Source organism: Stegostoma tigrinum, chromosome 1, assembly GCF_030684315.1.
Source record: "Stegostoma tigrinum isolate sSteTig4 chromosome 1, sSteTig4.hap1, whole genome shotgun sequence".
Lineage (NCBI taxonomy): Eukaryota > Metazoa > Chordata > Chondrichthyes > Orectolobiformes > Stegostomatidae > Stegostoma > Stegostoma tigrinum.
In genome coordinates this window covers 48,320,731-48,446,146 of record NC_081354.1, presented here as the reverse complement: position 1 = coordinate 48,446,146, position 125,416 = coordinate 48,320,731, and the positions used below count along the sequence as shown (strand labels likewise).

Sequence of the window (125,416 nt, the reverse complement as noted above, 5' to 3'; positions counted from 1 at the left end):
CCCTCACCCTAGGCTCCAACTTAATCCCCATTCCCACCCCATAAGATCATAAGATATGGGACTTGAAATAGAGCATTCAACCCATCAGGTCTGTTCCACCATTCAATCATGGCTATGTTTCTCAATGCCATTCTCCTGCCTCTTCCGTTACCCTTGATACCCTTAGTTATCAAGAATCTATCCATCTCTGTCTTAAGTACACTCAATGACTTAGTCTCCAAGGCCTTCTGTGGCTATGATTTTTAAAAAAAGAAACAAAACATTAATGGAAACAAAATATTATGATTCCATAAAGTTGCAGTTTTGTTACCTGCAACTAAGCCACAACAAAACCTGATTTGGTCAAATGTTCTGAAAGACAGATATTTATATTTGATATTTATCTGAGTTCCACAGATTCATCACCTTCTGGATGAAGAAATTCCTCCTCATCTCAGTTCTAAATGGTTGTCTCTTCGTTCTGAGGCTGTGCCCTTGAGCCCTAGTCTCTCCTACCAGTGGAAACATCTTCTCCACGTCCAATCTATCAGGACTTTCAGATTTTTATCACTTTCAATGAGATTCCTGCCTCCCAATTTTCCTAAACTCTATCAAGCACAGACCTGGAGTCCTCTACTGCTCTTCTTCTGACCAGCTTTTCATCTCCAGGATCATTCTTATAAATCTCCTCTGGAGCTCCTCCAGTGCCAGAAATTCCATCCTTGCATACGGGACTAGAAATTTCTCCCAATATTCCAAATGTGGTCTGACAAAAGCATAGCAGTACATCTTTGCTATTGTATTCTTGCTCTTTTGAAATAAACACTAATATTGCATTTGCCTTTTGAATTGCCAACTGAACCTGCATGTTAACCTTAAGAGAATCCTGAACTAGGCCTCCAAAGTCTTTTGGTGCTTCAGATTTCAGAAGCCTATCTCTATTTAGAAAATAGTCTACACCTCTATTTCCCCCTATCAAAGTGCATAACCTCACTCTTTCTCACATTGCATTCCATCTACCATTTTCCCCCCAATCTCCCAACATGCCCAAGTCTTTCCGTAGCCTCCCTGCTACCTCAACATTACCTGCTCTTTCCCCTATCTTTGTGTCATCTGCAGATCTAGCTCCATCCCCATCTCCAACTCCATCTCCACCCCATTCCTGCTCTTATTCCCATCTCCATCTCCAAACCCCCATTCCCACCACCATCCTTAGCTGTAGTTTACTAATCCTGTCAGATTACTCCTTATGAGATTATAATGAGCTACAGAGTGTACTTTTGTTTAGATTTTGACTGGTATTTTGATAAAACTCGCACAGATTTTCAAGTCTTCCTCAATCAAGTCATGCAACCAGAATTGAAATGAATACAATTAAAGCATTCTGTAGATCTGAAATATTGGACACAAAATGTTAATTTTATTTCTCTCTCTGCAGATGCTGTTTCACCTGCTAAAATGAGTGGAATATACTTTCATGGGGCTCATATAAAGTCAGGAGTCTAGGACACTAAATAGTTAGTGCTCATAGCTGACATGGGAGAGAGTTATTGAAATCAAAGACCAGGACGGACAGTGCCATACCTCCTTAAATTGGATATCAAATGAGAAGGAAGGTGACCATCAGCAATAATGATTATGTGAAAAAGAAATATTTGGTGGGATATGGACCAAGTGCATTTGGTGAGACTTGTTTAGTTTGGGATTATGGTCGACATGAACTGATTGGACCAAAGGGTCTGTTTCCATGCTGTATGACCCAATGACTCTATATCAGCTTGTTTTGAAGACAAATGGAAATAGTGAACAGAGAGGAAAATAATAGTGATAGATTGAGATTACATTGGATAAAATCTATATCATAGCTTGTGCAGGCAGAAGCTTAGCTGTCCTACCCTCTCTGAAAGCTAGAGTTATTACATCTGATAATGAGAGTCATCTGTAGCCTCTTGGAATGATACCTACTCCCTCCTCAACTTGATCATCTCTCATTATCAACAATCATTAAAGTGATCACAGCCCTTAGCATTTTGGCCTAAAAATCTTTCCAACACCCAAGAGAGGACATATCCAGTTACTTGCATATAAACACAGGTGACTGGATCTTTTCATAGGATTGAAAATTATTTAAACTTCTCCTGGAATGGCACTAGTTGAGATGAGAGGTGCTGGGATTTGCATCTTTGGCTTTCCATAGGTTTAGATTGTCATTGCTGCTCGAGTGACAGTTTGTGCAGTCCTCAGATGCAGAATACTGCATTGTTGATTATAAGTAATGCAATTTTATCCACATTCAGCTGGAACGCAACTAACAGAAAAGATTTATTCACAGGGCATCACATGCCTGCGTAATTATTATAATGTTTCAATCTGAGGCAGTCAAAGGTCCCTGACATCTGCAGACATACAAACAGATGCAAGGATTGCCTGAAGATCTTCTAGTTACACTATGACAGCCAAATGGCCATCAGATATATATTTTAGTAAGTGATTGCATACCGAGGTATGTTTTAGGTACTACAAAAAGACCTATTATTGCTCAGCAGAGGGACCCTGCAGAGCGATGTGGTGCCTTATGCTCTGTGTGTAACATTAAGTGGAAGTAAGTTTGTAATTGCTGGAGAAACAAGGCACTGAGCACATATAGTCCAGAGAAAATCCATTGGAGGTGAGGAGGATGAGAATGAACGTTGTGACCTCCTCGTATGATGTGAGTTACCAGGATCAACAAAATGCCGCTGAATTTTAGCACTTCTTTGCTGCTGTCAGCAAGGAAATTACATACTTCATATAACTCAGAAACTGACTATTTGATTAAATATGTCCGTCCTGGTGTTGTACTCTACTTGAACTTCATTCCTCTCTTCTTCCCCCAATCTTGCAACATATCCGTGTATTTATTTTTCTTCAAGCCCCCTCTTAAATAATTAGTTGCTTCAACTATTCTGCAAAAAAGTACTACATTCTACCAATTCTGTGGGTAAAGAAGTTTTTTCTGAATTTAATAGTTCCTAGCTCTTGTCTTCCCCACCCGACTACAGACTTTCATATTTTTAAAGACTTCTATCAGGTTATTCCTCAGCTTTTTCTTTTCTGGAGATGAGTGCCTCATCCTATCTTTTTCTGATGAATTTTCAGTTATGAATTTATGCACGTGAATATTTTTACACCAGCTCCATTAACTACATAGTACTGACAATTTTCTGCTTCATTTTACTATTAATCTCTTTCATAATTTAAGAAGATCTGCTTTTGGTTGCCATACATCATTTTCGTGGGAATGTATCCTGACATACCTGAACCATTTTCTCCTTAAATGCAGTCCATTGTTAAGCTATAATTGTGCCTGCTAATCTCTTAGTTTAATTCTTCTGTTCTGACCCCAATGACATTGATTATCAGTCAAGTGAATATTTACTGTAGATTGCAGTTTGCCCCTTTAACCTACTGACACCAAATCCACTGGGTCCACCTCATTCTGTGAAACCAGGTCCAGTAATGCCTCTTTTCTTGTTGAACTGGGGAGTACTGATCAAGAAAATTCTCTCAAACACACTTCAGAGACTGTTTCCTTCCTTTGGACTTTACATTATTGTTATCCTTCTTTATATTAAGATGGCGAAAGCACATCACAGCAACTTGCACCATTCTGTAATTGCCCTGGAAATTTACTCCTTTATATCTTTCTACCTACTGGTGGCCTGTAGAATGCATCTGCTCCAGAATATAATAGCCACTCTCTTTTTACACGCTGGCAAATATCCTTCAGATCATTCTGTTTCTCTACATCGAAAGTATTCACCATTATCAATACTGCCACCCTTCCTCATTTCTTGTGTACTTTTCCTGAATATCTCTTATTCCAAAATATTTAATAATCAGTCCTATAATTGCTATGAGACAGGTGTCAATTATCATGATTATTCCTATGTGATTATCAGTGCTTGCACTTCACCAACCTGACTTACCACACTTTGAGCAGTAGCTGGGACTCCTGGACAGCTCAGATATCCATACCAGCTCACTAAATATTTCTTCTGTTTGCTATTAAGAAAATAGATTGTTCTTCTGACGCTATTGGTTCTACCATCTTAAAGACTAATTTCTTCTATAAAATACTACAAGGAAGGAAGTCGCTGTACTTAGCTGGTATGGCCTACAGGTGACACCTGACCCAGAACAATGTGGTTTACTCTGAACTGGCCTCTTAAATGGCCTGGCAAGCCATTCAATTAAATCAACTGCTAGAAAGTCTCAAAAAAGGAATGAAACCGAACAGATTACCTTGCATTGATTAAGACATCTGAAACAACAACAGTAAAAACAATCCTGTTGACCCTGCAAGTTCCTCTTTACTAACATTTGGGGTTAGTCCCAAAATTGTCAGAGTTGTCTGAAAGACTAGTTAAGCTAGAGCTTGACATAATCATATTTACAGAATAATATACTTGCACACATTGTCCCAAACAACACCATCACAATCTCTGGGTGTGTCCTGTCCCACCAGCAGGACAGACCCCATGGGGTGGCAGACCTGTAGCTGGCTGTGGATGGGAGCTGACCTAGGAATCCTCAATATTTACTCCTGACATTATGAAGTCTTGCAGCATCAAGTCAAACGTGGGTATGGAAAATTCCTCCTGATTACCATGTATTGTTCTCCCTCAGCTGATAAATCAGGACTCTCCCATACTGAACACCAATTGGAGGAAGCACAGGATGACGGAAGTGGAGAACGTATTCTGGGTGGGGAATTTCAATGTCCATGACCAAAAACAACAGCACTTCTGAGCTGGTCAAGTCCTAAATGACATAACTACTAGATTGGGTCTGTGGTGGATGGGGGAGGAATAAACAACAGACGAATTCATATTTGATTTCATCCTCACTGATGTGCCTGTTGCAGATGCATTTGTCCGCGACAGTGTTGGTAAGAGTGAGCACTACATAGTCCTTGTGGAGAAAATCTTCAGTTTTCATTGTGAGTATATCTTCCAGTGTAGTGTGTGCTAAATGGAATATATTTCAAACAGATTTAGCCATCAAAGACTGGGTATCCATGAAGCACAGTAGGGTATCAGCAGCAGCCAATTTGTACTCCCACCACAATCTGCAACCTCATGACTGGGTTTATCCCATACTCTATCACTACAATGAAACCAGGGGTTCATTGAAGCTTGCAGGAAGTCGTATGAGGAGCAGCATCAGGCAAACCTAAAAGTGAGGTGTCAACCTGGTGAAGCTTCCACACAGGATTACTTGTATACCGAAAAGCATTAGCACGAAGTGATAGGTAGAGCTAATGGATTCCAGATGCAATGGATCAATTCTAAGCTCTTCAGTCCTGCCAAATCAAGTTGTAAATAGGGGTGGATAATTAAACAAATCACTGAAGGAGGAGACTGTATAAACATGCCCATCCTCAATAATGGGAGACAAAGTATAAGTTGCAAATCCTTTAAACAATCTTCAGCCAGAGGTGCCAAGTAGTTGAACTATTTTGGCCTCCTCCAGTTGTCTTTAGAAATATAGATGCTAGTCTTCAGCGAATTCAATTCACTCCATGTGATATCAAGAAATGGCTGGAGGCACCAGATACTATGAAGGCTATGGACCCTGACAACTTTCCAGCAATAGTACTGGAAATCTGTGTTTCAAAACTTGTTACATCCCTAACCAAGCTGTTCTATTATAGCTACAACACTAACATCTACCCAACTCTTGAAAATTGCCTGGGTATATTCTATGCACAAAAAGCAGGACAAATCTATCCCAGTCAGTCTACTGTCGATCATAGGTGAAGTGATGGAAGGTGTCAACAACAGTGCTATCAAGTAGCACTTGCTTAGCAATAACTGAACCACAAGCTGACAAAATCCTGGAGGTTACTATTGATGAGAAGTTGAATTGAACTAGCCATATAAATACCATGGTTACAAGAGTAGATCAGATCAGATGTTAGGAACCCTGTAGCAAGTAACTTGCCTTACTCTGCAAAGCCTGTCCACTAACCACAAGGCACACCCAAGAATATAATGGAATATTCCCTACTTGCCTGAATGAGAGTAGCTCCAACAACACTCAAGACATTTGACATCATCCAGGGCAAAGCATCCTCCTTGATTGGAAACTTGTCCATAAACATTCACTCCATCCACCACCAAAGATCAGAAGCAGCAATGTGCACCAACTACAAGGTACACTATAAAAATTCACCAAGTCTCCTTGGAAGTAGCTTTCAAACCAAACTGCTATCTAGAAAGACAAGGACAGCATATACATGGAAACATCACCACTTGATAATTCCCTTCCAAGCCACTCACCATCCTGACCTGGAAATACATCAGCATTCCTTCACAGTCACTAGGCCAGAATCCTAGAACTCCCTCCCTAAGGACATTGTGGGTTAACCGACACCAAGTGATTGCAGCGGTTCAAGAAGACAGCTCAATATTACTTTCTCAAGGGCAACTAGAATGGGCACAAATGCTGGGCCAGCTAGCAATGCCCACATTCCATTGATGAACTTGAAAGATTCTCTTGAACATTTTACTCTCAACTGGCTGAAATAATTCCCCATTCTTCCCTCATTCCACTCCTACACTTTCTGTTAAAGAGATAAATTTAAACAAAATACTTTACTCTAAAGATTGAAAGCCTTCTTCATTTTGTGGCTGATGTAGTGACAATTAATCACTTTGCTGTAATTGTGAAATGACATGTAATGATCCTGCCATGGCTATATGGTAGGAGTTTTCTCAGTGGTCTGTGAACAAAATGTTTGTCTATGCTCTCATGTAGCCCCCTTCTAATTTTCAAATAGTTCTATTCAGAAATAGCCAGCAGCACACATTGAACCTTAAACAAAAAAAATGGGTATTAAGCAATTATTGCAGAAAGTTACTTGAGTAAAAAGTGATAAGGTTATTTGCTAAGCTACATAGTACAAAAATTTGACATAAACATGAATGTTACATGTGAAAATGAAATACATCTGTAATATTGCAAGCTTGGTATGCTTGAAGATTCTGAAGTTCCAGTTAAAGGAAGATCCAACTGTTGTAATGACTTTTGTAATCAAAAAGACAAATATTGTTCCCAAAGATAGTCTAAGCTGAAGAAATCCTCGAAGGAGTGAGGACTCCCTTCTTCTACATTGACAGCACTGCAGCTTGTGGCTATTGAAGCCTAGTTCCATACGTCAGTTCTTTTCCAGGTAATATATGCAAACAGACCTTTTCTGCTCTTTTACAATTAAAATTAGATTAAACAGTTTAATAAAAATACAAACTAATGATTAGCAGACATAATTTGACTTGAAACAAGGATCACCTGAGTTGGCATTTAACCAAACACATATTTGGTGACATTCTGCAATCCACAACCACAAATCTAAAATCTGGTACCACCCAGATAATGAAGTGGCCACATATATAAACACAACTTAACCTACATTACATTAAAGATTATTGAAAACTGTAAAAGTGGTCTATGTATAATATAACAGTGTTAAAAAAGTCATGGGGACCATGAATACTGTTGTCGTTGGATGCATTGTTCACTATGACATGAAGCTGAGGCTTGGACTTCAATAATCTAAGATATACCTGCTGGTTTATATGGCCTCGTTTGCAAAATGCTTGGGGTCCCCAAATTTAAATTGTGGCTGTTTTGTATGTTATTGACTTACTTTTCTGTTTGAAGTAAAAGTAAATTGTTCTTTGCTGCAAAAATTAATTTTACAACCCACACCAACATCAACTACAAATATTATTACTAAAGATGTGCCACACAACTTTGTGTTCAGTGGATCAAAACCAAAATTTCATGGAAACTCACAGAAACCAATGTGGCTATGTAAATAGACAAACAGGAGGCTGGAAGAACACAGCAAGCTTGGCTGCATCTGGAGGAAAGTAGCAGTCAATATTTCGGGAATTAGTCTTCTCAGGTAATATCCGAAACATTGACTGCTCCTTTCCTCCAGATGCTGCCGAGCTTGCTATGTTTTTCCAGCCTCCTGTTTGTCTAACTTGGATTCCAGCATCTGCAGTTGTTTTTTGTCTTTGTCTATGTAAGCAATTCTGTACGGATGGCATAGTGATACCCTGACACAGACAGGCAGAAATTGCTGTTATGTTGTGTATCAAGATAAAAATGAATCCAATTTGAAATTTTTAAAATGTATCACGAGTAGCTCTTATTTCAAGATGTCTTTCATAATGTTCAAGTAACTGTCTTCAAATGACTGTCTGAAACCAGCTTTTATCAAACAAAATAGCTGCAAATGTTAACGTTAATGAATCTTTGTTCCATATGCGTCATATCCTTCTTCCCGTCTCTGTTCAATACTGCAGAAGTTTGAGTCTTCACACATGTTCGAAGTTCAATAGGCAGTCTTGGAATTCTTTAATTATTAATGACGTTTTATGAATATTTCTAAAGGTAACGTTGTCAGCTCTGGCTGCAGTTGATTCCACAAGAGAAATAATGTGATTTTCAGAAACAATTTTGTAAGATTCCTTATGGCCATGTTAAGGGAAGAAAAGCTTTCTTTGCATGGCATATAATATTATAACTATCTAGTCATGACAGGTGCGGTGAATAATATAGGATAAAGTGCAAAATTTGGAATAACACAGCCTATGCTGTGTTGTACAGAATAACACAATCTACAATCTGATATGTGTACTGATGCAACCTGTGATCTCATATAGAACATAGAACATTACGGCGCAGTACAGGCCCTTTGGCCCTCGATGTTGCACCAACCTGAAGCCCATCTAACCTACACTATTCCATTATCATGTTTATCCAATGACCATTTAAATGCCCTTAAAGTTGGCGAGTGTACAACTTTTGCAGGCAGGGCATTCCACACCCTTACTACTCTCCGAGTAAAGAACCTACCTCCGACATCTGTCCCATATCTTTCACCCCTCAATTTAAAGCTATGTCCCCTCGTGCTAGCCATCACCATCCCAGGAAAAAGGCTCTCACTGTCCACCCTATCCAATCCTCTGGCCATCTTGTATGTCTCTATTAAGTGTTCTCTTAACCTTCTTCTCTCTAAGATGAAAAGGTTGGACCTTTAGTTTTTCAAGTATAAAAGAGAGGTGACCTTATTAAAACATACAAGATTCTTAGGGGGCTTGAATGTGTAGATTCCCTTAGTTGGACCAGAGGGCTTAATTTCAGACTAAGGGCTTGCATGTTTAAGACAGAGATGAGGAGGAATTTCTTCTCAAAGGATAGTAAATCTGAGGAATTCCCTACCAGAGAGGGCAGTTGAATGTGGGTGAATAATCAGTGAGGGAATAAAGGGTTTTAGAGGAGATGGAGATGAGGATTATCAGATCAGCCATGCCATCATTGAATGGTGGTGCAGACTCAATGGGCTGAAAGACCTACTTCTGCTCTGGTCTTAATGACAGTATCATGGGCAGAGAACAGAAGAAGTCAGCAAAAGGATATAGACAGGCTAAGGGGAGTGGAAAAACATTTGACTGATAGAATTCGGGAAAATGTGGGCTTTTTCAACGTGGCAGGAAGAAATGAAAACTAGAGTACAACTTAAATTTACAGAAGTTGCAGAACTTCAAGTAACACAGGAATCTGCACATGCTGGCAAATGAATAATAAATAGTAAGTATGCAGGCATCGAAAGAGATTAGGAGGCAAATAGATTATATCCCCTTGCATTACAGAATAAAGTAAGGAGCTTTTGCTACAATTTTACAAGACATTGCTGGAGTACTGCATACATGCTCCTGACTGGAGAACGGATATAATCAAGGATTGATTTAATTTATAAAACCCAACACTGAAAGCTTTCTCATTGTTTTTTGGACTCAGGTCAGAGTAAATACAATTCCTCTCCTAGAAAGACTTATCGGACAGTTCAGAGAATACAGTTCCCAATTTAAAAAAAAAATTTACTCAGGGCATAAGCACCTATGGCTAGAACAGAAATTGAGTTACTACCCTGAATCGCCCAGAGAGCGATTAAGAGTCAACCATATTGCTGTGGGTCTGGAGTCACATGTAGGCTAGCCCAGGTATAGAGAACAGATTTCCTTCCTCAAAAAAAGGACATTAATGAACCAGATGGGTTGTTCTGATAATTTTTAATGGTTCGTGATCACTGCCCTACTCTTAATGCCCGATTCATTACTGAGTTCAAATTAAACCATCTGCCACAGTAGCATTTAACTCCAGTCCCAGAACATTAGCTGAGTTTCTGGATTAATAGTCTAGTGATAGCAACACCAGGCCATAGCCTCCCCAGTTTAATTTGCCAACCTTCCACACCCAGGATTGTTTGGGTGGAAATGTAAAGGTGAGAATACATAAGCTTTCAATTTTGACAGCATTCATGTAAGAAGTCCTCCCAGTTCACAGAAAAGAACTGAGGACAGTTAAAGTGAACTTAAAGATTTGATAAAGAGGGGTAACTTCTCCAATTTGAGCCTCTGTAATGGATAGTGGGAATTACTGCAAATGGTCATCTCCTCATGAAATATCCTTCAGGGAAAACTGGCAGACTGTTTTCAAAATAAAAACTTGCTTTTTGCTCCTGTTCTCAGAAACCATTGCATTTTCTCTGTCTTCTCTTTTCTAGAAGATGTTTACCCATGAACACCTCTTTGCCCTGTTTGAATTCTTTTCATTCATTCAAGGCATGTGCTCGGCCAACATTCAATGCCCGTCCCTAACTGCTCAAGCTAGACCATTTCAATATGTTTGAAGTTACTCTGTCTGCAGAAGAACATGTTGCAGCATAATAGATATGTTAACATATTCTGTAACATGAAGTTTGTCTTCAAACAGTCTGCTCTGTGAAATTTGAATTAATGGAGTTTGAATATGGTGGATGGAATAATCTCTGTGTATGGTATGGTATATGGATTAAGAGTAGTGCAACATATGAAATAACCGTCCGCAATATAATATGTAGTGTAATGCAGTCTCTAGTTTGATAGATGATCTATTATTTGCAATATATAATGTAAGTTAATACTGTCTGCTCTGTGAACAGTGGATTAGCACCATTTTCAGTTTATATGATGAAAGGTGAAATGATGTTTTAATGAAGAGTCAAGGAGCCATAATGTGAATCGTTTTCACACCACTGATGCTGTCTCATCCAGTGAGAATTACTAGCAATTTCTGAGTTTGTTGCAGTGACATAACACAGTCTGCAGTGAAATTTATTGAGTAATATAGTTTGCAGTATACTGTATGGATTAACACAGTCTGCCATATGATATACAAAATAACACAGCCTGCAGCATGATTTTTGGAATAAAAAGCTTTCTGTGAAATACATCGATTTACACAGACTGCAACGAGATGTAAATGAAGTGACATGCAGCCAGTTTGGTAAAGGTGAACTTCAATAAGATACTAAGATTGGGAATTTGAAGAGGAAGGGAATGCCAAATATCTTGTCAGTTGGGCTCTTTATAAAGTCTAATCAAACATTGCTTTTAGAATTCAGCTTTATTTTACCATTAACTTGCAATTTGCTTTAGTCTTAGTGGTAAATAAGTTACCTGTAAGTTACAATGCATGGTTAGTTAATTTATAACAGGTTCTCTAGCCAACAGTGTCTGAGTCAGTCCTTAGAATTCCCGGTAGTATACGTACAGACATTACTGCTTATGCACAGGATAAGGAGCATGGAGGCCAGCTCAAGAAAGTATAGCCTTGACAAAGTACTGAACTTGGGATTTTGGTGAATGAGGGTATTTGGTACAGTGACAGAAGTAGTGTTTCAGTTTTTGCAGAGAAAAGGTAGTTGAAGATGGTTTGATACAATGATATCTGAGAGCTGTAAGTCCCCACCAGTAATTAGGTAAGCATGTAGGTGACTGTTTAGTGAGATTTATGCTTCCTTTTTTCTCTAAAACAGTACTCTAAATTGGTATCAAAATTTAGAGCTTAACTAGTTAAGCTGCTCCATATAAATGACACATTGTTAAGTGGTATTTCTAAAATTGAAACATGATTAGAAACTTACAACAGAAGTGGTGAGACAGGCGAAATGCCGCAGCTGTAATATGAGAGCTGGTGGACACCTGTGTGATCCAGAGCAATCACATCTGCAGAAAGTGTCTGCAACTCAAGCAACTTTGTTGCACAATTGATGAGCTGGAATCTGGGATGTATTAGGGAAGGAGAAAGTTTCCTTGTTCTTGTTATTACAGGAGGCAGGCATGCTTATTAGTTATTTCAGATTTGGTCTGTGGATGGGCACAGAAGGGTTTGACTATGAGTGAGGCAGCTATCAGTATCAAGAAGACAGCATAGGAGAAGCCTCAGACATACCAACTGCTCAACTGGTTTGTGATTCTTGCAACCTCTGAAAATGAGGACAGAAACTGCGATGAGTATGAGTCAACTGACTGCAGCATTGTCGTATGAGGGCCATTTGATTATAAGACAGAAAAAAGCATGTAATGGCCGCAAGAGTCTGTGTAGTTAATAGATAGGTGCAGTTTTCTGATGCTGAAAGCATGAGTTCTGAAGGCTGTACTTACTTTTAAATGACAGGGTTGAGGGTAACTGATCTAGGCTGGAGCGGTACTTGGAATGAAAATTGAAGGATCCACTTGCTGTGTTTCACGTTGGGAACAATTATATGGTCAGGACCTCTTTTCAGTCCTGACTAAGAGAATATGAGAAATGGGGGCTAAATTTAGAATTAGAAGGGGGAGGCAATAGCCTGGTGACACTATCACATGGCAGATGGACAAATTTGAATTCAATAAGAAATCTGGAATTAAAAGAATAATGAAAACCATGAATCCACTGTTGATTGTCAGAAAAACCCAAATGGTTCACTCAAGTCCATTAGGGAAGGAAACTGCCACCCTAATCTGGTCTCACCGACATTGAAATTCAGAAATAGAACATAGAACATAGAACAAAGAACAGTTCAGCGCAGTACAGGGCTTTCGGCCCCACGATGTTGTGCCAACCTATTATCCTACTAAGATCAAAACTGCCCTGGATACCTCCATTATACTATCATGCATGTGCCTATCCAAGGGTTTCTTAAGAATCTCTAAAGTATTTGGCTCCACTGTCATTGCAGTGCATTCTACATGTCCACCACTCTCTGCGTAATCTCTGTAACATCTCCCCTATACCTTCCTCCAATCATCTTAAAATTATCACCCCTCATAATAGTCATTTCTGCCCTGGGAAAAAGTCTCTGACTATCCACTCTATGTCTCTCATCATCTTTTACACCTCTATCAAGTCACCTCTCATCCTTCCTCATTCCAATGAAAAAAGCCATTGCTCCCTCATAAGACTTGCCCTCCAGTCCGGGCAATGTCCTGGTAAATCTCCTCTGCATCCTCTCTAAAGCTTCCTATAATGAGGTGACCAGAACTGAACACAATTCTCCAAGCGTGGTCAAACTAGGGTTTTATAGAGCTACAGCATAACCTCATGGCTCTTAAACTCAAATCCCCTGCCAATGAAAGCCAACAAACCATACGCCTTCTTAACAAACCTATCAACTTGGGTAGCATCTTTGAGGGATTTATGGATGTGGACCCCAAGATCCTTCTGTTCCTCCGCACTGTCAAGAATTTTATCATTAACCCTGTATTCTGCATTCAAATTTGACCTTCCAAAATGAACCACTTCACACTTTTCTGGGTTGAATTCCAACTGCCATTTGCCCAGCTCTGCATCCTGTCAATGTCCTGTTGCAACCTACAACAGCCCTCCACGCTATCCACAACTCTATCAACCTTTGTATTATTGGTAAATTTACTAATCCACCCTTTCACTTACTCATCCAAATCATTTATGATGATCGCAAAGAGCAGAGATCCCAGAACAGATCCCTGCAGATCACTGGTCACCAAGCTCCAGGATGAATACTTTCTATCTACTACCACTTTCTGTCTTCTATTGGACAGCCTGATTTGTATCCTGACAGCCAAATTTCCCTGAATCCCATGTCTCCTTATTTTTTGAATGAGCCTACCATGGGAAACCTTATCAAATGCCTTGCTAGAATCCATGTACACCACATCCACTGCTCTGCCATCACCAATGTGTTTTGTCACATACTCAAAGAATTCAGTAAGGCTTGTGAGACATGACCTGATCCTCATAAAGCCACACTGACTATTTCTAATCAAACTGTGCTTTTACAAATGATCATAAATACTATCTCTCAGAATCCTCTCCAATAATTTGCCCACGACAGAAGTAAGACTGACTGGTCTATAATTCCCAGGATTATCTCAACTCCCTTTCCTCAACAAGGGAACGATATTTGCCACCCTCCAATCTTCTGGTACCACTCCAGTGGACAGTGAGGACGCAAAGATCATCACCAAAGGGGCAGCAATCTCTTCCCTTGCTTCCCCTAGTGACCTTGGATATATCTCGTCTGGCCCAGGGGACTTATCTATCCTTATGTTTTTCAAAATTTCTAGCACATCCTCCTTCTTACCATCAACCTATTTGAGCATATTTCATGCTGTCCTCTCAAACATCAATGTCCCTCTCACAGGTGAATACTGAAGCAAAGTATTCATTAAGGATGTCCCCTACCTCCTCTGACTCTGCGCACAAGTACCCTCCTGATTGGCCCTACCCTCACTCTGGCAATTTTCTTGTTCCTCACAGAAGCATAGAATGCCTTGGTGTTTTCCTTGATCCTACCCACCAAGGCTTTTCCATACCTCCTTCTAGCTCTCCTAAGTCCATTCTTCAGTTCTTTCCTGGCTACCCTGTGGACCTCTAGAGCCCTGTCCGACCCTTGCTTCCTCAGCCTTCAGTAAGCTTCGCTCTTCCTCTTGTCTAGATGTTCTACATGCCTTGCCATCTAAGGGTCTTTCACGCTACCATCCCTTCCTTGTCTCAGTGGGACAAACCTATCCAGCACTCGTAGCAAATGCTCCCTAAACAACCTCCGCATTTTTGTCATGCATTTTCCTGAGAACATCTGATCCCAATTTATGCTCCACAGTTCTTGCCTAGTAGCATTGTAGTTCGCCTTCCCCCAATTAAATACTTTTCCATACCGTCTGCTCCTATCCTTCTCCAAGACTATAGTAAAGGTCAGGGAGTTGTGATCACTATCACTGAAATGCTCTCCCACCGAGAGATCTGACACCTGGCACCAAATCCAATATGGCCCCTCCTCTTGTCGGCCTACCTACATATTGAGTCAGAAATCCTTCCTGGACACACCTGACAAAATCTGCTCTATCCAAACTATTTGCACTTAGTAGGTTTCAGTCTATATTAGGGAAACTGAGGTCACTCGTGACAACAACCCTAATACTTCTGCACCTTTCCACAATCTGTCTCCCAATCTATTCCTCAGTATCTCTTTTGCTACTGGAGGGTCTATAGAAAACTTCCAATAACGTGACTGCTCCTTTCCTATTTCTGACTTCCACCTATACTGATTCAGTAGACAAACCCTCCCCAACGAGATCCCTTTCTGTAGGCTGTGATACCATCCCTGATTAGCAAAGTCACTCCCCCCCCTTCCTATTTCTTTTGAAACATCTATACCCCGGAACATCCAACAACCATTGCTGCCCCTATGTTATCCAAGTCTCCATAATGGCCACAACATTGTAGCTCTCAGTACTGATCCATGCTTTAAGTTCATCCCCCTTATTCCTGACACTTCTTGCATTAAAATAGACACACTTCAATCCATCGCACTGACTGCAACTTCACCCTATCAACTGCTTATCCTTCCCCACAGATTCTCTGCATGCTGTATCTGCTTGTACACAGGCTACCCCATCCTCTGATCTGTAGATCTGTTTCCCATTCTTCTGCCAAACTAGTTTAAACCTTCCCGAAGAGCCCTAGCAAGACTTCATCCATGTTATTGGTGCCCCTCCAGTTCAGGTGCAACCCATTTTTCCTGTATAGGTTCCACCTTCCCAAGCATCCCAATGTATGAGAAAGTGTCCCAAAGATCCGCATATCTGAAGCCCTCCCTCTACACCAGCTCTGTAGCCATGTGTTCAGCTGCTCTCGCTCTCTACTTCTGGCCTCCTAGCCTGTGGCACTGGTAGTAATCCTGAGATTACTACTCTGTTCATTCTGGCTTTTAGCTTTCATCCTACCTCCCTATAATAAAGGAATAATTTAAAAGTTCAACAGCTCTTAATGAGTCTTCCGCTTATCTTGCTGTCCAGGAGACCTGAGCTGCCTGTTCTTGACGCTGCCAACACAGGTACCAATGCTACTCCTGAAATTGCTGCCTCTCTGAAATCCCTTTGTGTCTCAGGATCATGCTCAGTCAGGATCCATTCACATATCAAGTTGAGATACTGCCACGAGCCGCTGCAAGACATACAACCGAGACTCTAGTCTGAGATCCGGCGAGTGACCAGGATGAGACCTGCCATGAGCCTTGGAGAGTGTAGGCTGGGACCTGTCATGAGCCACTGAGAAATCAGGCTGGGACCTGCCACAAGACACCAAAAGGCTAGGCTGAGAGGTGCTCTGAGCTGCTGAGAGACTAGGCCAGGACCCATCATGACATGACAGAACTCCAACAATAAACTCTTCTACCTCAATTGAAGGCCAAGACCACACAACAGCTTCTGTAACAAAACTGCAATATGCTGAACTTGATCAAGTTAGAGATCACTCTGAAAAAACAACTTGACATATTCACTGGAGCATGGCACTTGACTTGAACACCAGGAAGACAAATGTCCTGTGACAAATACTATGCTTTCAACTGAGATTCGTGTTCCTCGCCTCCCATTTCTTGGAAGCTGTTTATTCAAAAACACTGACATCAGATTTGGCGATGTACCTCCTTATCAACGTGCTAGCTGTGCCTATTATAACTTGTGCATGACAGTCTATGAGTATTTTGATGTTATGCCAATATAAAACTTGAAATCTATGAGGCAGCAGTTCTCCCAATGTTTCTCTATAGTGCTTGATACATGGACACCTTATAGATGCCATATTAAGGTATTTGAACAATAGATCAATGGTGTCTTAGAAGGACCTCGTAAATCAGATGGGGATCAAAAGTATGAACCTGAACTTCTTCCAGATATAGAGGCCATCATAATTTCACATCAGCTGAGATAGGTAAGACATGCCATCTGAATGCTTAACTCAGGATTATCTAAGCAGGTACCGCACTCAGAGCTTATTTCATTGCACCAATGCTATTCTCAATCTTTCTAGTAGAAATGTTGAAACTTACCAATATGAGATCCAACCGTAAACTCTTCTACCTCAATTGAAGGCCAAGACCTAGATAATAGCTTACTTCAGAATTTGTTCACATAATTCAAAGACAACTTCAAAGCCTTCATGACAATCTTCTCTGTTAAAGTCAACAAATGCCCAATTTGAACCCAACCGATGATTCGTTATGAAAAATTACATCAATCCCTTCTAATAAAAAAAACACAATCAGTGGGAAAATAGAGAGATATAGAGACTGAAATAGAGGGCAGTTGTTTGAGCCAACAACTCTCCAACACCCCGATTAGCCATTTGTGATGTCTTCACAGTGGCTTAAATAGATCTCATAAGTTGTCTATGAATGCATGGGAGATAATGCCAACTCATTTTCAACATTCACAAGAAAGAGAGACACTACTGATGATGACAATATCTCCAAAAAAATCTGCAACATGATATATGGTTTAAAATAGTTTGTAGGGTCTTTATGTGGATAAAATGTCTGCAATGCAATATTTGAACAGTCTTGATGTGATTGATGGTTTAACACAGACTGCAATGTGGTAATTCAAGTAACACAGATTGCAATGCAATATATGGATTAAGACAGACTTTTGATTTGATTTATTATTGTCATATACTTAATTACAGTGAAAAGTTTTGTTTACATGCAGTACAGCTGATCATAACATGCAAAAACACAAAGAGCATAGTGAGATTGAACAAAGAGAGGAATACATAGTTACGGCTGCAAAGAACGTGCACAAAAAACAAGATCAACATTAGATTTGAAATCTGAGAGGTCACTTCAGAAATCTAATAACAAACTTTCTTATGATACGTGGATGAACACAGATTTCAGTGCAATAGATGTGATTTCAACAGATTGCATGTGTTGATGGACCGAACATAGACTGCAGTTTAATTGATGGATTAACACAGACTCCATTGTAATAGATGTACCAACACAGTCCAAAAGATGATAGATGGACTAATATCGACTGTAATGTGATAGTTCGATTAATACATTAATGTAATTAGTGCATTAACAGATTGCAGTATGATACATGGATTATCATAGACAGGAATGTAATAGATTGATTTACACAGACTGTAATGTGATTGATAAATTGACACAGATTGCAATATGATAGATGGATTAACACAGACTGCAATGTGATAGATGAATTAACACAGACTTTAATGTAGGAGGTGGATTTACATAGACTGTATTTGACACGTATTAACATAGTCTGTGATGTGATAGATACATTATGAGACCACAATGTGATCAATGCATCAACACAATTTGTAATCTGATAGGTGCATAAACATTGACTGTAATGTGATAATTGGACTAATGTGGACACACCATGATATATGGATCAACATAGACTGTAATGTCATAAATTGATTGACACAGTCTATAATATGGTACATGGATTAACATCAACTGCAATGTGTTAGATGCATTTACTCAGACTGTAATGTAATGGATAGATTACCACTATCTGCATCTGATAGATTGACACAGTCTTGTGACATGATAGGTGCATTAAGACCGACTTTAATGTGTGTGATGGATTAACACAGACTGCAATGTAATTAATGCATTAACATGGTCTGTAATGAGACAAATGCATTAACAAAATCTGCAATGTGATAGAATGATTAACGCAGACTGCAGTGAAATAGATTAACTTAGATAGTAATACAACAAATGTGCAAATACAGACTGCAGTGCAATAAGTGAATTTACACTGTAATGTGATTGAAGGATTAACAGTTGATATGTGATCATCAGATTAACATAGATTGTCTGATAACATAGACTGTAATGTGTTCAGTGGATTAACACAGAATGAAACATGATAAAATGGATTAACGCCAACTACACTCTGCATGATAGAGCAAAACAGACTGCATTGTAATAGATGTTTTAACATAGGTGTGTAAACATAGACTGTAATGTGATAATTGGGCTAATGTGGACTGCACCCTGACAACAAAGTGTGGAGTTGGATGAACACAGCAGGCCAAGCAGCATCTTAGGAGCACAAAAGCTGATGTTTTGGGCCTTTTTTCTGATGAAGGGTCTAGGCCTGGAACGTCAGCTTTTGTACTCCTAAGATGCTGCTTGGCCTGCGGTATTCATCCAGCTCCACACTCTGTCATCTTGGATTCTCCAGAACCTGCAGGTCCCACTTTCTCTGCACCATGATATATAGACAATAGACAATAGACAATAGGTGCAGGAGTAGGCCATTCGGCCCTTCAAGCCAGCACCACCATTCAACATGGATTAACATAGGCTGTAATGCCATGAATTGATTGATACAGTCTGTAATATGATAGATGGATTAACCAAATACACTGTGTTTGATAGACCAAAACAGACTGCATTGTAATAGATGAATTAACACAATCTGTAATATGATAAATGCATTCACACAGCCTGCAATGTAATAGATACATTAATATAATCTCTAACATGAGAGATGAAGTTACACAGTTTTCATTGTAGTAGTTGAATTAATGCTGTCTGTAATGTGATAAATGGATTAACAGATTGCAATGTGATACATGGATCAACACAGTTTGTGATGTCATAGGTGCATTAAGAAACTCCAAGTGGTAGATGCATTAACACTAACTGTGCAGTGACAGTGGATTAATGCAGACTGCATTGTGCTAGATACATTAACACAGTCTGTAATGTCTTAGTGAATTAACACAGTCTGCAGTGTAAGAGATGCATTGACAGACTGTAACATGATAGATAGATTGACACAGACTTCAATATGATATATGCATTAATACACACTGCAAATGTGATTGATGGATTAACAGAGACTGCATTATGGTATGTGGATGAACACAGGCTATTGTATGATGGATGGATTTACACAGATTCCGATGTTTTTATGCATTAACACAGACTGCATTGTGATACTTGGATGTACATGGACAACAGTGTGATAGATAAATGGACACAAATTGTGTTGACAATGCGTTAATGGACTACTGCAGATTGCAATGTGATGGATAGACACAGCCAGCATCTGATGTATGGGTTAACAGAGCTTGTAATGGGATAGATGGATTAACATTGAGTGTAGTATCACAGATGGTTTAACACAGACAATAATGTGCTAGACGGATTAGTACAGACTGCAGTGGTATATATGGATTAACAGCATCTGCAATGTAATAGCTGGATTATGGAATCATAGAGTCATACAGCTTGGAAACAGACCATTCAGTCCAACTCAACCATGCCAACCAAGTTTCTCAAACAAAACTAGTCCCATTTACCTACATTTGGTCCATATCTCTTTAAATCTTACCTACGGCACGCACCTATAACCAAATGCTTTCTAACTGTTGTAACTGTACCTATATCTACCACTTGCTCTGGCAGTTCGTTCCACATACAAAACACCCACTGTGTGAAAATGTTGCCCCTCAGGCCCCTTTTAGATCTTTCTCTGCCCATGTTAAAAATATGCTCTGTAGTTCTGAATTCCTTCCATCCTAGGGAAAAGACACTTGCTATTTATTTTCTTTTCACCACTCACTATTTTATAAACCTCTATAAGGTCACCCCTCAACCTCCTACACTTCAGTGAAAAAAATCTAAGCCCATCCTTATAACTCAAACCCTACAGACCCAGTGACGTCTTGGTAAATCTTATCTAAACCCCTCCAATTTAATATTATCCTTCCTATGGCAGGGCAACCAGAACTGTATACAGTACTCCAGAAGAGGCCTCACCAACATATTGTACAACCTCATATTTCTCTGAGCAAAGAAGGTGAGCTTGCTAAATGCTTTCTTACCCACCTTGTCTAACTGTGATGCAACTTTCAAGGAACTGCATATCTTAGCACCTATGTCTTTCTCTGTTTGACAACACAACCAAGAACCCTATCATTAACTATATAAGTCCTACCCTTGTTTGTTTTACCAAAATGCAATACTTGTCCAAATTAAACTCCATTTGCCACTCCTCAGTCCATTGGTCCAATTGATCAAGATCTCTTTGTAATCTTAGACAGCCTTTTTCACTGTCATCAACACAACCAGTTTTGGTATCATCCACTAACTTACTAATCATGCTTCCTAAATTCTCATCCAAATTGTTTATATAGATAACAAACAGTCGAAATCCTTGCAGCACACTGCTGGTCACAAGCCTCTAACCAAAAATCAACCTTCCCCACCATCCTCTGTGTCCTACCATAAAGCTAATTTTGTATCCAATTGGCATGCTCGCCCTGAATGCCATGTGATCTAACTTTTATAGTTAGTCTAAAGCTCGTCAAAAGCTTTATTGAAGTCCATGTAGACAATCTAATACTCTGTCTTCATCAATCTTTTCAGTTATGTCCTCAAAAAATTCATGCAAGTATGTGAGATGTGAATTCCCACGCATGTGCTGACAATCCCTTTTCTATCCTAATCTCTCCAAATACATGTAAATCCTATCTCTCAGAATTCCCTCAAACAACTTAGCCACCATTGATGCCAGACTCACAGGCTTCTCATTACAGCCTTTCTGCAATAAAAACAGATTACCTATTCTTTAGTTCTCTGGCACCTCAACCATGACTGTAGATGATACAAACTTTTTCTGCTAGGGGCCCTGCAGTTTCTTCCCTAACTTCCCACAATGCTCTGGGATACACTTGATCAAGTCCCAGAAGCTTATCCATTTTTATGTTTCTTAAGACTTCCAGTACTTACTCTTAGGTAATGTGGACTGTTTTCATGATGACAATACTTATTTTCCTGCGTTCTCTAGCCTCTGTTTCTTCCTTCAAATTTAAAAATAATGTATAATACTCATTTAGTACCTACTTATCTCCTGTGTTTCCACACATAGGTGAACTTGTTGATCTTTAAGGGGCCCTATTCTCTTCATAGTTGATCTTTTGTTCTTAATGTACTTGTACAATCCCTTTGGATTATCCTGAACCATATCTGCCAAGATTACCTCCTATCCCCTTTTTGCCCTTTTGATTTTCCTCGTAAGAATGCCCCTGTACCTTTCATACTCTTCAAGAGATCCACTTGATACCAATTGCCTACACCTAATACAGGACTCCTCCTATTCTTGACCAGAGACTCAATATCTTTGTTCATTCTTTGCTCCTGTGAAACAACAGCTGGATTAAAATAGATTGTAATATAATAGAAGATTTAACACAAACTGCAATGTTAAAGACAAATGGATTAACACAGACTGTAAAATGAGACATGAATTATCACAGGTTTTAATGTGATATGTGGATCAACAGTCATTGAGCTTTGGGGCTGTTCTTCCCAGTCCCATGCATGCATGCGTGAAGTTAGGACCAAGACTGTGTGGGTCACTAGCCTGACCTATTCCTGCCTCCTGCTGACGTAGATCAATAAGAGTGGCAATTAACCACCATGCAGTAATGAAGAGCTAAGCATGATTGAAGAATGGCAATCCAATCTAATTAACAATACATGATCTCATGCTTTTTCTGAATCTTGGCAGCTCACCTGAGGAATTACACATCAGGAGGCCATTGTTTAGTGGAAATCAAAGCAGCTAGAAATAGAAAAATGCAAGTAACAGGAATGAGTTCAGACAATATTAGATACCTGCAGGGAATTTTTCAGTGTTCTGATGCCACTTCTGTAAAATCCTTCAGTTATTTTAAAGTCAGTGTGGGTTGGGTCAACAGAAGTAGTCAGGATGCCAGGGCTGGATACTGCATAATCACAGTTCTTACACCCAGTTGGCCAGGCCACAAAGGAAGAAGAACACGGAGAGCAGAGGCTAATATTGGAAGTGGATCATCACAGATCACAGTTAGGGCAAATGGGATGAGGGCAGTTTCCTCTTAGGAGGATTTATAGGTAATACGTCAGCTATAAAGACTACCTAAAACATCAGTGCCTTTGAAAGACTGAGCCTGCCACAATGGATGGTTGAGGATCCCTGTGTTCTGGAGGGAAGCCTCAAGGTCCATTTGCATAACATGGCAACACAATGAGAAGTGCTGTGGTAAGAAAGTGGCTATCAGCATTGACTAACTTCACACAAGACAAAGAAGATATAAGTGAACAGCACTGGCACAGGTTGCCCATGCTGAAACAGTTCTGATGTAACAGTGGATAAGATCTCAACATGAAGGAGCCAAGTGTTACCTGATTTTCCTAATAGTGGCTCATTCTGTAGTCACTGATCTTATACATGCTTTCTTTCGGTATTCTATTGCTTGATGCCAGTTCTAATTTAAATAATTGCCTCATTTGATGCTTCCTAACCCAACGCTTTTTCCTGTCCTATGGCAACCGTTTTCATATATCACAGCAATTCTAAGCACGCATGAGCAAATCTTATGGGTGAACTACAGGGAATGTAGAGCATTTGTAAGTCTGTTGGCAAATTATTTTTCAATTAAATGCAGCATCTAATAAACAATGAAAAAGTTGACCATGTATGATCTTTGACTGTTGTTTGTGTGATCTTTGACTTGCACATTTCTCTGTGACCTTGCCCCTGGGTCTGGGGCTGGGGTTTGGAGAAAGCCTCATGCATTCCCTATAATTAGAAAGGAGATGTCCCAAAACATCTATCTCTGGATTATCATCTGAGTGAAAGTTCAGCTGCAGGCAGCCCTCTTGCATAGGTGCAGGAACATCCTTGATCACAGTGGCAGGAATAAGTGCATGTAGTCTGGCAGAGTGGCCAAGGAGCTGGCCAATGGCAGTGGGAGCTATGGGAATCAGTGCCCTGCCTCTTTCAGGACACAACTGTACATGGCTGCTATGAAAGAATGAAACTGCACCTGCCAGAATGTCCACATGTTTGAGACCAGTCTTTGCAATAGAATTCTGAAGTTTTCCAATCATTATAGCTACAGTGTTCAGGCCAGTTTGCTGCCCCGTGTCCAATCATTGACCTGGGGTACATGAGAGTAGCAAGCCCTTAAAAGTGGCAACTCTTTTAATAGATTTGCTCATGAGTTTTCTTCACTGCAATGTGGCAAGACTCATGGTTTGGATAAACTCCTTCACCTTCTGCCCAAAACCATGGACAGCTTCAGAAAACTATGTTGAATGTCAAATATTTCCATTTGCCGCTCCAATACTCTTGTAAAGGCTTAACATGTCTGACTAACTCAGTGAGGTTGGTGCTACCATCTGCCTCTGATGGGTCTATCACCTGAATCCACTGCTTCTGACACCTGCTCACACGTATTGTGTTCCTCACCATGTGAAAAATGGTTCAGCCGCAGTGCTTATCCCATAGACGTGCCTGTATCCACAGTGTTATATGGTGTGGTTGAGTCACATGATGCTGCCTTCTCTGATTGTCAATCACTCTAGGGACTGTATATTTGTTTACACACTGCCTACTGCAGTTCCTCTGATTTTAGTCATTCTGTGGAAAGAAAATTCAAATTAATGTATGTGCTTTCTCTGTGTTCCTTCAGCTTTCCAGCCCTTTACTTAACAGAGTCCCAGTTGTCAATTACCAAAGCCTACAACGAAGATCAAATAGGTGTTATTAACATCAAAGGATGCCATTTCTCGTGCATGAGATGTTTACTGTCTCTCAGTCAAACTCCATTTCGCCCTTGATCATCCCATGCTCTGTTGAATATGATGCTGTTTCATAGTCTCCTCTTCCATTGGTATTGTGACAGCATCAGGTTTGCCACTTGCGATCCCCAGCCATGACTAATGGCAAAGTCCATCCAAACCTGTCCTCCATGCTGCTCACCTTGGGTATTAATTCAGTCAGTCAGCTCAGGCACACTGCAGTCTGTGAGACTGCATAGAATAGGTGCCTGAATTCATTATTCTATCTTTCCAACCTATCTGCCCTCTTTATTTAGATGTGACTGCAGAGGAAGCATCATATTGGCTGCCACCAGCAATATAACAGAAAGTTTGCCTTTCTGTTATATTGCTGACCTCTTTGAAGTCAGGACCCAAAACTGGCCCCGACTTCTGAAAATATCCTAACTTTGGAAAATTCTCCTCATCAAGCTAGTTTTGGAAAACAAGGCCATTGAATCCTTGCTAGCTACCTGTGGAACAATCCAATCATTCTTACTTCCAAAATCTACATCTATAGCCCTGCAAATTTATTTCCTTCAAATGATGTGCTGATTCAATTTCCTTTGCAAAACATTGTGTCTGCACCTTGTTGTGTATCTTGCTCAAAAGTATAAATCCATGTTCCCTGGTCTTGTGACTGTCAGCTAATGGGAATAGATATCCCTTTTAAGTTCCTCTGCTCCCAGGAGAACAATCTCAGCTTTTCTGACCCAACTTTGTAAGTTAAAATACTTCACACTGGGAACCATTCCGATAAATATTGCCTACAAGGAACATTCATATTTTTCCTGAAGTGTGGTGGCCAGAATTAGATCCAAAATGTGGTCCTACCAGAGCTTTGTAAAGGTTCAGCCCAACTTCTTTGCTTTTTATTCACTATTTATATTTACAAGATCCAGGATCCTATATGTTTTGCAAACCATTGTCAATATGTTCTGGCACCTTCACAGGAAATCCAAGGTTCCTTTATTCCTGAGCACACTTTAGAACTATATAATGAAGTCAATATGGGCACTTTCTATCCCTTCTCACAAAATGCATTACATCTCTCTTCATTTTAATCCAATTTTCCACTTTTCAAAACCACTAGCTGCAGTGCTTCTGGGTGGGGAAATAACCATTTGCCACAACTTGCCGTTTTTGATTAAAATGCCATTTACTATTCAATCTAGCACCGACTTTCCTATCTATTCACCTTGAAGTTGCTAACGTTTTAAATAGTACTACGTTGAGTGATTTCTTAAAATTTATATAGAAAGCGTCTATTTTGCATTCTCTTCATCAACCTGCTCTATTACTCAAGCAAAATTTACAGTTAGATTTGTTAAGCGCAATCTGCCTTTGAAATTAATCCTCTTCCACTTTATAAGCTCTAATTTAAATCTTTTCTTATTCTTTACTTATATGAACTTTACAACATGATAATCACTTGTACCCCAAATTATTCACTTGATGCATCTCATTCCTCAGCTCTAGAGACAGGCAATAAATGCTCACCAGCCAGCAAAGCATATGTCCCACAAGTGAATGAACAAAAAAAGTGCTTTCTTTCTGGATGGTCAGTGAAATTCCTAGTTAACTAAGTTCTCCAAAACAGAATTTCAAAAATTCCTACCCGACTTTGCTCTTTACCATTGTTCCAATCAATATTTTGGCAATTAAAATCCTCTATTTTTTCTGTTCTATCGTTATTACACCATTGTGGATTTTCCCACAGATTTGCTCTCTCTCATTATTTGCAAAGCTCCAAAATGCTCCAGTAGTTCTAACCAAATAGATTCTGTTATTTTCCCCCAAGAACATTTTCTTCCCATCATTACAAAGTCTCTTTACGAAGGATCACTGGACCGGAAACGTTATCTCTGATTCCTCTCCACAGATGCTGCCAGACCTTTTCCAGCAATTTCAGTTTTTGCTTCTGATTTCGAGCATTGGCAGTTCTTTCGGTTTTTGTTGCCAAGTCTTTCCCTGTTTTTCTTCCCTACTTTCTATTTGTAACTAGTAGGTGGTAAATTTCTCAATTGTAATAGTTAATTAATTCTGTGGCTACTTAGATCTAATAATTCGTATTAGCAGTGGCTGTCTACGGAGGTACTATTTCTTCAGAACGCTAAACTCAAGTTTGTGAGGTAGGGAATTCTGCTGTGCAGAAAAAAGTACCGTTCTGGCATTTATTCACAAAACGAAGAGGAATCTAATTTTTATTGGAAGTTTAATTTTTTGCTTGCTTTTGTATATAAGTGCCTTTTAAAAAAAACTCCATTTGCAACTACACGAACATGAACACTGGGATTCATAGAAAGATGGGCATGCTGTGCTGCACAAACACGAGTAGGATATTTCTCTAAGTATTTATTGACATAAAGCTGACAAAAACAACAATAGCCTGAGGTGTGCAATGGAGACCCAAAGCCAGACACTTTGTTGTCAAATTTGCTGTTATGTGCAATTGAAATTTACTTTGATTTTCTTTTTAAAGGTCTTTCATTCTTCTGTCAGTTTCATTTAAAGTGATCAGGTATTTAGGAGTCAAAATATTATTGTTTTGTAGCAGTCCTGCTAATACTTTCCCTGTTACTTTTAGTTTATGTGAAAACATAAATATAGAGGCTGAAAAGCTAAGATGAAAATTGAAATTGCATTCCTTACAGAATCTGTGTCAGGAAATCTTAAAACAATGAATGATTTCTTCATTTCAGCTATTCTAGTATGTACCACAAGAGAGCAGCAGAAACTAAGAGAAGTTGTATTTTCACACAAGGAAGTGTAGGAAGTGAGAAGTCTGAAATTCAGGTGGCTTTCCTTTCAGATAGTGTCAAGCAGAAGGAAAGGGACATGATACATCATTCAGTTTGTCCTCACTCTTTAGTCATTGCTACATACAACATCTCACATCTGAGACACCAAAAAGTTCTTGTTGCATAGTGGTGGTCATCTCTGGGAAATTGTGTCTGTTGACAGTGTAAGGATTTGCATTCTGGGTGATATATCTCCTCCATAGAATGGGAAAGTTGTCATCAATTAGGTCGCTGGATGGATAGACTAACCTTTCTGGCTAAGAAGGCTTGGTAGTTGTGGCAAACTCAAGTTTTCATGATGAATGGAACAAAAATAAATTTCTGGAAAAGCTCAGCACATTTGGCCATCTGTTTAAGAAGGGTCACCAGACCCAAAATGTTAACTCTGCTTTTTCCTTCATAGATGCTGCCAGACCTGCTGAGCTTTTTCAGCAACTTTGTTTTTGTTCTGGCTTCACAACATCTGCAGTTCTTTTGTGCCACAGGCACAGTAGTGCATAAACTGTAGCCCTCTCCATCTTTAGATGTCTTGACCCCATTGTTTCCAACCCTGTACATCAGAATCCAGTGTGACATATTCTGTCTACATTTCTCTCACTTGAAACAATCTCAAATAGAAATACTATTAATAATTTGCGTCTGTTTTCTGCCATCGTTTTCTTCAATGCATTTATTCCACAACCTTCAGAGGAGGCAATGACATATTGGTATTATCACTGGACTGTTAATCCAGGTAATTTTCTGGGCATCCAGATTTGAATCCTGCCAAGACAGACGGTAAAATTTAAATTCAATAAAACTCTGGAATTTAGAGACTCATGGTGACCATGAACCTATTGCTGATTGTCAGGAAAAATCCATCTGGTTCCTGTTTAGGGAATGAAACGCCCATCCTTAATTGGTGTGGCCTACATGTGACTCCAGACTCACAGCAAAATGGTTGATTCTTAACTGCCCTCTGGGCAATTAGGGATGGTCAATAAATGCTGACCTAACCGGTGCCGCCATCATCCCATGAATGAATATAAAAAAGGTTGTATGACAACAGATAAGCAGTAAAGTTACACCGGAAGCTAGAATTCTAGATTTGCAAACGTGTGATTCAGGGCACTGGTTGTTCATCACTGAATGTATCAGTATTGCAGCTCAGCAGCCACTGCTTGTCTGAGAAGCCCCCTTTTGAAGGGAACTGCTTCTTTCAACGGTTCAAGGAAAGAGTAAGAAAGCATTTCCAAGAATTGCTTGCTTCTCTGTTGTCTTGCCAACATGCTACGGTTGACAGGCAAAAAATATTCACTTCAAAAACATCCAAAATCTAGTTGCAGATCTTTCTGTCTCAGTACTACTGCCTGGAGTAAACTAAAATTCTGGGTGCAGGTTCTACCTCACAGTGGAAAACATACGTAACATACCAGAGCTTCACGTGAGTCAGGGCTCAAAGGTGTGTGTGGTAACCATCACTAAGGAGAAGGTGCTTGGGATGCTGAAAGGTCTGAAGGTGGATAAATCATCTGAATTGGATGGACCCAGATTTCTGAGGGAGATGGCTGAGGAAATTGTGGAAACATTTTTGGTGATCTTTCAGGAATCACTGGGGTCAGGGAGGCTCCCAGAGGACTGGAAAATGGCTAATGGCACACCCCTGTTTAAGAAGGGAGGGAGGCAGAAGATAGGAAATTACAGACTGATTAACCTGACCTTAGGTGTTGGAAAGGTTTTAGAGTCCATTATTAAGGATGTGATTGCAGAATATTTGTAAGTGGATAGTAAAATAGGGTTGAGTCAGCACTCATCAAGGGGAGGTCATGCCTGGCAAATCTGTTAAAATTCTTTCAGGAAATAGTGAGCAAGTTAGACAAAGGACAGCCAGTGGACATGATCTATTTGAATATCCAGAAGGTCTTTGACAAGGTGCTGCTTAGGACGCTGCGAAATAAGAGCCCATGGTGTTAGGGGTAATGTACTGTCATGGATAGAGCATTGGCTGACTGGCAGAAGGCAGAGAGTAGGGATAAAAAGGTCTTTTTCAGGATGGCAGCCAGTGACTAGTGAAGTTCTGCAGGGATCAGCATTGGGACCACAACTATTCACGTTATACATAAGCAATCTGGATGAAGGAACTGACGTCAGTTATGTTTGCAGGTGACACAAAGATAGCTGGAGGTACAGGGTAGTGTTGAGGAAGCAGGGAGTCTGGAGAAGGATTTGGACGTGCTAGATGAGTGGACAAAGAAGTGGCAGATGGAATGCACATTGGAAGTAGGAATAGAGGTATACATATTTTCTAAATGTGGAAAGGCTTCAGAAATCTGAAGCACAAAAAGGACTTAGGAGTACTGGTTCAGGATTCTCTTAAGGTTAACATGCAGGTTCAGTTAAGCATTTAAGAGGGCAAATACAATATTGACATTCATTTCAAGAGGCTTGGAATACAATAGCGAAGATATATTGCTGAGGCTATATAATGCTCTAGTCAGAACACATTTGGAATATTTTGAGCAGTTTTTGGCCTGATATCTAGGGAAGGTTCTGATGGTATGGAGGGGATCCAGAGGATGTTCACAAGATTGAAGGGCTTGCCATAAGAGGAGTTGTTGAGAACTCCAGGTCTTTACGCAACAGAGTGTAGACGGAAGAAAGAGAATCTCATTTAAACCTACAGGATGCTGAGAGTCCTGGAGAGGGTGGTCACGGAGAACATGCTTCCACTAGTGGGAGACACACTAGGACCCAAAGCCACAGACCCAAGATGAGGGGATGACCCTTTGGAGCTAAGATGGGAATGAATTTCTTCAGAAAAAGTTTGTGGACCTTAAGTAATTGAGTGTACTTAAGATAGGAATAGATAGGTTCTTGATTAGTGAGTGGATCAAGGGATACGGAGACAAGGCTAGAAAATGAGAAACGTATCAGTCATGGTCGAATAGCAGAGCAGACCCGATGGGGTGATTGGCTTAATTCTGCTTCTACATCTTATAGACTTATGGTAGAACCTGAACACAGAACTCTGCTGATTGCCCATGAGCTGAACTGATATAAAATAGATGTTACAACACTAAGCAAAAGTGAGTTGCTGAGATTGGCCGAACTATGAAACTGGTATTGACTTCATCTTCTGAAATGGCTGGTCTAAATGTTAACTTTGATAACAAATCCAGTACAACAGACGAACTTGAGAATTTACCGAAATGTCACAATGACTGCCTAATGACATTCTGATTGTGGTTACCATGAACTACCAAGTCAGTATCATTAAGCCAGTCACCAACTGTCTGTTCCTTAGATCAAGGATGAGATGGCTCAAGTCTGGGAGCTCCTGCCATGTTGATGTGACTAACAAGCCAATTCTTAATCAGTAAATCTTTAGGCCAATTGCCCATAAGGTAGTGGGATTAGAAGTGCAGGATTTTCTTCCTTTGCTTCTCTGCTGCCTCTCTGATTTATCATTAAAGCATAACTCAAAAAGTGTTGCAACATCATCGACAAGTTATTGTCATTTTGAATGATTGATTACAAGCTCCTTATAGTCATTAATGTCAATGCTGCTATTCCTCAAGGAAATATTTAGAGTGTCTTTGTAGAGTTTTCTTTGCCTTTCAGGAACACTGAACACTCGGGGAACAGTGCCGAGTGAATCAAAGTGCCTAGTGATTCAAATTGGATGTTGCATACTTTTGCCTGAATGACTATGGAGCTGTCTTCAAGAAAGGCAGTAACATTTATTCAACAGGCCACCTATCTTCAGTATATGACAGACACATTATTGAGGCATTGTGGAATGTATCTGGCAACTTGTGTGTTGCTGATACACAAGCCCCAATCTCACTTCAGTACAGGACTCTGGTTATGACATTAGCTCTATTCATTAGGACTTCGTTGACTTTCAAAGAGTCCTTATTATTAAGTACTCACTGGCACAGTTTGTAGACAGACACGGCTGATCTGGAGTATGATAAAAATATTACTTTTGGAATTTGGATTGTTTTACAAAGAGAGAATTGCAGATGTTGGTTAGATTAGATTCCCTACAGTGTGGAAACAGGCCCTTTGACCCAACAAGTCCACGCTGCCCCTTGAAGCATCCCACCCAGACCCATCCCCCTATAACCCACACACCCCTGAACACTACGGCTAATTTAGCATGCCCGATTCACCTAACCTGCACATCTTTGGACTGTGGGTGGAAACCAGAGCACCTGGAGGAAACCCACGCAGACATGGGAAGAATATGCAAACTCCACACAGGCAGTCACCTGAGGCTGGAATCGAGCCCTGGTCCCTGGCGCTGTGAGGCTGCAGTGCTAACCACTGAGGCACCGTGCCGCCCCTATCACTGCATAGTTTTATATCAGAAAGAAGTCAAAGTCATTCTGAAACAGTGACTTAAATGCACCATTTCTAAAAACACATGTGACTACAATCAAGGGTCTGGGAGAGCCCTGGAGTATTAATGTTAAAAAGATGTCTTTACTGTTTGGTTTATGACAAGTAGTGTAAACACATGAAGGCATTCATTTTATTTTAATTTCAGTTCAGAAAACAACAGTTTTAGTAGAGTGCTGACAAAACTTCTCTGCTGAAAGGAATTTTTCAGTTCAGAAGAAACCAGTCACTTCAATGCCAGCTTTTTCCTTCTTGTCTATGAATTGTTCAAGCTAAGGGAGTTTGGAATAGAAATCTTCAGGTTGGTTGAATTGAAAACAAATTCAGCCATCGGAATTATAAAAGGTTAGGCCATCAGACTTGAAGAGGAATTGTAAAGTTGTCTTCAAGAAAGTGAACTGGAATGAGTTAAGTGGAAACTTACAGTTGAAATAGAAGTAAAATTTCTTTGGATTTGAGGTTCTGTGATAGAAAGTGTTGAGAAATGAAATGAAACATTGTTTTAATGTTTGTGTTAAGATTTTTCTAATGGTAATATGTCTAAAAAGGTTGGTTTGTTTGTTTTCTTTTTTGCATAATAAACTTAATGTCCTGTTATCAAAGAACATCTGCAGTCTCATGTGAATATGTTACCTGTCATCATGTTAACAGTGAAAATTAAAATAAAAATATGATCTATGTAGCCAGTATTCATTGTGGAACTTGACTTGCTCAGTAATACCAGCTGAGACCATATAAGGTGGCCACTTGCGACAAAGCTGTCAAGGTATCAGAAGTGCTCAACATATTCTTAAATTTCTCATCAACATGGCTGTGGAATATTTGGCTGACCAGGTCTGGTTGATAGTTAAGTTCGGTTTTGGCAGCATTTAAGGATAGGCTGAACCTCTCACATGTACACATTGAAGTGATTGAAAGTGGCTGGTACATGTGAGCGATGGTAATACAGTTTTCTGCAATTAATCAGTCTATTATCACCAGTTTAGTTTTGATATGGGGGATCTAAAAGTTCCTTCTGGGCAGCTCCTGAGCCTGGGGCTCATCTGTTCTTATCTGCTTTCTTTTTTTGCTTTTTTAATATTGCTCTTTTTTTGTTTTTCTTTTCTTCAAAGCCTTATGTGGTTGGTTAATTGGCAGCTTTGGCACAGCAGCAAGAGCAGGCCATGGTGGAATGTTGGCAGCCTCCTGCTGGTCTGAGGTGACAGCAACAGCTGCAGACATGGCTTCTCTTGGCGATTGGCGGCAGTAGCAGCAACAAGAATTCAGCTCCTCCTGGAGTTTGGGGGCGGCTGTGGCAAAGCTCTGAGGCAGTGGCAGCAAGAATGTGGCTCCATCTAGCAATCGATACAAAACTCACAGGCTGAGCAAGACTGCAGCCATGGCTAGGCCCAGGTGCCTGCATCAGTGGTTCCAAACAGCTTTATGGCGTAAGACTTAGACTTCAAATACTGGACGTTTTTCTTACATTTTTGGTTTTCTTTTATTTCTGATGTTTTTTTTTCAAATTCCAGTTTTGTAACCAGGATGGTGCTGGAGAATGGCAACTTTGTACACTTTTCAGTGTATTCATGTATTCCTTTACTCGAGTACATGTGACAATAAAATCTAATTGAATAAAATTCTAAAAAAATGTGTTTGATCTTTGAGTAGAAAATCTGTTGTTGGGTAAATTGTAAATAGCTGGGGTGTGGATGGGGGGATGCAGGGGAACTATCACACAGCCTTGCTTGACACTGGCCTGGATTTTGTTTCAGATTTCCCACTCAAATTAGTTACACACATATCATCATGAAGCAGTTGCAGGATGGCGACGAAGTTTCTTGAACATCTAACTTTCTGGAGCACAATCTGTAGCAACCTGCCCTTTACTAAGTCAAGCGCTTTGGTCAGGACAGTGAATGTAGTGAAGAGTTCTTGGAGTAGTTATTGACATATTTCTTTGATTTATCTAGCAACAGAAAGGTTGCTCATGTTAGAGGTTCCTCTGGAAGGTCTAAAGCTTTGTTGTGTCTCTGCCAAGATTTCCTCGATCACAGGACGTGGGTGATTCAGGACGCACTCGCTGCATGTCTGGACCTCATTTTTCATTTACAAGAGGAAATACCTTGATGTTGTCACAGCATGATTGGTGTTCTTTCTTAAGGATTGTACATTTTTGGCATTTCTGATGCCGAGGTGCAGAAGAGTGTGTTTCCTTTTCCTACCAAGTCCGTAGGGTGCATGCATGTAGTTTTGATGAGAGCCAAAGCTCATTAGCTTTGAAGACTTTAGCTGGAATACCTTCAGCCATAAGGTTTATTGCTTTTCATCAGTCTGACTTCTTGCTGCAACTCTCCCACCAATGGTAGTCCACAATGATTTCTAACACAGGATATTTGTAGATTGTCTGGAGAGTATCAGTCACCACTATGGATTCAGAGTTGGAAAATTATTCCAAATATTATTTTCAGTGTTGACTGGAGGCATTGTCATCCTTAAAAAGATACACCATTCTGTGAGTGAAAGGTTTTTTAAAATCTATTTGACCTTGATCTATAGATGACCATGCTGGCTTCAAAAAAAAGCTTTTCATATGGTGGTCAAAACATTGTTGGATCTCTCAGGCCTTCTCTTCTCATTACATATCCTTTATTTTCTAGGTTTGTGTTTGGGCCTTCAAGCTGTAAAGAATACTGTCTTGACATGCGTCTCAGAGTTGTTTTGTCTGGCAATGAAGCTTGTTCATTTTTATTCCAGGAGGTCATATATTTCAGCAGTCATGGTGATGATAGTGCTTGAATCCAATGGCATAAATCCAAGAACCTATTACAACTGACTTTACTTGACTGGTCTGAAATTGAGTTGGATGTGTGAAGATTTCCCCAATTGACTGTGAGCCACACTTGGATTTCTCTGTTTGTTCAGGTTTCTTTAGGGCTGAGACATTAACCTTTTTCCTCTGAACTTTGAGCTCATGCAATTTTTTGGAGCCGGTTGAATGTTTACATTTGATCTGACTTGTTAATAATCTGTCCAGCAGACAGCAGTCTTCCATATCGATGAAATGACGCAGACCTCACTCTGATTTTGAATTGAAATGACATAATCCTTTAGATGTTGATGCTTTAATATGATGCCTCTGTGTGGTTTTGTATTTATCCTTCTGATGGAAGAACAAATGTTATGGTGAGGCTATGGTGCGCACTTTTTGTCAGCAGGAGGATAGTATGTGCATTGGATTTTCCCACCCCTTTTATTCCCAGTGGTTTCTTTCCAAACATTGGAGTCATGAACAACCTTGACATTAAAGTTCTCCAGAAGAACAATTTTTCTTCTTTCAGAATATCAGTGAGGACTACATCAAGATCAGAATAGAACCTGCCCTTTACAGCTTCATCAGAATCAAGGATCAGGCATAAGCACATATGGTTAGAGTTGAGCTGTCACGAAGTGTCATGAATCTTTCACTTATTGCATTTAAGGTCTTAGTACAGTTAGCAAAACCAACTCCATGGACACAAGAGTAACTGTCATACAATCCTTTCTGGATGTCATATTTTTAAGCTAAAGAATGGTGTATTTAAAACAGAGATGAGGAGGAATTACTTCTCTCAAAGGATTCAATTATCAGAATGCAGTTGGCACTGGGATGCTGAATAATTTAAAGAGGAGATAAACAGATTTTTAGATGGTAGTGGTTTAAAAGGCTATAGGGAACGGGCAGGTAAGTGGAGTTGAAGCTGAGATGAGATCAGCCATGTTCATATCAAACAACAAAGAAAGTTCAAGAGCGAATGACCTGACCATGCCAGGGACCTGAGTTTAATTCCAGCCTTGAGTGACTGTCTGTGTGAAATTTACATATCCTCCTGTGTCTGTGTGAATTTCTGCTGAGTGTTCTGCTTTCCTCCAACAATCCAAAGGTCTGAAAGCTAGCTGGAGTAGCCAGGGTAAATGAGGGTTATGGGAATATGGCGGGGAGGTGGTCTGTTTGCTACGATCTTCAGAGGGTCATACAAACTTGATGGACCAAATGGCCTCTATCTGCACTGTAGGGATTCTATGAGAGGCTGAGTGGCCTACTCCTGTTCTTAGTTCTTATGATGTCTGTTCAGGGCTTTGAGAGGAATTTGCAATGGGAGAGATGCATTGATTTGTGGTCCATGTACGTTCAAATGACATATGTCTCAGGAGATTGGTTAGTAAGGTAAGAGCCCACGGGATCCAGGGAATTTGGCATATTATATTGAAAATTGGCTTAATATCAGGAGGCAGAAGGTGATGGTTGAAGATTGTTTTTGTGACTGGAAGCCTGTGTCAAGTGGCATACCTCGGGGTGGTGCTGAGTCCTTTGTTGTTTGTTGTGCACATTAAAATGTAGCAGTTATGATCAATAAATTCATGCTGATTGGTAATGTGATAAATAGCAAAGAGGAAAGCCTTAGACTACAGGCTTATATAGATGGACAGGTCAGATGAGCAGAACAGTGGCAAGTGAGATATAATCCTGAAGTATGTGAAGTGGTACATTTTGAGTGGACTAACAAGGCAGGTGAGTACATGATGAATGGCAAGACCTTAGGAAGTATAGAAAATCAGAGGGGCCTTGGAGTGTAGGTCCATAGATCCTTGAAGGTCACATGGAATATAGATAAGATAGTTAGGAAGGCATATGTGATACTTGTGTCTTTAGTCGTGGAATAGAGCAGGGAATTTATGATGGTTTTGTATAAAGTGTTGGTTAGACCATAACTAGAGTACTGTTTGCAGTATTGGTTGCTGTACAGTGCAAAGGATGTGATTACACTACAGAGAGTGCAGAGGAGATTCACCAGAATGTTGCCTGGGCTGGAGACTTATATCTATGGTGAGAAACGAGGTAAGCCTTGGTTATCTCCCCTAGAGCAGAGATGGCTGAGGGAGAACCTGGTTGAGATGTATACAACTCAGGGGAACAGTTTGCATAGATTGGAAGAATGTTTTCTCCTTGGTAGAGGGGTCAGTAACCAAGGAACATGAATTTAAGGAAAGGGCAGGAAGTTTAGAGATGTTTTGAGGAAAATTCGGGAACTCACTGCCTGAAAAGATAGTGGAGATATAAACCCTCACAGCAGTTAAGAAGTATTTAGGTTAACACTTTGAAATGTCATAGGATACAAGACTACAGGCCAACTGTAAAATGAGATTAGTGATTGATGAAGGGCACACACAAGATGAATTGAAGTGCCTGTTTCCATGCTGTAAAAAAAATCTATGACTCCTGGTCTAGATACTTATAGCTGCTCAACATCTCTAACTAGCCTCATACTTTAATGTATACAAACCTGATGAATGAAATCTGACCACAGACCTCTGCTGCCAGACCTCCTGAATATTTCCAGACTTTCTCCTTTAACTCACACTCATTTATTATGATAAAAATGATATTCTTCTTGTTCCATCTTTCTTGCCAAACTTCTGCAAATGTGCAAGTCAGCACAACTTCAAAGATCTCTATATATTGTAATCTAATGAGCAGATCCAGACAAACCACAAGTATACTTCTAATAGAGCCAGACAACTGTGGAGAGACAGGATTGTCAGCATTCACAGGAGCATAGCATTAGCAGCAGATGATCTTGTTAGTTTTAAACGCATTGTAAGCTTATCCCATGCAATGTAATGGGGCAGCCTTAAAAGGCAAAGACCAAGATGTATGTTAGTCCTGTATAACAAATTGGGGTTCCAGCTCATTCCAGTAACTAGAACACACATGTATAATCTGCCACTTTCACTAAATCTTTAGCCCTTGACGATTTAAACTATGATGTAACCCTTTGAATATCAGTGTTTTGAAAACACATAATCTAAAACTGTCATTAATACTGAAAATACCCATATCATCACGAATGCCACCTCTTGTTGCCAAATAAGAAGATGAGATGTATTCTTGTTTCAGACAGAGATACCTTACTCAGGAGCAGGAGCAGACTAGAAGGCTGTCCAAGCCTATTCTACCATTTAAAACAATCATGAGTGATCTTGGACTTCAGCTGCATCTTCCTGCCTCCTCCTGTACATCTTGATTCTCTTAGATATCAAACAACAATCTGTGCCAGATTTAAATGCATTTAATGATGGACCATCCACAACTACCTAGACTGAAAACTCCAAACATTCCCAACTTTTAAGTAAGTACTTTCTCCTCATCTTAGTTCTAAATAATTAGCCTCTTAACCTGAGAGCATATTTCAGATTCCCTGACCAAGGAAAGAAAACTCTTAGTGTCCAGCCCATCAAGACCTTCCCAAATTTTGTATATCTCAAAAGGATTGCCTCTCATCTTTCTAAAATCAGAACATCATTGGGTGATGTTGGATGATGCTGGAGAATCTGAGATAACAAGATGTCGAGCTGGATGAACACAGCAGGCCATGCTGCATTAGAGGGGCAGGCATTGGTTGAATTTACTTAGCCTTCCATTATTAGTCAACTCCCTCAGCCCAAGGACTAATTTAATGAACACTTGTTGTACCGACTTCCATGCAAATATAGCCTCCTACAAATGTGGAAGCCAAAACTGCACACAGTACTCTAGATGTGATCTCACCAAAACACAATTTTAGTGAGACTTTTTTGTTGTTAATTTCCGTACTCCAATGTACATCAATGATGCCAAATGTAAAAGTAAGCTTTGCACAGTCAGGAAGGACAGATACCATCCAGAATGAGACACAGCTTGAGTGAATGCATAGTTTGGGGAATTTGGAGGCAGTGTGGGAATTGGTGCAGAGGGGAAGAGATGTTTTTTGCTTGCTTTGTTTTGGATTATAGCTTGTAAGGTTTCTTCTTAACAAGGTAATTGATCAGGATCAGGGTCCCAGCATAAAAGAGTGACATCACAGCTAAACCAGAAGTTCATTGGTAGGTGATAGCTACTAATTTGACAACCTATTATAGATTACTTTTACATTGAAGGTGAATGGGGAAATTTGTCCAAGTTACAAACTAAAAGACCAGTAGGAAATGTTTAAAAATCAAATTTAGATCTGAGTAAATAAATTAGAGCTGCATGGCCATGGCTATGCGATGTGTTACACTGGCATGATATGGAAGCTGGCGAACCCTATTGTAGCTTGTAGTGACCACATCCATGGTTACTTGAAGAACACAGGTTCAGAGTTAATGAGTAGGACTCTGAGCTCCAAACACTGCCAAAATTTAGGGAAGGGAAGAGATTCCTAGACACTGTGTTTCAGGACGTAGCCACACACTTTAGACTATCAACCTTGAATTTGGTTAGCGGTCACAGTTATGAGGGTGCGACTATGAGTGAGACAGGTAGAGGGATCCAGGAGGTAGTGCTGAAAGAGAATCAGCCCTTGAACTTGTCTAATAGCTTTGAGATTCTTACTTCCTGTGTAGATGATAAAAGGGGCTGCAGGGGAGATGAACAAACCGACTGTAGTACCATGGTGCAAGGAATCATTCAGGAGAGCGGAGGAAAATGAATTGTAGTTGTTATAGGGGATAGGATAGTCAGGGGAATAGATTCTTTTCTCGGTGGCCAGGATTAAGGGTTCTGAAGACTGTGTTGCATGCTCGGTGCCTGGGTTCAGGATATTTCATCTGGGTAAGGATCTTTGTAGACATGCTGAATTTCCTTAGCCTTTTGAGAAAGTAGAGGCGTTGATATGCTTTCTTGACTGTAGCATCAATATGGATGGGCCATAATAGATTATTGGTGAGTTTTTATGTATTCAAAGCTCTCGACCAAGTCCACCTCAGCACCATTGATACAGACAGTGACATGTTCTCCATTTTACTTCTGGAAGTTGATGACCAGCTCCTTCATTTTGCTGACATTGAGGGTGAGGTTGTTGCCTTTACACCATGCCACTAAGCTGTCTATCTCCTTCCTGTACTCTGTCTTGTCATTGTTTAAGTTTTGACTCATTATGGTGGTGTCATCAGCAAATTTGTAAATGGAGTTAGAGCTGAATTTGGCCATACAGTCATAAGTGCATAAGGAGCTGAGTAAGGTGCTGAGAATGCAGTCTTGCAGGGCACCAATTTTGAGGATTATTGTGGAGGAGGTGTTGGCTGAGCAACTGTCTTCTGGGTTTTATTCCATGAGAATGACTATGTCAGGCTATTGCTTGATTAGTCTGTGAGACAGCTTTCCAAATTTTGGCGCCAGCCCCCAGATGTTAGTAAAGAGGGCTTTGCATGGTTGACAGGCTATTTGTGCCGTTGTCTTTTCTGATGCCTAGGTTGATGCTGAGTGGTCCATTTTGTTTCATTTCTGTCTTGAGACCTTGTAGCAATTGATACAACTGACTGGCTTGCTAGGTCATTTCAGAGGGCAGTTAAGTTTCTGGATTAATAGTCTTACCACCAGGCCATCACCTTTCCATGCCAATGCCAAAGGGTTTATCATGTTGGCGCTGTCAGAACAACTCATAATCCAAATCTGTCTGTTACATTCTCTGGTCTAAGGAGCACAGTTCCTGTTTCTCTAAACTCTCCAAATAATGTTCATCTTCTGTTTATTAAACCAAAGACACCACTTGCCTGTTTTTTTAAACAACAGATTTGAATAGTAAGCCATCCTGTCCCTGGAATTGCAACATTGTAAAATGAAAACATTCAAATACCCTTGAAATTCTGCACATACACCCACCAATCTTTAGGTTCTTGCAGAGATAATGGGAACTGCAGATGCTGGAGATTCCAAGATAATAAAATGTGAGGCTGGACGAACACAGCAGGCCAAGCAGCATCTCAGGAGCACAAAAGCTGATGTTTCGGGCCTAGACCCTTCATCAGAGAGGTTACTCTGATGAAGGGTCTAGGCCCGAAACGTCAGCTTTTGTGCTCCTGAGATGCTGCTTGGCCTGCTGTGTTCGTCCAGCCTCACATTTTATTATTTAGGTTCTTGCATCAAGTTTAAAGTTGTACCATTTAGTCAATGTTTCTTCTCCTCATTCTCCCTACCAAAACGTATAACTTCATACATCTCTGCATTAAATTTAATCTACCATTTGTCTGTTCAATTCACAAGGTCTTCCTGAAATCTGTCACTATCTTACTCACTGTTAGTTATATTTCAAGTTTCATGATCTGACCAAGTTTGAAATTACACCAAGCTTAGCTGAGTCCTGATCAGAAATATATAATGCAAAGAAGGCTAGCCCCAGCACAGATCTCTGGGGGACACCAGTACATATTTTCTCCAATTTGAGAAGTAACTGTTCAACAATATTTTGCTCTTTCTATTGACTTCTCTTCCTACCTTTCTTAAATAGGGTTACCAAAACATCGGTTGATGCCTTTCATATGATCGATCATTTTTGGATTTGCTAGTTAATTTTACAGTCAGGTGCAAGTTCTGCTGCTAACCCTCCTCATTTGTCTGGGTTGGGGACCAGCAACAATAACATTTTGCTTTCTCCCTTTAGCTAATTTTGTACCAGTGCAGTCATTGCCCCTTTAATCCACTGGGCTACAATTTTGTTAACAAACCTCTTATGTGGTAATTTTCAAATGGTTTTTCAGAATCTACATGTATGATATCAAATGCATTACCCTCATTAACTCTGATTGCTATTACATCAAAAACCTCAAACCAAGTCAGACAAACATAATCTGCCTTTACAACAAATTTATGCTGGCTTTCACTTATTAACCCCTTGTTCAATTAATTTATCCATGACTTCATTGTAAAGGTTTCTCCAGTTTTAAACATAACTAACTGAATAACTTTTAGATAACAAAGTGTGTAGCTGGATGAACACAGCAGGCCAAGCAGCATCTGCTCTGTTTGTCCCCCTCCCCTTTTTAATATGGATATAACATTTGTATCCTCCAATTCTCTGGCATATTACTTTCAATGACCCACTCCATTTGCAGGCAGATTGACTCAACTCTTGTCCTCACCAAATTTTGCTTCCAAAATCTGTGTTTTTCCAGCTGTCTCTATAAGATATACCTTTGGGAAACATGCTGGTTATAACTGACCAGTCAACTTTCAGGCAGAATAATTTGAACTTAGCAAAATTTACATTGTGCTATGACATAGAGTCAGCCAGCCAAACCAAGTAAGCCATCCTGTCCTTGGAATTGCAACATTGTAAAATGAAAGCATTCAAATACCCTTGAAATCACTCAACTTTTCTTAACCAAACTCTAAGAAAACAGATATCACACACCAAATTTACAACTTATGCAAAAATTAACAACTTATTGTTAATAAAATAACTTTAGGAGAACATGATAAACAAACAATCTACTTGATATCTATGATCTAGCCCAATCATATTTAATAAGAACTTTGACTCAAATATTGACAGACGGACTCAGTTAAGGAGTAAATTAGAAAAGAAAAAAAATGTAATTTGCCAGTTCAACCACTTCATTATGGGTACCAGGCCTTCAAAAATCCTTGGTTAATGCAACGGTTCACTGGTGAGTAAACTTAAATTCAGTAGTTGTCGATTCATGCAAACAGGTCCAGTAACTGTCCTTCTGAAGAAGGGTCTCAACCCAAAACGTCAACTTTCCTGCTCCTCTGATGCTGCCTGGCCTGCTATGTTCCTCCAGCTCTATACTGTGTTGTCACATACTCAGGGGTAAACTTTGATGTAGAAACAGGACTAAATACTGGGACCAGTAAAGGTTGAAGCTGTGATGTGTTGGAAATGACATTTTAATTTAGTCTACCTTTAATAGTGAAACATATTGCAACACTGTAGTGTCATGAATGAATGAATGAAATCTGGTAATTGCAAACATTGTATACTCATGAGTTGTGGGTGAGATTTATGAATGATTAAGAACACAGTGGTAGTAAATACAGAGCGCTTGCAAATGGGTTGGTAAAAAAAAGCCCTTTAATACAGAAGTAAAGAAACTCATAATCTAATATCTCATAAAGCCATAGGATAAGTTGTTTTAAGGTAATTGGCTCTCTGCACTACTAAAGGCACGCGACTCAGATGCCTGAAACGTAGTTAGCTGCTGACTAATGAGTAAGCAGGGCAGAACGCTAGACTACAGGATGTTCGGGAGCCAAAGTTAAGAGATAAGCAAGTGACCACATAAGCGAATGGACGCCGCATGCTTGAATCCAATGAATAGATATGTAATGTACAGCAATTTGATGTAATTAAAATGCCTAGTTAATTAACTTATAAAATTAACATAATTAGTTTACAGATTTGATGTAATTAATGGTCTCGTTGATTGACTTACAGACTTGATGCAGTTACAGCCTAGCTAATTGACTTTATATAATTAACTGCACAGTAACAGTGATCTTGTAGCCTCACAGAGTTTCATGTAAAAACGTATAAAAATAGTGTTGTCTGGGTATTCCACAAAGTGAGATCGATTATCCTGCATGACGATCTTGTGCTCCTCTCCTTGCTGTAACTGATTGCCCCACAAATAGATTGCTGTTCGTGCTGAATTCCTGATGCCTTCAGAGTCTTCTTTCCTCATAGACCAAGGTGACTCCAACAGGGGCACTGGCAGTAGAATTGGAGAATGTAGGATCTGTAATGATGGCATGGTCTCCAGCTGAATCACGCTAGGACCAGTATTCCTGTAGGTGGCTTAACTAAGGAAATAAAGGGGATTTTAAACTAAATAGTGGGGGTAACAATCAGATTTGGAAACGTGATAAATCGAAGGGTAGAAGTCAAGGCTAAGATATGAAATGATCAATAGGTAGTGTCAGGAAAGGATAGAGAGAACCAATCTAAGAATAAATCAACAGACATGATAAGAAATTACAACAGAATAAAGGATAACAGTAAAGGCTTTGTATCTGAATGCATGTGGCATTTCAATCAAAACAGCTGAAGTGCTTGCAAATGGAAATAAATATTTAAAATTTGGTAACCATTACAGCGAGATAAATGCTGCAAAATTACAAGGATCGGTAAATGAATCCAGAAGAGTACAGGGTATTTAAGAAGGACAGGAGGCTTTGAAAAGGTTGCTGGGTGGCTTTGTTAGTTAATTATGTTAGCATAATAGAGAAGGATGATTTAAGTTCAGTAATGAGAAAACAGGTAGAGATGAGAAGCAAGGAAGGTAAGAAGTCACTTGTTGGAGTGGTGTACAGACACCCAAACAGCAATCACATGGTAGGTTGGCAAATAAAAGAAGAAATAATTATAGCTTAACAGAAAGACAAGGTAATATTCATGGGATATCTTACTCTATATACAGAGTGGAAATGTGAGAAGAGTAAAGGTAACCTATATGATAAACTTGTTGAATGTTTTTGAGATAGTTTCTTATGCTCTGGACCCAAACAGAGTGCGGATTATTCAAATGTGGAGTTATACAATGAGGTAGGGTTATTTAATGGGCTAATGAAAAGATTCGCCAGGTAGCATTGAACATAATATAACTGAATTTTACACTTGGTGTGAGGGAGAGAGAAATGGGTCTGTCGCAACTCACTTGGGAAGATGGCACCAATAATTAAGCCCAATTTTCTACAAGCCAACACAAATATGTAAGTACCCAATTGAATCATCAAAGTGACTAATTTGTCTGACACTTTGCTACTCAGGCAAGTATAATTTATACTAGGTCCATCAGTAACAGGAACATAAATCCGCCTATTGTAAACAAATTTATTCTTCAACAAATAACAAAAGATGTTTTGCTGATTTGCTGCCGGTGACTTCCACAATACCTCTTTAAAATCCCAAACACTCATATATTCATTCATGTCTAAGACAGACAAAATAAAAAAGTGTTTGACACAAATATTATGAGTTGAAAAATATAGACAAAGAAAACAAATTCCAAAGATCAAAGTCCAGACCGCAAGCATGGAGTGTTATTAATCTAAGTTCTTTTGATTTTAGCAATGATGTCATGATGTTGTCTACAGCGTGATTGTTGATCTTTGATTCAATAGCCGATTCTGTGATTGAGTGGACATACATCTTTTCTTGTATTAGAAATATTTCCTTTTAGAATCTCTAGATTTTGTTTTGCTTTTTCACTCACAGAGAGAAAGGAGAGAGATGTGTTCCATATTTGCAGGCTTTAAGATTTCTTTGAATGTACTACCACATTTTTGTTATAACTATTTTTTTCTGAATGCACTACACTCACAAGTCTGTAACAAACTGCAGCTGGACAAATTTGGAGAATGTTGTGTGATGATACTATGGTGAAAAGAGGTATATTTTGTCATTTTTCATGAGAAGTTTTTGATACAGACATACTGAGCAGTCTTTTCTTTGCTAATGAGGTAAACAGCTTGAGCGGCCTTAGGGTTTTTTTCAGTTCGAACAATAGAAGTAGCATGAATGAGTGGAATCATGCTCCCACAGAACCAGGATTTCAGCTTAACTTGCAGTAGCTGTTGAGATTTGGAAGCTGCTATAAATCTCTCCCTGCTACAGTAAAACACTTGAGTTCTCTCTCTCTCTTTCTCTCTCTCACACACACACACACACACACACACACACACACACACACACACACACACACACACAGGATTTTCTCTATGTGATTTTTCCTACTGGACAAGAGAAACGTTGCATGTAAGACAATCAATTTTACTGAATTTGCCTTAGCCAAGGGCGTGTTTACAGGATGTTACTATCTTGGAACAACTAAGCAATGGTAGTTAACATATATAAGTATTTCAACAGAGTGACAGCTAAGCTAATTCTAACTTTGTCTGCATTTTAACTAAAGTGTATGAATAAAGTGTGTTTTGCTTCAAACCTGGTGGTTGGATCAATTGAATTGCATGGGAAACACAATGTCTTACACTTGTCTTTAAAAATAAGTAAATGTTGGGGTCTTGGCTAATCTTCTTAATATATTTTGAGGGGATTTGGTCTGGACCATAACAGTTCTCAGGCAGTTTTTTTTCTTAACTCTAACTCTTAAAATGTCCATCTCACTAACCTGAAAAGTAGCATAATTTTGTACAGCTGAAGTGTACAGCACACAATCTCACTGCTCTTCAAGTAATATAACACTCCTTGTACCGATAGCTATACAGAAGTGTTCAACTTACAATGTCTAATTTATAACCTGAATGGATATAATAACATGGTCCCTTTGCAAGTCAGGAGCTATTTTATAAAAATTATTTAAGGGCAATTATAGGGGCATGAACCCAGATCTGGCTAAAATGACTTGGCAAATTAGGTTAAAGGAAAGGTCCCTAGTGGTGCAGTAGCAGACATTTAAGGATATATTTCATAATATTCAAAATAGGGCTCTTGTGGCACAGTGCTAATGCCCCTACCTCTGGACCGGATGGCCTGATTTAAAATCCCACCTGCTTCAAAGATGTGTACTCACATTGCTGAAGGGGTTGATAGGAAAGTATACACAAATAGGTACATTCCAATTAGTAAGGAAAAGCTCCAAGTGATAGGCTTACTAACCAGAAAGATTAACAATAATAGCAAACTTAGAAGCACATTGTTGTGCAAAGACAAGTGGCAGGTCAGAAATTTGGACTAAACATAAAATAATTGAATCAAATGACTAAGAAGAAAATGTAGAATATAAGAAAAAGTTAGCTAGAAACATTTTCTATAAATATTTTTAAAAAGGTAACAAAGCAAGCATTGGAGTGAATCAAAGTGAGTCTGGAGAAGTAACAATGGAAAAGAAGGTGATTGTAGATAAATTAAACAGATGTTTTCTAGCAGTCTTCATTATAGAAGATACAAGTAACATGCAAAAGGATCTGCAATGTCATTGTGCAGTTCTTCTGGTTTCATGGAAAGATGTTGATAAAAATTTAATTTAGCACTTTTTCTAATGACTACAGGGACCACTAGAGAATTTAAATGTGTAGGAAAATGCCAGCCTCTCTAATGAATAAATAATTTTGTAAAGGAACCGCCCACTAAGCTTTATTAGTTTGCTGATTAAGTTATTCAATGACCCTACCATCCATTGCAGACTTCCATTGAAAATAGAACCTTGCAATTTTCTCTCTTTGACTCAGCTATCTTTGGTAGGATCTACAAGAGACGGAATTAGCAGTGAAAGTCCAGCATTTATGTCCCAGTCACTAGCTTGTGGGTTTTCAGCACTTAAGTTGAAGATTTTTAACTATTCGTCCAAGGGTTTGAGTGACACTGGCTTGGTCACCATTTGTTGCCCACTCCTAAATACCCACAGGGAAGTTAAGATCCTACTACATTGCTGTAGGTCTGGAGTCACATGTAGGCCAAACCAGGAAAGGATGGCAGAATTCCTTCCCTAAAGAAGATTAGTGAACCAGACGGGATTTTCCTGACCATCGATAATGGTTTAATGGTCATCATTAGACTCTTATTTCCAGTGAATTATTGAATTCAAGTTCCATGTGGTGGGATTTCTTCAGACAAATAAGTTCTAAATTTTGTCAATTTATCCCAGCCTAAAGATTATGCCTGCATGATACACACTCCAAAAACATGATGGTAGCTCTGACATTCATACTAAAAGGCTTTGTTCCCATCAGCTAAAGAACAAGCTTCTAGCTTACTCTGAAATGTGAAATAATTACAAGTTGGCAATGTGGCAAAGCATATACATACATAGGTTCTTAGGATTTTTCACAACGTTTAATGGGATGTTTTATCTTTGTTGAATAAATGGACATTTTGAGAAATTTTCATTTTGTTACAGAGGTAATGAAAAATTTTGAATTGTTTTATGACATGATCAAAATTCAATGAAATGTTATTTTCAAAGCCTTTTACATTATTTTCTAGAGGAAATTGGAAATCAGCCCATCTTGTTTTGATTTTGGCCTGCTAGGTTATTTCGCTTTCATTTTAGTTATTTTCCATTTTCCATCTGCACACCAGGGTCCCACGTGATACAAGGAGTTAGTGATGGGTGTATTCACATTTCTGGTATTGCTGATGTGCCAATCGATCTCAGATAGTTTGCCACCCATTTAACTGGCAAAAATAGCAACATGAGTGTAATATCCAGATTAGTCTCAGCTAAGCAGAAAACTGCCTGTAAGTTTTTTTTATTAGATTATGGTTAGAATCAGTTAGGCAGAGAAAACTACTGGATTGTCCTTTTATTGAATGTCTGTGACAAAAATGAGAAATAATAAGATTAACTATAACGCTATCTCTGTGATGATTTTGGGATTGCCCAGGTCCTTCAGCAAGAATCTTCTTGGCATGTTTTTGAATTCCACAAGACTGGTGGTGGTGCTTGTCAGATCAACAGCGGGACTCTGAAGAATTCTTCTTTGAAAATTTAAAGAAAACTTAATGCTGTTTCTCATCCCTTTAAGCATAAGCCTTTGGTCCTAATTGCACTGTAGTGCATATCCTGTGGCAGGATCAATTCATTTTACTGCCTACCTGTGGTAGGTTTCTACATGTGGTGGCAATCCTGCTAGCAACTTGCCATAGATTTGAATTGTCTCTGATCTATTAGAGACATGGCACAGTCAGAACCACAAGAGGCCCTGTCCAGATTGTAAAGATAATTTTTTTTCAATATTGTTTCACTCAAATGGGAAAAGAACTGTTTTTGAACACAGCAAGGATTGTGAAAGAGATTGCTGCACTTTTAAAAACATTTACCAGCACTGTTAAGTGCTGTTTACACTGTTATTTGTTTAACTAGTGGGGCAGGTCTGCCTCTGGACAGACTGGTACAAAGGGAAATTCTGTAGGAAACAAGCGGTCTGGGGAGTGGTGATCAGTTGTTGATGATAAAGGCATTCAGTCTGCCCACAGTTGTGTGATTGACTCCCAGGAAGCTGAATAGCTTGTGGGTACGAATGAACTAGCCAGAAATCTTTGAACCTCTGAAAAGGAAGGTGCTGTTTTTGTTGCTGTAGTAAAAATGAGCTAACGCCATAAGAAAAACTGTTCATTTTCGCTCATCAGATGCGGTAGGCTGCTGTTTTTAACTGGCAAGTCAGAGACTTTATAAGTTGTAAATCAGTTGGTCTACTCCCCCTGCAAGCGAATAACACTGGAGTAACTGGAGAAGGGAAGGGTCATCAAACTGGAGGTATGGCAAACTAAAAGGATCATCTCAGTGAACCATTTGGCAGGGACCATTGAACATCTTCCCACTTGTTCTCTCTGCCTGTAACACCAATTTCCTTCTATCTGTATCTATCTGGATATGCGTATGGAGTGTTTGAAAGGACTTACAGTTTTGATTAGAGGTATATGTTGATGGTTCATAATTGTTTACCTGTAGCTATAATATATTCATTTCTAATGGACAAATCAAACCAGGCCAACTACCATCTCATCAGTCCGCTATCGATCATTAGCAAAGTGATGGAAGGTGCTGTAAAAAGTGCTACCAAGCAGCACCTGCTCAGCAATAACCTATTCAGTGACACCCAGTTTGGGTTCTACCAAAGTCACTCAGTTCCTAACCTAAATAAAGCCTTGGCTCAAATATGGACAAAAGAACTAAATTCCACAGTAAAGAGAGTCAGCCTTTGACATTAAGGCTGAATTCAACCGAGTGTGGCATTAAGGAACCCTAGCAAAGTCCAATCAATGGGAACCTGGGGTAACATTCGCTACTGGTTGGAATCATACCTGGCAGGTAGGAAGATGGCTGTGGTTGCTGGAGGTCAGTCATCTCAGCTCCAGGACATTTCTGCAGGAATTCCTCAATGTAGTGGCTTAGGCATAACTATCTTCGGCTGCTTCATCAATGACCTTCCATTATAAGGTCAGAAGTAGGGATGTCCACCGATGATTGTATAATGCACAACACCGTTCAGATTCTTAAGATACAGAAGCAGTCCATGTTCAATTACAACAAGGTCTGGACAATAAACACTGAAAACAACAAATGCTGGAGATCACAGTGGGTCAGGTAGCTCCAAAGGTATCTCAGCTTGGGCTGACAAGTGGCAAACAACATTCACACCACACAGATGCCAGGGTATGACCATCTCCAATGCGAGACAATCTACTCACCGCTTCTTGATATTCAATGGTGTTCCCATCATTGAATCCCATACTATCAACATCCTGGACCAGAAAGTCAATTGGACTTGCCATATAAATATAATGGTGACAGGAGCAGGTCAGAGGCAAGGAATACTGTGACAAGTATCGCAGCTCCTGACTCCCCAAAGCCTGTCCACCATTTACAAGTCACATGCCAGGAGTGTGATGGAAAATTCCCCACTTACAATGATGGGTGCAGCTCCAACAACAGCCAAGAAGCTTGACACCATTCTGGACAAAGCAGCTTGCTTGATTGGCACCACATCCAGAAGCATCCATTCCCTCTACCACCAATTCTCAGTGGCAGCAGTGCATTCTACCTACAAGATGCACTGCAGAAATTCACCAAAAATATCCTTAGACAGCATCTTCCAAAACCATGAGCACTGCCATCCAGAAGGACAAGGGCAGCAGACAGATGGGAACACCATCACCATCAAGTTCCCCTGCAAACCATTCGCCATTCACTGATTTGGAAGTATTTTGCCATTCTTTCACTGCCATTAGGCCAATATCCTGAAATATCCTTCCTCAGAACATTATTTGTTTACCAACAGCACAAGACGACAGTCATTCAAGAAGGCAGCTCACCACTACCTTCTCAACAGCAACTAGAGAGGGACAATAAATACTGGCCAGTCAGTCATACTCATGTCCCACCAGTGAATAAAATAAAATGACCTTGAGCTTCCAGTTGCCTGTCATTTAAACACACCACTGTGTTTCCATGCCAATATTTCTGTCTTGGGCCTGCTGTAGTGCTCTAGTAACCCTCATCACAAGCTGGAAGACCGACACCTCATTTTCTTTGACTCAATGAGTCTATAACTCAGCAGCCTTCAAGACACAATACTGAGTTCACTATTTTTAGTGCCTGAACACCTTCTTCTTTGCCCTTTATCACACAACCCAACCTGTCATCACTTTGGTTGCTTTTAGCACACATAATTCATTCTGACCCACTGCTAGTTTTCATTATTGACTTTTCTCCTTCCCTGGCATACCATTCTCTATCCCCTTGTTTGCTTAATTACTATTCTCTTTCTCTGTGCTCTATCTCCACTTATCACCAATAACAAAGTGTGGAGCTGGATGAACACAGCAGGCCGAGCAGCATCTTAGGAGCACAAAAGCTGACCTTTCGGGCATTGACCCCTCATCAGAAAGGGGGATGGGGAGAGGGTTCTGAAATAAATGGGGAGAGAGGGAGAGGCAGATCAAAGATGGACAGAGGAGAAGATAGGTGGAGAGGAGACAGACAAGTTAAAGGGGCGGGGATCGAACTTGTCGAGGTGAGTGTAGTTGGGGTGGTAGGGAGGGGATAGGTCAGCCCGGGGAAGAGGGACAGGTCAAGGGGGCGGGATGAGGTTAGTAACTAACCTCATCCTGCCCCCTTGACCTGTCCGTCCTACCCGGACTGACCTATCCCCTCTCTACCTCCCCACCTACACTCTCCTCTCCACCTATCTTCTCCTCGATCCATCTTCGGTCCGCCTCCCCCTCTCTCCCTACTTATTTCAGAACCCTTTCCACATCCCCCTTTCTGATGAAGGGTCTAGATCCGAAACGTCAACTTTTCTGCTCCTAAGATGCTGCTAGGCCTGCTGTGTTCATCCAACTCCACACTTTGTTATCTCGGATTCTCCAGCATCTGCAGTTCCCATTATCTCTCTTCACTTATCATGTATTTCTTTACCATCACCTTCCCCACACCCTATCCCCTGGCTTGGCACTTTTTCAGCCTTTTTCTTAGTTACTAATATTCTGATTGGAGGGTCTCTGGACCCAAAACATTTACTCTGCTTTCTCTCCACAGATGCTGACAGATGTGCTAAGTTTCTCCAGCAACATCTGTTTTTATCTGCTAAGACAAGCTTTACTATCATCTATCAAACATATATTTATGATTATAACTTCTTGGAAATTCAGTAAATGAAAGTTAAAGCCATCACTGTGGAAATATATTCATGCTGATCAATTGTATCGGTATTCTTGCTTGTTGATAACTAGCATAAGAATGGGAGTGTTTTTGCTATTTTAACAGATGACAAGAATGGTTTGGCTACATGTTCAAAAAAAACAGTTGTGATTGGTGTGAATACACCCTCCCCTCAACACACACACACGCGCATGCACGCGTGCACACACACACGAAGACAGAAAACATTTTACTGATTTCAATCTTTGGTACAGAATGTTAAGTATTTTCCACACAATAAATTCCCAAACTCAGTTAAACCTTTGGATAAAGTTTTGCAGTTAGTGCAGGGGGAGAAACAAATGTAAGGTCAATTGTGGGTGAAATGTATCAGAGATAATAGAAACTGCTGATGCTGAATCCGAGATAAGGAGGTGTAGAGCTGGATGAACACAGCAGGCCAAGGAGCATCTTAGGAGCAGGAAGGCTGAAATTTTGGGGCCTAGACCCTTCATCAGAAATGGGGTAGGGGAAGGGGTTTCTGAAATAAATAGGGAGAGAGGGGGAGGCAGATCAAAGATGGATAGAGGAGAAGGTAGGTGGAGAGGAGACAGACAAGTTAAAGAGGCGGGGATGGAGCCAGTAAAGGTGAGTGTAGGTGGTGAGGTAGGGAGGAGATAGGTCAGTCCAGGGAGGACGGACAGGTCAAAGGGACGGAATGAGGATAGTAGGTAGGAAATAGGGATGGGTCTTGAGGTGGGAGGAGATGATAGGTGAGAGGAAGAACACGTTAGGGAGGCAGGGATGAGCTGGGCTGGTTTTGGGATGTGGTAGGGGGAGGGTAGATTTTGAAGCTTGTGAAATCCACATTGATATCATTGGGCTACAGGGTTCCCAAGCAGAATATGAGTTGCTGTTTCTTCAACCTTTGGGTGGCATTGTTGTGGCACTGCAGGAGGCCCAGGATGGACATGTTTTTACAAGCTTCAAAGTCTCCTCTCCCCCCATTGCATCCCAAAACCAGCCCAGTTCGTCCCCGCCTCCCTAACCTGGACCAGACGTCATGCAAGTCCCAAAGGTGGTACCAGAGTTGAGTCCCTGGCCAGGCAGTGTAGAGGTGGTGTGCCCACACAAGTCCTGGACGTGATTCCCAGGCCAGGCCAGCATGGGAGTGGTGAGTCCAGGCAAGTCCCAAGCGGGAGTGGCACGTTGGGTGGGGGGGGGCAAGTCCCGGAGGTGAGGCCCTTGGGTTCTGGAATGAAGCCTCAAGGTTTGAAGCCCAGCTTTTTCTAGAGAGTTGGCCCAGGCGGTCTGCAGGCTGGCATGCACTTGGCAAAAAGACTAAAGTTTGAGTGCTCTTTAAAAAGTAAACTTCTTTATTCTTTATTTTTATGCTTAAGTTTTATTTATGATTCTCTCAAGTCTGTGATATATACTTAAGTTTTGCACCTAGGTGCCCTCTATCTAAGATGGCGCCAAAGCAACATTACAAACTTCACTGTATTCATTCCAGTGCATGTGTCAGTAAAGACTAATTCAATTCAATTCTATTCAATTTAAAAGGAAGATTTATTTGCTTGGGAGAAGGAGATTGAAGGAGAAGGCTACCTGACATGAAACAACAGCCTAGAATGCGCCCAGATTCCTTGCAGTTTTGAAGAATGAAATGTGATCTCATGGAAATGTATCAAATTTTTAGAAGGCATATTTGAGTTTGATGCTAATGGATGGTATCCCCTGGCTGGAACACCTTGAATGAGGGGGCACCGACTCAGAATAAGAGATTGTCCATTTAGGACCAAGCTGAAGAGAATTCCTTTATCACTCTGACTGTTGATGAACTTTGAAATTCCCTCACAGGGCTGTGGATATTTTTCAGTGAATATGTTTATTTGGGGAAGCAGTGGCTTACACAATGGCTAGACTATTAATCCAGAAACTCAGCTAATGGTTTCGGGACCCATGTTCGATCCTGTCATGGCAGATGATGAAATTTGAATTCAGTAAAAAAAACTGGAGGTAAGAATCTAATGATGACCATGAAACCATCTTCGATTGTTGGAAAAACCCAACTGGTTCACTAATGTCCTTCAGGGAAGGAAATCTGCCATCCTTACCTGTTCTAGTCTACATATGACTCCAGACTCACAGCAATGTGGATGAATCTGAACTGCCCTCGGGGCATTTAGGGATGGGCAATAAATGCTGGCCCAGCCAGTAATGTGTAGATCAAGGGAGTGAATAGGGCCTGAATAAAAACAATGTCAAAGACAAAGAAGGGGAAAAACAAAGGGAAGGAAAAAATTACATGGGTAGACTGGAAAGTTGAATTGATGTAGTTCAGCAATGAACATACGACTGGCTGGTTGCTTGGCCTATTCTCTACGCTCCTGTTTCTTATTTTTCATGAAAGAAATTTGGGCATAAGTCATTATAATATAACCATCAGCATGACTGGTGCAAACCCATGTTAAGAGCCACATGGATCTGTCTGAAATGCCTCTTAGTTCTCAACGTATCAATCAGAGTGAATGCCTCACACCTTTCACACTTTTAGAGGCAACTCACCTGGAAGGCCAGATGGATTTTGAGCTGAATATAATTTTATCTTCAATATCAATAATCTTAAATAATAGTCAGCAATCAGAAGCTGGATCCATAGTTGATCTTTGCCTTTTCAGCTTTAGAAGGGCTTTGTTTTATGATGCACCCCCTGAGCATAAGGCAGACAGTGCTGACTGTCTGACAGACTTCAGCAAAGAAACAGAGTGGGAGAAGTAGGAGTGAAAATGGTGTGTCATTGAGAGAGACCAGTCTAACTTATTAACTTAGTTCCTTCCCCAAACAGATGTCTTAGCAACCTAGCTGGTGAGACTCCCATTACCTCGATTAAATATTGGGTTTGGTTTCATGCAGATAGAGGATTTCTCGCTACCTACTGCATCAAAATATCCAGTGCTGCATCGGAGAACCCTGGAGAATGCTGACTGCCCTGATGTACCATTACTCAATGCACTTCCCTATTAGAGTGTCGTCTCCAATCAATTCTAACACTGCTCCAACCAAATTCACTTCAAAGGTGCAGTCTTAAAGGAAGTCAGTCTCACATTGGGTCTCTGCTGAGAAGCTAATTTAATGCTGCACTGTACATTAAAAAGGTAACATAACATTTTCAGGACTGATCCAATTTCTCAAATTGTCCACAGAGAGTCACACAGTAAATATTATGTCATGTAAATGGATCCATCTTTGAAGTTTAATAGAAAATTGGAAGAGAATGAAATATTATTTTAATTTTGCTGTGTACAATAACTGTGAACATCTTAGAATCATTGAGGCTGATCTAAAGACAAAATGTCTAACCGTCAAATTCACCCAGGTATTTATGTGGAAGGATAAATTTCTGTTTGAAGTCATCCATTGCTGTGATATAACTTAGGTGTTTGGAATTTCAAACTGTACGAGGTGTACTTTAGTTAACATCTGCAAAACAAATTCAATTTACAGATGGCATAAAGAATGTGTTGAATCAGATTTTATATATTTGTTTTACCATATTGCAGTAAATACTCAAACACCAATTAAACAAAATCACAGCAAAAAAGAATTATTTTTGCTTTTATTGCATTGTGGTGGAGGTAGGGGATTCATTACAAGTACACAAGTCAGAACTCATCTGAGACATGCTCATTGGTATAGACCCTGTAGTATACATAATTTACAAACAAAACTTTGATGTGGGATTTATATTTTTTTGATTATACCGCTACTGAGGACGTTATATTGTTATGTACATCTATGTGACATTTCTAGAAATTGACAATAATTATGTCCATTTAAACAATACAGAATAATCACCATTCATTACATATAAAAGGAAAGGATACATGTCCCCGAAAACAACTCATAATAGCCATCCATAGATTTGCAGGAGTGATGAGAATGGATGATTCTTTCCTTTTACAGAGAGTATAGAATTTTAAAAAAGTCTTTATTATTTTGCATTACCTTTTGTTAGCCAATAACGAAATTGACTTAAATTGAATTTTAGAATCCATCTTGCTGAAGTACTTGATATGTTCACACAAAATTATCATTGTATGCCCTGATGATAAATAGGAATTTATATACTGAATACATTTGTGAAACAGGTTTTTCTTCCTGGATTCTAGTATGTATGAGCCTATGGACATATGTGAAATATCAGAAAACTTACCCAGTCATTTTAAATTAAACAGAATGTCAAAAGTGGATAAAAGCCTACAGTGGGCCCTTAGGACCTTTCAAGGTAATAACCCATACAAATACTCGACCTGCTGTTTGAAGCCTGTTTTCAAACATCATCTGTTTATATTCACAACTAAAAAAATTCGACGCTGGTACATGATCAACTCTTCGCAACAGGTAATCAAATCTCTTTGGAATCCCAAAACAAATCTAAAATGATGAGTTCTAGTCACAACCCATCCTGTCTTTAGTTCTATCACATCAGAGGGCTTCATTGATAGAGTTTAAAACATGGAGGAGCACATGTGCTCTATTTATTTTATCCCATCGTCTAGTGGAGAATTCTCCTTTCAGTTTGTGCTGTCCTTCCGGCTGCTACGTTCACCAGGATTATTGGGTTCGTGGTTCTTCCAATGCAAACTTACATGTTTGGAGGTATCATTCATGGGCATCACATTCATGAGAGCCTGGCTCTGGCAACAGCAGCACAAACAGGACTGAAAGACATACAAAATAATTAACATAGTAGCTTTTTATTTTTCCTGCCAATAGATGGCTAATCACTGAGGTAAAAGATATAGAACATTGTCTGATTATTATGTGCATTTCTAAGAACAAACCAAAATAAATGCATTCATTATAATTCAACATAGAGATGTTATCTGGGTGACATGAAGTGGGAAGCTCATTGCCATCAGAATTGTCTAGGCTAGCAGATGAGAGTGAGAATTGAGGAAGGAGCTGAATGCCACCAGGAACCATTTGGTAAGAGATGCCGAAACAATTATGGTCCGGAGAGAAAGATTTAAGTTGATGGCAGCAAAGGCCCAAGTTTCCCTGATGGAGCCTGTAAAAATGCTCCTCATCTCTCTGACCAGTCCCTCGAAAACTTATTCCACTAAACAAGTTTTGAAGATCATACATCTTAAATGATGCCTGATTAAGTCAATCACCACTTTCCCACCAGCTAGTTAGGACCTTCTAGAAAGACATCTGGTACGGAGGTGTGTGTGCAAGTCAGTGGACCCCCTCATGCATCAGCTCCTGGACCTGGTTTAGTTAGCCATTAATAGATCCCAAAAGCAGGTAGTCATGGTTGCCAACAGTCTGCCCTCTGCTGTGGCTACTTTTGTTCCCAGGTGTCCTTGGACTATTAGCATAGTCAGAATACACAGTATTCACCAATACCTCCAAAGCTTTTAGACACTGCAGGAGATGGAGTGTTTTATCTTACTGTCAAACTCTACTTTGATTTAATCCCTTCCTCTCTCCCTGCGCTTTCACTCACCTTTAGTGGCAATGAATTCCCCTTGCCAGGCTTTGCACATAATTAGATTATTTGAAGACACTGGTGATTTAGTGATGTTGGGAAAGAGATGACTAGTACCATGGATGATTTGGTGGTGAGAAAAAAATTTGTTCAGTTTTGTGTGTGATAATACTTTTGGATATAGAACGAAAGTAAAAGAAAAAGAAAAAATGGGCATAAAAACGTCCATTGCTATACCAGGAGAAGCTGGAGTACTCTCCTGGACCTCAGAAGGGAGCGTGGGGCTCCCCATTTCACATTTCCATGGTCCCAAACAGGAGACCCCAAAGAGACAAACCAACCTGCCACAAAACACACCAGCAGGCAGCCTCTGCGAATATATTTTCCAATACTTCCAACTTATTTCTTACTCATTCCAGAAGGGAATCCACTCAATACAATGTCAATAGGATCTAGGTGTTAACTTAGCCGTGGCCTGATATCTGGGGCTATGGGTGAGTTTCCACCTCATCTCATTGTGCTATTTTCTCAGATGACCATTCCTGGTACTTGATGGTATTTGCCATTTCTAGAAATACTGTTACTTGGTATGGGTCAGTATAGTTTGCAGCCACCAATCTTCCTTTGTCTTTGATTTGTCTTCAGCCTATCTAAGGAGTACTGATAAAGGATACTCCGTCAATGAGCATTTACAGAAGAGGCATTGTTCTTAGATAACAAGAAAGTTCATTATATGATAATAAATATGGTAATAAATAATAAATAAGGGGAGACAATGACTTAGTGGTAGTATTGCTTGACCATTAATCTAGAGGCCCAGGTAATGTACTGGGGTCCTAGGTTCCAGTCCTGTCATGGCCAATGATGAAATTCAAATTCAGTAACAAAAAATGTGAAAGTAAGAATTTAATGATGACTATGAATCCATTATTGGTTGTCAGAAAATCACATCTGTTTCACTAATATACTTTAAGGAAGGACTAATGTCTGCCCTACATGTAACTCCATATCCACAGCAATGTGGTTGACTTGAAACTCTAAATTACGAATAGATGATGCCCTCATCCCAATAAAAACAAAGTACAACTACATTTGATCGGTGACAATTACAAGGACCTTAGGGAGCTGGTACACATATACCTGTGCTCTCTGAAAGCTGGAGTAGAACTCCTTGTCACTCACTGACAGTACATTACTTCAGTAGAAGTGATAGAACCAACGTAAATTGATCTTTAACACTTTACAAGTCATGACTTCACACAATACTAGCTTCCCAACTGTCAAGAACCCACCAGGAATAAAAATCAGGGCAAAGCTATTTGTTGTAACCTAGTCATTGACAATAGAAAGCAATGGGCTGGTTAGCTGGACTGAATAGTGGCAAATGGAATTAAATCCCAAAAAGTTGAGCTGATGCAATTTGGGAGGAATAAAGGCATCGGAAAACATAAAAGAATCAGAGGGACCTTGTTGTTTATGTCCACAGGTCCCTGAAGGCAGCAGGACAGGTAGGTGAGGTGGTTAATAAAGTATATGGGATATTTGCCTTTATTATCGGAGGCATTAAATACAAGAGCAAGGAGATTATTTCAGAGTTGTACAAGATGTTAGTTAGGCTACAGGTGGAGTACTGTATACAGTTCTGGTGGCCATGATAGAGGAACGATGCAATTGTAGTAGAGAGGAGATCCACCAGAATGTTGCCCGAGTTTGAGTATGAACATAAACTGGTTAGTTTGGGATTGCTTTCTTAGAACAGAGAAGGCCGAGAGGGGACTTGATTGAGATGTACAAAATTATGAGGGTCCTAGATAGAAAAGATAGGAAGAAAAACTTCCTTTTAGTAGAGGGTCAATAATCAAGTGGCATAGCTCTAAGATCAGGGACGGTGGTTTAGACAGGTTTTGTGGAATTCTTTCACCCAGAGTATGGGGCTATCTGACCCTTATTGCCTGAAAGGTAATACAGGCAGGAACCCTCATATGATTAAGCAGCAATTAGAACAACATTTGAAACACCACAGCATACAAGGCCACAAGCCAATAAATGGAAAATGGGATTAGAATAGATAGGTATTTGAAGACTGGAACAAAAGCGATGTTTTTTTCCCCATGGTGTAAAACTCTACATCTCATGCAATGAATAATAGCTCAAGGTTCGATTCAAGGAAGGCATTTATTTTGGTAGAAAAAAGTCAGTTTCTGGTAATTTTCCTGTTGCATGAAGGCTTAAATGTACTAAGAAGATAAATAGTAAGTAATTTTTCTGACAGTTTTGATGTTAGCTTCATGCCAAAATCTTGGTTTATACGCCATGGAACGAGAAGCATTGATGTAAAGAATCAGAGATTTTTATTCTTTAATGTATAATGTTTGGGCTAAGTCTGGCTATTTGTGGCTTCAAGAGACTTTCAGGAATATTTGAAGATGACACATAAGCCTAGGATATTTATTTTTAACTCAATCTGAAGATGGAAGTGCTATTGGCAAGGATAGTGTGAATTGTCATCTCTAGCTGTTCTGAAAAGGTGATGGCAGATCTTTATGAATTGCAGATATGTGATATTCTTTGGGGCAATGATTTTCTGCTTGTAATAGCCTTGAATATGTACAATACTGCAAACATGGAATTTGTGGAATTTCTCCTTCTGTATAATATACCCCATCAATAAATATACGCTATCCCATTCTTTCTCAGTTAACACTCAGTCAAATATTCCAATTACACATATTGAAAGTGAGATTCCTACCTGGAAGCAATTTTTAAATTTCTTGCTCACAAAGTACAGAGCAATGGGATTTATACAGGAGTTCAGAATTGCTAGATGAATGCCAATAAAGTCCAAGACTAGTATGAAGCTGGGGAAAGGAACAAATGTTAGTGTTAGATTATTCTCACATCGCAATATTCCAGCAGAATTTACATTTATTTGCTTTTCATTGCCCTGAAACTAAAGTTCAAAAGCATCAATTGAACATTTCATTCCATCAACTGGTACGTGATGTCTGAAATTCTCTCCCTTTTGTCAGCAGACATGAAAACAATACATCCTGATGGAGCAGGCTTGCAATTTAGTGTGGTTTGTTATGCAATTTTTCCCATCAATGTGCGGGAGGAAAGACTTAAAACTCATGAGATTAAATGAATCATCTTGCAAACTGTGCACATTGAGGCAATTTTGTAAAAACAAAAAAAGTGTTTAAAAAAATTCTTCAACAAATCAGAATAGGTCTTTTACATGACACATTGGCTGAGGTTCCTTGTTTTCAAAGCACATTTGATTTTTCTTTGGTGAAGAGATAACAAAGTGTAGAGCTGGATAAACACAGCAGACCAAGCAGCATCAGAGGAGCAGGAAGGCTGACATTTCGGGCCTAGGACCTTCTTCAGATTTTGAAAACCCTTCAGGTTTTTCTTTTGTTGTTTCTGATCCTGTACAATATTAAAGAAAAATGCTGCTAGAAATTCTTTGCACTCAGGTTTGCAGGTTACTCTGAGCAGATGACGATGTGGCAACGCAAAGATAGTCTAATTACCTATCATTGACCATCTGAAATACAAATTTATTTTCTTTTCTACCAGAATAAAACTGTGTAAAGATTAAGTGAGAAATACACACATAAAGGTCTATTGACCTCAGTGGAAACTGTCATCTGACATTGTTGGGTTCTATTTTAATGTCACTATTTAAAGTTCAGGAGGAAGGCAGTCTCTAGTCAACTAAGCGGAAGTTGAGGAGCAAGTCAGATAGCCCCAGTAATGTATGGCAGAACCATGAGAAGATTTGCAGCAATAAGTGCAGGAGGAATTGTCACGGGGCCTCTTAGCTGGGGGGCACTGGAGGACTTATGATTAGGAGCACCGAAGATCATTGCTCCTCCTGGACTTATTAAAGACACTTTTGTTTAAACTTAACCTCAATGGCTATGCCAGCTTTCCATTAGCATTAAGTGGAGGGGCAGCTCAGCACTGGATTGTGATTATCTTCAAAGTTCCATATGCATTGTGAAATCTCGATTTGCTTTTGTTGAGCTAGACAGGAGCCTACTTTACTGACAAAAACATTGGTGTTAAAATTGTGCAATCAGCAAGATTGAAATGGAAACTGGAAATGTAGACACTAACTTCTCTCCTGCTCTTTTCCACTAATCTTGAATAATTACAAATTCTTCTGAAGATATAGCACAGCATTATGAAAATTCTTTTTATCATGCAGGATGTTAATGCCAAGAACCTTGATGTTACCAAAATTGCTGGAAAAGCTCAGCAGGTTGGGCAGCATCTGTGGAGAGAAAGCAGGAGTAATATTTCAGGTCTAGCGACCCTTTGTAAGAACCATTCTGAAAGAGTGTCACTAGACCTGAAACATTAACTCTGCTTTCTCTCCACAGATGCTGAGATTTTCCAGAAATTTATGTTCTTGTTTCTGATTTGCAGCATCCACAGTTCATTTGATTTTTTCTATACCTTGATACTACACTTTGCGATACCAGGAGAGATTGAAACCTTGGAGTCTTGCAGTGCCTTTCATGACTTCAGAATGTTCCAAAGTGCTTTACAGTCAATGAAGTTCCTTTGAGCTGCAGTTACAGTTTTTAAGCAGGCAATGTTGTTGCTAATTTGTGCAATCTATTGTTAAAGTGTGAATTGTCTGCAACTTCTGACACTCACACATGTGCAGTAAAATATGGAAATCTGGAAATTATGCCAGTTTGTCCTTCTATTTCCAACAAGCTTCACTACATGGAACTTCACAAAAAGATTTGGCATATAAATACATGCAAGGACATGTGTTGTGGTATTTACCCTTTAACTGTCCATTAAACATGTCAAAAAAATTTAAGGCTAGTGCATTCAAGTGAAAGTGTAATGGTCTTAATTTTATGGGGAATAGGTAATTTTACTAGACTAGCAATCCAGAGGCCTGGCAAATGCTTTCAAGAAATGAGTTCAAATCCTACTGCAACAGCTGAAAGTATTCAAATGTTAATATTTCTGGAATAAAATAAAACTAGTCTCAGTAAAGATTACCATCAAAATGCTGGATTGTCATGGAACACTACCTGGTTCACTGATTTCTTTTGGGATGAAACCCTACATCCTCACCCACTGTACACTTCTACAGGACTGCTTAGAGTCAGTGGTTAGGTCCGTATTCAAGAGGTCAGCAGCCACCCTAAACGAGTATGCCACTACCATTACAGACTTCATTAGTTAGTGTGTAGAAGACTGCATGCCAAAGAAGTTAATCTGAATGTTTCCCAAATGGATGCCATGGATGAACCAGGAGATTCACTCCCTACTGAAGTCCAAGTCTTGGGCGTTCAATTTAAGTGATTCTGACCTATACAGAAAATCTAGGTATGACCTTCGTAAGGCCAGAGACACCAAGTGGTGATATCAAACTAAGCTTGAGTACCAGGCTAACCACACAGACACCTGTTTTTGTTGCAAGGCTTATACGACATAACAGGCTACAAAGCGAAGTCAAACAGAATCACTGGAAAGAGTACATCCCTACCCAATGAGCTCAATGCATTTTGGGCTTGCTTTAAACAGCAGGTCAGTGAAACAATGTCACCTGACCTGTCAGCTTTGGGTGCACCTGTGTTCACATCAGATTGGCCTTGAGAGTGAACTCATGGAAAACGATTAGCCTGGATGCAGTCCCTGGCCATGCACTCAGATCCTGTGTGGACCAGCTAGCGGGAGTATTTGTTGACATCTTTAACCTCTCTTTACTCCAATCTGACGTTCCCGTCTGCTTTAAAACGACCACCATCATCCCAATGCCAAAGAAAAATCATGCTGTGTGTGCCCCATGACTACCGCTTGGTGGGTCTGACCTCAACAATTATGAAGTGTATTGAGGGGTTACCCATAGCTCACATCAGCCACAGCCTCCCAAACTGCCTTGATCCTTTGCAATTCACCAAACGTCACAACTGGTCCATGGCAGACACCATCTCCCTGCCCCTACATTGAACCCATAAATATCTGGATAGCAAGAATACCTAAGTCAGGCTCCAACTCATTGACTACAGCTCCACATTCAACACCACAGTTCCAAACAAACTAATCTCCAAATAGGTCTCGGCTCCCCCTTCTGTAACTGGATCCTCAACTTGTTGACCCATAGACTCATGGCAAGAGATTTAACATGGACAAGGAAGCCTCCTATTGATTGACACTTACTGCCTTCTATCAGCAACAGAATCAGTCCTCTTCATGTTGACGATATCTGGATGAAGTACTGAGATTAAAAAGGGCACAGAATGTAATTGTTGGGGGAAGACTAGGGGGCAGAGCCAATTTTAACCAGAAGTGTCAAGCCTCCTCCTGAGGTCCCTACTACCGCTGATGCAAATATTGAGGTAACTTGGTTCACATCACTTGATATCAAGAAATGGCTGGTCACATGGTACAAAGTAAAGGTTATGAGTCCTGACAACATCTTGGCAGTGCTGAACATTTGTGGTGCAGAACTGTATGTACCCCTGGGCAAGCCATTTCAGCACAACTACAACACAGGTCTCTATTGCGCAAGTATGTCCTGTCCAGGCTATAGAGAAGATGTTGTGAATCTTGAAAGGGTTTAGAAAAGATTTACAAGGATGTTACCAGGGTTGGAGGGTTTGAGCTATAGGGAGAGGCTGAACAGGCTGGGGCTAATTTCACTGGAGCGTTGAAGGCTGAGGAGTTACCTTATAGAGGTTTGTAAAATCATGAGGGGCATGGATAGGATAAATAGACAAAGTCTTTTCCCCAGGTGGGAGTGTCTAAAACTAGACGGCACAGGTTTAAGGCGAGAGGGGAAAGATTTACAAGGGACCTAAGGGTCAACCTTTTCAGGGGGTGGTGCATGTATGGAATGAGCTACCTGAGGAAGTGGTGGAGGCTGGTACAATTACAATATTTAAAAGGCATCTGGATAGCTATATGAATAGGAAAGGTTTTGAGGAATATGGGTCAAATGCTGGCAAATGGGACTAAGATTTTCTAGGATATCTGGTCAGCAGTGACAAGTTGGACCGAAGGGTCTGTTTCCACCCTGTACAGATCTATGACAATAAAAGGATGGTGATATAGTTCCAAATCCAATACTATGTGGTTTGGAGGGGAACTTGCAGCTGGTATTTCTAAGCATCTGTTACCTTGTCCTGTTCATCAAATTCCTATATTGTGGAAGCACATCATTCAGCCCATGAAGCCTACACCGGCTCATCGGAAGACCATCCCACCCAGAATTACTTGTAGAATGTGCTGTTGTGTGCCCTTCTCACACACACCACAGATCTTCTGTGTGCCATTAGAATCCTGATCAGCACAAGGTGCGGCTTGAAAGTTCATAAATTATTTGCAAGATACTAAATTCACAAGGTATAGTGAGCACCAATCATTCACAACTGCCTTCAAAATTTGATGCAATGATGTTAATCTGAGATGTGGGTTTGGGGATAAGTATTGGCCAGGACGCTCACCATGAATCTGGAATTCTGAGAGGAAAGACCCAAGTTCCACATTTCATCCAAAAGGTGACTCTTCCAACACTGCAGAATTCCTATGGTTTTGTGGTGAAGTGTCAACCTAGATTATGTGCTCAAGTCCCTTGAAAAGGACTTGAACTCACATTGCTCTGACAATGTGATTGTAAAATACATTTATAGTGAGTACATTTTTGAAATTGAATTTTTTGGGGCATTCTGAGGGTGTGAAAGGCACCATACAATTGAGAGCTCTCTCCAGTCTGAAAATACATATTAACTGCTTATTTCATACAGGTAATTTTTAAAAATACAGTTAACAATTAAACAGGTTATGATGGTGGGAAATAAGTTCATATGAAACTCTGGTAATATTTCCTGTGAGTTTCTTCCCTAAATGAACTCAAGGCTGATGTAAAGAGAATAGTATTTGTCAATCATACTTACTTAAGGAAATCACATTTGTTGGAGCGATTTTCATTGTAATGAGTTTTCTTTAAAATCTTGCCAAGGTGGAGAGGGAACCAACACAGAGCAAAAAGCACAACTAAAAACAAGACGGTTTTGGCTACCTCTCGGCGCTGTAAATTAAACACAAAAAACATGTCTTAGTTCAAAGGTAGTTGGAACTGCTGATGCTGGAGTCTGAGATAAAAAGGTGTAGAGCTGGATGAACACAGCAGGCCAGGCAGCATCAGCGGATCAGGAAAGCTGACATGTCGGGTCTGGACCCTTATTCAGAAAAGCTTTAGTTCAAATCGTCTTAGCCACTTGCAAGTAGCATCAAGCAAAACTAACATTTTTCACACTTGTTGGTAAATTGGGGGCTAATGACAATCCTTTACTGAACAATTAGATGTAAAAAATACCCAACACAAGCTGGGGAAAGCAAGTTATTTTGACTGTAACAGCATGAAGTGTAAACTGTCTGAAAAAATTAAAATGGAGTTATATAACAGGTGCTAAACAGGTATTGGCTATTTTACACTACAACACAAAGTCAAAATTAAACCAACTTTATCTTGTGCGGTTAACTCAGTCAAACAGTGGATGAGGTGCTGAATTAAGAAGTGAGGCACATACAGAGTTTGGAGACTGTAAACTGACAATGTACTGAAATTACATTTCAACACAGCTAGAAGAGAAGGCATGGATTCTTCTGAACCAACAGTCTTTCATCTACTGGATCATGAAAGATCAAGGGCAAGATCTGGGAATAGAGATAACGGGAACTGCAGATGCTCGAGAATCCGAGATAACAAAGTGTGGAACTGAATGAATGCAGCAGGCCAAGCAGCATCTTAGGAGCAGGAAAGCTAACATTTTGGGCCTAGACCCTTCAACAGAAATAGGGGAGGGGAAGATGGTTCTGAAATAAATAGGGAGAGACAGGGGAGGCAGATCGAAGATGGATAGAGGAGAAGATAGGTGGAGAAGAGACAGACAAGTCAAAGAGACGGGGATGGAGCCAGTAAAGGTGAGTGTAGGTGGGGAGGTAGGGAGGAGATAAGTCAGTCCAAGGAGGACGGACAGGTCAAGGGGGCAGGATGAGGTTAGTAGGTAGGAAATGGGGACGCGGCTTGAGATAGGAGGAGGGCATAGGTGAGAGGTAGAACAGGTTAGGGAGGTAGGGACCAGCTGGGCTGGTTTTGGGATGTGGTAGGGGGAGGGGAGATTTTGAAGCTTGTGAAATCCACATTGACACCATTAGGCTACAGGGTTCCCAAGCAGAATATGAGTTGCTGTTTCTGCAACCTTCATGTGGCATCATTGTCTCATTGCAGGAGGCCCAGAATGGACATATCATCTGAGGAATGGGAGTGGGAGTTGAAATGGTTCGCGACTAGGAGGTGCAGCGGTGGATGGAGTTGCGCTGGCATCCGTGATGGGCGAAGCGGCATTGGCGGTGGGCGGAGCAGGGTAGGCGGTGGCAGTAGCGGTGATGGTAATGTTTGTGGTGTGGGCTTCAGAATTGGAGCCGGTGGCTTCAGCAGCGATGGCGTTCGCGGTCCCGCAAGTGGTGTACCCGGTGGTGGCGGATGTGACATAATCTATGGGTTGTCCGACAGTGGCCTCATGGCCAATGACGGCAGGTACATTATGGGGAAGGTCCTGGGTATGGCTGGGGATTGGGGAGGTGGAGGAAGCCCGTTTTGGTGGTAGGCACCAGTAAGTTTACCGTACTTATGGTTTTTAGTGTCCAATAAAGCTGAGTAGAATTGTGAGTTCAGGTTGTGGATCCTACGAAGAATGAAAAACAGGAGAGGTCCTTTGCAGGTCTGGGAGAGGGAGGCTCTGAGCTGGGATAGGCTGGTTTGCAGTGCCTGGAGATGCCGACACATTGCTGCAAGTGTATGTTTCAGGAGTCGCAGGGAGAAGTGCTTCTGAAGAGTCTCAATGTTCTGGATGTAGATATTGTCACGGCTGGGGCCAAACTGGGAGGGCTTGAATGTGGACTGTAGTCCATTGGGGATGATCTAGTTCCATAGGCAGGTACTAAGAAAGGTGATGTGGCTGTGGTACCTGGTTTGCTTCAGGGTATGGTTGAGCACTTACAAGGCCGAAGAGATTACAAGAGAGTTGCAGTGGGAGAGAGATCCCCTGAGATTTGTCCGGTGGGAGGAGGGTAACTTCTTCAGGTTAGGCATCCTTTGAAGAGGCTTCGCAGTGATGTTAAAATTGTATCCATGGTAATAGGAACTGCAGATGCTGGAGAATCCGAGATAACAGGATGTGAGCTGAATGAACACAGCAGGCCAAACAGCACCTTAGGAGCAGGAAATCTGATGTTTCGGGCCCAGACCCTTTCAGCAGAAATGGGGTAGGGGAAGAGGGTTCTGAAATAAATAGGGAGGGAGGGGGAGTCGATCGAAGATGGATAGAGGAGAAAATAGGTGGAGAGGAGACAGACAAGTTAAAGAGGCGGGGATGGAGTTGGGAAAGGTGAGTGTAGGTGGGGAGGTAGGGAGGAGATAGGTCAGTCCAGGGAGGACGGATAGGTCAAGGGGGTGGGATTAGGTTAGTAGGTAGGAAATGGGGGTGCGGCTTGAGGTGGGAGGACGGTATAGGTGAGAGGTAGAATAGGTTAGGGAGGCGGGGGCGAACAGGGCTGGTTTTGGGATACGGTAGGGGGAGGGGAGAGTTTGAAGCTTGTGAACTCTACATTGATACCATTGGGCTGCAGGGTTCCCAAACGGAATATGAGTTGCTGTTTCTGCAACCTTCGGGTGGCATCATTGTCGCACTGCAGTAGGCCCAGGTTTGACATCTCGTCTGAAGAATGGGAGGGGCAGTTGAAATGGTTCGTGACTGGGAGGTGCAGCTGTTTATTGCGAACCAAGCGTAGCTCCCCACCTACACTCACCTTTACTGGCTCCATTCTTGCCTCTTTAACTTATCTGTCTCCTCTCCACTTATCTTCTCGCAGTGCAGGAGGCCCATGATGGACATGTCATCTAAAGAATGGGAGGGGGAGTGGAAATGGTTTGCGACTGGGAGGTGCAGTTGTTTATTGCGAACCGAGCGGAGGTGTTCTGCAAAGCGGTCTCCGGCTTGGGGACCGCTTTGAGGCTGTTTTCATTAGAGAGAAGAAGGTTGAGAGGTGATTTAATTGAAACATATAAAATAATCAGAGGGTTAGATAGGGTGGATAGGGAGAGCCTTTTTCCTAGGATGGTGATGGCGAACACGAGGGGGCATAGCTTTAAATTGAGGGGTGAAAGATATAGGACAGATGTCAGATGTAGTTTCTTTACTCAGAGAGTAGTAAGGGAACGGAACGCTTTACCTGCAACGGTAGTAGATTCGCCAACTTTAGGTACATTTAAGTCGTCATTGGATAAGGATATGGACGTACATGGAATAGTGTAGGTTAGATGGGCTTGAGATCGGTAGGACAGGTCAGCACAACATCGAGGGCCGAAGGGCCTGTACTGTGCTGTAATGTTCTATGTTCTATGTTCTATGTTCTCCTCTATCCATCTTTGATCTGCTTCCCCTCTCTCCCTATTTATTTCAGAACCCTCTTCCCCTCCCCCATTTCTGATGAAGGGTCAAGGCCCGAAACATCAGCTTTCCTGCTCCTAAGATGCTGCTTGACCTGCTGTGTTCATCCAGCTCCACACCTTGTTATCTAAGATCAGGGAATGGACTGTTTAAGAGAACAGCAGGTTTGAAGAAGTAATAGCTAAATCGGTAATGAAAAAGAGGATCTATTTTCCTCAAATTAAAGACAATGACAGCAGAAATGAAGACTTAAACAGGTTCAAAATGAAGGGGAATGAGACTAATGCATTTTATTTTGAAAAAACTTTGTTTCCTGTGAAAGAAAATTTCAGAAAAAGCATTCAGTTGTCCACCAGGGGAAGTAAAGGTGACCAGGAAAAAATGAAGAGCTGATTTACTTTTGTGATATTGGAGAACTTGTGCTACATTAAGAGGTTCTAGACCCACTTGCTTCAAATTGGATCCCCATGTAAAGTGCTGGGATGGTGAATCAACATTGCATCATTTTTAGTTGGCATTTTTAATGGTGCAATTTGTCTCATTAGGCTATTCATTTGTTTACAAGAGTGTCATTCACACACCTGTGATGTGAAAGGTATGTAAATAATACACAAACTGATGAGACATTGGCAGTTCAGTAAATTATCACAGTTCTGTCATATGCCATAAAATGCACTTCAGCCCACTGAGTCTGCACTGAGTCAAAAACAACCGCCTAACTATTCTAATCTCATTTTCTGGCACTTGGCCCATAGCTTTTCATGTTGTGGCAAATTTCTGGACATTTTGGAACTGAGATATGTTCAGGTTCGGACACAGCTTCTCTGTGGCATTAATTTATTGTCAAACGATCTTACCCGTTTCAAGTGCTCACTCAAGGCGATCCTCAAACTCTTGTTCCTCTTGTTTAGCATTTCACTGGTCATTCGAGCATAGAAGAAAGCAGTACAGACTAGGGGCATGCAGAAATAAAACCCAAACATCCACCAATCCTTCACACTGATGTAGAACTGAAAGAAAACATTTTGTGTCCTATGAGACAGAAACTGGCCACACAAGACATTTACAGAAAGAACATGTTCAAATATGTAGAAAGTACCTTTTCCTTTAATATTGAAAACCCTAGTTGAACGACCAAGTCCCATAGTTCAGGCCTCAGTACATGTTTGAAAAGAGTAATGGGATATTTTCCAGTCGACTGCAATGCCAGTACAGGTTTGATGAAGCAAGAACCTTCTCTTTAATCAGGCCTGATTTTTGAGATCATAAATATTTAAATAAATTTAGCATTCTGATCACGCTTTCTTTTAAATTCCTCTGGAAGGGCAATACTGAACACCAAGAATGCCTAGTGTTCTTCATAGCTTGTATTCCGTAAGGTTCAACATGTTAGAAATCTGGTTTTAGTGGTGACATACTATTAGACTTTCTAACTCTGTATCTACTGATTCCTAGTTATTTTTGGCATACTTCTATCTGGATATACCCCAACTACCAGAGAGTCAGATCCTGAAATTTCAGACAACATTTTATACTTTCAGGTTTTGATTGAACTGTAATTTTTGTCTAAACAAAAAAAAAATCAAAAGAACTGCTGATGCTGGGAAACAGAAACAAAAGCAGAAACTGCTAAAAAAGCTCAACCAGTCTGGCAGCATCTGTTGAGACAAAGCAGAGTTTCTGAAGAAGGCTCCGAAACGTTAACTCTACTTTGTCTCTACAGATGCTGCCAGATCTTCTGAGTTTTCTGGCAATTTCTGCTTTTGTTTGTGATTTATCTCTGTTTTAGATTTCACGTACCTAAATTTCAACCTGTTTTCAGCAAACATGATAGCCATATCTGCTAGTTAAGTCTTGTTTGCAAAGTACGTACCAATATTTCATTAACATTTTTCTTTCATCTTAGCAGTTTTGACTTTTGTCCTTGGTTCAATATGGAAGGGGAGCTTTCTCTATTGTTCTCGACCCAGGTACAATAAAAGGTGTATGTGAAATCTGTCATGATTTACTCCATCAACATGATTTCCAACACACTTAAGTTACAGTTCATTGTTACCTTGACTACAGTTAGAAAGAGAAAAGGACTCATATTTATCAAATACACTCAAAATACACAGTGTGAATTAATCACCACCTCTGTCAAATTTCCTGTTTGTTACACTGATTGTTTGATATTCTGTACTGATCGAATACAAATTCCCTCCACTAAGTAGTGGGAATATCAAAGACAGTGTTGTCAATCCCCACCGTAAACTCTGTTTCCTAGTCATTGACTTCATCCCAAAATCCCAAAGCCTTTTATTCATATATAAAGAGCATGAGAGTAACTAGAGAAAGGATTGGCCCACTTACGGACAAAGAAGGAAAGTTATGCGCTGAGTCAGAGAAAATGGGTGACATTCTTAACAAGTACTTTGCATCGGTATTCACCAAGGAGAGGGACATGACAGATGTTGAGGTTGGGGATAGATGTTTGCTTACTCTAGGTAAAGTTGACATAAGGAAGGAGGAAGTGTTGGGTATCCTAAAAGACATTAAGATGGACAAGTCTCCTGGTCTGGATGGGATCTATCCCAGGTTTATGAGGGACATGAGAGAGGAAATAGCCAGGGCCTTAACAGATATCTTTGCAGCATCCTTAGACACGGGTGAGGTCCCGGAGGACTGGAGACTTGCTTATATTGTCTCCTTGTTTAAGAAGGGTAGCAAGGATAATCCAGTTAATTATCAAATGGTGAGCCTGACATCAGTGGTCAGGAACCTACTGGAGAAGATACTGAGGGATAGGAACTATTCCCATTTGGAAGAAAATGGGTTTATCAGTGATAGGCAACTGGGTTTGTGCAGGGAAGGTCATGTCTTACCAACTTAATAGAATTCTTTGAGGACATGAAAAAGTTGATAGATGAGGGAAAGGCTGTAGGTGTCATATACGTGGACTTCAGTAAGGTGTTTGATAAAGTTCCCCATGGCAGGCTGATAGAGAAAGTGAAGTCACATGGGGTCCAAGGTGTGCTAGATAGATGGCTAAAAAACTGGCTAGGCAACAGGAGACAGAGAGTAGTAGTAGAAGGGAGTTTCTCAAATTGGAGACCTATGACTGGTGATGCTTCACAGGGATTTGTGCTGGGACCACTGTTATTTGTGATATACCTAAATGATTTGGAGGAAGGTGTAGGTGGTCTCATCAGCAAGTTTACAGATGACACTAAGATTGGTGGAGTAGCAGATAGTGAAGGGGACTGTCAGAGATTACAGCAGAATAAAGATAGACTGGAGAGCTGGGCAGATAAATGGCAGATGGAGTTCAATCCAGGCAAACGCGAGGTGATGCATTTTGGAATATCTAATTCAAGGGCGAACTATACAGTAAATGGAAAAGTCCTAGGGAAGATTGATGAACAGAGAGATCTGGGTGTTCAGGTCCATTGTTCCCTGAAGGTGGCAAAGCAGGTCAATAGGGTGGTCAAGAAGGCATATGGCATGCTTTCCTTTATTGGATGGGGTATTGAGTACAAGAGTTGGCAGGTCATGTTACAGTTGTATAAGACTTTGGTTCGACCACATTTAGAGTACTGTGTACAGTTCTGGTCGCCACATTACCAAAAGGATGTGGACTCTTTGGAGAGGGTGCAGAGGAGGTTCACCAGGATGTTGCCTGGTATGGAGGGTGCTAGCTATGAAGACAGGTTGAGCAGATTAGGATTATTTTCATTAGAAAGACGGAGGTTGAGGGGGGACCTGATTGAGGTCTACAAAATCATGAGGGGTTTAGACAGGGTGGATAGCAAGAAGCTTTTTTTCCCAGAGTGGGGGACTCAATTACTAGGGGTCATGAGTTCAAAGTGAGAGGAGGAAAGTTTAAGGGAGATATGTGTGCAAATTTTCTTTACGCAGAGGTTGGTGGGGGCCTGGAACGCGTTGCCAGCGGAGGTGGTAGACGCAGACACGTTAGCGTCTTTTAAGATATATCTGGACAGGTACATGGATGGGTGGGGAGCAAATGGACACAGACCCTTAGGAAATAGATGACAGGCTAGACAGAGGATCTCAATCAGCATAGGCTTGGAGGGCCGAAGAGCCTGTTCCTGTGCTGTAATTTTCTTTGTTCTTTGTATCTCTCTCCCAAATGTCTGAAGTTGAACCAGACCACATGCAACCTCATTGTTGTGCTTGATATTAAGATGAGCTTTTGACAACACATCTGCTGCATTACTATGACTGACTTAACCATTGCCTCAGTTCACCTGTTTTTGAAACGCCCTTCCAAGCCTCAGTTATCTCTAGACTTAACTATTTCAATGGTGTCATGGCCTGCCTTCTAACTGCTCTCAATTACAAACTCATCCAATTTTCTGTTGTTTACATCCCAATGTCTAGCAAATTCTGTCCATCGTTTCTGTGCTAGATAGCCTCCTGGTCTACCAAGGCCTCAATTCTAAAATTATCATCTTGTTCTCTGATTTTTCCTTGTCTAATCCTAGCTCTGCAAGTTCTTTCACCTTCTGAAATCTCTGTGGTCATCCAATCCCGGTCTCTTGTGAATCAATGATTTTAATTATTTTAGCATTGGCAGCAATGCCTTCAGCCCTAACCTAAAATCAGAATCCCGACTGCACAGAAGGAGGCCATTTGGTCCATCAACTCTGCACTGAGCACCCAAAGAGTATCCCTGGATTTTTCCATAGCTAATTCACTTAGCCTGTACACCCCAGGCGCTATGGAGCAATTTCACATGGCCAATCCACCTAACCTACACATCTTTAAAGTGTGGGAGGAAACTGGAGCATAGGCAGAAACCAAGCAGACACAGGGAAAATGTTCAAACTCCACACAGATAGTCGCCTGAAGTTTAGAATTGAATCCAGGTCCCACGCGCTATGAGGCAGCAATGCTATGCCACTATGTTGGTCAACCTCTAACAATACCTCTCTGTACCATTCCACCTTTCTATTCTTGCTCCTCAAAAATGACCTCTTTGACCAAGCTTTACCTATCTTAAAGTTTCCTTCCTGACCTTACTGTCAAATTTTGTTTGGTACCAAAACATCTTCTGCTGCTGTATTCCATCAAAAGCATTACGGAAATGCAAATTGTTGTTAATGTTGTTATATTTTGTCTTTTATGACCTCAGGATACACCAAAGCTAAACAGCCAAAAAAAAATTTGTAAAGTATTATCACTGTTGTAACAGAATTAGTAGCTACCTTCAAGGCATTGGAATAAGTAAATATGTAGGAAATGATTGGTAAAGGCAACTACAGGCCAACCATAACAGCCAAAAAGTTACTGAAAAGCTTTAAGGTGAACAGACATGTTTAGTGGAAATCAAACTTGACCGAGAAGGTCCAATGAAATTTAGACATTTCTTTTTGTTACTAATGCATTTTTCTAATGTATTAAGTCTCACCTTAAAGCAACCAATGTTGCTTCCAACTTTAAGTTACAGTGGTGCAGCCATCAGAATCATATGTAGGCTACCTGCCCTTGATTTATTAGCCAGTGGAGTTGGACTGTACTGTCCCAAAAAATCCAACCCATGAATATAATCATTCTCTTTATATTCCTTCTCTAACACAGCTACCTCCAATTAAAAGATTTGAGTTTTTATTTGGACCTGTTAAGCATTAAAATATCTTCTTTCCTTCCTGCCTCATCTCAGCTGTGTCCTCTTGGTCTTGAAAATTGAAAAATGATGTTTGTGGTTTACAAAGACAGAATTATCCATGGAATGTATCCTGAAGGCAGGGGGCTGGTTAGCTTTGATGGCTAGTGTGTTGTTTAGAATAAATTCAGCAGCATGGGTTTAATTCCTGTTCTGGCTAAGGCAGTCTTGTGGGGTGGTTCCTCACCTTGCCCCCAAGTGTGGAAGGCAATAGCCAACAACACTGACAAAACTTAAAAATTGGGATAAGCACGGTATCCAACATTGAAGCAATTTATTTTTTAATGCATATTCTTTTTGGAATCCGTTCCGTTCTACGTGTGCTGTCCTTGAAGGCTCATTGGCTGCTGGTGCTTCAACCTGTGCAAGTTCCTTGCAGTTTGCGTCTGTGGTGATGGCTGTTGCCTTCCACACTCAGGGGGCAAGGTGAAAAAGGACCCCACGAGACTGCCTCAGCCAGAACAGGAATTAAACCCATGCTGCTGAATTTATTCTGAACAACACACTAGCCATCAAAGCTAACCAGCCCCTGCCTTCAAGATACATTCCATGGATAATTTTGTCTTTGTAAGCTAAAACATCATTTTTCAATTTTCAAGTTCATGAGAACACAGCTGAGATGAGGCAGGAAAGAATGATGCCAGTTAAAAAAAAACAAACCTTTTAAATAGACGTAGCTGTTTTGGGAAAGAGATGTAAAGAGAATGATTATGTTTATGGGTTGGGTTATATGGAACAGTATCATCCCACTTTGCTAGTTCATAAATCTGGGGCAGGGTAGCCCACACATGATTCTGATGGTCGCACCCCCATAATTTAAAGTTGATGCAACATTGATCACTTTCAGGCAAGAATTGGCTTTGTCAGGGAGGATGTCCCATTTTACAGAGTTCCCTTCCAATCAGATTAGCCAGATCTCTTGTCCCAGCAGCACCACTAGGACCAGTGGCTGTGACTGGACGGCAAACATGTAGATGCAATTCTAACTGCAAAGAGCATGACATCCTTGCACAGTGTTAGAGATGAACTGAGCACTGTTAGAAATGTAAGAAATAAGAACAAGAGACTTCATTGCTTGCTGAGCCTGTTGCCCCTATTAAATATGGTCACAATTGATCTTCAGCTTCAATTCCTCTTTCTTGCCTGCTCTTAATACTGCAAGTTTTTCCATCTTCTGAAATGTCTGTGCTCACCCAATCCTGGTCTTTCGCGTAACCATGTATTTTTCTAGCGGGCACACACAGTATCTTGTGGAGAAGACAGAAGTCTCAGCAATTGGTTGAGATGCCAGTGAGAGTAGGCATTGCCTTTAGTGAAAGCAGCCTCTAGCAGCAAGCACTCAGGCACTTGACAGGCCAACATAGGGCTGGCACTATGCTGACCTGAAACTTTAGATCAAAGAGGGATCTAGGCACAAACAGGGGAGGAGCTTGTTGGTAGGTGAACAAGTGGCACAGCAGTGAAAAGGTCAAAGATGAAAAAATTAAATACAGATTCAATCAGAAGTGTCTGTCATAAAATAAATGTAAGTAGGCAACAAAGCATCTGGCTAAGGAGTGATTAATAAAAACAAAGACATAGTCTAGACTGTCCAAGCAGCAGGATAAGGGAAGGCATTCTGTGAACACAAACAAAGCTTGAAGCATGTACTTAAAGTTGGAAGCAAATAAGTGACATCTGGTCATAAAGTGGCCAGGTTAGAATTTGAGTGCATGATCTTCAGCGTATAGAAGATGAGAACTTGTGTGTTTTTGTAAGTATTTGGTCTGAGAATGTTTAAGACTGGCTCTCCTACAGTACACATGAATAAATGACTGTACCTGTATCTGTGTCTCCAATGATGGTTTGTCAGGTTGAGCCACAATTGCAGCAAAGGTGGTCTGGCTTTCAACAGCTTGCCTCCCATCCACCTAACCCAAAATGTGGGTCCTTTGATCGGGTATTTAGTGCCTTTCATGAGAGATCCTACTCAAGCTCCACAAACACACCAGAGTTTGCTGGTTATGTTTTCAAATAGTAAGCCTCCTGCATGCAGCTGGCATAATACCAGTGGTGGAGGACAAGGTGGTATTAATTGCCCACTTAAGGGTCTCATTGGTCATGGGGCAGAAAGGCCATCCACAGGGCTTCTGGCAAGGTATTTAATTGGATAGGACATAGAATTCCACCCATGAAGTCTGAATGGAAGTAGTTTCATAGGGAGAGATTCTTTTCCTAAGGTTAGAGTTGATTAATGTCAGATATTTTCTTGTCACCTACTGAGGATAAGATAGCACAATGATAGTTTTAAAAGAAACTTTATGAAATAGATTGAGATACTAAAAAATCTGCAGTAAGATTACATGGACATGACTGGCCTTATATCAAGTTGCATTTGGATGTCAGCTATGGATACAAAACTGGTTTTATGGTAGGAGACAGAGGGCGGTGGTGGGGGTTGTTTTTCAGACAGGAGGCCTGTAATCAGTGGTGTTCCACAGGGATCAGTACTGGGTCCACTTTGGTTGTCGTTTATATAAAAGATTTGAATAAGAATACAGGAAGAATGGTTAGTAAGTTTGCAGATGACACCAAAATTGGTGGGGTTTTGGACAGTGAGGAAGGTTACCTAAAATTACAAAGAGATCTTGATCAATTGGATCAATGGGCTGAGGAGTAGCAGATGGAGTTCAATTTGGATAAATGTGAGTTATTGCATTTTGTTAATACAAACACGGATTGGGCTTATACAATTAATGGTAGGGCCATAGGCAGCGTTTGGGAAAAGAAAAACCTAAGGGTTCAGGAATATAATTCTTTGAAATTTGTGTCACACCTAGACAGGGTGATTAAGAAAATGTTTAGCACATTTGCCTTCATTGCTCAGACCTTTCAGTATAGGAGTCGGGATGTCATATTAAGACGTACAGAATGTAGGTGCCTTTTCTAGAGTACTATGTGCAGTTCTGGCTGCCCTGTTATAGGAAGGATATTATTAAACTGGAGAAGGTACAGAAAAAAATTACCAGGATATTTCTGGGAATGGAGGGTTTGACACATAAAAAATAGACTGGAAAGGTGGGGACATTTTTCACTGGAGCTTAGGAGGTTGAGGGGTGACCTTATTGAGGTTTACAAAATCACGAGGGGCATGGATAAAGTGAATGACAAATGTCTTTTCCCTAGGTTGGAGGAGTTCAAAACTGGAGAGGGGGGTATTTTTTAAGGTGAGAGGAGAAAGATTTAAAAAGGACATGAAGGGCAACTTTTGTACACAGAGAGTGATTTATGTGTGGAATAAAGTGCCAGAGGAAGTGGTGGATGCAGGTACAGTTGTAATGTTGAGAAGACATTTAGACAGGTTCATGAATAGGAAAGGTTTGGAGGGATATGGGCCAAGTGCAGGTAAGTGGGACTAGTTTAGTTTGGGCACATGGTTGGTGTGGGCGAGTTGGAATGCAAGGTTTGTTTCCATGTTGTATGATTCTATGACTCCATGACTCTATGAACAAAAGGTGCAGGTCATTGATTACACTTATACTAGCCAAGTGACAATATGGGATTTTGTACAGGAACCTGCTATGATTAGGAAACTATGTCTGAAGGGGATTTGGGACCTATCAAAACATGGCAAGCAATTGTGCACATCCTAACCCAAGCAGGCTGAAGAACTGTGACTGAGTCATGCAGACGTACCAGAAGTGGAATTTAATGGCCCTTTGTCTCAGAGGGTTGCGAGACTTTGGAGTTCCCTTCTGCAAAAGACAGTGGGTGCAGAATCTTTAAACATTGTCAAGGCTGACAGAGATAGATTGTTGATTACCAAGGAGATGAAAGATTTTTGGGGGCATGCAGGAATGTGGAGTTGAGGTTACAATCAGAATAGCCATGATCTCATTGAATGATGGAGCAGGTTTGAAGGGCTGAGTGGCCTACTCTTTCTCCTTTCTTCCTTTATTCATAGATGTGCCATTCAAGTGAAATTAAGTGAGGACAAACCATGTACAGAAAGTAAAATAAATAGAGAAATAAATACAGAATTAAGAGGAGAGAAATTATGGATAAAGTGAATGACAAATGTCTTTTCCCTAGGTTGGAGGAGTTCAAAACTGGGGAGGGGGGCATTTTTTAAGGTGAGACGAGAAAGATTTAAAAAGGACATGAGGGGCAACTTTTGTACACAGAGAGTGATTTATGTGTGGAACAAAGTGCCAGAGGAAGTGGTGGTCTTATGATCGACAAATTCATGATCTCAGAAGGAATCAAGGGCTATGGGGAGATTGCAGGGAAGTGGTGTTGAAATGCCCATCAGCCATGATTTAAATGGCGGAATGGACTTGATGGGCTGAATGGCCTTACTTCCACTCCTATGTCTAATGGTCTTTTGGAAATTAAAGGGACAGGTCTCTTTTGTTCAGATCTTCAACAATAGCTGTACGCTGAGACCATGAGACTCCAAATTTGTAACAGTTAATTATCAGCACCAGCACTGTTAAGACATACCACACTATTAAAAAAAAACACTATGTACACTGGAATGGATGAATCTTTTGGCATGCATAATCGGTATTTCTCACTTGTTAAAGCAATGCCACACAGTTGATGTGTGAACAGTCTGAGCATCCCAACAAGACATTTCTTTAGTTGCCCTTTCTTTAAATAATTCTTTGATGTTATTAGTTTATGGTAGTTTTGTATAATGTTTCTATACTAGATTTTGTTTCCCTCTTGTTTTTGTTTTAAAGTAAGACCTTCTTTTAATATTTGGAAAAACAGCAGCAAAATCAGCAAAAAGGCAGCAGTAAACAAAAGACATTTCCGGTGAGGCAGGGTTAGTCAGGCAGCAATGATCAGACTTTCTACACTTAACAAAAACAGAAGCTGCTAGAAAAGCCAAGCAGGTCTGACAGCATCTGTGAAGAGAAATCGGAGTTAATATTCCAAGGAAGTGTCAGTGGATCTGAAACATTAACTCCAATTTCTCTGCACTGATGCTGCCAGACCTGCTTGGCTTTTCCAACAACTTCTGTTTTTGCTTCTGATTTTCAGCATCCCCAGTTCTTTTGGTTTTTATTCTCTACACTTAACTCTGCATGAACTGTCACCAGAAGTCACTTGTCTTATTTATTCTTCAGTTAGAGTGAGTGCTGACAGCCTCACCATTATATCTACTACAGAATACTAGACTTCATATAAAATGCGCAAAAAATAACAGAACATGAGCCTGAAAGGAGATGCTGGAGACAATGAACCTGAAAAAGTATATTGCATAGACTAATTATTGGTGACATTCATTCCCTTTCATCTTCCAATCTTGATGACCTTTGGTGATTCTGTCCATTAAAATGTTCTCATTGAGTTTGAAGATATTTGACAATTATTGTTTTCAAATGATTTTTCCCAACATATTCTCACATCAAAACAGATTTCAAAACAAAACACAAGAGATCAGAAGCCACCACAGACAATCGTATCAAAAGCCCATATGGAAATCAGCATTAGCAGATGTTTGAAACCAAAGCAGCTGAAAAATATTTAATCTCAGAATATCTTTTCTAACCAGAATTTTCCACGCCCAATTCCAATTTGGAAACACCCGTACCAAGGTCGGCACAACATCGAAGGCCGAAGGGCCTGTACTGTGCTGTGATGTTCTATGTTCTATCCCACTTGATCAACATGTAATCATGTGGAGTAAAATTTACATAAATGAGCACTATAATGAGATCTTAAAGTTAAGCCAACACACTAATGTTTGAAAGTTTCACAGGATTGGGTGAAGCACAAATGTTACACCCAATTTTACTCTCCATTGAGATCAATGGGATGGGTGGGGGAGGCAGGGGAGGAAGTGGTTTCCTGATATTTCCAACTCAAAATTAAAGTTAAAATGTGACAAAGCCTTTTATGAGGATTTTAAGCTTGACAAAATTCCACATGGGTTGAATCTTGCTGGTGGGGTAATTTCCTCAAGTTGCCACTTACTTGTATATCAGTTCCTTTCGTTTCAGGCATTTTCCATTTAAAATTGCAAACTAATAGTTCAATTTTAAAAAAAACTTATTTGATGCTGAAGAGGGTCTAAAATAAAAAAAGTTAGTGAATGTGGATCTTGTATCTCATGCTCTTTCCCTATAAGGATAAAGCAGGTACGTGAGGTTGTTGACTTGCTTGCCGATCTGACTTGTTTTTGTTCAGATGTTGCATTACTATGCTAGATGATATCATCAGTGAAGCCTCTGAGGAAGTGATGTTATTCTACTCTGCTTAGAATTTATACTGTCTCATCCAGTACTCACCATAACAGACCAGGCAGTATAAATTCCAAGCGGAGTACAATAAGATCGCTTCATCGGAGGCTCCACTGATTCTGTCACCTAGCATAGTAATGAAACGTTTGCACAAAAATAGGCCAGCTTGGCGAGCAAGTCATAGACCACACACACAACCCGAGCTACAGATCATTGCCAAAACTGTAAACACCTTTGGGCATATCATGCTAAAAATTGCCAGACAATGGGAAGCCTTTGCCAACCGACTGTGCTCTACTGTGAACAACTTTGCTTTCTCCACGAGTGCCTCAGGAACTAGGTACTGCCCCACAGCATGAAATACAAACCTCCACTCAACAAACCACATGCGTATAAAATAGCTAAACAGAACGGACTTGGATTGCTACGAGCAATGATTAATGATGTCCATAACTGACTCCACAGGTACGAACAAGAAATTGCGTGCCAAAAATCACAGTATCTAAACACTATGGACCAGCAGTGGCCTACAATCGTAGAACAGGCCATCATCATCAATCAACATAAAACCAAAACTAAGGACAGACACAAGTTACAGGAGAAACTCACCAAACTGATCCATCACAAAGACAAGGATACATGGATAAGAAACCTATGCGGCAGACAATTCACAGAAACTGAGAAAGCTGTCATATTACGTGGACTGAACTATAACACAAACTTGCGAATAAAATAGACTTTGCGGCTGCCATGGAGACTACATTAAAAGATAACAGACTCACAGATGAAACACAACATGCCATCAAACAAAGTATAATCCCCACACCACACAGAGGGAACAAAGGGGACAACCTGAATGCATCAGAGGGAAAAGCACTAGACAAACTCAAGACAGAAAAGAACATTATAATCCTGCCAGCATACAAAGGGCGCATGACTGTCATTGTGAACAAACCGGACTATGTTAAGAAAGCACTGGCATTGCTTGCAGATACAACCACTTACCAACAGGTTGCGATAGACCCAACACTGCAGCTAGGTAATAGGATCAGCCAGACCCTGAGAAGACTAAAGGATGCAGGACAGATAACAAAGACGGCTACATGAGGATGAAACCGGAAGGCACAATCACCGCCCCCTCCCCCCCCCGACTTCTATGGACTTCCTAAAGTACTCAAACCAGAAATCCTCCTCAGACCCATTGTTTCCCTACGAGGCACAAACTGACCAAGGACCTACAACAGAGATAGAAACACCCAGTCAACAGATCACCCATTCCATCCACTCAACCCAAGAATTTCTCACTATCCTCAAGAACATAAATATCAGCGATGACGAGATGATGGTATCCTTTGACATCACAGCTTTATTCACATCAATCAACATCCCAGTAGCCAAAGAAACAGTGGTCACATTACTTGAGAAAGCAGCAATGCAGACCAGCAGCTCCATCAGCAATGACAACATACTTAAACTACTAGACATGTCCCTCACCACACATTTCATCTTGAATGGTCAATTATACAAACAGATCAATGGTTCATCAATGGGTCCACCCATCTCAGGACTCATTGCAGAAGCAGTCATGCAAAGACTAGAACACACCACCCAACCCTGCATCCAACCTAAACTGTGGATCTGGTACACTGACAGCACATGTGTCATCATTAAATGCATCAAATTAGAAGAGGCTCATCACCTCATCACCAATGTAATCGCAGGGATTAAATTCATAAGGAAAGTAGAAAACCCCCACAATCAACTTCCATTTCTGGATGTTAAAGTTGAGCGAGTGACCAACGGGGAGTTCCAAACCTCAGTATATAGAAAAGTAACCCACACTGATCAAATCCTCAACTTCCACAGCAACCACCCCAACATCCACAAGCAAAGCTCCATTAGGACACTATTTAAATGGGCCAGGACACATTGTAACACTCTGGAACTGCTAAGAGGAAGAGCACCTTTACAAAATCTCCACTATCAATGGATATCCCTGCAACTTCATTCACAGATGCCTACTAAGCAGGCAACAGCAAGAGGACACAGTATGCCCTGACACACTGGCCACACTGCCCTACATCACGAACATATCGGAACTGAGAACAAGACTCCTAAGACCACTAGGAATCATGATGGCACACAAGCCCATAGCCACTCTACGACAAACACTCGCAAGGATTAAAAACACCATTTCCACAACATGCAGAACCAATGTGGTTTACAAAATACCTTGCAACGACTGCCACAAAAATTAAATTGGACATATAGGAAGGAAACCAGCCATCAGAATATATGAACATCAGCTAGCAGCAGAATTTTATGGCGAACTCTCCTTAATATCGGTACACTCAGACAATGAAGGCCATCAGTTCAGCTGGGACAAGGTAATCATAGTAACCCAAGCCAAATATTGACATGCATGGGAATTGCTAGAGGCATGGTACTCCACCTATCATGAAATCACCAAACATATAGAATTGGACACTATATACAAACGAATATAGATCAAAACCAGAAATGACACAACTGACTATAATGGACCAGACAGTATAAATTCCAAGCAGAGTAGATTAGCATTGCTTCAGTGGAAGCTCCACTGATTATATCACAAAATGTCTGAATGAAAAGTAGCCAGCTTGGCGAGCAAGTCAACAACCTCACCCACGACCCGAGTTACAGATCTTTGCAAAAACTTTAAAGCATTTACTAATCTTTAGAAATATAATTTTACCTGGTTAAACTCTGTTGTTGGTAGAAGAAGGCACACATTGTAGCTTCGTTCACCGTATTCCAATGTTACTATATCAAAAGCAACAGCCTCAGGAACAGCCAAGAGGCTAGCAAGAATCCAGATACCAGTGATCTCTAAGGCTGTCAATAGAGGCACTCCAATCCCCTGAACACGGCTCCAGGAGACAACAGCCCGATACCTGTTTCAAAACAACAGGAGCCACGTTTAGTTAATCATAACAATCCCTTACATTTATCTTCATCTTGTATATTCTACACACAGCTCCAAGTGGCAAATATACAATAAACACATAATACTAAAGTGTACTAAAGTGTTCCAATTAGAAACACTTCATTAATAATATTTGACGTTCAAAATCCATTAATGTCTGAAAGTATACAGCCATGCTTGTTGCAAAGAGTTACATTCTGTAAGATTTACATTGTACAGAAATATGCCATTCAACCCAATTGGTCTGAGCCAGCACTAAGGATGTATTACAGCCTCCTCACACTCTAATTATCACATTTAAGCCAAACACTGTCTCCATCAACTTCATTCTCATACACTAATCTAGACCCTACTTAAATGCACCTTAGCCATTTGTTCAGCTGCTCTATCGCGTAGCAAGTTCCATATTTTCACCATCCTTAGAGAAAAGAAGTTCCTCCTGAATTTGTCACTGGATTGATTATTATACTTGTCTCATATTTATTACATCATTCCAGATGTGCCAATGGAGAGGAAATTTGGGCAAAGTGATCAGTATTTCAGAATTATAGTACATTTTCCAATTGCAGTCTCTTTGAGCACAATTTCACACTCAATACAAGTATAAATCTAATTGTATCCTCGGAAGCATAGACTGATCTTCTACTGGCAAGTTGTAATGCAGTGGATGACTGAATAAAGTTGGAAGACTGATGTACAGCTTCTAGTTCTAAACTCTCTGGAACTTTGTTGGGGGTGGCTCCTCTGTCTATTCAGAAGGCCAAGGGCTGTCAAGTTCTTGTCTGCCATCCTGCGGGAGGGCAATGTGCCTCATGAAAGGAGGCCTTCAGGCCAGCAGATGTTGAGTAAGGGGCTCAGGTTGAATCCTTCAGTGAAGTCAGTGTACAGAAAGATGCAACCCTTTGGAAAGTGGTCACTCTGAAAACATTGGCAGTGATGGTAAAGAAGAGAAGTTTCCCAGCATTTATTTTTCATTCCACATTCAAAGCAACATTTACCTACATTGGAAAGCAATGGTAACTAGACCAATTGTAGCACAGGAACATGTACATTCTTTTTTTGCTGACCCATATACTCTAGCAGTATTAATACATGAAATTCTGATAAATTTAACCTACCATTTATACCAGCATCAAAAATGATGGATTTTCAGGCATTTCTTTTTTATCTAAATGTTGGTATTGTTAGCAAAGCCAGTATTTATTGGCCATCCCTGACTATCTTTGAGAAGATGATGTCAAGCTGCCTTCTTGAAAGACAGTATTCCATGTGGTGTAGGCATACCACAGTGCTGATAGGAAGACAATTACTGGACTTTTACCTAATGGTAAGTGCATGACAATACAGTTCCATGTCAGGATTGTGTGAGATTTGAAGAGGAACTTGCAGGTGATACAGTTCTCATACATTTGCGGCCCTTGTCCTTCCAGGCAGACAATAGGTTTAGAAATTGTTGTTGAAGAAATTTTGCAAATTATAATGTGTGTTTTGTAAATGGTGCATTCTGCAGCCAAGATGCACCAGTGGTGGAGAGTCATTGATAAAGTGCCGGTCAAGAGGTTGCATTGTCTACGATGATGCAGCACTGTCCACACTGTACTTATCTAGACAAGTGAAGAGTTTTCTATTACACATCTAACTTGTACATTATAGATGGTGGACAGGTTTTGGGGAGCCACAAGACATGTTACTCAGTGCTGGATTCCCAGCTTCTAAGTGTGGAGATGGTATTCGGTATGTTCCCATCCCTATCTTCTTGGTGTGGGTGTTCTTTAGGTGTTTATATAGTCAATTATGTTTGAAGTCTATTGTGTCTGATTGAACGAGAAGACACTTATGAAGTAAACTAGATGAAATTTATAGGTTATAATCTTTACGTTATCACAAAGGTTGCTGGTAAGATGTAGTCTTAGTTTTGTCTCCTGTGAGATGCTACTTTGCTCTCCTGCCAGGCCCTCATTACATCATTACTTTAGCACTCAACCTGTAACCTCATGGGTCCAGCATATTCCCCACTCAACCATTACCATCAAGCCAGGGGACCAACCCTAGTTCAATGGAGAATGCAGGAGGGCATGCCAGGAGCAGCACCAGGCATACTTGATGATGAGGTATCAAGCTGATGAAGCCACCAACCAGGATGACATCCATGCCAAACAGTGAAAGCAGCAAGTGATAGATGGGGCTAAGAGATCCCACAACCAATGGATCAGATCTAACCTCTGCAGTCATGTCACATTCAGTTGTGAATGGTGGTGGACAATTAAACAACTAACTGGAGGAGGAGGAGGGATATCCACAAATATCCCCATCTTCAATGATGCACATCACTGCAAAAAATAAGGCTGATGCATTCGAGCAATCTTCAGTCAGAAGTGCCAACTGGATGATCCATCTCAGCCTCCTCCAGTGGTTCCCCAGCATTACAGGTACCAGTCTTCAGCCAATTGGATTCACTCCACGTGATATCAAGAAATGTTTGGAGACACTGGATACTGCAAAGACTACAGGCCCTGACAATATTCCAGCAGTAATACTGAAGACTTGTGCTCTAGAACTTACCGCTCTCCTAGCCAAGCTGTTCCAGTACAGTTACAACACTAGTATCTATTCGACAATGTGGATAATTGCCAAAGTATGTCCTGTACATAAAAGCAGGACAAATCCAACTCGGCCAATTACCATCCCATTAGTCTACTCGCAATCATCAGTAAAGTGATGGTAGCTATCATCAACAGTGATATCAAGCAGCACCTGCTCAGTGATGCCCAATTTGGGTTCCACCAGGGCCACTCAACGCCTGACCTCATAACAGCCTTGGTTCAAACGTGGACAAAAGAGCTGAATTCCAGAGGTGAGGTGAGAGTGACAGCAAGGTTGCATTCGGCTGAGTGCGGCATCAGGGAGCCCTAGCAAAACTGGAATCAATGGGTATCAGGCGGAAAACTCTACGATGGTTGGAATCATACTTGATACATACGAAGACGGCTGTGGTTGTTGGAGGTCAGTCATCCCAGGACATTTCTGCAGGAGTTACAGTGATGTCCTAGGCTCAACCATCTTCAGCTGCTTCATCAATGACCTTCTGTCTATCATAAGGTCAGAGGTGGGGATGTTCGCCAATGATTGCACAATGTTTGGCACCATTCGTGATTCCTCAGGCACTGAAGCAATCCATGTTCAAATGCAACATGATCTGGACAATACTCAGGCTTGGGCTGAAAAGTGGCAAGTGACATTCGCATAACGCAAATGCCAGACTCTGACCTTCACCAATAAGAGAAAATGTAACCACTAGCCCTTGACATTCAATGGTGCCACCATCACTAAATCCCCTACTATCAACATCCTGGGTTTTGTCATTGATCAGAAACCCAACTGGACTTACCACATAACCACAGTGGCTACAAGAGCAGGCCAGAATCTGGGAATACTGCAGTGAGTAACTCACCTCCTGACTCCTCAAAGCCTGTCCACCATCTACAAGGCAGAAGTCAGGAATGTGACTTCCCACTTTCTTGGATGACTGCAGCCCAGCAACACTCAAGAAGCTTGCCACTATCCAGGACAAAGCAGCCTGCTTGATTGGCACTCCATCCATTAGCATTCGCTCCCTCCACCACCGATGCTCAGTGGCAGCAGCGTGTACTATCTATAAGATGCACTGCAGAAATTCATAAAGATCTTCAGACAGCACCTTCCCAAGCCAAGGCCACTTCCGTCTAAAGGATGAGGGCGTTAGATATATGGCAATACCATCACCTCCAAGTTCTCCTCCAAGCCACTCACCATCCTGACTTGGAAGTATATCGCCGTTCCTACATTGTCGCTGGGTGATAAACCTGGCATTCCCTTCCAAATAGCATTGTGAGTCAACCCACAGCAGGAGGAATGTTTAACTTCAAGAAGTTAACCATCACCTTCTCAAGGGCAACCAGGGATGGGCAAGAAATGCTGGCCAGCCAACAAAGGCCACACCCCACAAAAGAATAGGAAAAAAATCCTTTCATACCAATGTACAAAATCTCCCCCCTAACTTTACATAATGCCCATTATTACATTTAATACTATCCCATCTCCCTTCAAGTCTTAGACTTTACACATTCAGACAGTCTGAGGTTTCACTATCCTCTCTAAATGTATTCTGTTCGGACTTAGAAGAATGATAGTTTGTCAGGTAGATGTTAGTTGTCTTGGACTGTCTTTCTGATGGTCTCTGTTTCTTAACCTTGATCCATCAGGGGAAATAATAATAATGAGATAAGACTTTCCACCAAATACAGACAAATCCATCCACATTTGTTGCTAAGGTCTATTTGGGAATTTAGAGGGCATTAAAGGCTCATTTTATTCAGGTCTGTGGATGACACTTGTCTGACAACTGCCAATGAGTTCTTCAATGTCGTTGGAGTTCCGAGGCCAGCATACTGAGAACTGGGCTCCCGACTTCGAATGCGTGAATTCTAAATGTCCTGCTGCAGCTCCCCAAGATGTCCTCTCGAAGTGAAGCTGGGATGACGAGTTATAGAGTCGTAGAGTTGTACAGCATGGAAACAGGCCTATGGGTCCAAATCGTCCATGCCGACCAGATATTATAAATTAATATAGTCCCATTTACTATCAATTGACCCATATCCCTCTAGGCCCTTCCTAATTATATACCTATTCAGCTGCTTTGAGCTGCACTCACCTCCACCACTTCCTCTGGCAGCTCATTCCATACACGCACCACCCTCTGCGTGAATAAGTTGACCCTTAAGTTCCTCCTTTATTTTCCCACTCTCCCTTTTCCCGTTAAACCCACATTCTATGCTTTTAGACTCCCCTACCCTGGGAAAAAGATCTTGGCTATTCACCCTGTCCACATCCCTCATGATTTTACAAACCTTCATAAGGTCATCCATTGTCCTCTGATGCTCCAGGGATAAAAGCCCCAGTCTATTCAGCTTCTCCCTATAGTTCAAACCTTCTAATCCTGGCAACATCCTTGTAAATCTTTCTGCACCCTCTCATATTTAACATCTTTCCTATAGCAGGGACAACAGAACTGAATGCAGTATTCCTAAAGTAACCTAACCAACATTCGGTACAGCCGTACATGATATCGTCATTCTTCGTACACTAGTATGTCATCAACAATGAGAAAATTATTCTTGTAAGGAATATATTCACATGGTCACACTACTGAGCCTTTGGTGTTGCAGAATCATAGAGTCATACAGTGCAGAAAAGTCCCTTTGGCCAACTACACCTGTGGCCAACCCTCGGTACAAGACATGCATGGTAAGGCATTTTAGTCTCTCTTTTTTTGTGTTGAATCTGGTAAAGCTGATTGTGCTTTGCTGCACATTGTGCCATCATTGCCTGGGTTTATGACTCAATTTCCTGGATGAAATTAGCATCATGGCAAGTAACACCGTCAAAGATTGCTCTGATCTGTCATTGCCTGCAGTTTTCACTATGTGTGCATTGTTTTGTAAGCAAATGTTATGAGACAAAGTCAATTGTTTTAAGTTTTTAGATGTTCTTTCTCATCAAGTAGAGCAGGTAAAGGTTTGTGATCTGTTGTGATGATCAGTTTTAGAGCAAAGATGTAGTCTGATAATCTCTCACAAGCTCATGTAACTGAGACAGTCTCCTTCTCAATCACTACATTTTGTGCTTCTGTATCAGATAATGCAATGATGCCTAAGGACTATTTACTAAACCCTGCAAGAGTACTATGCCTAAACTTGCTGTTGGAGTATCGGTTGCAATTACCATTGGACATGAAATATTAAAATAGAACATAGAACATAGAACAGTACAACACAGAACAGGCCCTTCAGCCCACGTTGTTGTGCTGATCATTGATCCTCATGTAAGCACGCTCAAATTTCTGTGACCATATGCATGTCCAGCAGTCTCTTAAATGACCCCAATGATCTTGCTTCCACAACTGCTGCTAGCAACGCATTCCATGCTCTCACAACTCTCTTGTGTAAAGAACCCGCCTCTGACATCCTCTCTATACTTTCCTCCAACCAGCTTAAAACTATGACCCCTCATGTTAGCCATAAACTTCTGCGAAATGTTCTGTTGATGAGGAGTTATGTCAATGGCTCTATAGTGATTGCTACATTAGGCAAATATTTTAGCATCTAGTTCACCACAACCAACACTGATGATCCTAAACTGCCTTTGGAGTGGGGTACTCTGTAAAGGCATTACTCCATAGAGAATAAGCCATTCTGCCTTCATTGTTGGCAATGTGTTCCATAAAAAGGGATTGTTTGGAGAATTCACACTTGTAATTCATTGTGAGGCCCCCTCCTTGTAAATGCTTTAATATTGAATGATTTTTGTGATCATTCTTGGCAACTTTTGCTTTGTGCTCACTATGTTGTCCATGTGGCATATTGCTCAGTCACAAAATATTTTGGCCTCAGTCACCTTCTGTGACAGAGAATTCTACAGGCACACCACTCTCTGAGTGAAGAAATTCCTCCTTATCTCAGTCTTAGAAGGCCTACCTCTTATCTTGAGACAGCAACCCTGGTTCTGGACTCCCCAGTCATTGAGAATATCCCTCTCTTCATCATTCCTGTCTCATTCTGTTAGAATTTTACAGCTTTCTATTATAATTTCCCTCATTCTTCTAAACACTCGTGAATATATGTCTAACTAACCCAATATTTTCCTGTATATTGGTCGTCATCTCAGGAATCAGTCTGGTAAACCTTCTTTACAGTCCAGTCATAGCCAGAATTTCTTTCTTCAGATACGGAGTCCAAACTGCTTACAAAGTCCCTATATAACTGCAGCAAGACACCTCTGCTGCTGTACTCGAATGCTCTCACTATGAAGGCCAACATGTTACTTGCCTTGAAATGAATGATTTATCGTAAACTACACTGAAAAGCTTCAAATATCAACATATTCCAGCAACATTTTGACTAGTTTAAGAATAAAAAGATATAACTAAAAGAGAGTCTATCTTCGTTCCAGCGTCTCCACTGTGAGTCCTGAGCCAGCTCACCGACACCTACACCTCTTCCACTGCCTTGCTGCTACCCATGTTGGACCCACCAATGCAGAAGATGCCACTCTTTAGGCGTAACTCACGGCCAGGCCCACCTTGCCAACTTTGCTGCCGATGCTGAGTCCCATCCCAGACAGACACTGCCCTGCTCTCCTGTCGCTTTGCCAATGCGAAGTGTCCCTGCTCTGGGCCTACTGCAACCAGGAGTCCCTGGCCCCACTGCCAGGCCAGGTTGCTCCCACCTCACCAAATGTTCTGCTCTAGCCATCCTCCTCCGAGCTGTCGCCTTGACAGTGCAGCCATCTTGAAATGTCTGCTGTTGTCGCCTCCTCCAATCGCTGGAGGAGCTTGGCTGCTGCTGCCAGTTCTGAACATCAGAGGTTGTCCTTGCTGTCTCATCTGCCACTGCTGCCTCTGACAGATAAGAGACTGCTGCCATTCCAAGCATGGCCCACTCTCGCTGCCGTGTCCTGCCACTGACTGACCCACTGCGAAAGGCTTTAAAGAAAAGAAAAAGTAGCAGAGAAATGAAAGAAAAAGAAAGAAAAAATGCAGAAGGAAAAGACAAAAAAAAAGTAGACGGGAGCAAATGAGCCCTAGGCTCAAGAACCTGCCCATAGCCCTGCTGCTCTGCCGCCATCTTCCTTGCATCCTGCTGCATCTGCGTGCTTACGTTCAGCGGCTGGTCTTATTGCGCCTCCCCCTCTCCCAGTCTACCATCATTCAGATAATCTGCCCACCTGTTTTTGCCTCAGAAAGCAATAACATCACATTTATCCACATAATACTGCAAGTTAAAACAGAACCACAACAGCAGCAACATGCCACAGGCTGCCTTGAATAGATAAGATTGAGACTTCTGCTCTTCAGTGGGAGAAAGTCATCCTCAAGAGTTACCAGCCAGCATGAGCAGTCTCATTACCAACAGATTGGAGTAGTGACCACTGCTGGAACTACATTAAGGGCTCAGAATGAAGACAGCTTGTTTGCAAGTCCCAGATAAATCTGGAGTTTTGGATAGAGAAGGATTGGGGAGGAGACAGGAAAGGGTGTGGGAGCAGGGATTGTGCTTTGATGGTCATTCGTGAAGTAACAAAGATGAGGGTAACATCTTGAAGGAGGTACCTCTGACGTACATATGCTGCACATGGAGAATCACCGTAGCTCCTTCAACAGCAATGTCCAATACACAACCCTTGCTGCCTCGAAAGGAACACAGACATAAGGGAGTAACATCATCTGCAAATTTCCCTCCAATCTACACACTTGGAGCTTCACTGTCACTGGGTCAAACACCTGCAACTCCCTTCCAGCACTATGTGTGTACCTATACCATATGGGCCCAGTGATTCAAGAAGGCAGCTCACTACAACCTGCTCAAAGGCAATTTGGATGAACAACAAATGCTAATATTACCACTGGCCGTCATACTTAATGAATAAAATAAATTAAGCGCCACCTATGCCAAGGACCTTGCTGTACTTCTCTGCTCGGTGAATGCCCAATAGCCTGACTGAACTTGTATACCATGGAATCATATACCCTATCACTCTTATGACAACAACATCTCCTTTCAGTTTACTTAATGCATCATGCAGACATTACAGTACACTCTAATTGGAATGAATTCTATTATTGGAAAATACAGCAATGCCTCAGAAACATCCAAGTCAGTTTTATCATGGTTAGATATGTGGGCAAAGCAGGCAGCAATGTGCCTCGGACTGAACTTCAGACATGACAAAGAAAAGGAAATCCTTTTCCATTTTGTCAACAAAACAGGGGCAGCCACAGAAGAACTGCAATGCAGAAGGGTGAGTGTTTTTTGGCATTGTGCACTGTCAGGTAGGGAGTAGTAATACATGTCATCTTCCGTGCCTCATAAAGATGTATGAAGTAAATCAAGAGTATCCAAATGTCTTGATGTACCTTACAATGATACTTACTTTGGAAGAACTTCATAATTGATTGGAAATCCTGGAATACTTGAACTGAAATGTTCCTGTAATGCTTCTGTTCCCAAATTATATAAATGAAGCGTATTTTTGCAAAGACAACTGATCACAAAAGAGCAAGTTATGGCAATAGCAGAAAAGTGAACCAAGTGTTCACAATGGCATGGTGGCGACTATTGGTTTGACTTTAATGTGGATGTGTAGAGGTCTCAGCTGGTGCTCCAAAGAAGAGTGACATGAAATGCATCCACAACAGCACAAGTTTCACCTATGGAAACAGACAAAGTCAATGCAACATTTTTACTCCCTTGTACTTGTCTATGAATGAGGAGGATGTTTTCTGTCCTCAGGACTGCTCTTCATTTTCGACCTATTTCTTGTGGATCCATGAAGTATGAAATGAAACTAGTTTGACAGCCTTTAGGGAGATAATATTTCAGGCATGTTGTATAACTATTGTGCTTTTGCACTCATTCTTCAATTTCATTGTTTTTACAGTAGATTAGGAATACTTTTGTGGAAACGCAAATGGAGTGACAAATAGCAGGTAGATCCCGAGGTCACCGGGCTGACGTACACCTCTGCTGCTTGTGCTGGTCTCAATTGCCATAGCAGCAGCCACGGTTTCAGAAAATAGCCCTACTGTCACAAGCGTCATTCATTGAATGTTTCTTGTACAAAAGAATGTAGCTCTTATGTACTGCTGCAGATTGATGGTATTGTGGATACTTCCTGGATAACAACCACAGACATGCACACAAAGGTTTCTGTAAACAACCAACATCTGATCATTCTTTAAGGAGTCTTCCTTTCCTGGAAAGGTTTTCCCTGAGGTTGAAATGAAGATAATCTATGAACAATGTTCAAGGTGATCCAAGAAAGAACTTTGGAAAATAAATCTGAGTGGCACTAATTCTGTGACACCGGTCTAGTTAAGAATCGAGTGGTAAATTTTGTGCATCGGATAGAAGGAATTTCTTACAAAATAACATAAACCATAACTACTGTGTGGTGACTGGGTTGTGTAAATGCCAATAATACTGCTACATGATGATGAATATCAACTAATATCATGTCATTAACACTAATTAACATTAAATAACACAAGACACACATGCCTTCAATTAAAATTGTTTGGAAAAATAATTTTCAGCTTCTCTGCCCTCATTCTTCTTAAAGCAGGATTGCAACTTAAAAGGGTTGTATTGTCCCAGTTGAATTCCTCACTTTATTGAATAAGTTAAAAAAGTGAAAGGTTATCCATTGAAATCTATTTTTTTCCAACAACAGATTACAAGACCTTATGTGGTATATACACATTGCTGTATGTAACAAAATAAATGCTACTGACTTCACAACTACAGAAAAATGAAATAAATGAAACTACTATTATGTTAACTGAGGCTTGCAGTAGTTGAGTAGACGCAAAACACAATCCCGAGGACAGTTAGCTCTTCTTGAATGTTTGTTTAAATGAAGATTATCAGATTGACATTCCACCTCGTTGTGGATGGATTTATAATGCAGGCATGTTGCTGGAGTCACAATTTAAGCCAGAAACTAGAAGAGTTGAGTTTCCACTAGATTATTATCACAGTAAAGTCCGATAATGAAGATTTTGGCGCTTATGTCCAATCTCATTTATGGTTTGGCAGCAGTTTGTCAAAGTATATTCTGGGTTATACTTGGATTGCTACCTCTCCCTGATGGGCCCAGTTGAACCAATGCAAGGATGGAGGAGTAAACGGTGAGAGGCTGAAACTGCTTGCAGTTTCCTCCACACTGCAGCTATAATTTGACAGAAACTCAGAATAGACATAGATTAGATTCCCTACAGTGTGGAAACAGGCCCTTCAGCCCAACAAGTCCACACCGCCCCTTGAAGCATCCCACCCAGACCCATCCCCCTACAACCCACACACGCTGGGCAATTTTAGCATGACCAATCCACCTAACCTGCACATCTTTGGACTGTGGGAAGAAACTGGAGCACCTGGAGGAAACCCACGCAGCCACGGGGAGAATGTGCAGACTCCACACAGACAGTTATCTGAGGTGGGAATTGAACCCGGGTCCCGGGTGCTGTGAGGCTGCAGTGCTAACCACTGAGCCACCTAGCCTCTGCCTAGGCCTATTTTAGACCAAAGCACTGAGGAATGGAAAGATAGATTGCAAGAAAGAAATAAGAACATAAGCAATATGAGAAGGAAGGCCATTTACCCCTCATACCCACCCTACCATTCAACAAAATCACGGCTGATCTACTCGGGGCCTCAACTCCTCTTTCATGCCAGCTCATTAAAACCATCAATACCCTAATATTTCAACATTCTATGTACCTCTTCTTCAAATATTTTCAGTGATCTAGGCTCTACAACATTCTGGGGCTGAGAATTCCAGGCATTCACTACTCTCTGGGAGAAGAAATTCCTTTGTATCTTTCTTTTAAATGAGTGGATTCTTATTCTGTGAATATGTCCCCTAGTTTGAGATTGCTTCACTAGTAGAAATATCTTTTCAACACCTGCCCTGTCAACACCCCTCAGGATTTTGAATGTTTCAATAAGATTACCCCTCATTCTTGAATAAATAAAGTACTAACCTGTTTAGATTAGATTCCCTACAGTGTGGAAACAGGCCCTTTGGCCCAACAAGTCCACACTGCCCTCTGAAGCATCCCACCCAGACCCATCCCCCTATAACCCACACACCCCTGGACACTACAGGCAATTTAGCATGGCCAATCCACTAGCCTGCACATCTTTGGACTGTGGGAGGAAACCCACACAGACATGGGGAGAATGTACAGACTCTGACACAGACAGTCACCCAAGGCTGGAATTGAACCTGGGTCCCTAGCGCTGTGAGGCTGCAGTGCTAACCACTGAGCCACCCATAGATTCATACAGCACTATTGGTTACTGATAAGTCAATTCTTTCATCTCATGAATCAGCACAGTGAATTTCAGAAGAGATTGAAATCCAGCCTCCAATGCTAATATATCTTTTGTACAGGGATCAGAGCCATACACAATAATCTAGGTGTTGCCTCACCAACTCCACATTTTTACATCCCAACACCCAGCAATGAAGGTCTTCTTAATTAAGTAGGCTCATCTTTATTTTCAGCTGATTTGACATCTGGCTTCTACTCTCAGAACTCAAAGATCATGATGCTTCTTCTGTGGGGCACATGCCTTTGTTGTAAGCCCTTTGGCAGCTTCAATTATTTATTCAGCCCATCTCATGGATAAGGGATGGGTTTGTGACCAAGCCAAAGCAGCAAACTCCCCCTCGCTTTGAGAGTTGTTTTATACATTCGCCACTGCATCAATTTTCTTTCTTTCTGAGTCTGGAATTCAAATAATTGGCAATTATCAATTGTCTTATAAATTTTGATCGAAAGCCAGTCTCTAAAAAATGCAATTTAAAATAAAAACTGATGTGTGCAGAGATTAAATATATTGCTTCACAAGTTTCTGCATTTTTTGAGTCAAACCAGAGGTTTACTTTTAAACAGACAGAAAGAAAGCAGATTAGAGAAATATTTTTTCTGTTTTACAAAATGGATCTCTTGAGGACTCTCCAAGGCCTGTTTATAAAAAAAGGCTGTTTGCAATCCATAACTTTCTCAAGTATTTCAGTTAGTATGTTTCACAGGACCCAAGGAGTTCCTACTGGCCACTTTGAAAAAGTTCTTTCTTTTTCCTTGGGACTGGCCTGCACCTCTTCTAAAAAAAAACTATAATGTTTCACAGGCAATATCCTGCATACCAAACAATAGAGGTTTTGTTGAAGAACAGAGGCTGTATTACTGCCCTTAAAGTCCAATAACAGGGTTAATAAACATGTTGTATATTTCCTGCAGCTTCCTTTCTGCCTGATTCTGTCATATTAACATTGACTGAACAGCATGTAGTTGGTGCATACCAGTGGTTGACCACTCAATTCCGTTAGCTTATGTCTCCACTGAGTCAGCACTGAAATTAATAAAGTATCTAACCTTGACAGTGTCCTTTTTTAAATTATAGATTAATTTTGTTTGAAAATAATTTTGAACATAAAACATGTATTATAAGCAATGATTATAGATGCAGCCTTGCATGAAATATCCAGTAATAAATATCCCATCAACTATATTTTGGACTGAGCCAAACTAGGAATAGAACAAATGATTAAAGTGGGGAAGGTATTTATTTTAAAAATGTAAGCAATAGGAAAAGGAGTTTATTTTTTAAACTGCAGAAGTGATTGTTAGGTATGCATTATAACAGAAGAACAGTCATGTTCCTTTTGAATGGTTGAGGGCCAAACAGCCCAATCCTGCTCATTGTTTCAATGTTTCTATGTGACCTATGCTTTTCGCATGAACTGAATCCACATTATTTAATCTGAGCTGAGTAAAGTCATAGGTCGAAGAATTGAAGTAGGCCTAAAAATTGGTGAAGGGATTGTTATGCATGACTAAACCAAATCTATTTGTTATGATACAGACGACGTACAAACTGCATGTCGCTTTCCCATCTTTATGACTCAGCAGCCAACCAATTCTGAGCACACTGTTGAGTAATCGCACATTTGAAGAAGGGCTTCTAAACCTTGAGAAGCTGCCACAAATTCAAGCTTGAATACTTAAAGGAAGGCAGAACCTCTTCAAGAGGAGATGCATTTCAGTCCGAGGAAATTCTGCTGTTCACTAAAAAAGTAATTTAAATTTGGGTTAAGATATGGGAACAACACACGATGAGCAAGAGGGGGCTGCAAATCATCCAATCGAGCAATGAAGTACATGAGTGGATAGGTCCCCTATCCACAGGAGACTGGGCAATCCTCCAGCTGGAGTCTCAGAAAGCAGCGGAAGCAAATGGCTGTACAAGTCACTGCTAGCAGTGTAGCGCTGAGGACCTTGATGTATTGCTGCAAGACATTCAATGATCTCACACAAGTGATCAAGGTCAGTAAATACCAAACCCTATCAAATTTACCACAAACCAATTAACTATATATCCATAATTCATTTACAAACAATCTCTGTAGACTGAAACTCATACTCACATTCATAAGTCACCTCACCCTCACATTGAACACTGTTGTAAGCCTCACACTGATACCTCCCAGCGTAAGCAGACTTCCAGCTATTCAATCAGCTATGTCACCTAAACTGATTGCACCATAATCACTTGTTCACTGTCTTACATCCCTTTATCTTGCAGGACAAGGCGATTTCAAACCAGAGGCAACAGTACCTAACCGGTGGTGGACACCAGGCCATAAAGCACCTAGAAGTCAAGCAGCTGTCCATCATTGCAGTGGTTATGACCGGTGATGAAGTTGAAAGAATTAATAATGACAGAATGTTTCTAACTAATTCTCCTCATTACCCAGCAATCTATCAATTTAGATGAAGGAAGTAAAATCAAAAATGTATTTCGGTTTAAAGCTGCAACAATCACAGAATGATTCAATTCTTGAGCCATGCTTTGATAAGGGAAACTGTCAAAGTATGACTATCTCACCTCTGACATAAGTCAGGAAGAAATAAATTTCTCCCATCTTTTCGAAAAGCTGACACTGCTTGCCAAGCATAATTTTTCATTTCTTAAAGATGTTGAACTTTCTAACTATTAGTAAGCAGCAAAATTAAATCCCCTAATCTTATATTTGGCAGGTGCAGTGTTTATTTATTAAAGTCTCATATACTACTCCCAAATCTTCATTGCTTTCAGAGAGGTGTAAGTGGTGGGAACATGGTAAATCTAACAACAATCCATTACAATTTAGATTTTAATAGTGGTTTGCACTAGGAGGTTTTTTTAAATCATTAAGGCAAGGGGTTTCAGCTTTCAGTTGTTGCCCAAGGGTGAATGGCAAGATCAGATTTTTGCCCAAATTCTTGTAACAATGAGAAATTGTTTGGTTTAGCCAAAATGATATCAGAGCTCAAACTCCGGAAATGCTTCCCAAACATAGCAGCCATTGTTTTGGCTGGGGCATGAGTGGGGGGAGGGAACATGCAGGTTGTACTTTGCACATCCGTAGTTCACTTGCAAATGTAAAGGTGCAGCTGCCTTCACAGAGATCCAATCTTTTGCTAGTGGAGGTCTAAAACACCACTTGTCAGATTTATTCTTCTCGGGGGTAAACATAAAGTTGGTTTTGTTGAAGATGTTGGATGGGCCCAAGAACACCTTTGAGAGTGGTAGGATGCCTTTTGAGAGATGTCAAGTGCCCTTTGAGATGATTAAAAGTACACGTAAATATGTAAAACAAATGGATAACATCACTGGAACTGTCAAGCTTGTTAGAACTGCTATGTTGCCAAGGCATTTAAATCATTTAGCCTATATTGTGAAACTCACTATCTATTGACGTTAACTTGAAGACTATTATCATACCAAGTTAGCTGCACGACTGATTTCACAACCTATCATTGTTACATTGCAGTGAGCAGCTCGCGGATTGATTGACAAATCTAAGTGGCTATAGAGTTAAAGTGGAGCTACGAATGCAAATGCTTAATGTTATAAGAGATTAAACATTTGAATGAAATGTTTGCTTTTATAATGGATTAAGCTTTTGAAGGAAGGTAACTATAGTGAATGGATTTTTATCAATGCAAGTGTCTATTTATATGCAGTGGACTCTATATTAAACATTCACGGCTTCATTTCATTTGCCCTCAGAACGAGGACTGAGATCCGGTATAATGAGTGAGCAGTCAGCGTATGGCGTTTAGGGTAAAGGCTTTTGGAGTGGTGAGCATAGGTTCCATGAGTTGGCACTAAATTGGAACTGGCACCTCAAAGAGACAGGGGTGGTAAAAGGGCATGTGGGATACAAGGGGCCATGAGAGTGGGCAGAGTGGCATAAGGTTGGCACAAAACATATGTCAGGCCATGTGGATGGGTTGAGTGACATAAGTTGAATGGACAATACAAGACGCACTATGATGTTTGGTGAGACCTTGAGGTTGCAGGCATGGGCACAGGGAGTGTATGGGGAATGAAAAGAGATGTGAGGGTTGTTTCTTGGTATAGATGTTTTACAGCTGCAAACAGGTTCTACAGAACAGAAGCCAGCATTTCATATATCCCACTTCCAAACACAGCGGCCCTATGGTAGCCTGTGCAGTGTTTCCTGGCAGTGGACTGAAGTCCTACTAACACACATCCCTATAAGAAAAATTAAAACATCCAAGGTACTTTCTGTCAAGGTGGGTTTGCAGAGCTGGAAATGTTCTTAAATTTCCTTGTTCTCCTGATCTCAGGTGGACGATTCAGGCTAATATCTGAGTCATGTGAAGTTATCCATATCCACAGGCCTCAAACTTTAGAATCTGCCCCAAATGAAATTGTCAGTTTACTGGAATTATTGTCAAGTTGTAGGCAATTTGGTGGATCTCAGTCAACTTAGAGCTGGGTTGAGATTTTAAATACGTTTTGATTCCAAGAATGACTGTCAAAATTTGTCTGGATTAGATAAAAATTGAATTCTCGGGATTGAGACAATATAGTAACCTTAAAAACATATTACAAACTAAATGCAAATAAAAGCAAAATATAGAGTTGCAGCACAGAGCAATTACTATCTTTTTAACATATTGTATTTTAGGGACTCAAGAATGTGATTTAACTTCCTCTACAGTAACACTAAGAGCGGGAGAGAGTCATCAAATTGCAGAGAGTTTCAGAAAGTTTTAACATATTCCTGGCCTCACTGTTGATGAACATATTAAAAGACAAAGCCTTGACTAGCTCGCAGAATCAGAAACTGTCACAGAATATGCTGTTATGGCAAATTTTAAAACAAGCTTTGGAGATATAATTGTGAGGCCTACCTGTCCACACTGAGTGCGCATAGACTCAGGCCTGTGATCCCCACTGAAATTTTCTGCAAGAAAGGTACCAGCTTGCAAACAACAATACCAAAAGGCCATTCTGAAGCCAGAAGCTGTAGGAGACAATTGACAAAGGACACAAATGTCAATGAACACATTCAAATAAATTGGGAAAAAAAGTTAACAAATGAGGCAGAGAATGTAAAAAATAAGATAATTTATTCTTGGGTCTGGTTAGAATATTTAAAGAGATAAATGATAAAAGTTTTTTTTTTAAAAAACAGATAGAAGAAACCACAAATGTGTTATGTCAAGTATCAAAGTGGAAGTATTTTAAAACTATATGTGGAGACACAGGAAGCTGCAAGGCATAGGAGGCACTAATTTAGAAAGAAAGAACTATTGAATGAAGGAACAACATCAAAAAATGAGAAAGTTTGCAAAATTGTTGCAAATAAATTGAAATACTCAGTACAGTCAGGATTAAAACCCTTTGGTGTTTTTGCAATGTTAGAAACTAAAATTGAAAAGATAAAAACTGCATCATAAAAGTCGAAAAGAACCAAAATGAAGAAAGCAGGGAATGTAGTTCACTTGAGACAAGAATGAGAGGACAGTACAGGAGTGAGACGAAAGAGGTTGTACACGAGTGGAGACGCCAAGGGAGGAGAGCAGACGTACCTTATAGACATGAAAAGGGATGTCGATCGTGATGTAGAACAAGTCTCCCAGGGCCAGGCTTCCAATCAACAAATTGGGACCATTCCTCATACATTTATTTTTATAGATAATCCTCAGCAAAGTCGCGTTGCCGATCACCCCGACGACGAAAATGGCACAAGAGAGGCCGGCAGTAATGTATCGGAAGGTGGGGTTGCTGCGGGTGGGATAGTAGCAGGAGGAAGGGATATCACTGTCACTGGTTGAGTTACTACTGCCATTGGTTGCGTTGGAGTTATCCATCGTCGCCGTTACATCGGGAAGACTGGTTCCCCGTTGAGACAACTCCAGGCCGGGCTGGACCGTGGGGAAGTGGAATAAATCCAGAGAATTGGGACCTGAATAAAACTTCCCCCAAGTCTCATTTTCAGTTAGCAGAAATTTTTCGGCCGTCATCTGTGATAATCCAAAGCCAACAAATACAGAAATCCAGAACAGCGTCAGGCAAGCATGTAACAACTGCATTCTCACAAGTGCAGGGACGGAGGGAGACAGGGAGCAACAATAATACAACACAAACTCACAGGAATAGCGGCTACAATTCACCGAGCATCCACACTTAATCGGTGAGATTCAGCGGACTTTGGCAAATGATCTTTCTTTCTCAGTACTGTCCCTCTGTTAGTCTGAGTGTGAGTGGGAGACTGGTGGATCAGGCGTTCTGCTCCCACTGAAAGGCAGCTCACAGTCTGACAGTCTGTCTGAGTTAGTCCTGGTCCGAGTGAGTCTGATTGAGGGAGGGACTGAGGGGGTGCTGCTGCTCTCCAGTCTGAGTGAGTGAACGAATGTGTGAGCGCTGCTCCCAGTGAGTTTGACTGAGCGACGGAGTGAGTGACTGACTGAGTGAATGTTGCTCCCAGTTAAGTCTGACGGAGGGACGGAGGGACTGTGAGTGCTGGAACAGGCGCGGCTGTTCATCGCATCTCAACCCACCGCCGAATGGAGCTTAGCCAATGACGTTCCTAACTCCTTCAAGCTCCCAAAAACGGAGCGACGTGATAGTGGAGAGTAGAGAGGAGAGAGACCAGACAGAAAGTCAACAACCTCGCCCATCTCCCAGGCTCAGCAAGAACCCATCCTGCTCGCTATCGGACAGGGAGGATTGAGGGGGCAGGGGTATCAGACACTGACCTTAGCAACAAAGTCCCAGCAGCTAAAGTGTACTGTCTTAGATCGGCATGTTAAGACGCGTACACTGCACGCACAAAGGAAGATTGGAAACTTTTCGTTTATTTTAAATCAGATATTTTGAACCATTGGAAAGAGTTGTGAAAGTGTATGGCTTATGCTCAGGCTACCTCGCGTAAATACCGCGGCACTCAATAAACTATTCTCAACCTGCTTTATGTTAGTGATCAGAGATAATGGGAACTGCAGATGCTGGAGAATTCCAAGATAATAAAATGTGAGGCTGGATGAACACAGCAGGCCAAGCAGCATCTCAGGAGCACAAAAGCTGACGTTTCGGGCCTAGACCCAAACGTCAGCTTTTGTGCTCCTGAGGTGCTGCTTGGCCTGCTGTGTTCATCCAGCCTCACATTTTATTATCTTATGTTAGTGATCAGCCGCGCACACAGCCCTAGTCTCAACTTGGCGTTATATTCAAAGCAGATGAACATATCTGCTGATGTGAAGCGGAAGCCTTCAGAAAACCCTTCAGCAACCTTTGCTCTGTTCCACAAATAGTATGTGAATCTCATGGACCTATCATTCCCGCCTTCCGGTAACCAGTGGGAAAGCACAATATCCTCAACCTCTTTGATTCGACTTGTTTGAAACCTCGAATTTATCTCGTGGAGGTTTTCTAAGTCTGTTTCAAAAAAACATTAAATTAGTAGAGAAAACAGCTAGCTCTGGGGTGCTTTACAGAACGGGAAACGGGGTAAGCTCAAACTGAATAGGAAAGTTCGTTAAAAAAATATAATATGTGAGAATTTTCAAAAGAAGCAAAAAGGGAGACAAGGGGTTGGGAGCATGAGGGAGAAAGTTTCAGGAGTGGCGTTCGACTTGGCTGAAGACCCTGACCCCAGTGGGGGAGGTGAGAATGACGCAAAAACCAACAGAATGCGAGGACTCAAGGGATAATAACAAGCTGCAGAGCTGGATGAACACAGCAGGCCAAGCAGCATCAGAGGAGCAAGAAGGCTGACTTTTCGGGCTTAGACCCTTTTTTTGAAGGTTCGAGGCCCGAAATGTCAGCCTTCCTGCTCCTCTGATGCTGCTTGGCTTGCTGTGTTCATCCAGCTCTGCACCTTGTTATCGCAGATTCTCCAGCATCTGCAGTTCCTACTGTCTCTGTGAGGACTCAATGCCGGAACAGAATGTGGAGTTAGAATGGAATGTAGAAGTAGGATGGAGGACACATGTTAGTGGGGATTTAAAAAGTAGTTTGAACGGGAAATACGGAGAGTGTCATTGAGAATGAGGGGTGGGGCCATTAAATGAACAGGACTTAGTTCGGACTGCAGTAGGAGCCGAGAGAGATTTGGTGCATAGGTGTAAGTGAGTTGGTTTAATAAAAGGATAAGCTTAGTTTAGAGTGGAATAGGTTTGTTTGGATATGTGATCATGGCATGAAATACATGGCAAAGGAGCAGAGTCTGAGTGTGTATTACATTTCTCAGCATCTGAAGGCAATCTTATTCCATGCCCAATGAAAATGCAATTGAGGGATGCATGCATCTCCAAAAGAGGCGCTGCCTAAGATTAGCACCTTGATGGGTTTTTACGTGAACATGGAGGAGGCATCAATGGCAAGGGCAGTGTCCTGGAACTGGACATCTGGAAGGGACAGGTAACCTGGTTTGTTGTACTAAATGCAGGGAAACAGTGCAGGAGAACAAAATTCATTTTTGACTTCCAAAATTGAACTGAGGGGATTCAGACAGAAGTGTGACAAGAAGTGTCCGAAACTTCAGAGATGAAAGAGTGTTCTGCAATGAGGAATTATTTGGAGTTGATCAGTGGATGGCAGAGCAGATTTATGTTGGGGCTGCTGGAGAATGACTGGACTTTTGAAAGGATGGGATTTGGTTCCTGAATGCATGGAATTGTTTCCCAAACACCTCATTCAGGAAAGGGAATAGAGTTGCTGGAAGGTAGGGAATGGCAGATTGCCCTCATGGAAGTTGAATCGATCGTTTCAAGTTTCTGATGTGCTCAGGACTGCAGGTTTAGATTTAAGGGAGTTTTATCAATAGTTCAGTCATTGAGGGTGAGTGGGAGAGTTCAAACCAACCATCATGACGCATGAAGTGAAAATACCACAGCATAGGTAGATGGAGAATAAAAGTCTGCTGACACAGATTCAGGATATGTTGAGTGCAGTTCCTTGGAAGCCACCACCGAGAAGTGATGGCTACAAAGAAGTAGCAGGGAGGTTTCAGCACAGGAGGCATCCTCTGTGTGGGAAATCCAAATGATTAAAGGTGTTGAGTTTAAAGGGACCTACAGGAAGTCAGACAGGAGAGAGTGGTGGTGGATTTGAACTGGAGAAAGATCTGTTCAAGGAAGAAGCGGCAAATCTTCAGCTTGGCCTGATCGGGTATAGAGGTGTAGAGAGATTGCACATCCTTTGCAAACAGATGGTGGTTAGGGCCAAGAAACTGGAAATTGTTGAAAGAAATTGTTTTAGGGCATCAAAAAAATTGACGATTGTAGGGAGAGACTGGGCAAGGTGAGAGGAAATAAAGTCAAGATATGCAGAAGTAAGTTCAGTGGGGTAGGAGAAAGTTGAAATGAGCTGTTTTTCAGATTTTCATATGCTATAGAATTTTGCTTTTAAATTGATTTTGATTTGATTTATTGTTGTCATATGTACTGAGATATCGTGGAAAGCATTGTTTTGCATGCTCTCCAGGCAGATTGTGCCATAAAAAGTGCATCAGGAAACAGAATAGAGTGCAGAGTACAATGTTACCATTGCACGGAAGGTGCAGAGAGAGGGATCAACATTAACCTTTGAGAGGCCCATTCAAAAGTCTGATAATAGCGGGGAAGAAGCTGTTCTTCAATCTGCTCATATATGTATCAAACCTTTATATCTTCTGCCTAATAGAAGAGGGTGAAGAGCGTATAATCAGGGTAGGAGGTGTCTTTCAATATGTTATTTGCTTTCTTGGGGCAGCGGGAAGTACAGATGGAGTCAATGAATGGAAAGTTGGTTTGTGTGATGGACTGGGCTGTGTTCATGACTCTGTGTAGTGTCTTGCAGTCTTTGGAAGAACAGTTGTCATACCACGCTGTGATGCAACCAGCTAGGATGCTTTCTATGGTGAATCTATAAAAATTGATGAGAGTCTTTGTGGAATTGACAAATTTCTTTAGCTTTGTGAGGAAGTCAAAACATTGTTGTGCTTTCTTGACCACTTGAATGGACCATGATGCATTGGTGGTGATTATCACTCCTTGGAACCATCTCTACCTTGGCACTATTGATGAAGACTGGGTCATGCCCTCCATTCTGCATCCTGAAGTCAATGACCAGCTCCTTTGTTTTACTAATACTGATGGAGAAATTGTTGCTTTTACACCATGCCACTAACCACTCAATCTCTTTTCTGTATTCTGTCTTGTTATTGTTTGAGATACAATCTACAACTTTAAGGTTCTTGAGAAGGTTTGTAGCTTGGGGTGTGGATGAGGTTGTTGGCTTGCTTGCCGAGCGGGCTGGTTAATGTACAAACATTTCATCACCATGCTGGGTAACATCATCAGTGCGGCCTCTAATGAAGTGACGTTATTCCACTCTGCTTGGAATTTATATGATCCGGTTTGTTAAGTTGGGTTGTGCCGTTTCCAGTTTTTTTTCATGTGTTTGTATATTTTCAAATTCCACATGTTTGTTGATTGCATTATGGGTTGAAAACCAGGCCTCTAGGAATTCCTGTGCATGTCTGTGGTTGGCTTGGGCTAGGATGGTCACATTCAGTTAAATTGACGGCTTTCATTATCAGACTGCACTGAGATGAGGGAAAGTTTGTCATGCCGTTTGGCCACTAGCCAATGGTCGTGTATCCTGATGGCCAGTTTCCTTCTGGTCTGGCTGATGTAATGTTTGTTGCAGTCATTATAAGATATTTGGTAAGGTACATTGGTCCTGCATACCATAGTAATGGGGTTTTTGGCCCTTATGAGTGTTTGTCATAGTGTTACTGTGGGTTTGTGTGCTATCATGATTCCTAGTGGTTGTAAGAGTCTCATTGTCTGTTCTGATATGTTCTTGATATGGGGTAATGTGGCCAGTGTCTTGGGGCATACTGTGCCTCCTTGGCCTTGCCCATCTCGTAGGCACCTTTGGGTGAAGTTGTTGGAATATCCATTGTTAGCATATGCCTTATTTGGTGCTCTTCCTCCTTCTTGCATACTTCTGGTGTGTTGCAGTGTGTTGTGGCTTGTTTGAATTGTGTTCAATGTACAACTGTGGTGTTGTCAGCAAACTTGTAAATAGAGTTGGGGCAAAATTTGGCCACACAGTTGTGAGTGCATAAGGAGTACAGTTGGGCATTGAGTGCACAGCCTTGTGAAGCACTGGTATTGAGGATTATTGTGGAGGAGGCTTTGTCACCTATTCTTAGTGATTGCGGTCTATGGGTCAGGAAGTCAAGGATCTAGTTATAGAGTGGGGAACCATGACCTAGGACTCAGAGTTTGGAGATGTGTTTGTTTGGAATTATGGTGTTGAAAGTCAAGCTGTAGTCAATAAGTAGGAGTCTGATGTAGGTAAACTTGTTATCCGCATGTTCCACAGATGAGTGTACGGCAAGGGTGATGGCGTCTGGCATGGACCTGTTGCAGTGGTAGGTGAGTTGCAAAGGATCAACCCAATCTAGTAGGCTAGAGTTGATATGAGCGATGACTAACCTCTCAACACACTTCATAATTATGGAGGTCAGAGCCACTGGGCGGTAGTCATTGAGGCACACTGCGTGATTTTTCTTTGACACTGGGATGATGGTGGTCATCTTGAAGCCAGTGGGGACTTCAGATCAAGGTTAGGAGATGTTAAAGATGTGCAAAAATACTCCTGCCAGCTGGTCCACACAGGATCTTAGTACACACCCTGGGACTCCATGTTGACAGCTGCTTTCTGTTGGTTCACTGTCACGAAGGCCAATCTAACATCTATGGCAGTGACCATGGTTGCAGGTACGTGCGAGGCTGTTAGGACAGGTGACATTGTTTCACTGATCTTCTGTTGAAAGCGAGCATCGAAAGCATAGAGCTCATTGGGTAGAGCTGCACTGTTGCCTGCGATTCTGTTTGACTTCACTTTGTAGCCCGTAATGTCGTGCAAGCCTTGCCACAAACGATGGCTTTCCATATGGTTAGTGTTGATCGATTGTTTATTATGGAAACCACACTATTTTTATTCTCATTACTTTTAATAAACTTATGCTCATGTAGATTTTATTTTGAGTTGAATAATCCATGTTGTCAGTTTTGCAATTAGGAAACAAGTTGAAAATCTATGTCATGGAACTTATGCCCAGAACTAATCGATCTCCCTTAGCATCAGACACAGGTAATCAAGACCAGAAGAGTCTTCAGGTACAGTAGGGCCAATGATGGTGTTATTGTTAGACCAGAGTTTGCATATAGAATGTAGTGCCCATTGTGAAGTCATACAAATTGTCTGTATTTTAATATGTAAGACTGATTTTATTTTATTTATGGTTAAGTTACAGCATTTAAGAAAGCAGAGAAAATAAAAATTGTTGAAGCATTAAACTTTCTCTGTTATACAGATTGAGGATTGGGAGATGAAAAACTGAGAAGCAATGATGTGAACCTGAGTGGAAGTGTGTAATTGCAGTTACATAACCATTTTCAGTTAGGATTGTGAATATCATTGAACTATATGATGGGAAAAGTTAATATAAACTGTGACACCTATGCTATATCAAGAAATAAATTATCTTTAAGAGATAAAATAACTTTTGATCTTTTATAGCTGTGTATCAAACTATGCAAACACATATTGGGTACGTATAAGATAATGACATTGGACTCAAAGTTAAATTGTCCACCTCAATCCATCTTGACAGGTGGAGGGGGGAAACCAGCTGCTTATTGTTGAATCCACTTGACTTTCATTTTGATCTCAAAGTTTGAAAGTTGGCCATGTTGTACAATGGGTGGGTAATCCACTCTGCCAGCTGACCAACCAGGGACCGTAAAGGTGCAAATTAGCCCATGGCCTGTCAGATCAATAAAGAACTAATCCATCAAGTAGAAACTGAACTCATCATGGCATCTGTATACATTTGAAAACCACATTTTCAACTGTCTGTCCAATCTGTTATCAGGAAGATTTTAAGAACAAAGCATTAAACGTTCTATTAAGATAAGATGGATATAAGTTCTGGTTTAGATGGATGTCAGATTTCTTGAGTGCAGTGCATGAATTTTTGTGAGACGATAAGTAAGTTAAAGCAGAGATGAAAATATCCATTTATGTCACAGTGAACCTTCGGAATAGTTTATGTAGTACTGAATTTGAAATAGCTTGTACTCCTCTAATATTAGAATAATGTATCCATAAAGTAAACAACAACAAAGAGTGTGTTTTGGAAACTTAATAGCACTCTGTTATTCCTTCTAAAACTTAAAAAAAAAATTCCAGATACATAGTTTTGGAAACTGGGAGCATGACAATGAAATAATTATTGCAACAAAGTCCTTTTGTAACAGAAAAGACTTCACCATTATCAGAATTCCATGGTATCAGGCTCTTGAGTGCAGGAAGCAATGGCTTGCTGAAACTAAAAAAAGAATGGTTCCTTCCTGAGCTCAGTGGGAAAGATCCATGATGAAACTATGAGACCAGTTTTAAACAGCAGCATATCTACATATCCAATGAGTTCCTGACATTTCAATTTGATTCTACAGGGAAAAGAAACATCTGTCAAAACTAGCTTCTTGGTAGCATTGTTAATGTTAAATGTGTGGTAAATTGACCCTTTCCTGTAAGTTTGATAGCACATTACACTTCAAACTTGCAAAAGACTAGGTGCATTATGCCACAAAATTATTCCCATTTTTCCACTTGATTTCTTAAATCCAAGAACTGTCTTCTGAGATGTAAACAACTGAATTGATTTTTCAGAAAGCTAGGCCCCAAAAATAGGTTACGTCACCATAGTCTTACCAGACAATAAGGCTGCTTCCCCATTTGAGAGAGACAACTGGTTGTGGTTTAACTGAGGGTCATATATCAGGCAGGGGGAGAAGTTGAGAAGGACAGTCCCCTCAGCTAGTACAAGAATTGAACCCATGCCATTAGCAGCACACTATGATGTAAGCCAGCTGTCCAACCAATTGAGCTAACAAGTGCTTAGGAAAAACAGGTTTATCCTCATGTACTGAGATCATAGTTCAGTTGTAGTACTTAGCAATTCTCACACACCAGCCAACTCCCTTGTTCGGTACGCTTAATGCAAATACTATAATGCTTCCGGATGCAAAATTATTATTTATATATTTGGCAATTAGTAACATATCTAGATAATTCCCAAACTCTGTGGAGTGGAATAAATGATTGCAGCAGGTCCAGAATAGTGAGAATGGATTTTCCAAATCAGCTTGTTTATAAGGATGAATAATATTACTGCAGAGTCAGGGAATGTATGAGATACAATGGTAATACTTTTAGGTACTTGTTTCTGCCCTGAATGTTGTGTTCCTAACCCTAATCTTATCGAAGCCCCTACAGAATATTGATCTAAACTAGGACCACAGAGCTTAACCCCATTTCCATCTACCAATTCTGTGTATGCACTTTCCACCAGCAATCAGTGGATAGTCATCATTAGCAGAAATATCTGGCTAATACTGCCTCTTCCTGACACCATTAAGAATAATTGCAGAATGTCCATTGCTTTTCCAAGTCTGATCAGCAAAGGTAATCATTAGATTTATTATACTTTGTAAAACACCAGGCAATGCAACCTTTGAGCATTGGGAGCTAACTTCAAGAGAAAACAAAATTGTGGCACCCTCAATAAATGCTCTGTTTTAAAATCTGAAATTGGATTTTGCATTAACACATTTCTCCCTGTGAAGACAACATAGCCTCAATGGCAGAATACCCTGTGAACATTAGTGAAAATGTTGAAAATCACAAATCTTCAATTCCCAGTTTCATACTAAAAACTGTTAGGAGTGCTTGTAAGTTTTACAGAAACAGTAAACTGACGAGGCAATATATTTCTTGCAAACATGCCAAGAAAACCAGATACTATATAATGCACTTACTGACCAACAAGAAAAGGCAAACAGCAGCTTACACTGAAAAGCAAGACTTCACACAATGAAGTAATAAATGGAATTAAACAATACATGCGAACACTCTGAATGTTCACAGGATGCAGAATATTCAGATTCTGGTTACTTACAATTGTGTGATGATTGCAACAATGTTGTGTACAGTGATGGTACAATGATCTTACTTGTGTGGTAATTTAGTGGAATAGAAAAACATCTAACAACAAACCACACAGAGGTCATACAAAACAGCCACCTGAATAAAATTCCTCAGTGTTGGCAGTGTGATATCTTCTGCTTTTGGTTGGAATAGTTCGCTGCCACTAATCCTCCTTTTTGCAAAACAAAAGGTATTTTTCAATTAATCTGTTACAACATAATGTCCAAATAAAGCCAGATCTTGGGTCACATCACTGCACCATAAGGCTCCTCAAAGTACTTTCAACCAAGCTGTTCAGACATATTATGGTATAACTCTATGGCATTGGGATTTGAACCCAGTCTGTCTGGCACATTTAACACAATACCACTCACAAGAACTCTACAATCAGCCTTTCTTGTGTTTCAAGTAAATTTATACACTAAATTAAACAAAATTTGAATTCACAGCTCTTGAGCGGCACTGTAACAAAAATTATATCACAAAGGAAACTTAATGAATTGTGAATTATAGTATAACTTTGCAGGTGAGGAGTAATGATACATCCCAGCCTTCACTGTGCCCACCTGTCCTGGAAGCCTGAAGTGCACCTGTTGCAATGAGTGCTCCATTTCTGGGAAAACCTGGGTGCAGATGCCACAAAGAAACAGACAATCAATCAGGATGCAATGACCCCTTCCATTGCCAGCTGCCTGGACCTAGTAATGGCCATCATTGTCAGGCCCAGAAGCAGATGTATGAGGAGGTCCTCTGATCAGCCTGCTTCCTTCTATTAGGTGCACAAAAGTCAGGAACAAGGTGGGCTGAGTTTGTATGGAATCAAAAATTTAACAATAGCTCCTTTGAAAAACAATAAATATAAACATAGTTCATAGACTTCTCAAGGCTGCAGAATTTACAGGTCGCCGAGGAGTTGACTGAGTCTATGGTTGCTCCGAAAGCCTACTGCACCTGGTACTCTCAGGCAATATCCAATCCAAGTACTAACCTCTGCTTAGTTTCCAGGATTACATGAAACTTGGTGTGTCCAGACTAGCTTAGTAGTAGACAAAGACAGCATGATTGACAGTGTACCATCTGCTTGCTAACTGCGCTGGTACGTCAAGGTGAATCGTATGCTCAATCTCTAGCAGGTACTTGAACTTGAAACTTCTGACTTTAAGTTAAGAGCCCTAGCCTCTGAACCAGCTATGTTAGAGGCTTCGTAAATTCAACGATATAAAGTGATGGGGTTCAAAGATATATTCCTAGAACATTAGCTTGCATCTTTGAATTACTGGTTTTATCAAATTGCCACGATGCCATCATTTCCTCTGCAAAATGTCTTTGAATCAACATGTTTGGACATGTTATGACACATCTCCATGGCCAGTGAGACTTGAACCTAGACTTTTTAATTCAGACAAAGGGACACAGCCGATGTACCACAAGAGTTCCTTGCTGTCCTTTTCTGCTACTTTAAAATAGTCAAACCCAGAAAAATTTGTGTAGACAGCCAAACTGTAATGAAAATCAAAATATCAAAGGAAAATTTCAAATTTAAATTAAAATATTATTTTGTTTGGTGATGACACATCCCAGCCTTCTAACTTGCCTGCCCCCACTCAACATGGGATGCCCAAAGATCAGGAGCATGGGATTGAAGTACAATAAAAAATGAAACCACCTGAAAGAGTGGTAGTGGCAGGAACCCTGAAGACATGTAAGAACTATTCAGTTGAGCACTTGAAACACTGCAGCATACACAACTACAGACCAAATGCTGGATAATGGGGTTAGAATAGATGGGTCCACACTGGTCATCAAAATTCCAATGAGCCGAAGGGCATCTTCCAAGCTGTGAAAACCTATGACTCTAAAAGCCAATAACAAGAAATATAAACATGGTCCATGAACTCTTCAAAGATGCCAAGATTACAGATGGCCTGGGAGTCTGACTTAACCAATAGCTGCAGGGGACTACTACAAGAAACATTGTGCACCCCAGGTCCTTGTTGGTAAGGGGGAGGTTCAACTCTGGCATTCAAGAGGGCTTTATAATGATTAGAGATTATTATTTAAATATAAGTAATGTGCAGGGTTAAGGGCTTGGGCAAGGCCAGGAGAATGACAATAAATCATGATTCTCATTCAAGGAACAGACATGATGGGTTGAATGGTCTTCTTTGGCTCTGTGACATTTCCATGATTCTATGAACACATGGCCTTCACAATGAGCACATTGGAAGAGACGTATGTCCCTTTTGCATCATAGATCTTCCTGACATACCAGAAGCCACACAAAGATGGTGTGGGGTCAGGAAGACACACAAAAATAATTTTTTCAACAAAACAAAACCTAAGTGCAAAGTTTTGTTGCCTAATTTGCACCTTCATTGGAAGATGTACATTTGCCCGACAAAGCACCAAAGCAAGGAAGCTATGATACATTAGCAAAACACTAGTTCAGCCTCATCTGAAGTACAGTATCCAATTCAGGGTACCATATTTTGGCAAGTACATGATGGCACTGCAGAAGATAAAGAAAAGATTAGTGATAGTTCCAGAGATGAGAGACTTTAAATGTGGATCAGAGGGTTGGAAGGCAATTTCAAAGTCTTGAAGGATTTGGACAGGAGAGACAGGCGGAGGCCATTCCTATTGGCAGAAGGGTCAACTCGACACAATTTAAGATAATACACAAAAGAGCTCGAGGTTACTTGAGGAAAGTTATTTTTTGGACGGTGAATGGCCAGGACATTGAATGCACTACCTGCAAAAGTAGTGAAGGCAGACTCAAACATGGCTTTCAAAAAGAAATTAGATAATTTAGTAAATATGATTATTTGAGGGGCTACGAGAATAGGCAGGAGTTAAGTATCTCCAAAGAGAACTGATACAGGTATAAAAGGCTGAACTGTAACATTTTTCTGATTCTTACGTGATGTTAAAATGAAAACATTCCTTCAATAAATTTTGCTGCAAAAAAAATTGAGTGAGTGGAGTCTAAATTTGAGTGCTATTTCCAGACAGAAATTCGTCAACTGTAAATTTCCAAATGCTTGACACCAATCTAATTTTGTTCCCAGTATTTATAGTAGGCTGAAATTGAATGGGTTCAATCACTTTTCTGGTCTACAACTTCTTGCACATCATGTTTCGTATCATTGAATTTAGTTCGGTAGATACAGCAGAGTTCTGTCCCTACGTGAAAACTGATAAGATAGAGATAAGACTTGTGGAAAACGTTTCCACACACTTTTATACAGATAACTATATCAGGCAATTAAACCATTGTCACATATTTTAAATGTTCAGTGGCATTCTTACAACTCAATGGAGCACAGCCAGATCTGTTAGCTGACCCACACTTAATGATAAGAGGTGTAAAGCTAAGCTGAAAGTGCAGTTTATCAGTGGCTGATTCTTCACAGGCTGTATGCTGGAGCGAACTGAGAAAGAGTCTGAATAAGCAGTGCCTGCAAATCCTTACTCATTTTTAGGAAGAGGACCACATCTTTCTATGTGATGTGTCACACTTACTAAGAATAACTCTTTATTTGTAATGTTGGGGACTGGGAAAAGCATTGCAAGTTTGAATACCTCTTCACTGTTATTGCTCATTGACAAAATACGATTTTTCATTGTCAAACACATTGAATTTCTGCCTGTCTGCATGATCACATAATACTTTTCATAGCCTTCTGAATGCTGTCTTGATGAAGATGAATGGCAATGGCAGAATCATTGGGCTGGACATTGCATTCCAAGATGGCAGCAGAGTAGGCAGGTCCAGTTAGAGCTTTTCTGCTCGCCAGCTTCTTCAGCCCATTTCCCTCTTAATTTTCCCCCCCTTTCTCCTTTTTCCACCCCCCACCATGGAGTGCAGAGTTGCAGAGAACTGGAACGAGTGGGCCGAGAGCCACAGCAGGCTGTAACAAGCACAGGCCAAGATTTGCGGAGACCCAGAGCAAGCAGTGTGGCCTTGCGCTCGGGAGCCTCCAGGTATGCACTGATGAACTCCAGAACAACCCGAGCTGTGAGCCCTGGAGTAGCATGTGGGCCGCAAGCCCAAAGCAGTGTGGAGAAGCGAGCCCTGAACAGAGACTGGTGTGAGGGGACAAACCTTACCTTAGAACACTGTAAAATTAACCCCTTAATATACGCTTTAAAATATTCCTATTTTAAGCTTATTTTCAACTATGTAATTAAGCAACTACTTTTATCCCTCTGCTCTATACAAGAATTGTACTGAGGCACTTGTATTTAAGATGTCGCCCTAAAAAAACACACATTGTTTAAGTTTTTTTACTGTGCTCCTACAATCGAGCACACATGACAATAAAAGGATACTGTATATTGTATATATTGTATTGTGGTAGTGGAGAGAATGCCAACCTGGAAACGCTGACTCCTGCCTGTGCAAATCCAGCCTGTGCCATAAGATATTAAGAGGCCAAATAACTGCTGCAGTGTGGTTTCTTGGCCTGCATTTGTGTAATAGGGTTTGCCCAATGACATTGCTGTGGAGAGAACTGGCAGCTGGGCATGAGCCAATAGCAAGTGTCCTGAAAATACTTCAGGTGTGAGATATATAGGCATATGCCCATGCTGTATCTGTACCCCAATTTGACACAGGGCAGAAATTTACAAGGAAGGCATTAAATCCTGCAGGACTCTTGTATTTCATTTTATTTGTAACTTTCACTCCACCAGGTTATTTAGAACCTTTGTTTGGAAAGTCAGATCCATTACAGCTAAAGCAATGATGGAAGTAGGGAAAAATGCTGCAGTAGCCTAATAACTTTTAGTTGTTTCTTTCTAATGCCTCAGAGAAAGCTACATTGCCAGAGAGTTTGTGTTTTAATTCATTCATGAGATATGAGCATCACTGTCTAGGTCAGCATTTATTGTCCAGAGGACAGTTAAGTGCCAACCACATTGGTATGGGTCTGGAGTCACATGTAGGCCAGATCAGGTAAGGATGACAGTTTCCTTCTTTAAAGTGCATTAGAGAACCAGATGTGGTTTTCCAACAATCGTTAGTGGTTTCATGATTATTATGTGGTGGTGGAGGGTTGCTTTTAAGACTGGAGGCCTTTGACCAGCAGTGTGCCACAAGGATTGGTGCTGGGTCCTCTGCTTTTTGTCATTTATATAAATGACTGTTGAACATAAGAGATAGGGTTAGTAAGTTTGCGGTTGACACCAAAATTGGAGATGTAGTGGACAGTAAAGAATCTTACCAGGGTTGGAGGGTTTGAGCTATTGGGAGACCAGAAGAAGCTTACCTGAAAGTACAACGATCAGATGGGCCAATGGGCTGAGGAGTGGCAGATAGAGTTTAATTTAGCTAAATGTGAATTGCTGCATTTTGGAAAGGCAAACCAGAGCAGGACTTATACACTTAATGGTAAGGTCCGGGAGTGTTGCTGAACAAAGAGACCCTGGAGTGCACATTCATAGTTCCTTGAAAGTGGAGCCGCAGGTAGACAGAATAATGAAAAATGCCTTTGATTTTATTGCCTTTATTGGTCAGCTCATTGAGTATAGGAGTTGGCAGGTCATTTGCAGCTGCACAGGGCATTGGTTAGGCCACTATTAAAATACTGTGTGCTGTTCTGGTCTCCTGCTAGAAGGAAAGATGTTATGAAACTTGAAAAAGTTCAGAAAATACATATAAGGATGTGGCCAAGATTGGAGGGTTTTAGCGAGAGGGAGAGGCTGAATAGACTGGTGCTATTTTCTCTGGAGCGTCAGAAGCTGAGGGGTGACCTTCTAGAGGTTTATAAAATCATGAAGGGAATACACAGGGTAAATAGACAAGTTCTTTTTCCTGGGGTGGGGGAGTCCGAAACTAGAGGTGCATAGGTATAAGGTGGAAGGGGAAAGATAATAAAAGGACCTAAAGGGCAACATTTTCACACAGAGGATGATGCATGTATGAAATGAGCTGCCATGGGGAAGTGGTGGAGGCTGGTACAAATACAGCATTGAATGGGTATATGAATAAGAAGGATTTAGAGGAACATGGCTGAAATGCTGGCAAATGGGACTAGATTTTTAGGATATCGGGTTGGCTTCATTGAGTTGGACCAAAGGGTTTGTTTCTGTGCTGTATATCTCTATGACTCTATGACTCCTCATCCTCCCTTAGCCACTTAGATATTTAGCTCTGGGTGAGTTTGTGTATCTTTGTCAATGAAATCTACCATTTTTCTATGCTTCATTGTAAGTTCCCTTAAACTTCAATGTAATCGAGCCACATTCATTTTAGCCAAATGTTTTCATTTTACATAAACATAGGAGCTTTTATAATCTATTTTGATGGGTGTTTTTTGCTAGATTGCAGCCATTTCCACTTCCTTATCAGTTTCTTGATCCAGATTTGTCATATTAGAGAACCTTCTAGTCTTCTGAATTACTATTTCTCGCTTATAGGCCTTTTCTTTTAATCTTAACCAATCCTGAACTTACATAATTATCCATGGTAGACTGACATTTTTGAATTCTTAGACCTTGAACGATTATATAGTTGCTGTAAGTGATGTAATAGTTATTTAAATACTATCCATTGCCTATGTACAGACATATCATTTAATGTATTTTCTCAATCCACCTCACAATTGGTGCCTCATGCTTTCGTCATTTCCCTTATTCAGGTTGAACTATCACACTTTCAAACATAGCGTAAAATTCTATCATATTGTGCTCATTCATCCCAAAGATTCTTTCCATTTGCCTTTTCCATTACATAATACTTGATCTTGTGGCTTTAACAGGTGTATTTTGTCCTTTATTTGTGTGAAGAAAGGTTGAGATGAGACACCAAGTGGTCTTCACAAAGCCAATAGAGTAAACAGCTGATAAGGCCTTGGGGATTTTTTAAAAGTTGGAACAATAGAAGCAGTACGAATAGGTGGGGGCAAGTTCCTGTAGAACCAGGATTTTTCATTTTAGTTTTTGGCAGTTGCTGCAGTCTTGAAGCTTGATGTGGAAGCTTTTAGCCCTGTCTCTGTTATATCTAAAAGCTGGGGTTCTCTTCTGCTGCTGTAATTGCATGTGAGACAATCTATTTTACTGAATTTGCCTTTGCCAGGTATATGTTTGTGCAGTGTTATTGCATTGGAACAGTTATTAGTAATAGTTAGTATACATACAATTAATATATATATTTCTAACCGCCTGAAATCTCCCTACAGGATCTCATCCCTTGTCTTAATTATGTAATTGGTACTGATGTGGAGTACAACTTTTGGCTGATCCCCTCCACATGAAAGTTGTCCTGGAATTAGTCTGTGACATTCTTGACTGGTGCCAGAGATGCAATACCCCAACCTGGAGTCACATTTACTGCCACAGAAAGTCCTGTTTGATCCCTTGACTATGGAATCCACTACAACTGTTGTTTATCTATTTTTCCTTCTTCTCCTCCCTGTACAACAGAGTTTCCCATGGTCCCTTGGTCTTGGTGCTAGCTGCACTGTCCTGACAAACTATAATCCTCAGCAGTTTCCAGATGGAAAATTAATAAACAATCTAGATAGACTCGGGACTGTTACATGACCTGCCTGGTTTTCTACTATCTGGTAGTCTCTTGTTCCCTCTCTGCCTGTATGCTCCTAATCTGTGGTCTGACCACCTCTCCATATGCACTATTCTGTAGCCCTCTATCTTGTGAATGCAGAACAGTGCTGCTCAAGTTCTGAAACTCAGTTATAGAGTCATAGAGCTGGAAATAGACCCTTTGGCCCAATTTGTCCATGCCAACCAGAAATCCTACTTAATCTAATCACATTTACCAGCATTTGGCCTATTTTCATCCAAGTCCTTCCTGTTTATATACCCATCCAGATCCCTTTTAAGTGTTGTAATTGTACTAGCCTTTACCTCTTCATCTGGCAGTTGCAATTGTATTGATCTTCTCTATTCCCTCAATCCCCTGTAATTTACCTACCAACGTAACAGATCCAGACGGGATGCTATTTCCCTAGCCCTGCACTCATCCCGGGAACATCTGGACAACAAGGACACCTCATCAGACTCCTACTCATCAACTACAGCTCCGCCTTCAACACCATAATCCCATCCTAAATAATCTCAAAACTCTGAGACCACTGTCTCGACTCCACCCTGTGCAACTGGATCCTCAGCTTCCTGACCCGCCGACAGCAGTTAGTGAAGATAGACAACTGCACCTCCACCACAATAACCCTCAACACTGGAGCCCCCTAAATATGCGTTCTCAACCCCCTACTCTACTCTCTGTACACCCACAATTATGTAGCCAAATTCTGAATGAACACCATCCACGAGTTTGCTGACAACACCACTGCGGTAGGACGGATATCAGACAAGGAGTCAGAATACAGAAAGGAGACAGAGGACTCGGTGACATGGTGCAATGGTAACAACCGCCCTCTCACTGTTGGCAAAACAAAAGAACAGATTTTTGACTTCCGGAAGAAAGGAGGAGAATATACCTCCATTTACACCACCGGAGTGGAGGTTGAAAGGGTTGCCACTGTCAAGTTCCTTGGCGAGATGATAACCAACAACTTGTTCTGGACATCCCACATAGGTGCAATGGTCAAGAAGGCACAACAATGCCTTTTCTCCCTCACATGGCTCAGGAAGTTTGGTATGCTTATAACAATCCTCACCAACTTTTACGATGCACCATTGAAAGCATACTGTCTGGGTACATAACAGCCTGGTATGTCAGCCCAGGAGTGTATGAAACTACAGAAGGTTGTGTGCACAGCCTGGACCATCATGAAAGACAACCTACCATCCATAGACTCCATTTATACATATCATTGTTGTGGAAATGCTCTCAACGTCATCAAAGACCCCTCGCTCCATGGTAATGATCTCCTACAACCCTTATGTCTGACAGAAGCTTGAACACCTGCACCAACAGGTTCATGAACAGCTTCTTTGCTGCCATTACTAGACTCTCTGACTTTAAATAATGTTGATCTTGCCAATGTTGATCTTTGTGCACTTCCTGTGCGGTATAACCTATATGCCTCACTCTGTCTAAACACCCTATTATCTATATGTCTTTGCTTGCTATGCTCTGCCTCTATTGCTCACAAGCAAAATGTTTCACTGTATTTAGGTACACATGACAACAATTTAACAAAAAAAATCAAAAACTCATTCTATACATGCACCACCCTCTGTGTGGAAAAGTTGCTCCTTAGGTCCCTTTAAAATCTTTCCCCACTCACCTTAAACCTATGCTTTCTAGTTTTGGTCTCCATCCCCCCCATGGGAAAAGACCTTGGCTATTCACCCTATCCATGCCCCTCATGATTTTATAAACCTCTATAAGGTCACCCCTCAGCCTGTGACGCTCAAGGGAAAATAGCCCCAGCCTATTCAGCCTCTCCCTATAGCTGAAACCCTCCAACCCTGGCAATATCCTCATAAATCTTTTCTGAACCCTTTCAAGTTTCACAACATCTTCCCTATGGCAAGGAGGTCAGAATTGAATACAGTATTCCAAAAGTGGCTTCACCAAAGTATTGTACACTCATAACATGATCTCCCAACTCCTATACTCAATGCACCGACAATAATGACAAACATACCAAACACTTTTTTTGCTATCCTGTCTACCTGTGACTCCACTTTGAAGAAACTTTGAACCTGCGCTCCACGGTCTCTTTGTTCAGCAACACTCCCCAGGGCCTTACCATTAAGTGTACAAGTCCTGGCCTGATTGGCCTTTCCAAAATGCAGCACCTCACCTTTATCAAAATTAAACTCCATCCAGTTAAAATGCTCTACCATTACCACCCTATTATTCTTACAGATAACTGAGATCTCCTTGTGAATTTGCTTCTCAATTTCCCCTGATTATTGGGGAGGGGTCTATAGTGCAGTCCAAATAAGGTGAGCATCCCTTTCTTATTTCTCAGTTCCTCTTGAATAACTTCCCTGTACATATTCTCAAGAATATCCTCCCTAAGTACAGCTGTAATGTTACCCCAATCAAAAATGTTACTTCCTTCAGTCTTTGCAGCCCACTCAATCCTTCTTGTAGTATCTATACTCTGGAACATTAAGCTGCCAGTCTTGTCCATCCCTGCGCAATGTCTCTGTAATCGCTATGATATCCCAGTCCCATGCTCCCAGCCATGCCTGAGTTCACTTGCCTTACCTGTTAGGCCTCTTGCATTGTAATAAATGCAGTTTAATTTTTTTCTTTAGTGGAATGAGGATGTCACTGGCTAGGCAGCGTTTATTGTCCATCCCTAATTACCCACAGGGCAGTTCATTGCTGTGGGTTTGGAGTCACATGTAGGCAAACTGGTTAAGAATGGCAGCTTCTTTCCCTAAAGGGCATTAGTGAACCAGCTGGGTTTTTCCGACAATCAGCAATGGATTCTTGGTCGTCATTAGTTTCTTAATGCCAGATTTTTAAAACTTGAATTCAAATTTCACCATCTGCCATGGCAGGATTTGAACCCAGGTCCCCAGAATGTTATCCAGGCTTCTGGATTAACAGTCCAGCGATAATACCCCAGTGTTAATTTAACACTCCTCCCTTGTTCTGTGCTTTGTTCCCGCCCACACTGACTGTTTGACTTGCTCCTTTTCCCAACTGCACCAGTCTCAGACTGATGTTGTTTCTCACTATCTCCCTAGGTTCCCTCCCTCACACCCAACCCCCACCCAACCTTACTAATTTAAATCCTCCTGAGCAGCTTTAGTAAATCTCCCTATCAGTATATTCATCCCCTTTCAATTGACATGTAGTCCGTCCTTCTCAAACAGTTCACTTGTATGCCAGAAGAGATTCCAATGATCCAAAAATGTGAATCCTTCTCCCCTGCATCAGCTCCTCAGCCACGTATTCTTCTGCTCTACCCTCCCATTCCTACCCTCACTCTCAAGCTTGTGCAGTCGGTGACACTTCCTGTTTGGATGGGGCACACTGTATGTTCCTGGGTGCACACATACCACAGAATGTGCTCCACTAGGCCCTTCTGACCTATAATTGTGTAACTTATTTGTTACCCTTAGAATAAATATACACTAATTATGAAAACTGAACAAGTTATTCCTCTGAAAAAGACAGAAGAAAAGCCTACAGACTTAAACATGAATACCTGAGTTTCACCCTATGATTAGAAATACAATACATACCTACTTACCAATCAGCTGCTTTTCCCACAGTTGTATTGTCTTAGTGCACGTAGACCCCTCAATCTGTGCTGCTTCTCTTCTCCTGCTGGCCTCTTGCTCTAGTGACTTCATTCCTTGTAGAAAACCTTAATTAAATCACTCCTTTTGTCCTTCTCTCTGAATTCCCTCCGACCCAAATTTTCAATTACTCCCTCTGACTCTGTCTCATTCTGGTGAAACCTCTCTTTGACTATGACCATGTGGCTAACTATGAGCATGGATGGAATGAAATGGCTAGGCGCCATCTGGACATTGCATTGTTTGCTTCACAGAAACATGAGGGGAGAGGATCCACACATGGCAATAGACATGGGTCAGAAGCAGATGAGGACATACAATTGGTGTGAGTGAGATGTTGATAGACATGGGATGAGGCGCTGCCCATTGTCTGGTCATGAGTTGGCACAGTGTGCCAACATTATTGTTGTGTGCCACAGCATTATTACAGAATAAGGGGTGCTTACAATGTAAGGGAGAGGAGCTAGGCAAGAAGTGGCTGCACTGGTCACCCTCGCACCCTGAGAGGAGGAAGTACTGGAACTATAAGCAAATAACTGTGGAATCAAACTCTTGGCTTAGGCGAGACTGGAGAAGGCGATGGTGTGGTGATCTTCCAAAGGAACATGTTGTACTACTGACGGTGCCAGAACTTAACAGGGTCAAGGAGAGGGAGTGTGATAGCTGCTGCAGTCAGAGGGTGACCCTGGTCTCATTTGTGGTGGTAATAGACTAAAGCTTTGGGTATTTAAGATTGTTTACATAGTGCAATTTGAGGAATGTAAATACTATGAGAGATTTTATTGTGATTTCAAATGTTGTGATTCCAGAGTGTTCTGTGCTCATAATCACCATGAGTTTGGAATATTGCCTTAAAACCCCAGCTTTCTGTCTCTTACACATTGACCTAACAGCCAGCCCCGTGGAGGGACCACATACAAACTCTGAGGCAGAACAGGAACATTCACAAGGAGCCTCAGTACAAACATTTCTTTACATCCAGTACCAGGGCAGAAACTGGCACCTAGGGTGTCATGATTGGGCACAGACGGTACACAACTGGAAAATTCCAGAGAATTGCCAGAGAGAGAGATGGAGCTGGATTCTGGCAATCAGAGGAATGCAGGAGTGGATCCAGATGCTGATCCTAGTCAGATGATGAACCTCTGAACTGAAAACAAAAAATGCTGGAAATCACACTTGTTCAGGCAGCACCTGTGGAGAGAGAGAAGCAAATGTTTCAAGTCTGGATGGCTCTTCAGCAGAGCTCTGACAAAGCTCTGATAGAGAGTTAGCTAGACTCAAAACATTAGCTTGCTCTCTTTCCACTGATGCTGCCTGACCTACTCTGATTTCTAGCATTGTTTGTTTTCAGTTCAGATTCCAGCATCTGCAGTAGTTTGTTCCTACAATGAGCATCTGAAGTTTTTTGGAAAGCAGCAAATACTGGTTCATGGTGAGAGGTGCATGGAGATGTGGCGGAGTTAGCAGAGCAGTCATGTGCTCTGTCAAGGATTTTGTGGCTGTCCATCCTGACCATTAGTAGAGATAGTAGGAAGTGCCGTTGCTGGAGTCTGAGATAACAAGGTGTAGAGCTGGATGAACACAGCAGGCCAGGCAGCATCAGAGGAGCAGGAAAGCTGACGGTTCGGGTCTGGACTGTTCTTCAGAAAACCATTCAGAAGACCATAAGTTCTGTGTTTGCCCAGCTTTTCGATCAGTTTGCTCAACTTTGGACTGGTTGTCGACTGGACGGACAGACCTAGCTGACTATGGAAACACTGGTTAGGATCTGCTCTGACTTAATGGGAACTGCAGATGCTGGAGATTCCAAGATAATAAAATGTGAGGCTGGATGAACACAGCAGGCCAAGCAGCATCTCAGGAGCACAAAAGCTGACGTTTCGGGCCTAGACCCTTCATCAGAGAGGGGGATGGGGGGAGGGAACTGGAATAAATAGGGAGAGAGGGGGAGGCGGACCGAAGATGGAGAGTAAAGAAGATAGGTGGAGAGGGTGTAGGTGGGGAGGTAGGGAGGGGATAGGTCAGTCCAGGGAAGACGGACAGGTCAAGGAGGTGGGATGAGGTTAGTAGGTAGCTGGGGGTGCGGCTTGGGGTGGGAGGAAGGGATGGGTGAGAGGAAGAACCGGTTAGGGAGGCAGAGACAGGTTGGACTGGTTTTGGGATGCAGTGGGTGGGGGGGAAGAGCTGGGCTGGTTGTGTGGTGCAGTGGGGGGAGGGGATGAACTGGGCTGGTTTAGGGATGCAGTGGGGGAAGGGGAGATTTTGAAACTGGTGAAGTCCACATTGATACCATATGGCTGCAGGGTTCCCAGGCGGAATATGAGTTGCTGTTCCTGCAACCTTCGGGTGGCATCATTGTGGCAGTGCAGGAGGCCCATGATGGACATGTCATCAAGAGAATGGGAGGGGGAGTGGAAATGGTTTGCGACTGGGAGGTGCAGTTGTTTGTTGCGAACTGAGCGGAGGTGTTCTGCAAAGCGGTCCCCAAGCCTCCGCTTGGTTTCCCCAATGTAGAGAAAGCCGCACCGGGTACAGTGGATGCAGTATACCACATTGGCAGATGTGCAGGTGAACCTCTGCTTAATGTGGAATGTCATCTTGGGGCCTGGGATGGGGGTGAGGGAGGAGGTGTGGGGACAAGTGTAGCATTTCCTGCGGTTGCAGGGGAAGATGCCGGGTGTGGTGGGGTTGGAGGGCAGTGTGGAGCGAACAAGGGAGTCACGGAGAGAGTGGTCTCTCCGGAAAGCAGACAGGGGTGGGGATGGAAAAATGTCTTGGGTGGTGGGGTCGGATTGTAAATGGCGGAAGTGTCGGAGGATAATGCGTTGTATCCGGAGGTTGGTAGGGTGGTGTGTGAGAACGAGGGGGATCCTCTTGGGGCGGTTGTGGAGGGGGCGGGGTGTGAGGGATGTGTCGCGGGAAATGCGGGAGACGCGGTCAAGGGCGTTCTCAATCACCGTGGGGGGAAAGTTGCGGTCCTTAAAGAACTTGGACATCTGGGATGTGCGGGAGTGGAATGTCTTATCGTGGGAGCAGATGCGGCGGAGGCGGAGGAATTGGGAATAGGGGATGGAATTTTTGCAGGAGGGTGGGTGGGAGGAGGTGTATTCTAGGTAGCTGTGGGAGTCGGTGGGCTTGAAATGGACATCAGTTACAAGCTGGTTGCCTGAGATGGAGACTGAGAGGTCCAGGAAGGTGAGGGATGTGCTGGAGATGGCCCAGGTGAACTGAAGGTTGGGGTGGAAGGTGTTGGTGAAGTGGATGAACTGTTCGAGCTCCTCTGGGGAGCAAGAGGCGGCGCCGATGCAGTCATCAATGTACCGGAGGAAGAGGTGGGGTTTGGGGCCTGTGGATGTGCGGAAGATGGACTGTTCCACGTAACCTACAAAGAGGCAGGCATAGCTGGGGCCCATGCCGGTGCCCATGGCCACCCCCTTAGTCTGTAGGAAGTGGGAGGAGTCAAAAGAGAAGTTGTTGAGTGTGAGGACGAGTTCCGCTAGGCGGATGAGAGTGTCGGTGGAGGGGGCCTGGTCGGGCCTGCGGGACAGGAAGAAGC

The 125,416-nt window shown here is 41.1% G+C and overlaps 1 protein-coding gene across 1 annotated transcript; it reads right to left on the bottom strand.

Annotated features, from left to right (window-relative positions):
* Positions 1-55,479: 55,479 nt before the first annotated feature.
* Positions 55,480-102,193, bottom strand: ednraa (endothelin receptor type Aa). Its single transcript, XM_048545046.2, has 7 exons — positions 101,199-102,193; positions 100,518-100,630; positions 83,474-83,672; positions 69,702-69,854; positions 65,287-65,420; positions 60,105-60,213; positions 55,480-56,582 (listed from the first exon to the last, which is right to left on the bottom strand). The coding sequence occupies exons 1-7, from the start codon at positions 101,700-101,702 to the stop codon at positions 56,436-56,438; spliced, it is 1,359 nt and encodes a 452-aa protein (XP_048401003.1). The 5' UTR covers positions 101,703-102,193; the 3' UTR covers positions 55,480-56,435.
* Positions 102,194-125,416: the final 23,223 nt, after the last annotated feature.

Coding starts and splice junctions, on each gene's coding strand:
- ednraa (XM_048545046.2), bottom strand. CDS start 101,702: ATGCAGTTGTTACATGCTTGCCTGACGCTGTTCTGGATTTCTGTATTT. Junction 83,673..100,517: donor TGCGCACTCAGTGTGGACAG/GTAGGCCTCACA, acceptor GTTTTGAAACAG/GTATCGGGCTGTTGTCTCCT. Junction 65,421..69,701: donor TGAGTGAGCACTTGAAACGG/GTAAGATCGTTT, acceptor TTTAATTTACAG/CGCCGAGAGGTAGCCAAAAC.